The sequence below is a fragment of the Salmo trutta genome, chromosome 33, assembly GCF_901001165.1.
Source record: "Salmo trutta chromosome 33, fSalTru1.1, whole genome shotgun sequence".
Lineage (NCBI taxonomy): Eukaryota > Metazoa > Chordata > Actinopteri > Salmoniformes > Salmonidae > Salmo > Salmo trutta.
The window spans coordinates 37,241,060-37,385,238 of NC_042989.1; the positions used below are offsets into that span (position 1 = coordinate 37,241,060).

At 41.9% G+C, this 144,179-nt stretch overlaps 5 protein-coding genes across 10 annotated transcripts in view; all 5 read right to left on the minus strand.

The window, feature by feature from the left end:
• Window positions 1–36,113: 36,113 nt before the first annotated feature.
• Window positions 36,114–39,592, minus strand: LOC115172143 (potassium voltage-gated channel subfamily S member 3-like). Its single transcript, XM_029729308.1, has 2 exons — window positions 39,494–39,592; window positions 36,114–37,940 (listed from the first exon to the last, which is right to left on the minus strand). Exon 2 carries the CDS (start codon window positions 37,843–37,845, stop codon window positions 36,343–36,345), a length of 1,503 nt encoding a protein of 500 aa, XP_029585168.1. The 5' UTR covers window positions 37,846–37,940; window positions 39,494–39,592; the 3' UTR covers window positions 36,114–36,342.
• A 9,207-nt stretch (window positions 39,593–48,799) lies between these two features.
• Window positions 48,800–91,270, minus strand: wdr35 (WD repeat domain 35). 2 transcript variants are annotated; one of them, XM_029730817.1, is made up of 28 exons: window positions 90,930–91,270; window positions 90,435–90,552; window positions 89,138–89,209; window positions 88,967–89,059; window positions 88,365–88,493; window positions 87,972–88,105; window positions 87,641–87,806; window positions 79,034–79,173; window positions 78,561–78,686; window positions 74,831–75,016; window positions 73,874–73,909; window positions 72,718–72,778; window positions 71,688–71,832; window positions 66,854–66,923; window positions 66,673–66,726; window positions 66,466–66,575; window positions 66,019–66,238; window positions 65,547–65,627; window positions 65,123–65,259; window positions 61,771–61,974; window positions 61,354–61,500; window positions 60,558–60,690; window positions 59,788–59,898; window positions 58,488–58,652; window positions 57,325–57,465; window positions 56,445–56,601; window positions 50,553–50,793; window positions 48,800–49,144 (listed from the first exon to the last, which is right to left on the minus strand). In XM_029730817.1, the coding sequence occupies exons 1-28, from the start codon at window positions 90,951–90,953 to the stop codon at window positions 48,994–48,996; spliced, it is 3,552 nt and encodes a 1,183-aa protein (XP_029586677.1). In that variant the 5' UTR covers window positions 90,954–91,270; the 3' UTR covers window positions 48,800–48,993. The 2 variants fall into 2 exon arrangements, with proteins under 2 accessions (XP_029586677.1, XP_029586678.1); XM_029730818.1 differs by lacking the exon at window positions 73,874–73,909.
• A 691-nt stretch (window positions 91,271–91,961) lies between these two features.
• matn3b (matrilin 3b) lies at window positions 91,962–100,646 on the minus strand. Of its 5 annotated transcripts, none has more exons than XM_029730820.1 (6): window positions 100,113–100,641; window positions 96,788–97,357; window positions 95,893–96,018; window positions 95,364–95,459; window positions 92,777–92,890; window positions 91,962–92,568 (listed from the first exon to the last, which is right to left on the minus strand). In XM_029730820.1, exons 1-6 carry the CDS (start codon window positions 100,366–100,368, stop codon window positions 92,522–92,524), a joined length of 1,209 nt encoding a protein of 402 aa, XP_029586680.1. In that variant the 5' UTR covers window positions 100,369–100,641; the 3' UTR covers window positions 91,962–92,521. The 5 variants fall into 5 exon arrangements, 4 of the variants coding, with proteins under 4 accessions (XP_029586680.1, XP_029586679.1, XP_029586681.1 ...); XM_029730819.1 differs by having other exon boundaries at window positions 95,364–95,462; window positions 100,113–100,639; XM_029730821.1 differs by having other exon boundaries at window positions 95,364–95,462; window positions 100,185–100,635.
• A 19,161-nt stretch (window positions 100,647–119,807) lies between these two features.
• LOC115172162 (G-protein coupled receptor family C group 6 member A-like) lies at window positions 119,808–125,938 on the minus strand. Its single transcript, XM_029729321.1, has 6 exons — window positions 125,663–125,938; window positions 125,190–125,475; window positions 122,378–123,208; window positions 121,636–121,845; window positions 121,139–121,256; window positions 119,808–120,813 (listed from the first exon to the last, which is right to left on the minus strand). Exons 1-6 carry the CDS (start codon window positions 125,845–125,847, stop codon window positions 119,873–119,875), a joined length of 2,571 nt encoding a protein of 856 aa, XP_029585181.1. The 5' UTR covers window positions 125,848–125,938; the 3' UTR covers window positions 119,808–119,872.
• A 14,825-nt stretch (window positions 125,939–140,763) lies between these two features.
• The window catches only part of LOC115172938 (G-protein coupled receptor family C group 6 member A-like), a 5,438-nt gene continuing 2,022 nt past the window's right edge, over window positions 140,764–144,179 (minus strand). The window contains exons 3-6 of the mRNA XM_029730826.1: window positions 143,610–144,179; window positions 142,868–143,077; window positions 142,091–142,208; window positions 140,764–141,765 (exon numbers count right to left, since the gene is read on the minus strand). The exon at window positions 143,610–144,179 is cut by the window's right edge and continues 261 nt beyond it. Of these exons, the coding sequence (XP_029586686.1) occupies window positions 140,825–141,765; window positions 142,091–142,208; window positions 142,868–143,077; window positions 143,610–144,179 (1,839 nt within the window). The 3' untranslated portion in view covers window positions 140,764–140,824. The remainder of the gene's footprint in view (window positions 141,766–142,090; window positions 142,209–142,867; window positions 143,078–143,609) is intronic.

Below are 144,179 nucleotides of genomic sequence, written 5' to 3' on the forward strand. Positions count from 1 at the left end.
AACATCTTCTATTGTAGCCTGATCTAAACATCTTCTATTGTAGCCTGATCTAAATATTTTCTATTCCAAACTTCTTTCCTCACCACAAGAAAAGTCTCAGCAAATTAATTGTCATTTCAGCATTATCCATCTCTAACTCTACTGCAATCTCTACTGTGATCAGAGTTTCAATAGGGGTGGAGGACCCTATACATCACAAGGGACCATTCTCTATCTCCTTCTGGTTAGGTAGTTTCATTCCAGTTGTTTAAATTGATCCCTTTTGTGTGGGATGTGCTTTTGTTACGGGAAGAGCAGATGCTTATTGGGAGGACAGCAGGTAGTGAAGCAGAGGGAAAACTCATATCTATATGCACAGGAGAGGGCAAATCTATCAGAGAGATGACCCGAGGGACCTTGACACATTTCCCAGTCTATTATAATTGTTTTAACTGCCCTGTTAAAAATCCCCAAGCACCCAGCAACGAGAATGGAGAGCCCCAAGACTTCTATTTCTGATAACAAATCTCAATCTGATCGTCCAGTAGATACATTCCTTGAGAATATACAGAATTCATTGGTCATAACACAGTAAGAGTTTTAACAGACCAAATGCAAACCTTTCAGTCAGTAGTATTTGTGCCTTGTTGCCCTTGAGACAAACTGACTGAGTCTTGATGATCTGTATGTTTCTGAAGTGCAAATGGCAATGTAATGTTACAGATCTGGCAACCTGTACTTCTTCAGATAAATATGAAGTCTATTGTCATATTTTTAGATGATGGTTCAATCCCGTTCACATGTCTGATTGATATCTGCAGCGCTACATATGTACTGTACTGACAAACATGATACAGAAAAAGATAGATCGCTTCCTGCTGTTCTCAGTGCACCGATGTATTTTTGTGCCACTTCAATTGTACAGGGACAACTGTTTACTGACAACGATGAGACAGCCTATAGGCAGGAGGTCAGAGACCTGATAGTGTGGTGCCAGGACAACAACCTCTCCCTCAACGTGAGCAAGACAAAGGAAAGATTGCTTCCTGCTGTTTTCAGTACACCAATGTATTTTTGTGCCACTTCAATTGAACAGGGACAACTGTTTTGGTCCTCAGTTAAAGAGGCTATATGGCACAAATACCTCTGCGGGTGCTCTTGAACCAAAAGGGGTCCTCTAAATGGACATAAATGATCTCATTGAACAGTAAAAGGGGCGCACCACTTTTTTGGTCTCAGTTAAGACTTAAGCTTGTGATTTTTTATGGGTGATGAGGTCTATCCGTCCACATGACTCACACCCCCATCTCCATGATGCTTTTGACCCTTTTGACCCTTTTGACCCTCATCAAAAAGGTTCTAAAATGTCAAACGCCAAAACCCACCGGAGGACTGAATGATGTGGCGTGGGGTTTCGTTCACTTGCTTTAGTAGCTTGCTTTAGTATTCTCATTGTTCTTGGGACAATGAGAGGCTAGATAATTCATAATCAAATTAATTAAAATGTAGAGAAATACATCAGGGTGAAATACACAGTTTATTAGGTACACTACCCTGTTCACGAAAATGGTTCGCTCCTACAGACAGTGAGTTACGTGCCCATGGCTTGATATATAAAGCAGGCAGACAGGCATCGCAGAATTCAGTTACTGTTCTATTGACCGTTAGAATGGGCAAAACGAGTGACCTAAGTAACGTTCACCATGTTATAAAGGCGCGCCGGTTCTAGTATCTCAGAAACGTCCGGCCTCCTTGGAATTTCACACACAACAGTGTCTAAGGTTTACCGAGAATGATGTGACAACCAAAAAATATCCAGTCAGCTGCAGTCCTGTGGGCGAAAACAGCTCGTTGATGAGAGGTGGAAGGAGAATGGCAAGAATCGTGCAAGCTAACAGGCAAATAACAGCGTTGTACGACAGTGGTGTGCAGAACGGCGTCTCGGAACGCACAACTCGTTGATCCTTGTCAAGGATGGGCTTTTGCAGCAGACGACCACACCGGGTTCCACTCTTATCAGCTAAAAACAAGAAGAAGCACGCGATAACCGACATTGGAAAGTTGAGGAGTGAAAAAAACATTGCCTGGTCAGACGAATTCCAGTTCCTCCTGTGTCATGCTGATGGCAGAGTCAGGAAGTAGCATGAGTCCATGGACCAATCCTCCTGGTTTAAACGGTACAGGCTGTGATGGTGGTGTACTGGTGTGGGGAATGTATTCCTGGTGCACGTTAGTTCCCTTGATACCAATTTGAGCAATGTATCTATGCCCTGAAGAATTCAGGTAGTTCTGGAGGCAAAGCGGGGTCCCGACCTAGTACTATACTGGTGTACCTTAAGTGTATATCAGGGTAGTAATATACAGAGTAATAAATAAAAAATACATGTTTTATTGTCAAACACCAGAGAGGTGCAGTAAAATGTCATAGTAGTAAAGCACCCCTGGATAAATAATATCAGGGGGATAATATCAGGGTAATAATATTTTAGGGTGATAATATATCAGGGTAATGTAATATCATGGTAATAATATATCAGGCTGATAATATATCAGGGTAATGTAATATCATGGTAATAATATATCAGGCTGATAATATATCAGGGTAATGTAATGTCAGGGTAATGTAATGTCAGGGTAATGTAATGTCAGGGTAGTAATATATCAGGGTAATGTAATGTCAGGGTAATGTAATGTCAGGGTAATGTAATGTCAGGGTAATGTAATGTCAGGGTAATAATATATCAGGGTAATGTAAAACCAGGGTAATGTAATATCAGGGTAATGTCCCAAATTAGTATAATTTCATTCCCTTTTGTTGACCAAAATGTTCAGACTGAAAATGTGTTTGGGTGGGTTTTCTAGCCTAAGGACTAGTTTAGGTCAGGGCTGTGTGCAAGCCAGTCAGGTTCTTCCACACCGATCTTGACAAACCATTTCTGTATGGATCTCACTTTGTGCCCGGTGGCATTTTCTTGCTGAAACAGGAAAGGGCCTTCCCCAAACTGTTGCCACAAAGTTGGAAGCACAGAATCCTCTAGAATGTCATTGATGCTGTAGCGTTAAGATTTCCCTTCACTGGAACTAAGGGGCCCAAACCATGAAAATCAGCCCAAGAACAAACTTTACAGTTGGCACTATTTATTGGGGCAGGTAGCATTTTCCTGGCATCCGCCAAACCCAGATTTGATCGTCAGACTGCCAGATGGAAAATCGTAATTTATCACTCCAGAGAACTGTTCCATATTCCAATGGCGGCGAGCTTTACTCCACTCCAGCCGACACTTGGCATTGCGCATGGTGATCTTAGGCTCGGCCATAGAAACCCATTTCATGAAGTTCGAGATGAACAGTTCTTGTGCTGACGTTGCTTCCAGAAGTGAGTGTTGCAACCGAGGACAATCACTTTTTAAGCGCTTCAGCTCTCGGCGGTCCCATTCTGTGAGCTTGTGTGGCCTACCAGTTCACAGCTGAGCCGTTGTTACTCCTAGACGTTTCCACTTCACATTAACAGCACTTACAGTTGACCGGGTCAGCTCTTGCAGGGCAGAAATTTGACAAAATGACTTGTTGGAAAGGTGGCATCCTATGACGGTGCCATGTTGAAAGTCACTGAGCTCTTCAGTAAGGCCATTCTACTGCCAATGTTTGTCTATGGAGATTGCATGGCTGTGTGCTCGATTTTATACACCTCTCAGCAACGGGTGTGGCTGAAATAGTCGAATAAGCTAATTTGAAGGGGTGTCCACATACTTTTGTATATATAGTGTATGTGCACTGTCTCCCTAATGCACGTGTCAATCTCATTCCACGGGGGGCAGAGTGTCTGCAGGTTTTTGTTACTTCCTTGTACTTTATTGTTGAATTAAGGTCGCAAATTAGCAAGGAACTCCCCTCACCTGGTTGTCTAGCTCTTAATTGAAAAGAAAAACCAAAAACCAGCAGACACTAGGTCCTCCATGGAATGAGTTTGACACCCCTGCCATAATGTCAAGGAGCTTAACATTTGCCAATGAAATATTCATAAAGCTGTCATGACATGATGGGATGACAAATATTTCATGAAGATTATGAATTATTCTTTATGCTAAGGGTTGACTCATTTTCCCACACTGAAGTGGAATGTGTACACCTAAACATTGTTACAGGCTTTGGGTTCTCTCTCCATTTCGAGGTTGGTTAGCACGTTAGCATGTGAGGTGAGGCACGCACTGATTGGAGTCACCTCATTAATCAGGATGTGTTTCACCTGTGCTTGCCCAGCTTGTATTTAAGACTTGCTGTCCCAGTGCACCACTTGGAAAAACAGATGTTAGGAGAGCTACTCCTCAGCGCTTCCACTTTAGGTAGTCAACAAAACCTGAATCTGGTCTTCTCCTCTGTTTAGTTTGATCTGTATTCTTCGTAACTCCTGTGGGGTGTTTCTATTAGTTTGTCTTTTCTAAAGGCAATTCTAGTGGGTATCCATGGTGGGTGTCTTTTAGATCTTTTATGTTGTCGTACATGTCGATCCAGAGCATCCCAAACATGCTCAATGGGTAACCTGTCTGGTGAGTATGCAGACCATGGAAGAACTGGGAAATTTTCAGCTTCCAGGAATTGTGCACAGATCCTTGCGACATGGGGCCGTGCATTATCGTACTGAAACATGAGTTGATACCAGCGGCTGAATGGCATGACAATGTGCCTCAGGATCTCATCACGGTATCTCTGTGCATTCAAATTGCCATTGGTAAAATGTAATTGTGTTTGTTGTCTGTAGCTTATGCCTGCCCATACCATAACCTCACCGCCACCATTGGGCAATCTGTTCACAACGTCCATATGACGCCATAGACGAGGTCTGGCATGGTTACCCTGGGTCTGCGATTGTGAGGCCGGTTGGACGTACTGCCAAATTCTCTAAAACAATGTTGGAGGCGGCTTATGGTAGAGAAATGAACATTTCTCTGGCAACAGCTCTGGTGGACGTTCCTGCAGTCCACATGCCGATTGCACAATCCCTCAAAACTAGAGACATCAGTGGCATTGTCTTGTGTGACACATTTTAGAGTGGCCTTTTATTGTCCTCAGCACAAGGTGCACCTGCGTAATGATCATGCTGATTAATCAGTTTCTTGGTATGCCAAACCTGTCACGTGGATAGATTATCTTGACAACGGAGAAATACTCACTAACAGGGATGTAAACAAATTTGTGTACACATTTTGAGAGAAATAAGCATTTTGCGTATATGGAACATTTCTGGGATATTTTATTTCAGCTCATGAATCATGGGACCAACACTTTACATGTTGCGTTTATATTTTGGTTTAGTGGACATCCCCATGGGTGTCTTTCAGAAACCGTTTGAAACCCCTTCCGTTTCGGTTGTCAGTGACTCCTTTGTTAGTTCCCTTTTCTGTGTAGTGACGACATCTAGGTTGGTCTTTATAGAGAACATAAAACCACAAATGTATATTATTTAAGAAAAAGGCTGCATTTGCATGAAAAGGTGAAAGTCATACATACAGAACTATAAAATTACACTGCAATTCAGCTCCTGTTTGGTATTGACCTGTAGTCCAATTTGTAAGTCGCTCTGGATAAGAGCGTCTGCTAAATGACGGAAATGTAAATGTAGTACAGGTTTGATTGAATTCCAGCTAACCAGTTAAATCTAAAAGCTCTTCTTCCACCAATTCAGTGTACATTTGAATTGAATCGGGCATTGGTTAGGTCTGCACCTCCTCCTGTTGATAAAACTCCTTATTGAAAAACAGACCCAGCTCAATAAGTACCATGATGTTTTTTCCCAAAAAACTTTGGCAAGAAATCAATGGTGTTAAAACATTAAATCCTCAATTCCCTTGACACCGCTGTAGGTGAGAAACAAAACAATTCTGAGACAGCAGAAGTTTTGGCCAATACATTTTTAATGCAGCTGCTCACCTCAGCTGAGAAACTCTCTGGAGAGTGAAGTCGTTCTATTTTACGGACTGCTGCCCTCAGCTCCTACCTTTTTTTGTTTTGTACTTTTTATTTTGTTGAGGTCATTAGGAAGAGCAACATGGCTATGAGGCAGAGGGCACTGTTGCTGTAGCTAATTTGGGGAATTGGTCCTCTTAGGCCCAGGTACCACAGGCTGAAATTACATTTTTGCCTCTACCTATCAATTTTGAGATTTGTTAGTATTTTGGTCCATTAATATTAGTATTAAAATGGACATGCATCAATAACGTCAAATCGCAATATGTTAAATTACACAATTTTAAAGCCCATTTCAAAGAGAACGTTAAACTGGACTATATTTAGTAACTTACTTTGAAGAGATGGTGATTGGGTCTAAATTGGCGTTTGGTCGTCAATATTCAGAGGCACTGGTACAGAGTCAATGTGCGGGGGCACCGGTTAGTCAAGTTAATTGTGCATGTAGGTAGATGTGCATGTAGGTAGAGTTAATTAAAGTAACTATGCATTGATAATAACAGAGTAGCAGCAGCGTAAAAGAGGAGGGGGGGCAATGCAATAGTCTGGGAAGCCATTTGATTAGATGTTTAGGAGTCTTATGGCTTAGGGGTAGAAGCTGTTTAGAAGCCTCTTGGACCAAGACTTGGCGCTCCGGTACCGCTTGCCGTGCGGTAGCAGAGAGAACCGTCGACGACTTGGGTGAACGAAGTCTTTCACAATTTTTGGGGCCTTCCTCTGACACCGCCTAGTATATAGGTCCAGGATGGCAGGAAGCTTTGCCCCAGTGATGTATTGGGCCGTATGCAGTACCCTCTGTAACGCCTTACGGTCGGATGCCGAGCAGTTGCCATACCAGGCGATGATGCAACTGCTCAGGATGCCCTGGGTCCCAGGATGCCCTTGGGACCCATGCCAAATATTTTCAGTCTTCTGAGGGGGAAAAGATGTTGTCATGTGCTATTCATGACTGTCTTGGTGTGTTTGGACCATGATAGTTTGTGGTGATGTGGACACCAAGGAACTTGAAACTCTCTACCCGCTCCACTACAGCCCAGTCGATGTTAATGGGGGCCTGTTCGGCCCTCCTTTTCCTGTAGTCCACGATCAGGTCCTTTGTCTTGCTCACATTTTGGGAGAGGTTGTTGTCCTGGCATCACACTGCCAGGTCTCTGACCTGGTAGTGTTGTGGACTAAACAGGCCCCGAGGGGCCCCAGTCTTGAGGATCAGTGTGGTAGATGTGTTGTTGCCTACCCTTACCACCTGGGGGCGGCCCGTCAGGAAGTCCAGGATTCAGTTTCAGAGGGAAATGTTTATATCCTGGGTCCTTAGCTTAGTGATGAACTTTGTAGGCACTATGGTGTTGAACGCTGAGCTGTAGTCAATGAACAGCATTCTCACATAGGGGTTCCTTTTGTCCTGGTGGGAAAGGGCAGTGTGGTGTGCACTTGAGATTGCATCATCTGTGGATCTGTTGGGGCTGTATGCGAATTGGAGTGGGTCTAGGGTTTCCGGGATGATGGTGTTGATTTGAGCCATGACCAGCCTTTCAAAGCACTTCATCGCAACCCACATGTGTGCTACGGGAAGGAAGTCATTTCAGCAGATTACCTTCACTTTCTTGGGCACAGCGACTATGGATGTCTGCTTGAAACATGTAAGTAGTAGAGACTCGGTCAGGGAGAGGTTGACAATGTCAGTGAAGACACTTGCCAGTTGGTCCGCGCATGCTCTGAGTACACGTCCTGGTAATCCGTCTGGCCCGCAGCCTTGTGAATGTTGACCTGTTTAAAGGTCTTGCTCACATCGGCGACGGAGAGCGTGATCACACAGTTGTCTGGAACAGGCGGTGCTCTCATGCATGCGTCAGTGTTGTTTGCCTCGAAGCATGCATAACAGGCATTTAGCTCTTCTGGTAGGCTTGCGTCACTGAGCTGCTCACGGCTTTGTATCCCTTTGTAGTCCGTAATAGTTTGCAAGCCCTGCCACATCCGACTTACCTACATATTGGCAGATATCGTTGACCCCTTCGGCCTTCCAAATGGGCTTTTTGGCGGAAGGGGGCCCACTGGGTTCCTCAGACACATGGCTGGTACAGTGTGGTACAGTTGAACAGTCCAGAGATGCCAACCATCAACAGTTAGATAAAGTAACATTTCAGAACATAATGATGCATCCTAAAACATCACTGTTTTACATTCATATATATGTGACCGACCGCCTCGATTCGGTCTCATGTAGCAACATTTTTACAATGTTTTTTTTTACAGTGGATAAAAGTAGAGACATAGAGCTAGAAAATGGTGTATCATACACTGCAGTTGAGGAACAATGTTAAAGTAATTCTGCTTTGAAAGATGATAAACTTGTAGCTTTGTAATGGCCCTTGAAAGTTTTGGTACACCTACTAGAGAGCTCTTCTTTGTCTACACCCATTCAGCATCATTCCCACCCTCTTAAGCTTTAGCCCCACCCATCTCTTTAAGGATTCACATGTGAGGCTATGTACTAAACATAGTGAGTAGTTTAGTAAACAACCAAAGATTTCAATAAGGAAAATCTCCAGGTAAAAATACACTTTATCTAGTCCTTGGCCTATATCCAAATCTGACTTTGGTGCAGGTCATGTTCTTCACATTACAGTCTCACGTAAACACACACTAAATGTAATAAAATCTAAATGTATTTGTCACATGCATATGATACAGAAGGTGTAAACGGTACAGTGAAACGGTTACTTGCATAACAGCAATATCAAAAACAGAAAGTGTCCAGATGAAAATATTTCATAAATATTAGATGACGTGTACAGTACCTGACACACTGGTCTAAATTGATGGGTCATGTGAAGGAAATGCTGTAACCAACCAAGATACATCCAGATAAGTGGATGGGCCACTACTGTCTAGACATGTACACATGTTCATGAAATACTATAGATGGCTGTAACCACCCCCAGACACACCTGGTTATTTGATGGGTCACTGCTGTCTAGACATGTACACATGTTCATGAAATACTATAGATGGCCGTAACCACCCCCAGACACACCTGGTTATTTATTATACTGTCTAGACATGTACACATGTTCATGAAATACTATAGATGGCCGTAATCACCCCCAGACACACCTGGTTATTTGATGGGTCACTGCTGTCTAGACATGTACACATGTTCATGAAATACTATAGATGGCCGTAACCACCCCCAGACACACCTGGTTATTTGATGGGTCACTACTGTCTAGACATGTACACATGTTCATGAAATACTATAGATGGTCGTAACCACCCCCAGACACACCTGGTTATTTGATGGGCCACTGCTGTCTAGACATGTACACATGTTCATGAAATACTATAGATGGTCGTAACCACCCCCAGACACACCTGGTTATTTGATGGGTCACTACTGTCTAGACATGTACACATGTTCATGAAATACAATAGATGGTCGTAATCACCCCCAGACACACCTGGTTATTTGATGGGTCACTGCTGTCTAGACATGTACACATGTTCATGAAATACTATAGATGGTCGTAACCACCCCCAGACACACCTGGTTATTTGATGGGTCACTACTGTCTAGACATGTACACATGTTCATGAAATACTATAGATGGCCGTAACCACCCCCAGACACACCTGGTTATTTGATGGGTCACTACTGTCTAGACATGTACACATGTTCATGAAATACTATAGATGGCCGTAACCACCCCCAGACACACCTGGTTATTTATTATACTGTCTAGACATGTACACATGTTCATGAAATACTATAGATGGCCGTAATCACCCCCAGACACACCTGGTTATTTGATGGGTCACTGCTGTCTAGACATGTACACATGTTCATGAAATACTATAGATGGCCGTAACCACCCCCAGACACACCTGGTTATTTGATGGGTCACTACTGTCTAGACATGTACACATGTTCATGAAATACTATAGATGGTCGTAACCACCCCCAGACACACCTGGTTATTTGATGGGCCACTGCTGTCTAGACATGTACACATGTTCATGAAATACTATAGATGGTCGTAACCACCCCCAGACACACCTGGTTATTTGATGGGTCACTACTGTCTAGACATGTACACATGTTCATGAAATACAATAGATGGTCGTAATCACCCCCAGACACACCTGGTTATTTGATGGGTCACTGCTGTCTAGACATGTACACATGTTCATGAAATACTATAGATGGTCGTAACCACCCCCAGACACACCTGGTTATTTGATGGGTCACTACTGTCTAGACATGTACACATGTTCATGAAATACTATAGATGGTCGTAACCACCCCCAGACACACCTGGTTATTTGATGGGTCACTACTGTCTAGACATGTACACATGTTCATGAAATACTATAGATGGCCGTAACCACCCCCAGACACACCTGGTTATTTGATGGGTCACTACTGTCTAGACATGTACACATGTTCATGAAATACTATAGATGGTCGTAACCACCCCCAGACACACCTGGTTATTTGATGGGTCACTACTGTCTAGACATGTACACATGTTCATGAAATACTATAGATGGCCGTAACCACCCCCAGACACACCTGGTTATTTGATGGGTCACTACTGTCTAGACATGTACACATGTTCATGAAATACAATAGATGGTCGTAACCACCCCCAGACACACCTGGTTATTTGATGGGTCACTACTGTCTAGACATGTACACATGTTCATGAAATACAATAGATGACTGTAATCACCCCCAGACACACCTGGTTATTTGATGGGTCACTACTGTCTAGACATGTACACATGTTCATGAAATACTATAGATGGCTGTAACCACCCCCAGACACACCTGGTTATTTGATGGGTCACTACTGTCTAGACATGTACACATGTTCATGAAATACAATAGATGACTGTAATCACCCCCAGACACACCTGGTTATTTGATGGGTCACTACTGTCTAGACATGTACACATGTTCATGAAATACAATAGATGGCCGTAACCACCCCCAGACACACCTGGTTATTTGATGGGTCACTACTGTCTAGACATGTACACATGTTCATGAAATACAATAGATGGCCGTAACCACCCCCAGACACACCTGGTTATTTGATGGGTCACTACTGTCTAGACATGTACACATGTTCATGAAATACTATAGATGGCCGTAACCACCCCCAGACACACCTGGTTATTTGATGGGTCACTACTGTCTAGACATGTACACATGTTCATGAAATACAATAGATGGCCGTAACCACCCCCAGACACACCTGGTTATTTGATGGGTCACTGCTGTCTAGACATGTACACATGTTCATGAAATACTATAGATGGCCGTAATCACCCCCAGACACACCTGGTTATTTGATGGGTCACTGCTGTCTAGACATGTACACATGTTCATGAAATACTATAGATGGCCGTAATCACCCCCAGACACACCTGGTTATTTGATGGGTCACTACTGTCTAGACATGTACACATGTTCATGAAATACTATAGATGGCCGTAATCACCCCCAGACACACCTGGTTATTTGATGGGTCACTGCTGTCTAGACATGTACACATGTTCATGAAATACAATAGATGACTGTAATCACCCCCAGACACACCTGGCTAACTTGATGGGTCATGTCATCAGTATTTTGTTTAGGCATGTAGTTAGCTAGCCAAACAATGAACCGGCATAATCCCAACTCATACTACTACCAATACAAACGTGGTCATCGCTGTAGTATGAATCTGCAGGTAGTTAAAGAGATAACCAACTAGGTTCAATGTTCGCTAGCTAACGTTAGGCTATAACTAGTAATGCAAATGGCTTTCTGATTAGAATAACATTACTACACAGATCATACACGCAACATTAACTAGCGAGCCAGCAAGTTAACTTTCGCTACCTAGCGAACAGTACACTTCAACTTACAACGAAAATGACTTTCTGACAAAATTAGAAACCTATAATATCTGGAAAATGTAGCTAGACTCTTACCCGTATACATGGATGAATGCTCCCGACTGACTTGAACCATTTAACTCTGTTTTGTTTGTAGCTACAACTTGTTTGACCAGCGTTGTCAAGCCACTCCGGTTCACACTGACCGTGGTGTGTGCAGAAAGTAGCCCATCACTTTTTTTTCAACTGATCTGCCGATAGCGCCTGCTAGATTCAGGGCATCAATGTTGTTGAGAAAAGTAGCAAAACTTTTGTAGTTCTTGATGGCTGACGTTAAATCTTTCAAAAACGGCATGGGAGAAGGACATTCAACACATACTCAGCAGCTCACGTTATAGACAGAAGCAAGCTACATGGGAGACCAATCCAAACTCATCTCCCGGGATGTCCAGCCCATCCATTATCTCAGCCAATCATGACTAGCGGGAAGGTTCCTGACTTTTTCCGCGGCTAAACCAACTAGGCTCGTAATTTAACAATTGTATTCATATTTACTGATGGAATACAAGTTTGGTATTAGAACACATGAAAATTCACATGTTCCAGAAGGCATTTCTGCCAAAAAACACATTTTGATAAAAAACGAATTGTGTTCAAATGCCTCTCCTGTAAAGTAGTGACGTACAACATAGACCTAGTTTCCTGAAACGAGACACATATGATGTCATATGCAACAACGCACAGCTTCTTACATGGAATACTTTTGTTATGACACAGAGAGAACTGTTCAATGTCAGTGCAACTGACTCGTTGCAACTTTAAGACTAACCGGTGGTCATAGCCATAGGTTACAAAGTTCCATTAACTTAAACAGACTGTGTAAATAACAGTGGTTTGGATTGGAAGAAAATACATACACTAGTTGTATCCTAAATGGTCAGCAATGGGAGCTGTTACTGTTTGATATGCATTAACCAGGTAGACACACAGGAAGAACATATGAATGATGTGTTAATTTTTTAATGGAGTAATTACAGGGTTACTAGGTTACTACACAGGTACATGTAACTACTTTTAATGATAGACCATACTTCACCTGAACCATTTTTTCGGGGTCTTCCATTTTTCTAGCTAAACCTATTTTAAAATGCAAGACGTTTCATTTGATTCAATAGCTACAGATCATGTAAAGACAGTAATGGACATTATTTCACAGAATTGGTGTGCATCTCGGTAGTCCACTTCAAATTGCAGCACTGTTTTATGTCCCATCGGCGCACCATAATGGGATAATAATGAATGAACACGGCTTCGGCAGTCCGCCCTGCTCTCCTTCTCATGTGTCTCAATAATTGTGAAAACCCCAATAAAAATTATCTTTAAAAACAAAATGAAGGAACAGGGAAGTATTTCTAGACATCAACCGGCTTGCATAGTGTTGATGTGGTACATTCAGGAGGAGACTGGAGATCGGTAGACGCAGTATGATTACTCTCTAACTATAGGATTAATGCATTTGTCATACTGCATACTTTACCAACAATAATTATGAAGAAAAACTAGATCCACATCTCTCACTGGGTCATTAGAGTGAGTGCCATTCACACTGCTCGTAACTCATCTCAATTGCAAACAAATCGCTAACCAAGCGCTGCTCCATGAAGTCAGTTATCATGCTAAATTAATCATTACTGCCTCCCTGGAATGTTTTTCACTTTGACTGTGGCTGGAAGGACAACCTCACTGTGGCTGGAAGGACAAACTCACTGTGGCTGGAGAACAACCCCCACCTATGGTTCAGACAAAGTTAGAAAACGAGTCTATCATTCATCTTCCTACATCAGCAAAAGATAACCCCATTTTCCTTTTGTAGTCAGATTAATACAAAGCTTCTTCAGAGAGAGGACAAACAGATTTGCACTGAAAAGGGACAAACTTGGAGAAACAAGGAGCTTGCTTTAAAATAAATCCAGGGTAGCACATTTTAAATGCCAATCCCAGGAAATAATAGGCTGGCTGTAAAGTAAAAATTGGCTAAACCAATTTGGGTTAGCAGTGTGGTTAGGTTTAAACTCAGACTATAGTAACCACTAGTGGTGCTCAGGTCAGATGTTTGTTCACTGGTGCCTGCATGCAAGTGCTAATAACCCACCCGTAACCGCCCAACTATACATGATTAAGTGAAAATCTGAGGTCTGCACCGACTCTAACCCGCTAAAATAGAAAATGCGCTGTAGGCTAGTCAGACTGCGGGAATGATTTGAAGGGGTGCAGGTTTTTTTGTTGTTGCCTGATTTAGATATGTTTCTGCTTATAATTTCTGGCATTTCAGTAGACTACTTTTTTGTCAACTTGTCTATAATTAGATACATGGAGCTTTATTAGGCCTATATGTTGCCCTAGAAGACTAAATACACCCTTGCTCACCAGAATAATGTAATAAATCAATAGAATGATTGCTTCAATCTAGCTGACATTGCAAAGTTTTCCCTGTCCTCTTTGCTTCTTTCGTAGAGCAAAGACCTAAAAAGGTAAACATTTTTGCAAAATTTCCAAACAAATTCAGTTTGACCAGTTAAAGGAAATAGAAAGCTGTGAAAACAACAAGATTTCAGTTTGGCTTGGATGCATATTTTATGGTCAAATAGCCTAGGCTACTATCAGCTTTTATGATGATGATAAAGATAGCGCCTCTACAGATGGTATCGAACTGTACATTCACAGTTCTCTCAAGATGATGAGAGAGAACTCCTGTCCCGAGTCAAAATCTAGCCTACATTTGGTGTAGCCTTTTACTACAGGAAATGCTTAATTCTGCATGAGTTCATATTAAGGCTGAATAGTCTATTGACACAACCTGTGCGTCAATCTAAGGGACATAATAAAAACAAATCCCCATTAAAATCAGTCAGTTTAAGCTAGACATATCTGGGGCCTCATTTATCAGAAAAGCAGAAATCTGTGCGTAAACCATGCGTTGGATCATTTCCATGCAAAATGTGAGATTTATAAATATGAAAGTTTGCATGAGAGTGTGCGTAAATGTACATTTTACAGCACAGTTATAACCATAGGCCTACGCACAGTGCCAAGTGGTGGAATAAGGTAGCTGCTTGTCAAGCGTAGAATGGGAAAAATATATGTTGAAAATGTGTTAAATTGTGAAATGAATAATTAAATTGTTTCCTTGTATTTGTGTCACAACCCTTGATGAGCCAATTGATGCTGTTTTGGATGCAATCACCAGCAAAATCAATAGTTGCATCCAATTTCTCCATCGCACAACAAGTTGAAGTCAAGATGGGTTTCTTTGCCATCAATGGGTTCCCAAATACGATCAGAGCAATAGACGTCTACCACATCGCCATAAAATCACTATCCCAAAACGAGTTCAACTAGGCTTCCAATCACTTAATATGCAGGAGAAATGTGGTGCTGCTGAATGTGGTGGCCAGCTGGAACACACAACTTGTTCATTCTGCAGAACAGCAATGTTGGCCTTCGCCTGCAGGTGGGAGCTCTTGACGATGGCTTATTGGTGAGTGTTGCCTACACATTTGAAATGTACTTGCCGTTGCAACTTGAATTGTCACAATTGTTTATTTTTGTATAAGACAGAGGTTATCCGCTAAAACCCTGGCTGATGACTCCCATGACAAATCCTGTGACGGCACAGGAGAGGGCCTATAACGCGGCCCGTCGTGGAGCGCACGCTCAAGCGCTGGTGGATGCGCTTGTCTTTTGATGGTGGCGCATTGCAATATCGACCTGAAAAGGCTTGCCATGTCGTAATGACTTGCAGTGTGCTCCACAACATTGCATCCCGCTATTGTAGGACAGACCTGACGACCCTACGACCTCTCCCACCTCCCAATGTAGTGGCCGCAAGTCCATTTAGCATATAATTTAATTCTGTAAAGTAAGGAATTAATTAAAAAGCGCACACTTGATTGTAGTTTAGATAATTTATTGATCCAAGAGAACATTTGATTTGCACATGTGACCAGTTGCTTTAGCGAATCCTTTGTGTTATTTAATGGAATGCAAATCACATTCAATTTATTGTTCATTTGGAGGATGGAGTTATTGATGGCATCTTGTTTTTTCAGGACCGTGTCAGTCAGCACCCTTGGCTCCCTACTTGATGTGGCACTGGCATGAGTTGACTCCCCCTGGGTGGCACTGGCATGAGTTGACTCCCCTTGGGTGGCACTGGCATGAGTTGACTCCCCCTGGGTGGCACTGGCATGAGTTGACTCCCCCTGGGTGGCACTGGCATGAGTTGACTCCCCCTGGGTGGCACTGGCATGAGTTGACTCCCCCTGGGTGGCACTGGCATGAGTTGACTCCCCCTGGGTGGCACTGGCATGAGTTGACTCCCCCTGGGTGGCACTGGCATGAGTTGACTCCCCCTGGGTGGCACTGGCATGAGTTGACTCCCCCTGGGTGGCACTGGCATGAGTTGACTCCCCCTGGGTGGCACTGGCATGAGTTGACTCCCCCTGGGTGGCACTGGCATGAGTTGACTCCCTCTGGGTGGCACTGGCATGAGTTGACTCCCTCTGGGTGGCACTGGCATGAGTTGACTCCCTCTGGGTGGCACTGGCACTGGATCTCTGCTAGTCACTCTACAACAGACATTTTTAAAGTTTATCAATGCCTTGTCAAGTTATTTGATTCGTTATTAGCCTACAATTACTTATTTGAAACAAAGGACAAGGAAAAAACAATATGTTTTCGATACCATGATAAATAAATATTAATTTGATGAAATTGCTATGCTATATCCATACCTTCAACCTGAACTTGTGATGGCCTTGAGTCAGACACGGGGCTGTGGTCACTGTCACCCCCCCCCCCCGTAGTATCCCTGACAGTGCCGTATCACCAATGAAGCCGGCAATTCTTAGTACTTGAGGAGAGAGGCTGGTCTCACTCTGCCCCCTTCCTGTTGCCCCAATGTCTCGCCTGTGAGCTACGACTGCCTATTTGGCATTTAACTTGAGATCAGACCAATTTTTCATTATCTCCGCCATTAACTGGCATTCAGAAGAGGCAGCATTCACTGCAATTCCTACTCCCCCCCCATGCTATGGTTTTATTTTACACACGGGAAACTGTTGAGCATGAAAAACTCAGCAGTGTTGCAGTTGTTGACATTGGTGCGCCTGGCACCTACTACCATACCCCGTTCAAAGGCACTTAAATATTTTTTCTTGTCCATTCACCCTCTGAATGGCACATATACACAATCCTTGTCTCAATGCTTGAAAATCCTTTAACCTGTCTCCTCCCCTTCATCTACACTGATTTGAAGTGAGTTTAACAAGTGACATCAATAAGGATCATAGACTGACCAGGTGAAAGCTATGTCATGGAAAGAGCAGGTGTTCTTAATGTTTTGTACACTCATTGTATATGCTGGTTGGAAAAACCTTGCATGGAGTTAGATTTTTCCTCAGTCAGAGGTTGTCTGATGAATTTCCCCATTGTTACTGTCATATAGCGTGCCTCTTAATCAGGGAGATTGCTCCTCAAGGTGTCAGCATATGACCATGATGGCCCTGGATGAATGCTGACAAGGCAGCCACTTGGCAGGAGGGGGACTGAACTATGGCCTTACTGGAGAGACTACAGCCCGGTGGACGAGGATTATTTATCGCTCACACCTTGCGTCCCGTTTGGAAAGTGCAGAGAGGTTACCAAAACGTAATGTATTGTTCACCATACCTAGAGTGACATTTATTATACAACATCTTTTTTTCCTATGTCCACCAGAGGGTGGGGAAAAGTTATGTGATGTAGCTACACAATGTGATTGCCTTCTGCATGATTCCAAACTTGTTTCTGAGTTAAATGCAGTGGTGAGTACACTACATGGCCTAAGTATGTGGACGCGCCTTCAAATTGCTGAAAGGTGTATAAAATCGAGCACAAACCCATGCAATCTTCATAGACAAACATTGGTAGTAGAATGGCCTTACTGAAGAGCTCAGTGACTTTCAACATGGCACCGTCATAGGATGCCACCTTTCCAACAAGTCAGTTTGTAAAATTTCTGCCCTGCTAGAGCTGCCCCAGGTCAATTGTAAGTGCTGTTGTTCTGAAGTGGAAACGTCTAGGAGCAACAACGGCTCAGCTGCGAAATGGTAAGCCACACAAGCTCACAGAACGGGACCGCCGAGTGCTGAAGCGCGTAAAAATAGTTTATCCTGGGTTGCAACACTCACTTCAGAGTTCCAAACTGCCTCTGGAAACAACGTCAGCACAAGAACTGGTCGTCGGGAACTTCATGAAATGGGATTCCATGGCTGAGCAGCCATGGCTGAATACCCTGACCTTAACCACATAGGGGTTTAATGCCTAACCCTAACCAATACCCTGACCTTAACCACATAGAGGTTAATGCCTAACCTTAACCCATCGAGTTTCTTGCGTCCTTAAAGTAATAATTTTCACAAGCAAATGTCATGATTTGGAACACATATATATAAAGTTAGATCAGGTTATTTATTATATTGTATCTCCATGGTTGTACCCCGCTAAACGCAGCCCTAGTAGTGGGTAATAAATCAGCTGTTCCTGGATCACTTAGTGACAATATCGCCAACACCCCTGCTTTCGTTCAGTAACCAATCATACTAATTTCCTCAAGAACGTGACAAGGGAAATACCAATGAGCCCTGCAGATTTACCAGAAGTGAAATATGAATGGATTAGACCACCTCCTGTTCTCCAGACTTCATATTGAAGGTTTGTCAATTGTTTTACGACATAGAATTCATACATTCACGAGAGGCTCTCTTAAAGAGCAGCAGTAATTGAATATAGCTGTAATGTGACATTTTCTATAAAAACACAATAAAATAGCGTAGCTGGCGACATAAGGTCCAAACTCATTTAATTGATTAATTGGAGATTTATATAAGATAGGAATGTGTCTATAAAAGCCAAAGTTTGTGCACATATATTATGGATATGGATGTTGTTGATAATAATCAATGTATTTCACAATTCTTCTTTGAAACTGAGAGATGCTATATCTCCACTGTCGGTAGTAATAAAATGACAACACAGTTTACTTTGGTCTACATTCCAAAATCAACCCATGCATGTTTTAATTTATTTTATTACCCGCTAAAGTCTGAGTCCATCAAGGCACACCTATCCAGATGTAAATAGAATGTTATGATGACACGCTACAAGTAAATGTTAAGTAAAGTAGTCTTGAGCTGGGCTTTTTAATGAATACCAGAATACTATATAAATAATATTATAATAATATATATAATATGAGTCAAAATCTTCATATGCACAATATACGTATGAATCTGCTGCACACGAGTGATGGATTTGGTCCTTGTCCAATTCTCAAATTGACATTCAATCTTTGAAAGCCAAGCTGTAATTTATATGTCACTATTCAATTACAAAACTTTCTCGACATAGATTACAGCTTACAAGGATCCCAGAAATTGAGCAGCACTAAGTTCCTGAATAGTGGATAACCTTACATTTCAAATATTGATTCTAGGAGGGCACTAGCCTCTGATGACAATGCTTTTAGGGCCATGTGGCATGTTCTCCAGCTGAAAGCCTCACATTCTATGGCGCTTTCATCTCTGTCCAGACAATATCCTCTGCCCTTTGAGACATTGTGGCAGAGAACCGCAACCCAGAGAAACACATTAGCCAAGACATTTAATAGTATTTTATAAACCTTAAAGTGCTAGGGAGATGCATTACGCTGCCTAAGTGGAAAGAATCAAAAATGCATAATGATAAAACGCCACGAGACCAAAACAACAAAAGTGGCAGAACGGAAGACCCAATAGGTTTCAGTAAAAAAAACACCAATAAATCATGTTTAGTAATAGAGATTATGTCAACTGTCAGTGCTGACTCAAGTGTTTTATACCAGCATTAGACAAAGGAGAGTGGCTTTGAGAATACTCTAACCTTGGTACTCATTAAGGCATAAACTGTGCTCTCCCTGTACGGGTCCATATTAGGACAGGCGTCCTGTCCTAATATGAACACCATGTGTGGAGTGCTAAAAAAAAAACACATACAAATGGCCGTTGCTGCATCTGCTCTGCGCACAGAAAGGTTGTCGATACTGGAAGGTAATTAGAGAGAAATGGATTTTGGTGTTGCATGGATGAACGTCCTACCGATATGATTTCCTCATGTTCAGAAGTCAATGACGTTTTCCATCTGTCATTATTGGGAAAAATGTAATTAGTATTTGGGTCGTTCCACAAATTCGGTGTCTTTTGAGAAATGTAACTTGGTAAAAAAAAATACGCATTATTTCACCTACTTTTTACATTCAGTCATAAATAGGACATTTCCAACTCAATAAAAAACAAATTAGGTTAAAGGTTAAATAAAAAGTGACTATAGTAAGTCCCTATTAAGTGCCAAACAAAGTAACAGGTTTGACCGTAACAGGTTTGACCGTAACAGGGTTGACGTTTTCATCTTAAATCAGCCATAAATCCCTTCATGACGGGGGAAATGGAAGGTTGTTGTATACAACAGGGAGGGGCAATTGAAGCTTCACAAAAACAATTTCTAGCCTGTCTATCTATAGGTAACAGGGTTGACTTGTTATTCTCCACCAGCTCAAAACAACAGAAAAATGGCCAAACAGAGTAGAAGCAGCTCACCGGCTTTTACACTGTGATTTGACTATTAGATGTGACATTTTTCAATTCACGTAACAGGGTTGACCTTAAAATGACTTTGTCAAAGCAACAAAATAACTATGATGGTGAAAACTTTGAGAAATGTTGTGGGTTAAGTGGGTTGAAATCTTCCTAGAAGTCAAAGCGTGCACAGAAGGACATGTCAAAATGCTGAAATTTGGCACTTTTTAGCATGTCTTAATTCATTGAAAAATGTGGATTTATGGAATTCTCCATGTGGTACATATTAAAGGGCACTGAATTTAATAAAATAGGAATTTAAAATGTAATATTGGTGCACAATCTGTAATAAAGGAGGGCTGAACGGTTTCAATTATCCTCTTTAGAAAATGCGACCTAGAACGAGATTTGTGTTTTGGAGACGTGCTTTGATGTGGGTGTCTCGTGTGTGTGTGTGTGTGTGTGTGTGTTTGAACGTGCGAAGCGTTTGTACTTTCACTCTGCTAAAACGTACAGCTATGAATATAACTACTGTTCCCTGAAGGAGGGAAGGAGGTATAACATACTATGGGGAGTCAACGACCAATCGTATTCACCTGAAAACTGAAATCACGCCCAACGGTCCAATGGATGGCGAAGCCCCGCCTTCCTGTCTATAATACCGGGGCTCACATTCATTTCCTTAATTCTGACTAGGCCGAGCCAAAATATGTTATACCTCATTCCCTTCTTCAGGGAACAGTAGTTATATTAATAACTGTACGTTCCATTTCACTCTGTATAACATACTATGAGGGACATACAATGACGCCCCAAGCCGGCTCAGAGGGTACCAAACTACAGTAAGAGCCCCACAGCAGCCCAAGCACATACAGGTTTCACCGGCTCCAAAAAAGGGTTAAAGAAGCTACCTTTTTCCCAAATAATTTGCCAAGAAGCTTGAACTGTCTTAGCCTCATGAGGCCTGAACTGTCAGAACCCCATATAGATGACCAGAACCTGCTGCAACTTGGCTATGCGCACTGACACGCTGCAACTGCAGCACAAATACACTGCATGACCAAAAGTATGTGGACATCCGCTCGTCGAAAATTCCAAAATCATGGGCATTAATATGGAGTTGGTCCCCCCTTTGCTGCTATAACAGCCTCAACTCTTCTGGGAAGGCTTTCCACTAGATGTTGTAAAATGTACAGTATGCTCTTGTGACAGAATGGAAGCAAGTCCCCGCGGCAGAGGTCAGGCACTGATGTTTGGCGATTAGGCCTGTCGTTCCAATTCATTCCAAAGGTGTTCGATGGGGTTGAGGTCAGGACTCTGTGGAGGCTAGTCAAGTTCTTCCACACCAATCTCGACAAACCATTTCTGTATGGACCTTGCTTTGTGCACGGGGGCATTGTCATACACAACTCCAGCCGACACTTGGCAATGCACATGGTGATTTTAGGCTTGTGTGCAGCTGCTCAGGCATGGAAACCCATTTCATGAAACTCAACGACGAACAGTTCTTGTGCTGACGTTGCTTCCAGAGGCAGTCTGAATCTCAGTAGTGAGTGTTGCAACCGAGACTGAGAATCTTTACTCGCTTCAGCACTCTGCGGTCCCGTTCTGTGAGCTTGTGTGGCCTACCACTTCATGGCTGAGCCGTTGTTGCTCCTTGACGTTTCCACTTCACAATAACAGCACTTAAAGTTGACCAGGGCAGCTCGAGCCGGGAAGAAATGTGACGAATTGACTTGATGGAAATCATTGTACTTTGAGGTCATACGCCAGGGAGAAATGAGAAAGACACTGCTCAGAAAGCGCCCTACCCCGAGCTGGATTAGCGAAACAAAAACTGGTCACAAACGCAGATATCCTTGGTCCTATCCACATACAGTAATAGTCAAAAGTTATTCTTTATTTTTTACTATTTTCTACATTGTAGAATAATAGTGAAAACATCAAAACTCTGAAATACCACATATGGAATCATGTAGTAACCATAAAAAGTGTTAAACAAATCAAAATAGATTTTATATTTGAGGTTCTTCAAAGTAGCCACCCTTTGCCTTGATGACAGCTTTGCACACTCTTGGCATCCTAGGGCACGGTTGGAGGTTCAAACTCAGCTGGTTAGCCTTTTTGAACTTACTCTTACCACTGGACACTTATTCTTAATCCTACCCAAGCAAAGAAGCATTAGCTACAGTACTCAAGCAGAGCAGAATGTAGTTAGCTTTTAGCAGACACAAAAACCAAGACCCAAAACTTGCAACATCTAGAGGGACTAGTACTCTCTTCCCACTAACAGACATCTAAGTCAGAGTTGAGTGTTGTAGTCTTCGTGTGCTTGAAAAGTTTGTAAATTACGTGACACATTCTTCCTTCAGGCCAGCTGAAGATAAAATAATTTAGAAAATTAATACAAGCCCTGGTATTATTGCCAGGAAGGCAGTGCTTCCGAGGGCGGGCTCAGCATCCATTGTCCCATTGGGCGGGATTTCAGTTTTCAGTTGAATATGATTGGTTGTTGACTCCCCATGGTATGTTATACTGAGTGACCGACTGAAAGGGAACAGTACACAGTTAGTCACTCACCATTCTTGATAACTTGAAACAGTCTAACCAGGTCTTGTGTCTGGAATTAGCCGAGACTAGCTAGCAAGCTAAATCAACATCTTTCGGCAATTAGATTCAGCTGGGCTGGTGTGCAACCGACTTTGGACAGCCCATCTGTGGGTGTAGTTACATGTTTGTGCCATATAATGGTTGAGCAGTTTAACTATTTTGGTCTGTTATTATCCCAGATAGTGGTCAGTTCTACACCCTTTCCCTCACTTGAGCATGTAACAACAGTGGCCAACATGCTCTTTGTATAAAACTGTGTAATAATATATTTATCATTTTGTTACATATCCAATATCTGTCAGGGCGTGTAGAATTAAACCATGTCATTACACAGATGGACTGCCAGTCTTTTTATATAATCCTATAGTTATTTAAGCGTGTCTGGATTTCCACAGATGACTTCAGCCAATGATTTCCCAAACTTTCTTTTCACTCTATAACATTTCTCTGCACGCTACTACCTCTGTATGTTGGTTTGAGTTGAATGGGGGGGGGGGTGATGTGACGCCCATGTAAATAAAGATGGATGTCAGACAGTGATGGTGATCCCTCAATGGGGCTGGGTAGTAGGGCAGCAGCAGCTGGCCCGGTCTCCCTACATTCATTCAGATTTTTGGACTTTTACCAATTGTCTCATATGTTAATTGTCAAACGTGATTGAATTTATGAGGTTCTTTTTTGTACAGCACTCAATAAAATTATGCTAAATTTCAATCAATATTTATAGACTTGAATGACAGTGTTATGCCAATTGAAAGAACACTTCCACTGAACTCAGGCAGGCCTATTATAGGGCACTTTCATCACAGAGTTACCATTCAACGGCAACCAGATCACTGCTCTGTTTCAGATGGACCTGTCAAAAGTATTACATTTTTTTCACACGATCAAGTCAGAGGCATTCCCATCACCCCCCCATATTTTTGTCCTTTTCACATTGCTTTTTGTTTGCGATTCGAGAAAATAGATACAGGAGATCTAGCTCACAGCATGACACCAGGCTATGATCCCTCGTTGGAGCTAACGTTCCATTTATGGTGTGAATTTCATGTGTCATATTAAATCCGAATCATATTCTCAGCCCACGATGGCCTATTTCCACTCACAAGGTTTGTTGACAGAAATCTTTATCCACCAAGGGATAAATCAGAGGTGTCCGTATTGTTCTCGTGACCTTGAAGGTCTGGAATTGTTGAAGACATCTCTGTGGCTGTTGTTTTTCAACAACTGCAAATGGACCTACAGATATAGGATCTTAATTTGACCAGTTTCTCACAGAAGTAAAAAATAATCCTGCAGCAATAAGACATTTGAATTGTTGTGTGGATTATAATTGTAGGGGTTGATACATTTTTCATTAGAGCAAATCAAGATCGGTTATGTTAAAGGGGAAATTACAAGTTTTAGAAGCCTTTTAAAACCTTGAATATACTACAAGTTTGCATTTTCTGCTGTGCAGGATATTTCCTGCAACAACAAGGTGATCAAATTAAGATTCTACATCTGTACAGCAAGAGTAAAGGCAGAGAGGAAGAGGCGAAGCGAGAGGTTTCACTTTCGCCAAAAATAAGCCCGATGTGCTCCTACGGGCTTATTTTAAACCTAAGCTTATAGCCTCTTCCTGCATTTGGGACAATGACTCCCACTGTTAGGGCGGAGACATGAGCATCTCATCATTATATACAGATCTCTGGTAACGGTAGACACACAGACAAGAAATGTGTGCAGCCGTGTGATATCCATATTAGGACAGTCACACGTGACTGTACATCTGCATGTGTAATCAGTCAGGTAGCATTTGATTCCAGATTCAATTTGATGATTAAACAAAAATGTTCCTAGATCAGTAAAACATCTGCAGGAATAGTGCCTTAAGATTCTTCAACGACAAAGTAATTGATGCCATTCAATGTCATTTGACGTATTTGCTGCTTGGGTCTTAGATAACACACTTAGGAATCTCTTTACTGCCTCTGGATTGAGTGACATAAGCGATGACCAATAACCATAAAACCACAAAACCTTTAACCATCAGCCTGTGAGCCATCCGTCCAGATGTCTAATCTATTGCATTCAGGGGATATCTCAAGCATTCCGCTTGTAAAAGCGGGCAAATACCTGACATATGATAAATATGTTTTCAAGTTATGTAACTTTTCAAGTTATGTAACTTTCAAAATACAGAAATCATCCCTGTATGATGCGCTTTGTATCATATTGCGTTTTGCATCATAAGATGCTGCGTTTTGTATCATACGATGCTGTGTTTTGTATCATACGATGCTGCGTTTTGTATCATACGATGCTGCGTTTTGTATCATACGATGCTGCATTTTGCATCATACGATGCTGCGTTTTGTATCATACAATGCTGCGTTTTGCATCATACGATGCTGCGTTTTGCATCATACGATGTTGCGTTTTGCATCATACGATCCTGCGTTTTGTATCATATGATCCTGCGTTTTGTATCATACGATCCTGCGTTTTGTATCATACGATGATGTGTTTTGTATTATGAGATACTGTGTTTTGTATCGTACGATGCTGCGTTTTGCATCGTACGATGCTGTGTTTTGTATCATACGATGCTGTGTTTTGCATCATACCTGGGATGATTTCTGTATTATGTAAGTTACATATCTTGAGTGTTGACAGTCCCAAAATGTTTTGCTTATGTCAACAATGGACTAATGAAACAAATACCAAAAGAGAGCTTCTGGGTGAAGGTTTCCTTTAAATAACCATCTGTCTTATGTAAACATACCAAACGTAACATATCATACTCATTTCAGTGTCCTCGGATTTACATTTACTATGTTACGTCTAGTCTGTGAGACCAGGCTGGGTAGAAACAAAAAAGAGAAGATGTTTCGGCCCTCCAGGAACGGAATTGAACAGCTGTGATCTAGAAGTTATTTTAACTATACCACACAGGAGAGCATGAGTATCTTCTCCTCCAGCTGTCTCCACTCTTTAGCCCTGATTCACTAAACATGTGAATTTCAGGAAGAAGCATAAGGGATTAATTAAGTAGTATAGTGAATTTTGATTGTCAACTTTATCTGAACTTGATTTATTTCTGCTATACTTATTAGCATTACATCTTTGAGAGGCTGTCAACTTGACATCTGAACTCAGGGGCGCAACTTTGGTTTTAGAAGTGGGCGGGGGGGGGGGTGAATATATATGGATAAACACTCCAAACATCCTAACTGACTGCTTGGAGTCGTCTGCATGGTCCTAAAGCACACCGATGCCTCGTTTTGTATCACATTCCAATGATAAAATTGGGGGGGGGGGCAAAAATGCAATTTCAGAATGGGAGGGAGGACATGTCCCCCCCATCCTCAGTGAAAGGTGTCTGAACTATTAGTGCATCTCAAACACACTTCTTTGTTTGTCCAAAGTCTGCTGCTCACGCTCGTCTCCACTGCAAGCAAATCGCACAGATGTTTCAAATGCTGTGGGGCGTCAGAATCGCCCAACATTAACAGCGGACACAAAATCAATATCTCTTTAGCCAGAGGGAGCGCCTCGGAGGCACTAACGTAGACATTTGTCTCTGTGAACATGTCACTTGGCGTCCTTTTTAAGCCGCATTTTAGAATCTGTCATTTAGTAGTACATGACAGACCCGGTGGTTCTTCTTCCAGGTGTATTTGTGGTCCTACTGTATACCAAGTGGTATTTGGGAAAAACTGCGTATTTGCATGGTGGCTACATTAGACAGATAGTTACAGTATAGATACACATAGTTGCTTATTACTTGCATGTGTTATACCTATTTGTAGCAGGGCCCTTATTTCATGGATTTGCTAGAACATTTAGAATGGAGATATCTGGGCAATCTAAAACAGTAATTCTAGGGTAATGGAAGTTTGAGAAAGACTGACTGACTACATAGAACACTTAGACGCAGTGGTATGAGTCAGCTGAAAAGGGCTCTGGTTGCTCGTGTGCCAAAAATGACCTCTCATGGGTTTTTCTTTCAAGACATTGCAAGTCGTTTATTGACATTTTGTCATTTGAGCCTGGCTGCAGTGCAATCAAATCAAATCAAATGGTATTGGTCACATACACATATATAGCAGATGTTATTGCTGGTGTAGTGAAATGCTGATCCTAGTTCCAACAGTGCAGTAGTATCTAACAGTTCACAACAATACACAGTAATCTAAAAGTAAAAAGAATGGCATTTAGAAATATATAAATATTGAGCAATGTCGGAGTGGCATTGACTAAAATATGGTAGAATAGAATACAGTATAAACATATGAGATGAGTAAAGCAGAATGCAAACATTATTAAAGGGTCTAGTGTTCCATTACTAAAGTGGCTAGTGATTCCAAATCTATGTGTATATATATATCTCAATGAGTATAAAGATTATTCTGCGTTAGAAATGAACAAATTGTTTTTATGATAATGCATCGTTGCTACAGTTCCATGGCTTTAAATAATAGCTATCTAGCAGAAGAACAACCTCATCAGCCAGTATTAGGTAAGGGAGTATATGCAGTTTAAATGCTGTATTTACAACTACAATAAATCTAATCTAAAGTGTATCACACATACAGCGGTCGTGTTTCAATACACATACTTGCATCCTAATATAGTAGGCCATTTTGAGAGTGTGGAAAAATAATCATATGCAACATTTCGAAAATGGAGTACTGATTTTGGCTTTGACAACAGATGATCAATTAGATATTGGGATGTGCTACCGAAATCAACGACTAGCGAGAAACAACGCAATCACGTATGACAAAAAAGAAAACGTAATAGAAAATTGAGTATGGTTTAAATGCCAGGATGTTATACTCATGTAGGCTGTCCATCTATTCCACAATGCATTGGCTGCGAGTGGTCGGCCCTAGTTCTCTTCAAGTAGCCAACAACAAAACTAGGCTACCTAATTGGGAAGACGACCGAAGCTTCTGCGCTGATGTTCAAATTTAGGCTAAGTAGTGTTGGTTCTCCTTAAAATGATCACGAGTATCGCATCGTAGGATACATCTGTTGAAAATGTATAAATGTTATACCCAAAGTGGATTTCTATTTTCTCACTGAAAAGTGTTTCTTCTTTTTTATTTTGGCCTTCGTCAGAGCTTTAAAACTAAATAATAAACCATCTGTTGACTTGTGAATATGTCGGTGCCGGGGACTCGGCATGTGGCTGCGTCACTGATGTCATGTAGATAAGGCCTTTTGATTTGAACGGATTGTTTTTAGTTTTGTAGGCTAGGCTACTTATTGAATCATTTCATTTATGGGTCAAGCCTTAGCAATCATTCTGATCTTGTTCCCAATGATCAGCGCTTTAGTTTATTATGTATTAAGCACATGCTGTCCATTGGTTCCACGTTTTTCTGTACAATAGCCTTTTGATTTGAACATTTCAAAAGTTTTAGAGTGTTTTGATATATTTGATATAATTTATATATGTTACTCTACTTTGGTTTCACTAATAAATATGTTGAAATGGAACCAAATTATCTGTTTCTTCAGTCGTTTTTAAATAGGATAGATGGGCTTTTTGGCAGAGGTGTGGACTCGAGTCATATGAGTTGGACTCGAGTCAGACTCGAGTCACAAATAGGATGACTTGCAACTCAACTTTGACTTTAACACCAATGACTCGTGACTTGACTTGGGCTTGAGCCTTATGACTTGACCTGACTTGATACCCTTTCAAGCCCAAATATAAAAAATGATGCTATTAAAAAAGTGTGCAGCGCATCAACTCTTCATTTGACGGATTACAGTTTGAATCGGACAGCAGTCAATCAAATTGTGCCAGCTGAGAAAAAGTTGTGCGTGGCAGTGCAGAGGAACGTTGGCGGGTAAATTCAGATGGAGCCCTTGGAAAGATGATACCCAAAATTATTATTTTCGGATATAAAGATGACACTGTATCAACAAAAAACGGATTTCAACTTGCAAAACATGCGGGAACAAAATTACAGACAGAGGCGCAACAATTTCCAACTTTGTTCGACATTTGAAGCTGCACAAAGCACGGTAAGTCGTGGCTAATATAGCTGACAGCTATATATTTTATTACTTTACTAATGTATAATGTAGGCTAACGTAACGTTAAATCAATGAGCCTCCACACAGTCAGTCAGTGGGGGAACGTGATCATTGCACCCAAGATTGAGCTACAACTGGCTAGGCAGTTGGTAGCCTAAATCCTGCCTGATGTTACTGCTGTTCCTAAAACCATTGACATACGTTAGCCTACTGTATCCACACAGTTGTGTGTGTTAAGGTTGGGCGATTGTGTACAAGCCTACATCGCCAGATTGCGCCCCATAGCGATCCTCAATACTCGTCACTATTGGGGGGGGGGTGTCTTTCTCATGGCTACCCATGTATTTCCATGGAAATATAACGTTTATTTGGAAAGTAATAAATATATAGATATTTTTAAAAGCATTCATGATTTGTGTAAATGTAATATACTATTAGTCTTGTTAAAAATAAATGGTATTACATTTGGTGAAGAGCACATTATGACTTGTTTAGGACTCGAAACTCAAAGTTTAGGACTTGAGACTTGACTCAGACTTGCCTGTCTTTACTTGGGATTTAACTTGAGTGCTAAGACTTGAGACTTACTTGTGACTTGTAAAACAATGACTTGGTCCCACCTCTGCTATATGGTCTACTAAGGTATAGGTCTAATGTGAAAGTCTGCCTATAACCAGCCTCAGTAGGCCTATAACTCCATTCCTATTCTATTCAGAGTTTAAAGAAACGAAACAAATTGGAAATGAGCTATTATCAGGATGGTTAATGCATGCATGTCTGTTGAATTTGTAAAAATCCACCCTCACTCGGCCCCGCCCTACTTCCTCAGCCAACCAGGAGCCGCTACTGCTTTGCGACTGTGGCACACTGCATACTTTTTACTAAACATGACCTGCTAAATATTATGTGACGACGAGTATATAGTATGCAGTTTAAGTATGTTGTACGCTAGTATGGGTATTCGGACATGGCAAGTGCCTTCAGACAGTATTCATTCCCGTTGATTTTTTTCTCTCCACATTTTGTTGTGTTACAGCCTGAATTTTAAATGAATTAAATTTAGATTTTTGTCACTTGCATACACCCAATATCCCATAATGTCAAAGTGGAATTATGTTTTTAAGAAATGATCACAAACGAATTAAAACATTAAATCTAAAATTTCTTGAGTCAATAAGTATTCAACCCCTTTGTTATGGCCTAAATAAGCTCAGGAGTAAAAATGTAACAAGTCACAGTAGACATAGTATTGCTGGTATGAGGACATTGTCAATTATATTGCTCTGCTACATACATATATTGGTAAATAGATTAGGCTTATAATATTGTGGACGACAATAACCGTTTACTACAGCTGTCTACTACAACTGTGATATTCAATCATCAACCAACTTCTGGGCCTACAATAAAAGGTCACGTCATGGATATCTCGAAAGGACACAATAAAAGGTCGCGTCATGGATATCTCGAAAGGGGAAGGACACACTCTGCAGTGCTGATGTAAACGTTCGTTAGAATGTCAGTTTCACCACCAGGCTACTTAGCCATCTCTGACAATTGCAACTTGCTGCCAAAAAAAGGCCAACGTCATTTCAATATACTTTCACATCAGTAGAACAGTTTGTGATTGCCTTAGCTTAGTCGTCATTTCAGTAGATGCTTCTCATGGTCTGTATTCACTGTTTGCTGTGAAGGATAATAAATATGGAAACATCTGCTAACAAAAAACATAGACATTCTATATGTGAATATGTGTGCCTACTAAACAGTAACCCTTTTATTGCTTTCCCCTTCAAAGTCCCATCTTTGTTGCATTCATGGAATACTTCCAGAATTCCATTTTAAAGACGGATAATCTGTGTGTCTGGGTAATACAGCCCAGCTACTCTGATGACCAGAGCTTTCAGACATTACAACAGTTGTGTTTGTCTTCAGGCCTGCTCCTCCAAAACACTCAGTCTCATATGGACTAATAATGTGCTATTCTAGGTGATAAGCATTGTCAAAAATCGAAGAAATACAGATTTTGATGTACCTTTTCCCAACCAACCTCAATTACAATATTTTAAGTGGTTCCGCTTCTGCCACGTTTTAGAGAAATAGCGTAGAGAAAAACATAATTGACAGACGACACTAGTAAATACAGATTACTTTTATACTTGTAGAGAGTTACCTGCTGCGACAGGTGCAATTGGAATTGAGTTGAGACACTTTCAATTGGATTTGAACAGAGACACTTTGATCAATGATCGCCTACAAAATAAGATCAAATCAATTGGATTTGAACAGAGACACTTGGGAAAGCACTTTTGTCTGGGTCATTACACTGTAATTCTTGGATGACCGCCCCAATGTTTGGCCTTTTCTCTCTCTGATCGATCTGATATACACATCTTAATCTGAGAAAAGAGAGAGATGTCCCTCTGAGTGCATTCAGGGAGATCAGATGGATGGGATGAGGAGAAGTGAAAAAGAGAGATCGAGAGTGAGAGAGAAATAGACAGGCAAAGCACATTTTATGCACCTACAAACAATATCAAGTTGTTGAAATTGAGGTAAATGAAAAATGTGTTAAACTCTTAAGCTTCACAGAGGGCGTAGAAAACAGTCATGTGTAACTAATTTTCTGTATGACTGTATGTGTGCCTATCATATTTGCTGAGCAGTGCCTTTTCTGGCATGGCTAACTGATATGGGAAATATTTTATGACCTAAAATAGGTAAATGTACTGATTGTTACAGTGCATTCGGAAAGAATTCAGAACCTTTCACTTTCCCACATTCTGTTACGTTACTACCTTATTCTTAAATGGATTAAATACATTTTGTCCTAATCATTCTACACACAATACCCCACAATGACAAAGCAGGTTTTTCAAAATGTTTGCACATTTATGACAAATAAAAAACAAAAATACCTTATTTACATAAGTACTCATTTGCTATGGGACACGAAATTGACATGTTTCCACAACTTGATTGGAGTCCACCTGTGGTAAATTCAATTGATTGGACATGATTTGGAAAGGCCCACACCTGTCTATATCAGATCCAACGTGACAGTGCATGTCAGAGCAAAAACCAAGCCATGAGGTCAAAGGAATTGTCACTAGAGCCCCGAGACAGGATTGTGTTGAGGCACGGATCTGGGGAAGGGTAACAAAAAATGTATGCAGCATTGAAGGTTCCCAAGAACACAGTGGCCTCCATTATTCTTAAGTGGAAGAAGTTTGGAACCACAAAGACTCTTCCTAGACCTGGCCGCCCGGCCAAACTGAGCAATCGGGGGAGAAGGACAACCATCTCTGCAGCACTCCACCAATCAGGCCTTTATGGTAGAGTGGCCGGTAGGAAAGATACATGACAGCCCGCTTGGAGTTTGCCAAAAGGCACCTAAAGAGGCTCAGACCATGATAAACAAGATTCTCTGGTCTTATGAAACCAAGATTGAATTCTTTGGCCTGAATGGCAAGCATCACATCTGGAGGAAACCTTGCACTATCCCTACGGTGAAGCATGGTGGTGGCAGCATGCTGTGGGGATATTTTTCAGCGGCAGAGACTGGGAGACTAGTCAGGATCGAGGGAAAGATGAACGGAGCAAAGTACAGAGAGATCCTTGATGAACCTTGAGAGGATCTGCAAAGAAGAATGGGAGAAACTCCACAAATAGAGTTGTGCCAAGCTTGTAGCGTCATACCCAAGAAGACTCAAGGCTGTAATTGCTGCCAAAGGTCCTTCAACAAAGTACTGAGTAAAGGGTCTGAATACTTATGTAAATGCGATATTTCGGTTGTTTTTTATTTATTTGCAAAACTTTTTTTTTAACTGTATTTGCGTTGTCATTATGGGGTATTGTGTGTAGATTGATGAGGGAAAAAAATATTTAATCAATTTTAGAATAAGGCTGTAACGTAAGAAAATGTGGAAAAAAGTCAAGGGGTCTGAATACTTTCCGAATGCACTGTATGTGGCACGTCAAAGTAGAGAACTCTGGATTGATGCAATGGTGTCTTGAAGACAAGCCACAGCTGTACAATTTCAAAGGTCATACTTTATATTACTTTATTAAAGCTCATAATTTATTACAGCAATCTCCCTATGCTGACTTTATCCTTAAAGCACACATACAATCGTCTCTTTCAAATATTAGCATAGAACAGCAATGCAGTAGCATGCCATGAAGTACATGTAGCCAGATATTACAACATTTACTTTTGTTTCAATCATTTTCTTCCTGGTTGAATCAGTGTTGTTTCAACATAATTTGTCAATTTATTGTGACGTGGAATCTACGTGGAAAATACACTGAACAAAAATATAAACATGTAAAGTGTTGGTCCCATGTTTCATGAGCTGAAATAAAAGATCCCAGAAATGTTCCATATGCACAAAAAGCTTAGGAGTATTTCTGTCTGTAATAAAGCCCTTTTGTGGGGAAAAACTAATTCTGATTGGCTGGGCCTGGCTCCCCAGTGGGTGGGCCTTGCTCCCAAGTGGGTGGGCATATGCCCTCCCAGGCCCACCCATGGCTGCACCCCTGCCCAGTCATGTGAAATCCATAGATTATGGCCTAATGAATTTATTTCAATTGACTGATTTCTTTTTATGAACTTTAATTGAGCAAAATCTCTGAAATTGTTGTGTGCTGCGTTTAATATTTTTGTCATCAACTGTTTGTTTTGAAGGTACCCAAATTTCAACATAGTCAAACCTTGTATAAAAATATTCAAGATCTTCAACGTTATATCAACTATCAGGCTGTGCAGCACCTCCTACTGGAGATCTACTGTATCGAAAGCTACCCAGATTGTCCTGTGTGGCTCAGTTGGTAGAGCATGGTGTTTGCCATGCCAGGGTTGTGGGTTCGATTCCCACGGGGGACCAGTACAGAGAAGAAAAAAAAATGTATGAAATGTATGCATTCACTACTGTAAGTCGCTCTGGATAAGAGCGTCTGCTAAATGACTAAAATGTAAATGTACCCTTTGGTCTCCCATCCAGGGTTTTAACTAAGCCCAGCTATGATATTTGTCTTTGATTATTACCAATGTGCTATCATGAGAATTATTGTTGAGAGATCTCTACTTAAAAAGGCATTTTTTTAAAAAGTCATTCCAAAGGGTAAGTTTAATTAAATCTGAGCATACTCATATCATAAATTATGCTAGTTAGGTCTATACTGTATAGCATTTGCAAAGTCATCAACAGCAATTGTTTCAATTCAACAGAAAATGTAACTAAAAAACGCAGCAAGACAGTAAATAGCCTAAAATTAAAGCTGTTTTACAAACTAATGTAACATTCAACCTTAAAATGAGTATCACATCCACGGCCACATTTTGAGGTTACTGTAACTATAAATGTCTTCTTATGTAATCATATAATCATAGCATGTTCTAGATATCATGCAAAGGTCGCCGCAGGTCAGTGGAGATCTTCACATTGCTGTAATAATCTGTCAGAATCTCGAACGCCATTGATCACCATGCAGTCCAGGTTGTTTTGTTTTGCTATTAGATGAAGCACAGTGATAACACATTAATCTGATGTATAAATAAACAAAATATCTGACATTGTATTCCCATTTTAACTTTGCTGTGCCTTTAAATGGTTGAAAGCGCAGTGATAAACATTTGGGTGACAAATAAACCAAAAACCATACATAGTTTTTCCATTGGAATTTGGTTGTGAATATAGATGGTTCAAAGCATAGTGCTAACACATTGGAAATGGAACACATTTTTGTCTGTCTTTTTGAGTGGGTGAATATAGCTTGAAATCTCATTGATAAACGTCTCAACCAAATATTACCTAATTATCCATGTTGGAATGACATGGTGTGCCGAGTGGGTTGTTTCAAACAATGGCTGTTTCGTTCCATATGATTGGACAAAAAAAAATATTGATTCAAAAGAAATGTTAACAGAAACTGCTCAACTTCAAAGTTGGTCCTCAAGTCACGGATGAAAAACAGGCCAATTCTTAGGCCTAATGGACCATAGTCTCTAAGGAGGAAAGAGTAGAGAGATCATAGTCTCTAAGGAGGAGAGAGTAGAGAGATCATAGTCTCTAAGGAGGAGAGAGTAGAGAGATCATAGTCTCTAAGAAGGAGAGTGTAGAGAGATCATAGTGTCTAAGGAGGAGAGAGTAGAGAGATCATAGTGTCTGAGGAGGAGAGAGTAGAGAGATCATAGTGTCTAAGGAGGAGAGTGTAGAGAGATCATAGTGTCTAAGGAGGAGAGAGTAGAGAGATCATAGTATCTAAGGAGGAGAGTGTAGAGAGATCATAGTGTCTAAGGAGGAGCGAGTAGAGAGATCATAGTGTCTAAGGAAAGTGGAGAAAGATCATCGTGTCTAAGGAGGAGAGAGTAGAGAGATCATAGTGTCTGAGGAGGAGAGAGTAGAGAGATCATAGTGTCTAAGGAGGAGAGAGTAGAGAGATCATAGTGTCTGAGGAGGAGAGAGTAGAGAGATCATAGTGTCTAAGGAGGAGAGTGTAGAGAGATCATAGTGTCTAAGGAGGAGAGAGTAGAGAGATCATAGTGTCTGAGGAGGAGAGAGTAGAGAGATCATAGTGTCTAAGGAGGAGAGTGTAGAGAGATCATAGTGTCTAAGGAGGAGAGAGTAGAGAGATCATAGTATCTAAGGAGGAGAGTGTAGAGAGATCATAGTGTCTAAGGAGGAGCGAGTAGAGAGATCATCGTGTCTAAGGAAAGTGGAGAAAGATCATCGTGTCTAAGGAGGAGAGAGTAGAGAGATCATAGTGACTAAGGAGGAGAGTGTAGAGAGATCATAGTGTCTAAGGAGGAGCGAGTAGAGAGATCATAGTGTCTAAGGAGGAGAGTGTAGAGAGATCATAGTGTCTAAGGAGGAGAGCATGGAGAGATACAGCTCACTTTCACCCTGAGAACCATAAAGTGCTTATTGCCATGTCCAGCTTATTTAAGAAGCCTCAGGTGAAAACTGGATGGCCCTATTTTACCTCCTCGCTCTCAACTGTGTCCACACTGTAAGAAAGAAAGTCCACTGTTCCAGTCCCCGACATGGAACCCACAAGGCAAAATAAATCGTGGGAGACTAAGGAACACCTGGAGAAGATCTGTAATGCAGAGATAGAACTACCCATGGAAGGAACAAAAAATAATAAGATCATTTGTAGATGACCTACAGTATGCTCCTCAATGAGTAAAAAGGTTTAAGTCAAGTAAGTTAAGCTCTCAAGTGCCCCTCAGGATACAAGTCATCTCTCCACCCTGGATGCTCGATGCGTCCGTGTCTTCATCACTGCCGACGCTGCTCCTGACAGAGATATTGGTGACGAATGAGTTCATCTTTAAGGTGTACTGGTCGCCGACATTAAAGTATGTTAGACTGGGGTCGGGGATCTTAATATCGTTATTATTGCATTGGTCGGTCTCATTATTGCTCTGATTGGCATCCATGGCCTTTTGCCTCTGGTAGTACATGGAGAACTTGTTGAAGATAATGGTGATGGGCAGGGCCACAACTAGTATCCCACAGACGATGCATATGGTGGCCACCAGCTTCCCTACAACCGTCACCGGGCAGGTGTCGCCGTAGCCCACTGTTGTCATGCTAATAGTGGCCCACCACCAGCCTACGGGGATGGTCGTTATGTCCGACTCTTCTGACTCCTTCTCCACAAAGTAGATGAGCGCAGAGAAAATGGAGATACCCACAGAGAGAAAGAGCATCAGGAGGCCCACCTCGTGGTAGCTGTGCCTTAGCGTGGCACCCAGCGAGCGCAGCCCCACCGAGTGACGCGCCAGCTTGAGGATGCGGAAGATTCTCATCAGTCGCAGGATCTGAACCACCTTGCCCACGTTCTCCAGTTCCTCGTTCTCCTCGTCCACTGTCTCAAAGGCCAGTGTGGCGTAGAAGGGAACGATGGAAACAAAGTCGATGATGTTGAGAGCGTTGCTCATGAATTTACGGGCGCACGGCGCCACTGCCAGCCGCACCAGGAACTCCACAGAGAAGCAGATGACGCACACAGCCTCGAAGATGGCCAGCACCGGGTCTTCAATCTCCTTGTCGTTAAGGTCCACCTGGTGGAACTCGGGCATGCTGTGGACGCACATAGCCACGATGGAGGTCAGCACCACAGCCAGCGAGGCCACAGCGATCCCCTTGGCCAAACATGAGTAGCCCGGGTTCTCCAGGTGCAGCCAGATGTTCTTGCGGACCTCCGAGCACCAGGTACCCTCGAACTTCTCCAGGTCCTTGTCCATAGTTGAGAGCTCCTCCATGGACGAGTCAATGCTCCCGAACTGCTGCTGCTGTTCACCGCTCCTCCGGTCCCAGTCCTTGTCCTCTGCAAACTGTCTCTGCTCCTGAAACTTGTTGCTGCAGCAGGAGTCCAGGTGGAGCTCCTTGATGCCCCAGTACTCAATCTCCTGGCTGAAGGAGAAGATGCACAGCTCCTCCATCAGGTGGATCTTGCCCGTGTGGTAGAAGTTGAGGACATTGCGGAAGAAACACGGGTTACGGTCAAAGTAGTATTCCCTGTCGGTGGGGCTGAAGTCGTCGCAGAGCTCCAGAATGGCCTCCTCGGAGACACAGCATAGCAGGCGTCCCAGGCGGGTCCTGGGGAAGCGCTGCAGGATACTGCGCTCCACGCGCTGCTTAAAGCCGCCCACGTTCAGGTTGAGGAAGCTCTCGTCCGGGCCGCGCCTGTGAAGGATCTGGCCGTACTGCATGGTGGAACTGTGGCATGGGTGGTGCCTTACAAGAAGGGAGAGGAGGTCACTGCTCGATGCTGGCTCAGGTCACTTCCCAGCTGAGGATCCATCAACTACACAAGGAAACAGGATGTAGACGTCAGTGACCGACACAAATCACAGCATTACTATACTATATCTGTTTCAAACCGTGAGATCAAGAAGAAAACCTTATTTGCACACTTTTAGAAGGCCCCCCACGTTTGATACATTGTGTGAATGAATACTTCTTGCACAATAGAGTTAGGTTCTGAAACTCACCAAACAAATAGTACATTATTGATGTACTGTATCATAAATCATTTTATCTTATAAAACATTATATACTGAACAAAAATATAAACACATGATGTAAAGTGTTGGTCCCATGTTTCATGAGCTGAAATTAAAGATCTCAGAATTTTTCTCTCAAATGTTGTGTACAAATGTGTTTACATCCTTGTTAGTGAGCCTTTCTCCTATGCCAAGATAACACATCCACCTGACAGGTGTGGCATATCAAGAAACTGATTAGACAGCATTATAATTACACAGGTGCACCTTGTGCTGGGGACAATAAAAGGCCACTCTAAAATGTGCAGTTTTGTCACACAACACAATGCCACAGATGTCTCAAGTTTTGAGGGACCATGCAATTGGCATTCTGACTACAAACATGTCCACCAGAGCTGTTGCCAGAGAATTTATTGTTAATTTCTCAACCATAAGCCACCTCCAAAGTTGTTTTAGATCATTTGGCAGTACGTCCAACCGGCCTCACAATCACAGACCACATGTAACCATGCCATCCCAGGACCTCCATATCCGGCTTCTTCACCTGCGGGATCTTCTGAGACCAGCCACCCGGACAGCTGATAAAACTGAGGAGTATTTCTCTCTGTAATGAAGCCCTTTTGTGGGGAAAAATGTATTCTGATTGGCTGGGCCTGACTCCCCAGTGGGTGAGCCTATGTCCTCCAAGGCCCACCCACGTATGAGCCCCTGCCCAGTCATGAAATCCATAGATTAGGGCTTAATGAATTTAATTAAATTTACTGATTTCCTTAAATGAACTGTAACTCAGTAAAATCGTTGAAATTGTTGTATGTTGCGTTTATACTTGTTTTTCTTCAGAAAAGTACTGTGCCTTATAATTGTGCTTACATTACAGTGCTTTCTTCATATGGCCATGATACCTTGATATCTGTTCCACAGTGTTGGGTTAATTTAAACCCAAATTGAGATATCATGCAACAAAAAAATGAAGATTTTAAACAATAAATATCCCATATTCATGCTACAATCGCTGTGCTTCCTAAACGCACGCCAACACGTACAAAAAATCCGATTTAAAAAGTGTAAAAGATCAAATTAATAAATGAAGAAACTGAAAGAATTTATCTTAAAAATATAACAGACCCATATACCCTTACCTTGCAGAGAGAAAATTATCAAAAGCAGTTCAGACCAAGAACGTACCTAAATCAATTTAATAATGAATAATTCGAAATATTCAGAAGAGTTTCATCTGAAGTTAATGCGACACAATACAAACTATAATAAAACCAACAGCACAGTTCACTATCTAAGAAAGTTAATGGTAGACTCCCCGCAAACAACAAAAACTCAACTGAGTCACATAGCCTACCTGTCTTTATATTAAATGACATTATTCCAGAGGCAATATATACATTTTGGCAAACTTATTTTGCTGAAAAGCGCTTCAACTCGCGCTCCTGTTCCTTCCATGTCTCATCACACTGTTTCAGCCGGGATGCTCCGGGCGTTTAGAAGAGGAGCTAAGTGATTCAGGGCAGGATCAATGCGTCACTCACTGGTCCATTTTCTACTGGCGTGCGCGCTGCGTCCCATGAGCCGACGCACGCGGCAAATAAACTGAGTAGAAATCGAAGTGAGATCTCACATTTCAAGGATATTCAGTTTAAATTCAATTTGAAACTCGTAACGTGCAAGAAATGCTGAATTTACAACTCTAAAAACAAGACAAACAAAGCATTTTGCACGAGGGCTTGTTATTAGTTGACATTGACAAATCTTTAATGTTTAGGCTACTTATATGTTCGACTACTTATTCACCCCAAAAACATGACCAATATCATAGTATAGGACAATATTATGCTGTATAAAATTAAATATTACTAGTCCCTCCTATTTTCCGCATATTTCTCATGACATGAGCCTACCTATGTTTTTATCACAACATTACGATATAAATATATTCTGTTTATGAGTGAATCGCCTAGTATAGACTCATATGGAGGCTTTCCACAATCTACAGACAGCAAAGCCAGCACTAACCGTGGCAAGACTGGGGATAACTGGCAACCGGGAAAAGTAAACCAATAGAAATGGGATCTTTGGTTGAATCAGTTTCCAGTTAATTTGTCATGTGTAAAGGACAGATTGGACAAGCTGATAAATAAAGTAGCAAAGTGAAACAGGCCTATGCTTCATCAGACTTTCAGTCAGCTAGTATCCACACTGCCTGTGAATAGAAACTGTCTCATGGGCCTTAAAACCTCTTATGGATCCGTCCGTTTAAAAAAAATGTTTTATCCTAAAACAACATACCCAAATCTAACTGCCTGTAGCTCAGGGACTGAAGCAAGGATATGTATATTCTTGATACCATTTGAAAGGAAACACTTTGAAGTTTGTGGAAATGTGAAATTAATGTAGGAGAATATAACACATTAGATCTGGTGAAAAGATAATAAAAGGAAAAACATGCATTTTTTTCCCTACCATAATCTTTGAAATGCAAGAGAAAGGCCATAATGTATTATTCCAGCCTTGGCGCAACTTAGACTTTGGCCACTAGATGGCAGCAGTGTATGTGCAAAGTTTTAGACTGATCCAATTAACCATTTTTACATTTTAGTCATTTAGCAGACGCTCTTATCCAGAGCAACTTACAGTAGCGAATGCATCCATTTCATGCATTTTTTATGTATTTATTTTTTTGTACTGGCCCCCCATGGGAGTCAAACCCACAACCCTGGCGTTGCACACACCACGCTGGCGCTGCAAACACCATGCTCTACCAACTGAGCCGCAGGGAACCATTGTATATCTGTTTAAAATGTTGTATCAAAACTGCCCAAATGTGCCTAATTGGTTTATTCATACATTTTCAAGTTCATAATTGTGCACTCGCCTCAAAAAATAGCATGGTATCCTTTCACTGTAATAGCTACTGTAAATTGGACAGTGCAGTTAGATTAACAAGAATTTAAGTTTCTGTCCAGGGATTTTGTTTTTGTTTCTTACAACCTCATGCTAATCACATTAGCCTACGTTAGCTCAACCGTCCCGCGGGGGGACACACACAGTGATCCTGTAGAGGTTAGAGCTGGAGTTCATAGTGGTGAAACAGCCACATCCATTTGTGATATTACAATAGCAAAGAAATTACTGCAAACAATGAACACTGTTTCTCCCCAGGGACATCATCGCGTGTTCGACAGAAGAGCACAATATGTGCTGCTGCACACCGCATTTTTAGGATGCTGCGAGATGCTACACAGCTCGGGAACAAAAACCATGACAACGGTATTGGTGTAAACAAACACTGTATAGCTTCAAAACATGGTTAAAACTATAAGTTTGATCTCATGGATGGCCAGCCTTTGCTTTTAAAACTCCATTGTCTATAAATTTGAGTGGTTACATTTTTCTAGCACTATCCCTCAGCTGTTTACCAAAACAAGTGGCGGGCAGCGTGTTTGTTGTTTTCCTATTCGCTAACATCATCTTCTGGTCTGTTGAAAACAGTTTATGACCGGGGTCTTTGATAATACAGAGGGTAGGAGTGGAGAGCAGGGCAAGAACTGTTAGTGTATTGTCCTCTAGAGAAGACAGCTTCCATAAATTAACCTCTATCGCCATCTACAGGTTTAACATGGGACATGCAATGGTATCTTCCAGAGCCTTCTACAGTCAACAAAAGACTGGTATCCACAAGCGATGGTTGTTTTAACAGGTGCATTATCTCCCAATAGACTGTAATAATAATACCACAACACTACAACTATACCACACAATAACAGGATTGTTTATAAGGAGAGATGGTGTCCGTTATCTCAACATGCAAAAAAAGCACTTAAAGTAATTGTCCAGTGAAGATCTCACGTTTAAAAGTTCATATTCTGTTGACTCCTACCCAAATAATGTTGTTGACATCCTATACTTGTATTTATTGCCAAAGTATAAATTGGAGACAAAACACTTTAAAACACACTTCAAATTAGTATCTCAGACTTTTTCAAAAATGCTAGCTACAGTATGTTCTCATATAATTTGACATCACATTGGCTCATTGGCTGAGCTGCCCAATCAGCTATTTAGTTGAATACTTTTAATGACTGGTATACACCCACACCATTCAAACACAGAAAAGCTGCTTTTTAAAATACTTAATTACAAAACTATTTAACTTATATTGTAATTATTAAGGGTCATATTTCATAAAGAAAAACACTGGACATGTATTTTAAGGCTGAGCAAGAGGTGAATGGCTTGTCCAAAATTCATCCAAATACTGTTGAAAAACTACAGAAAGGAAATTCTATTGTGAAAACATACCTTCAAAAAGACATTTGAAACTTAAGCAGGTCAGCTAATGTACTGCACCAGTCAAAAGTTTGGACACACCTACTCAATCCAGGGTTTGTCTTTATTTTTACTATTTTCTACATTGTAGAATAATAGTGAAGACATCATAACTATGAAATAACACATGGAATCATGTAGTAACCTAAAAAGTGTTAAACAAATCTAAATATATTTTATATTTGAGATTCTTCAAAATAGCCAACCTTTGCCCTGATGACAGCTTTGCACACTTTTGGCATTCTCTCAACCAGCGTCATGAGGTAGTCACCTGGGATGCATTTCGAGGTTTGCCTTGTTAAAAGTTAATTTGTGGAATTTCTTCCCTTAATGCGATTGAGCCAATCAGTTGTGTTGTGACAAGGTAGGGGTGGTATACAGAAGATAGCACTATTTGGTAAAATGCCAAGTCCATTTTAGGGCAAGAACAGCTCTAATAAGCAAAGCGAAATGACAGGCCATCATTACTTATTAAAAACATGAAGGTCAGTCAATCCGGAAAATTTCAAGAACTTCGAAAGTTTCTTCAAGTGCAGTCGCAAAAACAATGAAGCGCTATTGAAACTGGCTCTCATGACGACCACCACAGGAAAGGAAGACCCAGAGTTACCTCTGCTGCAAAGGATAAGTTCATCAGAGTTAACTGTAACTCAGATTGTAGCCCAAATAAATAAGTTCAAGTATCAAACACATCTCAACATTAACTGTTCAGAGGAGACTGTGTGAATCAGGCCTTCATGGTTGAATTGCTGCAAATAAACCACTACTAAAGGACACCAATAATAATAAGAGACTTGATTGGGCCAAGAAACACGAGCAATGGACATTAGACCGGTGAAAATCTGTCATTTTGGTCTGATGAGTCCAAATTTGAGATGTTTGGTTCCAACCGCTGTGTCTTTGTGAGACGCAGAGTAGGTGAACGGATGATCTCTGCATGTGTGGTTCCCACCGTGAAGTATGGAGGAGGAGGTGATGGTGTGGGGATGCTGTGCTGCCTTGAATTCTATTTACAGTGGCAAGAAAAAGTATGTGAATCCTTTGGAATTATCTGGATTTCTGCATAAATTGGTCATAAAATTAGATCTGATCTACATCTAAGTCACAACAACAGACAAACACAGCGTGCTTAAACTAATAACACAGAAATTATTGTATTTTTCTTGTCTGTATTGAATACATCATTTAAACATTCACAGTGTAGGTTGGAAAAAGTATGTGAACCCGTAGGCTAATGACTTCTCCAAAAGCTAATTGGAGTCAGGAGTCAGCTAAGCTGGAGTACAATCATTGAGACATGATTGGAGATTTCGGTTAGAGCTGCCTTGCCCTATAAAAAACACTCACAAAATTTGAGTTTGCGATTCACAAGAAGCATTGCCTGATGTGAACCATGCCTCAAACAAGAGATCTCAGAAGACCTAAGATTAAGAATTGGTGACTTGCATAAAACTGGAAAGGGTTACAAAAGTATCTCTAAAAGTCTTGATGTTCATCAGTCCACGGTAAGACAAATTGTCTATAAATGGAGAAAGTTCAGCACTTTCTATTCTTCCTAGGAGTGGCCATCCAGCAAAGATCACTGCAAGAGCACAGCGCAGAATGCTCAGTGAGGTTAAGAAGAATCCTAGAGTGTCAGCTAAAGACTTACAGAAATCACTGGAACATGATAACATCTCTGTTGACGAGTCTACGATACATAAAACACTAAACAAGAATGGTGTTCATGGGAGGACACCACAGAAGAAGCCACTGCAGTCCAAAAAAACAAACATTGCTGCACATCTGAAGTTCGCAAAAGAGCATCTGGATGTTCCACAGAGATACTGGCAAAATATTCTGTGGACAGATGAAAAATGTATTTCCAAGTTTATCAAGACATTTTGCGGGAGAATGTAAGACTATCTGTTCGCTAATTGAAGCACAACAGAAGTTGGGTGATGTAACAGGACAATGACCCAAAACACAGAAGTAAACCAACAACAGAATGGCTTCAACAGAAGAAAATATACCTTCTGGAGCGGTCTAGTCAGAGTCCTGACCTCAACCCGATTTAAAATGCTGTGGCATGACCTCAAGAGCGGTTCACACCAGACATCCCAAGAATATTGCTGAACTGAAACAGTTTTGTAAAGAGGAATGGTCCAAAATTCCTCCTGACCGTTGCACAGGTCTGATCCTCAACTACAGAAAATGTTTGGTTGAGGTTATTGCTGCCAAAGGAGGGTCAACCAGTTATTAAATCGAAGGGTTCACATACTTTTCCCACCCTGCACTGTGACTGTTTACACGGTGTGTTCAGTAAAGACATGAAAACGTCTAATTTTTTGTAGACTGTTTGTCTATTGTTGTTACTTAGATGATGATCAGATAAAATTTTATGACCAATTTATGCAGAAGTCCAGGTAATTCCAAAGGGTTCGCAAACTTTTTCTTGCCACTGTAGAATTCAAGGCACACTTAACAAGCATGGCTACCACAGCATTCTGCAGCGATACGCCGTCCCATCTGGTTTGCGCTTGGTGGGACTTTCATTTGTTTTTCAACAGGACAATGACCCAAAACACACCTCCAGGCTGTATAAGGGCTATTTGACCAAGGAAAGTGACAGAGTGTTGCATCAGATGACCTGGCCTCCACAATCACCTGACCTCAACCCAATTGAGATGGTTTGGGATGAGTTGGACCACAGAGTTGGACCGCAGAGTGAAGGAAAAGCAGCCAACAAGTGTTCAGCATATGTGGGAACTCCTTCAAGACTGTTGGAAAAGCATTCCAGGTGAAACTGGTTGAGAGAATGCCAGGAGTGTGCAAAGCTGTCATCAAGGCAACAGGTGGCTAATTTGAAGAATCTCAAATTTTGATTTGTTTAACACACTTCTTTGGTTACTACATGATTCAATGTGTGTTATTTCATAGTTTTCATGTCTTCACTATTATTCTACAATGTAGAAAATAGTATAAAGAAAAACCCTTGAATGAGTAGGTGTGTTCAAACTTTTGACTGCTACTGTATGTCTAAATGTATGTTTTTAAAAGTATATTGTGTGTGTCATAATGTTATGTTTAACTTACTTGATATTCCAAATCTTCTTGTGCTACATGGGGCAATCACTTTTGATTCTAGCTTTTTGTGTGGTCTTTGTTCTGTGGAATTTAATAATCCTGTTCATATTGTTACCCATGTAAATAATAAATCAAATTTACCCACACAATCAAATACACACAATCAAATACCAAACAACCAGATTTTATGCATTTCATGTTTTCCTCATTCGCCATTAGGAGCCTTTTTAAGTTTGTCAAAATACCATTCAGCTCCAGATCAACCCAGTAGGATAAAGAAAAAGCATATCTCTCACCAGAAACACTCACGTGACTGATTTCTGCTTTTTGAGATCTGGAGTAAAATGGACTCAACAATTACAATTATTTGACCTAGTCTTCTATATTACTGAATATACACTTCAAATATAGGCTGTTCCCCAGGCGCCGAAGACGTGGATGTCGATTAAGGCAGCCCCCCCGCACCTCTCTGATTCAGAGGGGTTGGGTTAAATGAGGAAGACACATTTCAGTTGTATACATTCAGTTGGACAACTGACTAGGTATCCCCCTTTCCCCTTCTTAAAAAATGATGTTATGTATTGTTCTCTGTGTGATACCAATTGTGGACCATAGGTGGCAGAAAGACTGTACACAAGCCAAAGATCCCACTCACGCTGTCAGCCTGACCTTGATCAACCTGATTTGAAGTTGGTTGTGTTTCCAAGGCAACAAACAAAAGAAAACAGGCCGGGAGTACCTGTATGAAACAATAATTTTCCGTTGCGTGCTTGTTGACATTAATTACACAACCAAATGATTTATTAAATTTAACTAGGCAAGTCAGTTAAGAACAAATTCTTATTTACAATGATAGCCTACTGGGGAACAGTGGGTTAACTGCTTTGTTCATGGAAAGAACAACAGATTTTTAGCTTGTCAGCTCGGGGATTTGATCTAGCAACCTTTCGGTTACTGGCCGAAACGCTCTAACCACTAGGCTACCTGCCGCCCTAAGCAGAGTTTATAAGAAAGTTTGGCAAACTCGAACCAAGCTCGTTCAGGGAGATGAAAATCCTTCAACATCGGTGGTTGATTTCATTCAGACATTAAGACAATCTTCTCTGATTAGCATAAGTGCTCTACCAGCAGGTAAAGGTGGATTTCAAAGTCTCCTGGTAAGTCCAGTATAAACCTCTTTCCAATTAACAAATAAAAGTGGAACAAAAAAAACATGCAACAAAAGGATTCATGTTATTTCATTTAATATACATTTTCATCAATATAAAAATTACATTCCATGTAATTATGTAAAGACTATATACTAAAATATGTCCCTTTTCAATATTTTGTTCAGTAAAAATGAAGAGTAACAGTTTAATGAAACCAGTTGCACAAAATGTATTTGCGTCGACAGGTCACTAAAAAAATTATAGTCTTTAAATCTTTAAAATTAAGAGAACATCACTGCTTAATAAGAGTTTTTAAAAAAATATGTATAATATGTACTGTCAACAAACAAATGTAGCAACCACATGAACATAAAAAAGCACCCTGGAAACCTCAATGGTAGATAAATAGAAAACAGGTTTAAATACACAACTAAAAATGTATCAGGCTACTATGTGAAGTATTTCATCTGACAGAGCTCCATCATGTTGACACCCCATGTCAATCCATAATCAATACATTTATTATGCAAAACAAATTAAGTAATGACTACTGGACTGGTGTGTCAGATTCACAGATCTCCAATACACTGCAATAAGGACGGAATTACAGAGCCTTCAGGAAGTATTCACACCCCTTGACTTTTCCACATTTTGTTGTGTAACAGCTTGAATTTTAAATTGATTAAACAGATTGTTTTAGTCACTGGCCTACACAAAATACCCCCATGTCAAAGTGGAATTATGTTTTCGAAATTTTTACAAATCAATAAAAATTGAACAGCTGTCTTGAGTCAATAAGTATTCAACCCCTATGTTATGGCAAGCCTAAATAAGTTCAGGAGTAAACATTTGCTTAACAAGTCACATAATAAGTTGCATGGACTCACTCTGTGTGCAATAATAGTGTTTAACATGACTTTTGAATGACTACCTCATCTCTGTACCCCACACATACAAATAATTGTAAGGTCCCTCAGTCGAGCAGGGAATTTCAAACACAGATTCAACCACAAAAACCAGGGACCAAGGGATGTTTTCCAATGGCTCGCAAAGGGCACCTATTGGTAGATGGTTTAAAATAAAAAAGCAGACATTGAAAATCCCTTTCACCATGGTGAAGTTATTAATTACACTTTGGATGGTGTATCAATACACCCAGTCACTACAAAGGTACAGGTGTCCTTCCTAACTCAGTTGACGGACAGCAAGGAAACTGCTCAAGGATTTCACCATAAGTCCAATTGAGATTTTAAAACAGTTAATTTATTGACTGTGATAGGAGAAAAGGATGGATCAACAACATTGTAGTTTCTCCACAATACTAACCTAATTGACAGAGTGAAAAGAAGGAATTCAAATATACCAAAACATGCATCCTGTTTGCAACAAGGCACTACAGTAATACTGCAAAAAATGTGGCAAAGCAATTCACTTTTTGTCCTGACTACAAAGTGTTATGTTCGGGGCAAATCCAATACAACACATTACTGAGTTCCACTCTCCATATTTTCAAGCATAGTGGTGGCTGCATCATGTTATGGGTATGCTTGTAATCATTAAGGACTGGGGAGTTTTTCAGGATAAAAAAAATAAACGGAATGAGCTAAACACAGGCAAAGTCCTAGAGGAAAACCTGGTTCAGTCTGCTTTCCACCAGACACTGGGAGTTGAATTCACCTTTCAGCAGAACAATAACCTAAAACAAGGCCAAATTTACACTAGAGTTGCTCACCAAGAAGACACTGAATGTTCCTGAGTGGCCGAGGTACAGTTTTGACTTAAATCTACTTGAAAATCTATGGCAAGACCTGAAAATTGTTGTCTAGCAATGATCAACAACCAATTTGACAGAGCTTGAAGAATAAAAAATTAAAAAATGTTGCACAGTACCGATGTGGAAAGCTCTTAGAGACATACCCAGAAAGACTCACAGATGTAATCCCTGCCAAAGGTGCTTCTACAAAGTATTGACTAAGGGGTGTGAATACTTATGTAAATTAGATATCTGTTTTTAACTTTCAATAAATTAGCAAACATTTCTAAAAACCAGTATTCACTTTGTTATTATGGGGTATTCTGTGTAGATGGGTGAGAATATATATTTTTGAATCCATTTTGAATTCAGGCTATAACAAAATGTGGAATAAATCAAGGGATATAAATTATTTCTGAAGGCACTGTATTTAGTTAGTCTGAGTGTAGTGTGAGACAATGTATGTGCCGTAGCTGCCCTATTCTTGGGGCTTATCCTTGGAAACTCAAAAGTTTGCAGTACTGATTGACTTAAAGATCTTGGACTTTATGCCAGCGAGCTGTGGCACAGAGGGCAGAAGTTGTGGCTGCCAATCTCGTTTTCCAGTGCACAGTGCTTACACACGCTGCACATCCAGAACTGGTACTCTGAGATGGTCCAGCCGGTCACAATGCAGGTGGGCAGCTTCCCTTCAGCCCTGGAAGAGAACATAATGACGGTTGGAGAAGATGAAGCTTTACTAACTACAGGCCTGTCATGTGGAACAGTGGACGTTTTGCTAATACTTTATTTTACAGCCCGGTTAAAGCTGGTACCTTCCTGGTATGTATATGGTACTAACTAAGAAACTACTTGGCAACAATAAATACTATCTGATACTTACCTGAAAGGATTCAACTCAATCAGTAACTACATAGTACCAATTGTTACCCGGGGATGCTGGTGTCACTGAAGCTCTAAATAAACCCAAGTGTAGAATGATCAGGTAATGATCAGCAGAGAAAGAGAGAAAAGGAGAGCGAGAGAGAAAAAAGGAGAGCGAGAGAGAAAAAAGGAGAGCGAGAGAGAAAAAAGGAGAGCGAGAGAGAAAAAAGGAGAGCGAGAGAGAAAAGAGAGCGAGAGAGAAAAGAGAGCGAGAGAGAAAAAAGGAGAGCGAGAGAGAAAAAAGGAGAGAAAAGGAGAGCGTAACTGTAGCTATCAGTGGTACAACAGTCCAGGTCTATGTTCAAGATGGACAGGGTTTATCAGTCCAGACCAGGGTTCAAGATGGACAGGGTTTAGCAGTCCAGGTCTATGTTCAAGACGGACAGGGTTTATCAGTCCAGACCAGGGTTCAAGATGGACAGGGTTTATCAGTCCAGACCAGGGTTCAAGATGGACAGGGTTTATCAGTCCAGACCAGGGTTCAAGATGGACAGGGTTTATCAGTCCAGGTCTATGTTCAAGATGGACAGGGTTTAGCAGTCCAGGTCTATGTTCAAGATGGACAGGGTTTAGCAGTCCAGGTCTATGTTCAAGATGGACAGGGTTTAGCAGTCCAGGTCTATGTTCAAGATGGACAGGGTTTAGCAGTCCAGACCAGGGTTCAAGATGGACAGGGTTTAGCAGTCCAGGTCTATGTTCAAGATGGACAGGGTTTAGCAGTCCAGACCAGGGTACAAGATGGACAGGGTTTAGCAGTCCAGGTCTATGTTCAAGATGGACAGGGTTTAGCAGTCCAGACCAGGGTACAGAAGTCCAGATCAGGGTTCAAGGAGGACAGGGTTTAGCAGTCCAGACCAGGGTTCAAGAAGGACAGGGTTTAGCAGTCCAGACCAGGGTTCAAGAAGGACAGGGTTTAGCAGTACAGACCTATGTTCATGATGGACAGGGTTTATCAGTTCAGACCAGGGTTCAAGAAGGACAGGGTTTAGCAGTACAGACCTATGTTTAAGAAGGACAGGGTTTAGCAGTACAGACCAGGGTACAAGATGGACAGGGTTTAGCACCCACCCATTAAGCCAGCCGGTAGGCAAGCTCAATCAAGCACAGCTAAAATATTAATAAAAAAAAAATATATATCCTATTTGAACCCAGGCCTGTACTGCAGTGGTCATGGCCCTCACCCCTCAGGAGCGCTGTCCAGTCCAGACATGTGGTTGTTCTTGGGGCTGTGTTTGGTGAAGATCTCCAGAGCCAGGTCTTCGTAGAGCTGTCTCTGCTCAGGGCTCAGGCTCTCCAGGGACTCCAGCTTGATGAAGGCTCTGGAACACGTACTGAAAGCCCGGTTGGCTGACGAGCAGATGGCCAGCAGGGAGTAGATCTCAACCGCTGGGATGATGTCCTCGTAGTCCCGTAGGTGGAGAGCTGGTAAGGAGGGGAGATTGGTTGAGTATTTACAGTTCATTTTAACCCTTGTGTAGTCTTAGCATTCTATATACTCCCCTTGTCCTAAGGGTAAAAAAAAAAATCCCGCCTTCACTAAACCCCTAAAATAATGCAGCTTAATTGAATTTTAAACCCCAAATATATTATGCATGAAGAAACAACCTGTCATTCATCACAAACTTTGTGAATATCTGGGTTTTCCCTCTTCACAATGCAGAAAGACTGCATTTAATCAGTGGACACCACTTTTTTTTTTAAATTACATTTACATTTAAGTCATTTAGCAGACGCTCTTATCCAGAGTGACTTACAAATTGGTGGATCCACCTTATGATATCCAGTGGAACAACCACTTTACAATAGTACATCTATATCTTTTAAGGGGGGGGGGGGGGGGGGGAGTTAGAAGGATTACTTTATCTCTTATTACAACACACCTGTCAAAATTGTTTTCTTTACTAAAGTAGAGGTTTATTATTATTATTGCTAAAGGTACTGCATAGGTGTAAACATACATTTTTTTGAAAGAGATAGCACTTGTATAGCCTAAGAAAGTAGCAGAAATGTGCAGAAAGTAGTTTTGAATGCATTTTATTGAAGGGAAACAATAAGTTACTTTTTTGGCAACATAGTGATATATTCTTATATACTGTACAATGAGGAATTCAACTACAAAATACTAGTCTTCTCCCATTTTTTTTAACCATTGCCCCCACCCACAAGGTGTATAAACAACAACAATAAATAAGAATAAAATAAGATAATAGATACAAAACAAAAACGTGAAGAACATAAATCAATCCACTAATTATCACGTGTTGAACAGTATGCAAGTGTGTGTGCATGGACTTTGCAGATGTATTTCTCACATGGGCAGCACATAGTATTTGTTTTACAGTCCTTTGGGGGGAAGAATTGGCATCTCCTCCACTTGCCTGCCCCAGCTGCAGCCTAAGGTGGATCAGGACAAGATTCAGCCCCCTGAACAGCTTTCACAAGCGCTGCAGAGGCTGCTGTGCCTTTCCCAACTGCTCCAGGAACACCCTCCTCTTGTTCTGCTTATCAGGCATCCAGGTAGGATTGATCTTGTTCCATATCATGAAGGCATTGTATGAGGTCACATCAATGATGTTATGGAAGCTGACCAGGGGCCAGCGGATAGTCATCCTCCTGCAGCTGTAAGTTCCAATCACCTTGTCCAGGTTGTCCACGCCTTCTTTCTTGTGGTTGTAGTCCAGGATGATGGCTGGCCTCCTGTCCTCACGATCAACGATCTCAGCTGTTTTGTGCAGTGTGCTCAGGAGGACCACATTCGTGTTCCTCTTTGGGAGGTAAGAAACTAGAGTAGTGGTTGGGGTGAAGGCAAACATTGATGAGAAGGCCTCTCTCCCCCTTGTTGTGAGGAGTGCAAGGGGGAGCTCAGGCTGGTTCTTTCTAACTGTGTCAACCATGGTGATCTTCCTCTTCAGGAGCTGTGGGCTGAGTTCAAAAGAGGTGAAGAAATTGTCACACGTGACATTGTGCCCCCTCAGTCCATTTTTTTTATAACTGCCGGGTCAAAAAATAATCTTTGTACCCTGGTTGTGTACAGCTTACATGGAAATATGAACAAGGCGATGTTTCACTTTTTCTAATGTTGGGGTCACTCTAGGAAAAAACATTACATTTTAAGTTGAAAAAATATAATTTAGGGGGATTTCTCTGCTGTTAAACATAGTGGCGGGTCATGTTTGACCCTTAAGACAACAAGGGATAAGGTCAGTGCTAGTCAAACATTATACAAGCAATTTATACATGAATAGGTGACCTACTTTTCTACAACACAACTATTTTCCAAGAAACTGACATGTGACCATATTCCACAAACATCCTTAGAATACAGATATGCATTTAGTTTTACTTGCATTTAAAAGCAGTTGCAGGCCACGGAAGGAGAATTGTATGGCATTGAAGCTCGTCTGGAGGTTAGTTAACACAGTGTCCAAAAAAGGGCCAGAAGTAAACAGAATGGTGTCGTCTTCGTAGAGGTGGATCAGAGAATCACAAGCAGCAAGAGCAACATCATTGATGTATACAGAGAAACGAGTCGGCCCGAGAATTGAACCCTGAGGCACACCTATAGAGACTGCCAGAGGTGCGGACAACAGGCCCTCCGATTTGACACACTGAACTCTATCTGAGAAGTAGTTGGTGAACCAGGCGAGGCAGTCATTTGAGAAACCAAGGCTGTTGAGTCTGCCGATAAGAATGCGGTGATTTACAGTCAAAAGCCTTGGCCAGGTCGATGAATATGGTTGCACAGTATTGTCTTTTATCAATGGTGGTTATGATATCGTTTAGGACCTTGAGCGTGGCTGAGGTGCACCCATGATCAGCTCGGAAACCAGATTGCATAGCGGAGAAGGTACGGTGGGATTCAAAATGGTCGGTAATCTGTTTGTTAACTTGGCTTTCGAAGACCTTAGAAGGGCAGGGTAGGATAGATATAGGTCTGTAACAGTTTGGGTCTAGAGTGTCTCCCCCTTGGAAGAGGGGGATGACCGCGGCAGCTTTCCAATCTTTGGGAATCTCAGACGATACGAAAGAGAGGTTGAACAGGCTAGTAATAGGGGTTGCAACAATTGCGGCGGATAATTTTAGAAAGAGAGGGTACAGATTGTCTAGCCCAGCTGATTTGTAGGGGTCCAGATTTTGCAGTTCTTTCAGAACATGAGCTATCTGGATTTGGGTGAAGAAGAAATGGGGGAGGCTTGGGCAAGTTGCTGTGGGGGGTGCAGAGCTGTTGACCGGGGTAGGGGTAGCCAGGTGGAAAGCATGGCCAGCCGTAGAAAAATGCTTATGGAAATTCTCAATTATCGTGGATTTATCGGTGGTGACAGTGTTTCCTAGCCTCAGTGCAGTGGGCAGCTGGGAGGAGGTGCTCTTATTCTCCATGGACTTTACAGTGTCCCAGAACTTTTTGGAGTTTGTGCTACAGGATGAACATTTCTGTTTGAAAAAGCTAGCCATAGCTTTCCTAACTGCCTGTGTATATTGGTTCCTAACTTCCCTGAAAAGTTGCATATCGCGGGGCTATTCGATGCTAATGCAGAACGCCACAGGATGTTTTTGTGCTGGTCAAGGGCAGTCACGTCTGGAGTGAACCAAGGGATATATCTGTTCCTGGTTCAATTTTTTTTAGAATGGGGCATGCTTATTTAAGATGAGGAAAGCACATTTAAAGAATAACCAGGCATCCTCTACTGACGGAATGAGGTCAATATCCTTCCAGGATACCCGGGGCCAGGTCGATTAGAAAAGCCTGCTCACTGAAGTGTTTTAGGGAGCGTTTGACAGTGATGAGGGGTCGTCGTTTGACCGCAGACCCATTACGGACGTAGGCAATGAGGCAGTGATTGCTGAGATCCTGGTTGAAGACAGCAGAGGTGTATTTAGAGGGCAGGTTGGTCAGAATACAGATAACTGTTCAGTTAAACCAAGCTAATCACACCCTGAATACAGATAGCTGTTCAGTTAAACCAAGCTAATCACACCCTGAATACAGTGCCTTCAGAAAGTATTCACACCCTTTGACTTTTTCCAAATGTTCATGCGTTACAGTCAGTTTAAAATGGATTAAATTGAGATTTTGTGTCACTGGCCTACACACAATATCCGATAATGTCAAAGTGGAAGGAAGTTTTTACAAATAAAAATCTGAAATGTCTTGAGTCAATAAGTATTCAACCCCTTTATTATGGCAAGCCTAAATGAATTCAGGAGTAAAAATGTGCTTAAGTCACATAATGAGTTACATATGATTTTTTAATGACTACCTCATCTCTGTAACCTCACATACAGATAATTGTAAGGTCCCTCAGTTGAGGGGTGAATTTCAAACACAGATTTAATCACAATCTCTTCATTTTATCTCATTCAAAGACAAATCATGGACACTCTTACTGACAGTTGTGGCTGCTTTGCGTGATGTATTGTTTCTACCTTCTTGCCCTTTGTGCTGTTGTCTGTGCCCAATAATGTTTCTTACCATGTTTTGTGCTGCTGCCATGTTGTGTTGCTACCATGTGGTTGTCATGTTGTGTTGCTACCATGCTGTGTTGTCATGTGTTGGTGCAATGATATGTTGTTGTCTTAGGTCTCTCTTTATGTAGTGTTGTCTCTTGTCGTGATGTGTGTTTTGTCCTATATTTAAATATTTTTTTATTTTTAATCCCCGCAGGAGGCCTTTTGTTAGGCCGTCATTGTAAATAAGAATTTGTTCTTGTTACGTTCCCCAGTTTCTGTGTTGTTGTGGGTTTGTATGTGTGTGTATTTCAGGAAATGGCTTCCTGGATTCCTGAAGCAGTTGATTGGTCGGCCCCATCGCTGATTGGAGCTCTGACCCCTCCCTCTCGTCAGGGGATACAGCTGTCTCTACAATTACCAACTCCTTCTCCAGCTTGATAAAAGCCAGTGTTCCTTCCCCAGGTCCTGTGTTGATTGTTGTGACGGTCAGTAAAAGTTTTGTGGCTATTATTTTGTAGCCGCTCCTTCCGAGGTATGTGTATGCCAAAAGGACTTAGTGTTTTTGGTTAATTGAAATTGTTCACGTAAATTATTCTGTTTCATTTGTTCCCGGGGGGGGAATGCACCTTGGGAGTGTTTAGGCAAGAGACCTGCGGCATACATAACCCGTAGTATTTAATCTGTATATGTACACTAAGTAAGACCTGGGCAGACCACCCCCTGTATTTTGGTTAGTGCGCCAGGTGGTGCTAAAGGTTAGAAGTAGGAAGGCAGGTAAGGTAGGGGATGGGACTCTAACTTTTACTTTCTTTGCTTTAGTTCCGTCCAGACCCTTTTCCCCACTTTACCGTGTGAAGGAATAATAAATTCCCTGTAAACTGTATTTTTCTCTGCCTCTGTCGTCATTCCCCGCACCTACGATCACATACTTTTTCCCTCCACGGGGAGTTGAGATATAACAGGGTGTTGCGTTCCCTCCTCCAAGAGGTGTACGTAACAGTTCTTAACTGACTTGCCTAGTTAAATAAAGACCAGGGAGGTTTTCCAAAGCCTTGCACCTATTGGTAGATGGGAATACAGGAACCTGTTCAGTTAAACCAAGCTCTTAAAAAAAGAAACCTATCAAGGTGGTCTTAATGAATGCAGACGTTTACTCAGGTATAGGCTTTTGACAGTCTACTAATTCTATGTGCCTTCAGAAAGAGTGGAGATAAACAATCTAATAATAATAATACGATGTGCCATTTTAACAGACGCTTTGATCCAAAGCATTTTACGTACAGGTGGTCGCGGGAATCGAACCCACTTATCCTGGCATTGCAAGCTCTACTAACTGAGCTACAGCGGACCAGTTCATTTGATGGTGCTACAGAGTGATTTAACAGTTTGAATGTATGAACAGAGGGCTAGTAAAAAAACACCCCCTCAAGGATGAATGAGAAAGGGTTACGTGCACAGTCATACCTCGGAGAAGGCATAGGCCTACATACACTTTAATAGACGCTTGTCAAAAGAGAGGGGCTGTGTTTATTTGCCGTGTCTTTTCATACCTGGTGAAGCGAGAAGGTTGGCAGGAACAGCAGAGAGAAGGATAGAAAATGTAAACGAGAGAGTGGGGGGGTTACCTGTCTTCATGGCTTTCACCATGTAGCCTTCGTACAGCTGCCTCTGAGCCAGCAGGAAGAAGTGGTAGGCCTCGGCCCCACGCCAGGCGCTGTCCACCACGCGGTTGTCTGAGGAGGTGGCGTCCTCCTCCAGCAGGCCAGCTAGAGCAGATGTAGCCTGAAGGAAGAGAAGGGAGTAGCTGACAGGTTCAAAAGACATGGGAATGAATTCACATGAATGAACTCTGTTGTACATCTGTTATCAGACTGGAATTAAAGACCAATCTATGGTATCAGTACATCTGTTATCAGAGGGGAATTAAAGACCAATCTATGGTATCAGTACATCTGTTATCAGAGGGGAATTAAAGACCAATCTATGGTATCAGTACATCTGTTATCAGAGGGGAATTAAAGACCAATCTATGGTATCAGTACATCTGTTATCAGAGGGGAATTAAAGACCAATCTATGGTATCAGTTCATCTGTTATCAGAGGGGAATTAAAGACCAATCTATGGTATCAGTACATCTGTTATTAGAGGGGTATTTACTGTTATCAGAGGGGAATTAAGCACCAAACTATTGATATGCTTAATCTGTATTCACTTTTGGAAAATAACAAGTGCTCCCTCTGCACTGGTGTAAACACTTTATAAATCAGACCCTTGTAGCTAACAACTCCAACAAATTGTAAATGACTGTTAGCATTAATTTGATTTTTTTTTTAAACTCTGCATTATTGGAAAAGGAACCGTAAGTGAGCCTTTCGCTGTTAGTCTACACCTGTTGTTTACAAAGCGTGTGACAAATACCATTTGATTTGATAGCAGCCAACAAACCACAATGACACATAGGACCTAAAGGATTGTATGTCTTAATGATTGTGTGGGTTGTGTACCTCTGACGTCTTCCCTTTGGCCTTGTTCTGCTGGGTGGTCTTCACTTGGCTGTGGTAGTTCTCCACTAGCAGGGCTGCCAGCACATAAAGCTTCTTCACCCTCAATGGCCGGGTCCTCCTCTTAGCCTCCTCGTCCGCTATCTGACAAGTTAACAGAGCAGATGGCAGATGGGACTCTGACACCAGTGTACTGGAGAACAAGAGATGTGTCTCTGACACCAGTGTCCTGGAGAATAATAAGAGCTCAGCCAGGGGTCTGTCCGGTCCGAGGCACAATGTAGTTAAATAACTCTGAAGGTTATTAGCTAAGGACTGAATTGAATGATAAGTATTATTTTACTGTTGTGGTATTTACTGTAGTGGGGAAGTGTGGTATTTACTGTAGTGGGGAAGTGGGGTATTTACTGTAGTGGGGAAGGGTGGTATTTATTAAAGTGGTGAAGTGGTGAAGTGTGGTATTTACTAAAGTGGGGAAGTGTGGTATTTACTAAAGTGGGGAAGTGTGGTATTTACTAAAGTGGTGAAGTGTGGTATTTACTAAAGTGGTGAAGTGTGGTATTTACTAAAGTGGTGAAGTGTGGTATTTACTAAAGTGGGGAAGTGTGGTATTTACTAAAGTGGGGAAGTGTGGTATTTACTAAAGTGGTGAAGTGTGGTATTTACTAAAGTGGTGAAGTGTGGTATTTACTAAAGTGGGGAAGTGGGGTATTTACTAAAGTGGGGAAGTGGTGAAGTGTGGTATTTACTAAAGTGGTGAAGTGGGGTATTTACTAAAGTGGGGAAGTGGGGTATTTACTAAAGTGGGGAAGTGGTGAAGTGTGGTATTTACTAAAGTGGTGAAGTGGGGTATTTACTGAAGTGGGGTATTTACTGAAGTGGGGTATTTACTGAAGTGGGGTATTTACTGTAGTGGGGTATTTACTGTAGTGGGGAAGGGTGGTATTTACTGTAGTGGGGAAGGGTGGTATTTACTGTAGTGGGGAAACATGGAATTCATCATTGGAAGTATTGCAGACTACACTGCAGATTTTTATATTGGTTGATCATGTCCCCTTGTGTGTGCCCTACCAATTACATTCCAACATTTGCCTTCTTTAGCCAGAAGCCACTTCAAAACAAGAGTGTGACTTTACATGGTGTTAAGGCATAGTCGTTGGCAGTACCTTGAACATGAGTTTAGCTGCTTCTAGGAAATGGTGGGCTTTACGGTACAACTCCACAGCCTCCAAAGGCTTGTTCTTCTCCAGCAGGTGAGAGGCATACTTGGCCAGAAGAGAGTTGATCTCTTTCATGTTGTGGTTTTTGGCCAGCTCCACAGCTTTGTTCCACTGGGAAAAAAGCAGAAACAGTTATGAACTAATAAATGCACCTGATATGAATGTATAAGGGTGAGACAGAACAATGTTGTGTCGTTGTGTTTACATGTGGTGTGGAAAGTAGTGTTTTGTTGTTGGGTGATATGTTCGTATGTGTTGTGAATAAATAATTGTTTAATATACAGTACCAGTCAAATGTTTGGATACGCCTGACAAGAGTGTGCAAAGCTGTCATCAAGGAAAAGGGTGGATACTTTGAAGAATGTCAAATATAAAATATATTTTGATATATTTAACACTTTTGGTTAGTACATGATTCCATATGTGTTATTTCATAGTTTTGATGTCTTCACTATTATTCTACAATGTAGAAAATAGTAAAAAAATAAAGAAAAACCCTGGAATGAGTAGGTAGTAAGTGTGTCCAAACTTTTGACTGGTACTCTATATATTTTTTTTTATATATTTGAAAATATAGAAATTAGATTGAAAAACGATATGTTAGTGCTTTGGGAAGAAATAACCAGTTGAAAGATAATTTAAAAGCTATTGCTGTGAGCCTAATGCTGGAGGTCCTGGTCATATGTGGTTTTCAACAACAGGAAATGGGAGAAAAGTATCCTGATTAAAGCATGTGTATCAGAAACACTGTGGCCACAATAACATGCTTTTAATAGACTGCCTTGAGCTAAATGATCTATCACATACCCTAACACTTCTCTCCTGGTAGCATTTACATCGGGCAATTCTGTTACGACGCCAAACTTCAGTTACACTCGAAATCAGCAAAGTAGTACGATGCCTCAAAAGAAACATGGCACATTAAAGAAAATAGTGTTGCTCATGTCTGTCGTGCTCATGCGAAGACATCTGAAAAAACACACTTCAACAGTAAAAACCATTCACAGTGCAATGACAAAAGAATTGACATTGCAATCCTCAGAACAGAAAGTCCTACTGTGGTCTGCCACTGGTGCAGTGATATCATCTGGTGTAGTGATGTCAAAACCTAGTTGGTGGAGGACAGTGGGGACTGCCAGCTTCCACTTTCCAATTTGGAATCAGCACTGAATAGATAAACTGTCCTAAGCTCAGAACCACAACTCCCTCTGGAGTTCTCTGACCGTCTCGTTTGTCCGTCTCTCACCTGGTTTAGATGAACGCAGGCGTCGACAGCAGCCTTGGGCTGGTTGCACTTCAGGTAGGCGTTCACCGTCTGCTCACACATGCCTACGGTGACAAACATCTGGCCGATGTCCTACGACGTGCAAACATTAAAGATAGATGAGGGGAAAGGTCTTCTTTGTCCACGTGGGAATGGCTGAATGGGGGAAATTACAATTGAAGCCTTAAAATTTAAGGGGATATCTATGGATTTGAGTCCATTTAGTCAGGAAGTGAAATTCAATTCATCAATTGAAAATTGCCCATTGTTCTCCTTTTCATTTCATGATGTGAATTTCAGGAATCACTTCCTGAATTGATTGGGTTGAAAATGAAAACCAAATTGACCCCAACTGTGGTAGAAACCTACTAAACACACTGTATTTATTGACATGCTGATGGAAGCCAGACGGACGGGTAGGAGAGGTGAGTCAGAGAAAGTGGAGAACCAACACAAAACACTAGCTCAGGGGTGGCAGACAGACGTTTACAGTCTCCTCACTCTATCCAGCTCGTTAACAATCAGAGAAACTTCAAAAATTCCAAAAACAATAAAACATTGGATAGAGGACTATGTTTTGCACATTTTGATGGCAACGAAATGGCACCAATTTTCAGTGCGGCCCTCCAGACCTCAGTGAATACTGACGACAAGAAGTGGCCCCTGCACTAGCTTTTTAACTGTCACGTAGGTATAAAAGCAGTACTGTACACTTATCTCATGTCCTCTCTTTTCTACAGGGCAGCACTCACCGGTAGCAGTTTGTGGTTCTCCGGTAGAGAACTAGCCAGTCGTTCCAGTCCGTCGTAATCCTCCAGCATGTAGTAACACTCTGCCAGCCTCTCCTGGTTGCGCCCCTGAAGGTAGTATTGGACCGCATTCACCCTGGAGACGAACATTGGCAACAAAGCATTTGCAGACTACAATACAGGTACACTCACACGATATTATGAAACTACAAGTGTCAAATTTTAAATGTCAACGTGAGAGACAAAATGCTGAGGGAAAGGATCCTGTCAGACAACTGGACTCTGTTCTGTTGCCTAGAATCACACGTGGAAGGATGGCCTCCCGAGTGGCGCAGCATTCTGATGCACTGCATCGCAGTGCTTGAAGCGTCACTACAGACCCGGGTTGGATCCCAGGCTGTGTCACAACCGGCCGTGACCGGGAGTCCCCTAGGGCGGCGCACAAATGGCTCAGCATTGTCCGGGTTAGGTGAGGGTTTGACCAGGGTGGCTTTACTTGGCTCATCGTGTTCTAGTGACTCCTTGTGGCGGGACCGGGCGCCTGCAGGCTGACTTTGGTCGTCAGTTGAACAGTATTTCCGCCAACGGATGGCTTCCGGGTTAAGCGAGCGGTTGTTAGGAAACAAGGTTTGGCGAGTCATTTTTCGGAGGACACATGACTCAACCGTCATCTCTCCCGAGCCCGTTGGGGAGTTGCAGCGATGAGACAAGATCGCAATTGGATATCACGAAATTGGGTAGAAAAGGGGGGTAAAATACCATTCACCGTCTTGAAATATAAATACTGAAAGGCCCGTACCACTTCTGTCGGTCTGCAAAGTAGTCCCCGATGGCATTGTACGCCTGCTCCAGCAGTGCATCATCACAGTCACCTGATCCAGTCTTCAGGAGCTGCAGGACGCGGAACCAATCCCCCAGCTTAATCCTCAGGCTGATGGCCAGGTCCCTAAAGAGAGAGATGTTATCTGTCGTTAGCTGTAGGGTACGGCATCCATATTAGGACAGCATCACACGTCCATGGAAGTTAAGTCAACAGTGAAAAACTTCAACACCATTTTACCGACTTTAATTAATAAGTGAACATTGCGTTAAAATTCTAAAACATAACAAAAAGTAACAGTAAAACAAAGGTATCCTTTATTGTTTAGTGTCTTCAATACTTAGCATAAGCCATACAGGTAAAACACAACATCCTACATGACATCCAACACCTTACCTGCGATCCATGTCCAGGTACATTCTCTCGGCCTCCTCGAACCTGCCGAAGTAGGCCGCCACCTCGGCCTGTTTCATGGCTTCGCTCTGCAGGTTTCCCAGGCTCTTGACGAACTCGATGCCCTGGTAGTCCTTACAGCGGACAAAAGCCTGCTCAGCCGTCTTCAGGTCCAGCTTCTGGAGGGCAGCCTCGGCCAACAGGCGCCTGGGAGCAGATCAATAGCAGGGTGAAGACTATAATTTTGTGAAATGTCTGAGAGAAGGTTCAGAACATTTATACAGGCTCACTATATGTGATTAGGGTTGTAAAATTCAGTAACTTACCCAAAATCCCCAGGTTTACCAGAAATCGTGGTTGGAGGAATCCGAATTCGCTCCTGATTCTGGGAATCTTCCAACCACGATTACTGTAATTTTGTAACCCTACATGCAAATGCAATCATAACCTGTGGTATACCAACAAAACCCCTCCTGAAAAAAACACACATTTTGAAAATACTCCACACTTTAGTGTTGTCATACAGTTGAAGTCGGAAGTTTACATACACCTTAGCCAAATACATTTAAACTCTGTTTTTCGCATGTCCTGACATTTAATCATAGTAAAAATTCCCTGTCTTTAGGTCAGTTAGGATCACCACTTTATTTTTAGAATGTGAAATGTCAAAATAATAGTAGAGAGAATGATTTATTTCAGCTTTAATTTCTTTCATCACATTCCCAGTGGGTCAGAAGTTTACAAACTTAATTAGTATTTGATAGCATTGCCTTTAAATTGTTTACCTTAAGTCAGAGACAGAACCCGTCTCCTTCCTGAGCGGTATGACGGCTGCGTGGTCCCATGGTGTTTATACTTGCGTATTACTATTGTTTGTACAGATGAACGTGGTACCTTCAGGTGTTTGGAAATTGCTCCCAAGGATGAACCAGATTTGTGGAGGTCTACAATTTTTTTGATGTCTTGGCTGATTTCTTTTGATTTTGTCATGATGTCAAGCAAAGAGGCACAGAGATTGAAGGTAGGCCTTGAAATAGATCCACAGGTACACCTCCAATTGACTCAAATGATGTCAATTAGCCTATCAGAAGCTTCTAAAGCCATGACATCATTTTCGGTAATTTTCCAAGCTGTTTAAAGGCACAGTCAACTTAGTGTATGTAAACTTTTGACCCACTGGAATTGTGATACAGTGAATTATAAGTGAAATAATCTGTTTGTAAACAACCGTTGGAGAAATGACTTGTGTCATGCACAAAGTAGATGTCCTAACCGACTTGCAAAAACGAGTTTGTTAACAAGAAATTTGTGGAGTGGTTGAAAAACTAGTTTTAATGACTCCAACCTAACTGTATGTAAACTTCCGACTTCAACTGTATGTCACAATAAGACTCTAGCTCCAGAGTGGCGCAGCAGTCTAAGGCGCTGCATCTCAGTACTAGAAGCATCACTACAGACACCCTGGTTCGATTCCAGGCTGTATCATAACCGGCCATGATTGGGAGTCCCATAGGGCGGCGCACAATTGGCCCAGCATCGTCTGGGTTTGGCCGGTGTAGGCCGTCATTGTAAATGAGAATTTGAACTTAACTGACTTGCCTAGTTAAATAAATGTAAAAAAAAATAAATAAATGACATGCTGCAGAGAATGTCTTTAAATCTCACTGGGGTGAAGTGTTCTGAACCAGACTGGGCTGGAGTGTTCTGAATCAGACTGGGGGTGTTGGGGTGGAGTGTTTTGAATCAGATTGGGGTGTTGGGGTGGAGTGTTCTGAATCAGACTGGGGTGTAGAGGTGGAGTGTTCTGAATCAGACTGGGGGTGTCGGGGTGGAGTGTTCTGAATCAGACTGGGGGTGTCGGGGTGGAGTGTTCTGAATCAGACTGGGGGTGTCGGGGTGGAGTGTTCTGAATCAGACTGGGGGTGTTGGGGTGGAGTGTTTTCAATCAGACTGGGGGGGTGTGTGTGTGTGTGTGTGTGTGTGTATGTGTGTGTGTGTGTGTGTGTGTGTGTGTGTGAGTGACGAAGGTTGTTCTTACAACTTTTGCTACACCTGAACTCCTGATCCTGAAAATGACTAGTTACCTTTGGTATGCATCTTGTACTCGGAGCACCTTAGAAATTGAACATTTGCGGGCAATACAGGCATGTCAAAATATCTGTGGCACATCAGGTCTCTGCCACTAGACCTTGTTCAGTCAAAGGGACTTCTCACCCCTGATAGGTTGGTTTCAGCACCAAGGGGCGGAAAGGGACATTTATTCCCCAAAGTTCCCAAATTCCTCAAGTCAGCGTGAAAAATGACATGGGGAGCCGAAGTCCTCTTTCAACCAGAATCCTTTAGCCGAGTGCTACCAAAACAGCGAGATAAATCAACCATACTCCGTCGCGCCAGCGTGGGGATTCTCCCACGTAACCAGATGAATATTAGCCTTTGATAAAAAGGACAGTGATGCTTTCAGGGATGAAAAGCCCAGGCTCACCTTAAATGATGTTCTTCAAATACGAGTATACAACTAAACTGAAAATGTGGCTAGGACTGATATTTTAAGAATAGGCCAAATCTGTAAATCTCTGTGTTGTAAGACGTTACACATGCCACAGTTTCTCCTCTGCTTGTTCTTTGAGGAGAACATCATTAAACAGACCATAAGCTTGTAAAAAGCATTGAGTTCCCACTTTCTGACGTCACTAGGTCCTACAAATATACTTTGACCCCTGACCCAAACGTCTGTGTGGCACGTTTTCTGAGCAAACTGATGCTTGCTGGGTGTGAGCGCCTACTGGAAAGGCTGCAAAGGCTCAGGATAGACATTGATGTCAATACAAGAGTCCATTCAAACTGGGTAAGAATGGAGGAATGACTGACAGAATAGATACTTGAAAGGCCTTAAAGAGACAGTTCACTCCAATATCAAATGATAAGTCATTTTCAGACTTTAAAAGTAGTCTAATTTCAAGAAGAATCACAAGCCATCAATCGTGTAGATCCAGCTGCATGCCTCAAAACACCAAAAGCAAATGGATATTGTGTTTATCTTTTCCATCCATTTTGGATTGAGGCATATAGCTGGATGTACATATCAGATGGCCAGGTCAGCACATAGCTGGATGTACACATCAGATGGCCAGGTCAGAATATAACTGGATGTACACATCAGATGGCCAGGGACCTGGACTTATCTCAACAGAAGACAACTTATGAGGTGTTCTGAAAGCATCTGACAAACTATAATTTTGGAGTGAACTGTCCCTTTAAGTGGCTCCATGACATGCAGGGTTACTGTCTATGTAACCTCGTTCGCAGGCTTTTGCCCAAACGGGGCTGGGAACAAGATTACTGTCCATGTATTTACCAGAGTCTGGGGTGAGGGTTGTCTTCGATGAATTGGGAGGCGTCCTCGATGCCCACTTTCTCGATCAGCGCGCGGCTGTCGCGGAGGGAGCGGATCTCAAAGTTGATGAGGTAATCCTTGTTCGGCCTCTCCGGATCCTAAGAGGAAATCTGGGATCACTCCACATTCCCATTGCATCATGGATATTCCGGACCTTTTGGCATCCGACTCCATTTAGCAAAGTATACTTTACATAACTAACAGAAATAGACACGTATTTGCTGTTGTTGTGCACATTCATTTGTGTTCTGCTGGGAACCTGTATGTATTTCAATAGCAATAGTAAACATCTGTTCCCGTACAGCTAACTGCCTAACTTTGTTTGCTGTCATATTACCGGTATTACTGAAAGTGTGACTTTTGCATATGAAGAAAAGAAGGTTACCTTCATGATTTCATCTAGCAGAACCGATTTGATTTCCAGGTCTTCAAAGTTGCAAATGTATCCAGACGTTTGAATGGGTTCCTGATTAATATGGAATATTAAAATCATGAGAAATTGTATGTCAAAAAAACAAACACAGCAGAGTGAAGGAAAAGCAGCCAACAAGTGCTCAGCCTATGTGGGAACTCCTTCAAGACTGTTGGAAAAACATTCCAGGTGAAGCAGGTTGAGTTTGTGCCAAGAGTGTGCAAAGCTTTCATCAAGACAAAGGGTGGCTATTTTGACGAATCTCAAATGTAAAATATATTTTGATTTGTTTAACACTTTTTTGGTTACTACATGATTCCATATGTGTTATTTCATAGTTTTGATGTCTTCTACAAATGTAGAAAATAGTAAAAATAAAGAAAAACCCTGGAATGAGTAGGTGTGTCCAAACTTTTGACTGGTACTGTATGTCAGAGGGACTCACCTCTGGGTCCAGGTTCCTGAACACGTACATCCTGGTCTTTTCCATCATGGCAAACAGATCAGGGTTGTCATTGGCCCACTGCATGTCCCAGACGTCCTTGCGCTCAAACTTGGAGGGGTCGCCTGTCCCCGCCTGGCTTCCAGAGCCATCATCCGAAGACGAACGCACCTCCAGGTCCAAAAACGTCAGCACTCCCGAAATGTCAATAATCGCCAGGCGGCTAAAGAAAAACATGTTTTTTTTTTTTACAATAATTTAAAAAAATAACGTCACTTTGTTTCTTGCTTTTGGACCAGGCAATAACTGTTCAGATGGTTCATAGCAATGCTATGTCGGTTGTACTTCTGTACTGCAAGCAATGAGCTTCATTGTTATAAACTCATCAAGATCTGAAACTGAAACACCATATATGGTGTAATATTACAGTAACCAGCCAACAGTCCTGACCTGGAGGTACAGTTGAGTGAGAGCTGGTAGGCCCGGTAGTTTAAGGAGTATTTCTGCACCAGAGCGACGTTAGGGAGGCTGTATTTGTGGATGGTACCAGACTCACGGCCCTTTGATCACAAACAGACAAACACAGTAAAAAAACATTTCCAAACTGGTAGACTGATGAACTTAATACTCAATTAAAATCCTGAGAGAAATACCTACCACAATCAGTGTCTTGTCTGTTGCTGTGATGCAACAAATGGGGTCTCGTGTTGCCTAAAACAGAAAAGGAAAATATATGAGGCAATGGGTTAAGAATTAACGATTTCCATGCAACTTTATTGAATGTCTTCAGCTTGTGTTAACAAAGTGGGTGTTGTGTGCTTCTAAAAATGCAACTCACAGTGAAGGCCTTGGCAAAGTCCAGGGGGCCCTCAGTGGTCCCAGATGGACTATCATCAATATGATAAACCCTATAGAGAGAGAGACAGAGAAAATCCCCTGTATTAACATTAACAGCAGACAAATACATTTCCTCAGTGAAAACAATGTACTGAGCAAATGTCAAATTGGCCTTTTAACAAATTATCGTACGACAGACCACGTATTCACCCTGCACACCCTAATTAACAAACAAACAAACCAAAACAAAGGCAGAGTCTTCTCATGCTTTGTTGATTTCAAAAAAGCCTTCGACTCAATTTGGCATGAGGGTCTGCTATTCAAATTGATGGAAAGTGGTGTTGGGGGAAAAACATAAGACATTATAAAACACATGTACACAAACAACAAGTGTGTGGTTAAAATTGGCAAAAAACACATTTTTTCACCAGGGCCATGTGGTGAGACAGGGATGCAGCTTAAGCCCCACCCTCTTCAACAAATATATCAACGAATTGGCGAGGGCACTAGAACAGTCTGCACCACTCGGCCTGACCCTACTAGAATCTGAAGTGAAATGTCTACTGTTTGCTGATGATCTGGTGCTTCTGTCACCAACCAAGGAGGGCCTACAGCAGTACCTAAATATTCTGCACAGATTAGATCTTCTGCACAGATTCTGCCAGACCTGGGCCCTGACAGTAAATCTCACTAAGACCAAAATAATGGTGTTCCAAAAAGAAAGTCCAGTCGCCAGGACCACAAGTACAAATTCCATCTAGACACCGTTTCCCTGGAGCACACAAAAACTATACATACCTTGGCCTAAACATCAGCGCCACAGGTAACTTCCACAAAGCTGTAAACAATCTGAGAGGCAAGAAGGGCGTTCTATGCCATCAAAAGGAACATAAAATTCGACATACCAATTAGGATCTGGCTAAAAAAAATGTAATCAGTTATAGAACCCATTGCCCTTTATGGTTGTAAGATCTGGGGTCCGCTCGCCAACCAAGAATTCACAAAATGGGACAGACACCAAATTGAGACTCTGCATGCAAAAATATCCTCTGCGTACAACGTAAAACCCCAAATAATGCATGTAGAGTAGAATTAGGCCGATACCCGCTAATTATCAAAATCCAGAAAAGAGCCGTTAAATTCTACAACCACCTAAAAAGATAGATTCCCAAACCTTCCATAACAACGCCATCACCTACAGAGAGATGAACCTGGAGAAGAGTCCCCTAAGCAAGCTGGTCCTGGGGCTCTGTTCACAAACAGACCCCACAGAGCCCCAGGACAGCAACACAATTAGACCCAACCAAATTATGAGAAAACAAAAAGAGAATTACTTGACACATTGGAAAGAATTAACAACAAAAGAACAGAGTAAACTAGAATGCTATTTGGCCCTAAACAGAGAGAACACAGTGGCAGAATACCTGACCACTGTGACTGACCCAAACGTAAGGAAAGCCTTGACTATGTACAGACTTAGTGAGCATAGCCTTGCACACTGCCCACAAAATGTGCACACTGCCCACTAAATGAGGTGGAAACTGAGCTGCACTTTCTAACCTCCTGCCAAATGTATGACTATATCAGAGACACATACTTCCTTCAGATTACACAGATCCACAAAGAATTTGAAAACTAACCCAATTTTGATAAACTCCCATATCTACTGGGTGAAATACCACAGTGTGCCATCACAGCAGCAAGATTTGTGACCTGTTGCCACAAGAAAAGGGCAACCAGTGAAGGACAAGCACCATTGTAAATACAAGCCATATATATGTTTATATATTGTCCCTTTTGTACTTTAACCATTTGCACATCGTTACAACACTGTATATATACATAATATGACATTTGCAATGTCTTTATTCTTTTGTAAATTCTGTGAGTGTAATGTTTACCGTTCATTTTTATTGTTTATTTCACTTTTGTATATTATCTACTTCACTTACTTTGGCAATGTTAACATGTTTCCCATGCCAATAAAGCCCCTTGAATTTAATTGACAGACAGACATGTCGAGAAAGAGACAGGGAGACAGACAGGGAGACAGGGAGAGGGAGACAGGGAGAGAGAGACAGGGAGAGAGAGACAAAGAAAGACAGGGAGACAGAGAGACAGGGAGAGAGAGACAGAGAGACAGAGAGCGAGAGAGACAGTGAGAGAGAGAGAGACAGGGGGAGAGAGAGAGAGAGAGAAAGAGACAGGGAGAGACCGACAGAAAGAGAGACAAACAGGAAGAGAAAGAAAGACAGACAGAGAAAGACAGCTAGACAGACAGACAGGGAGAGACAGACAGGATGCGAAAGAGATTGCCAGACAGACATAGACAGAGATGGGGAGGGTCAGAGAGACAGGGAGAGAAAGAGAGAAACAGCCAGACAGAAATGGGCGGGGCGGGTTCAGGAAGATATAGTGGTGCAGAGAGAGATGGGAGAGAGGGCGTTGGGTGGGCAGAGACAGACAGCAAGAGAGAGAGACAGAGTGAGAGAGAGAGCACATTGGACTTTCCTTCAAGCTGATGTGTTGGCATGCAGACAGGAACATCCCTGGCAGGACAGTAGGTCCTACTCTTGCCTGTCTGTCTGAGGTCAGTATCACTGACTCACTGGTCAACCCGCTGTCTACTGGTTCAGGCAGATGAATGGACCTTTTTCATATCAATGTCAACACCTTGCACAGGATCAAACAAGCCAGAGACTAGGGCGGCAGGTAGCCTAGCGGTTAGAGAGGTGAGCCAGCAACCGGAGGGTTACCAGTTCGAATCCCGGGTCTGACCAGAAAAATCTGTCGGGAAGTGAGCTGGCAATCCAAGATGCCATTGCCTGCCGTGCAAAGGCACTTAACCTCCACAGTCCGGCAGTCCTCCACTCCAACCTGTACAGTGCCTTGCAAAAGTATTCATCCCCCTTGGCGTTTTTCCTACTTTGTTGCATTACAACCTGTAATTTAAATAGATTTTTATTTGGATTTCATGTAATGGACATCCACAAAATAGTCCAAAGTGATGAAGTGAAATGGAAAAAATTACTTCGTTTAAATAAATTCAAATAAAATGTAATACGTAAAAGTGGTGTGTGCATATGTATTCACCCCCTTTGCTATGAAGCCCCTAAATAAGATCTGGTGCAACCAATTACCTTCACAAGTCACATAATTAGTTAGACTGCACACAGGTGGACTTTATTTAAGTGTCACATGATCTCAGTATATATACACACCTGTTCTGAAAGGCCCCAGAGTCTGCAACACCACTAATTAAGCGGCACCATGAAGACCAAGGAGCTCTCCAAACAGGTCAGGGACAAAGTTGTGGAGAAGTACAGATCAGGGTTGGGTTATAAAAAAATATCAGAAATGTTGAACATCCCACAGAGCACCATTAAATCCATTATTAAAAAATGTAAAGAATATGGCACCACAACAAACCTGCCAAGAGAGGGCCGCCCACCAAAACTCACAGACCAGGCAAGGAGAGGATTAATCAGAGAGGCAACAAAGAGACCAAAGATAACCCTGAAGGAACTGCAAAGCTCCACAGCGGAGATTGGAGTATCTGTCCATAGGACCACTTTAAGCACTACACTCCACAGAGCTGGGCTTTACAGAAGAGTGGCCAGAAAAAAAGCCATTGCTTAAAGAAAAAAATAAGCAAACACGTTTGGTGTTTGCCAAAAGGCATGTGGGAGACTCCCCAAACATATGGAAGAAGGTACTCTGGTCAAGTGAGACCAAAATGTAGCTTTTTGGCCATCAATGAAAACGATATGTCTGGCGCAAACTCAACACCTCATCACCCCGAGAACACTATCCCACAGTGAAGCATGGTGGTGGCAGCATCATGCTATGGGGATGTTTTTCATCGGCAGGGACTGGGAAACTGGTCAGAATTGAAGGAATGATGGATGGCACTAAATACAGGGAAATTCTTGAGGGACACCTGTTTCAGTTTTCCAGAGATCTGAGACTGGGACGGAGGTTCACCCTCCAGCAATGACCCTAAGCATACTGCTAAAGCAACACTCGAGTTGTTTAAGGGGAAACATTTAAATGTCTTTGATTGGCCTAGTCAAAGCCCAGACCTCAATCCAATTGAGAATCTGTGGTATGACTTAAAGATTGCTGTACACCAGCGGAACCCATCCAACTTGAAGGAGCTAGAGCAGTTTTGCCTTGAAGAATGCGCAAAAATCCCAGTGGCTAGATGTGCCAAGCTTATTGTGTAAATCATGTTGTGTAAATCAAATGATATAAACCCCTAAAAAAAATCTATTTTAATTCCAGGTTGTAAAGCAACAAAATAGGAAAAATGCCAAGGGGGGTGAATACTTTCGCAAGACACTGTATGTGTCTTTCAGAGGGGTTGGGATTAAAAAGAAGTCAGATTTTGGTTGGACCTTGTGTACAATTCACAAATAAAGTGATTTTCTACACCTGCATTGCTTGCTGTTTGGGGTTTTAGGCTGGGTTCCTGTAGAGCATTTTGTGACATCAGCTGATGTAAGAAGGGCTTTATAAATACATTTGATTGATTGATCTTAAACATCTTCTGACCCCCCAAAAATCTGCAAAACTCACTTGTTTCATGATATTAGTGCCACAGGCCAAATCAACAGTTCAGAATAACGTCAGGTCGAGGGGTGGTTCCGTTCAGTTTATTTGGTTTCATTCTGGATATTTTCTCATAAATGACAGAAGATCTTATTCTGGTTTGTTGCTCTTGTGCAAGGTGTCTGAACTGTGCCACCTGGACTTTCTGGATAGAAACGGAATGAATAGAGCTGACATGATTCCCTATTCTATCCTCTGAACAGGCCGGTACCGGCAGCACTCACCTCTCCCTACCCTCCTTCCTGGTCCTGGACACCTGGTTGATCTCCATGGCAGTTAGCTTCTTAGCCACGCGGTACTGCCAGGTGTAGAAAGCCTCCTTGGACGCAGCGATCACATGGGTCTTAGTCATGCTCACGAACAGAGGATCTGTCGAGGTGATATGGTCCAAGGTTATTTCAGTAAACTAAGGACCCTAAATTCAATCAAAATCTGTAACCAGGGTCGTGTTCAGTGGGACACACCGGAGCAAAACGTAGCAACAGAAACCAAATATGTAATTATATCGTTCATAAAATCAGTGATACAAGGAAAAACTTCACAGCTAAAATAATATTCTGACTAAATAAACAATTACATTATAATTTTCAGAAACAAAAACAGTGACAGGCACATTCTTTCAATGCAACACCCCAGGCCCACGAAGAGGTCTACTCAGGTCACAGTGAGGAAGATTTGCCACAAAGAGGAAGTATACATTCTTTACTGTTGATTCAGCATGCTCTGACACTTGGATCTCATTTAGGCTCTCCCAGCCCTCTCAGATGACAGACTTTGAACTGCCTCCGCTATGGTCTTGGGTAAACGTTTGGCCAGTAGCACAGACTTGGCTTGCAACGCGGCAGAGGGAATATTACAGAATGTGTAGGAGACCTATAGATGGGGGAATCTTCAGGGTGTATGTCATGAACAAGCCCATGAAAGGGAAGGATTGTTGGTGGGTAGAACCCCAGACGAGACAGCAGCTCTTTGAAAATGGGTGACAGATCAGCGGTAGGAAGTGTTGGGCTTTCTCATTCCAGAGGAATCTGGTACAAAAAAGCCTGCCAAAGTGTTTAAAGTATTCACATGATCCAAAACGGCAAGGTGTCTCTCCACTGATGTGTACTTCTTGACATTTCTGACGTCTCCACTTTTGAAGTGTATTAGGGAAATTGAATGAAACTATCCTTGATACATTGTGAAACAACACACTGTTCTAGATTAATAAAACCTGCTTTAAACATATTCTCTTATCTTTCTAAAATCACTCACCAATGTCAATGTATTTTGAATCCAGTGGGGTCCCAATGGAGTTACAGAGAACCAGCACATACTGGAAAATAAGACAAAGTCATTCACATCTTCAACAGTCATACAAAACTCTATCACCATCATATAGGGTCAAATTCAGAGGGTGTATTTTACAATACAGGGTCATATTTAGAGGGATTTACATTACCATCCTGGGTTATATTTAGAGAGAGTGCACATTACCAGGGTCATATTTAGAGGGTGTACATTACCATACAGAATCATACTCAGAGGGTGTACATTGACATACAGGGTCAAATTTAGAGGGTGTACATTACCATACAGGGTCATATTTAGAGGGTGTACATTACCACAAAGGGTCATATTTAGAAGGTGTACATTACCATACAGTCATATTCAGAGGGTGTATATTGACATACAGGGTTATATTTAGAGGGTGTACATTGACTTACAGGGTCATATTTAGAGGGAGTACATTACCACACAGGGTCATATTTAGAGAGTGCACATTACCAGGGTCATACCTAGAGGATGCACATTACCATACAGGGTCATATTCAGAGGGTGTACATTACCACACAGGGTCATATTTAGAGGGTGTACATTACCACACAGGGTCATATTTAGAGGGTGTACATTACCACACAGGGTCATATTTAGAGGGTGTACATTACCACACAGGGTCATACATTACCACACAGGGTCATATTTAGAGGGTGTACATTACCACACAGGGTTATATTTAGAGGGTGTACATTACCACACAGGGTTATATTTAGAGGGTGTACATTACCACACAGGGTCATATTTAGAGGGTGTACATTACCACAAAGGGTCATATTTAGAGGGTGTGCATTACCACACAGGGTCATATTTAGAGGGTGTACATTACCACACAGGGTCATATTTAGAGGGTGTACATTACCACACAGGGTTATATTTAGAGGGTGTACATTACCACAAAGGGTCATATTTAGAGGGTGTACATTACCACACAGGGTTATATTTAGAGGGTGTACATTACCACACAGGGTCATATTTAGAGGGTGTACATTACCACACAGGGTCATATTTAGAGGGTGTACATTACCACACAGGGTTATATTTAGAGGGTGTACGTTACCACACAGGGTCATATTTAGAGGGTGTACGTTACCATGGCATTATTTCCCGACTCTACGTCAGCATCCTCCTTTGTGGCAGTGAATTTGAAAACAAGAGAAGGCAGAGAGATACTGACATGAGACTGATCAAGCTACAAGTTGTTTCTTACAGTACTTCCAAGTTCTACTTTCTCTTACTGCTCGTCAGATTTGAGTAACACTTTACTTGGAACTGTTAAACAGTTTGATGCTTTGAACATAATGTGGATGTTTGTTCAAGCCAAGTTCATTATGACGTGTCATTCAAGTAAAGTATTAGGCCTCTCCTATATCAACAACTACTCCCTTTGAAAATGTAGTCTTGATTCCATTCGACATAGTTGTTGTTAGTGCCTAGTGACCCGGCGAGGCTACCAGTCCTTCTGCCTGTGTCAGTGTGTGTACCAGGTCAGTGTGTGTACATGTGCATGTGTAACTTTTATTTAACTAGGCAAGTCAGTTAAGAACAAATTCGTATTTACAATGACGGCCTACACCGGCCAAACCCAGACGATGCTGGCCCAATTGTGCGCCGCTTTATGGGACTCCCAATCACAGCCGGTTGTGATACAGCCTGGATTCGAACCAGGGTGTCTGTAGTGACGCCTCTAGCACTGAGATGCAGTACCTTAGACCGCTGTGCCACTCGGGAGCCCTGTACCAGTGTGTACCTGTGTATGTACCAGTGTGTGTGTACCTGTGGGTGTGTACCAGTACCAATGTGTGTACCAGACAGTGTGTGTACCTGTGTGTGTACCAGTGTGTGTGTACCTGTGGGTGTGTACCTGTGGGTGTGTACCAGTACCAATGTGTGTACCAGACAGTGTGTGTACCAGTGTGTGTACTTGTGGATGTGTGTGTGTACCAGTACCAGTGTGTGTGTGTGTGTGTGTGTGTGTGTGTGTGTGTGTGTGTGTGTGTGTGTGTGTGTGTGTGTGTGTACCAGACAGTGTATGTACCAGTGTGTGTACCTGTGGGTGTGTGTCATCTGCCTTGGTGGCCAGGATGCAGAAGTCTCCGGACGTGGTGATGGACATGAGGCTCTTGACGTACTTGATAAACTTCTCGTTGTTCTTGGTGTCCCAGAACACCACACAGTACTCCAGCCGGTCAGGCTTGGTGTAGGCATACACCACTGTGTTGGAGCAGTAGCCCCACTGTTAAGAGAGAGAGAGATGAGATGAAGAGGAAATCAGTGGTGTGTATTCATGAATGCCAATGGAAGCCAGGCTTTCCCCAAATACTTTACCAATAAAACAAATATATATATATTTTTTTTAAATGATCTTTCGTCTTTCTGTGTTTTCATAATTTCGCTGAATCTACAGTATCTCACCGTAGAAATCATACAAGAGAGGGAAACAGCACCTCTCTGTCTCAGTATGTGTAGACCATGTATCTGATGCTGTCTGGACAGTGAAACAGCACCTCTCTGTCTCAGTATGTGTAGACCACGTATCTGATGCTGTCTGGACAGTGAAACAGCACCTCTCTGTCTCAGTATGTGTAGACCACGTATCTGATGCTGTCTGGACAGTGAAACAGCACCTCTCTGTCTCAGTATGTGTAGACCATGTATCTGATGCTGTCTGGACAGTGAAACAGCACCTCTCTGTCTCAGTATGTGTAGACCACGTATCTGATGCTGTCTGGACAGTGAAACAGCACCTCTCTGTCTCAGTATGTGTAGACCATGTATCTGATGCTGTCTGGACAGTGAAATAGCATCTCTCTGTCTCAGTATGTGTAGACCACGTATCTGATGCTGTCTGGACAAAAAGAGTATGACATGTTGCCGTCGTAACATTTGAATGATGCCAGCAAGCATTTGACCTCTCTTGACAATTAAATAAATAAACAATTAGCCAATTAGCTCAACTGTGGTTAGTCCTGGTTCTGCAAAACACCCCCCAAGGGAGGCTATTTTGGATTTGGAGTCACACCAACTGTAGGAGCCAAATAGATCATATTGTATATTTGCATGTTTCCAATTCATGATCCATTCCTGTTGTATGTGTGTTTCCTGTTGTATGCCATTGATCCCCTGTCAAGTCTGTGTACCCCCTCTTCAGGCCAATGGAGAATACAGTTAAAAGGCATACCTGCTCCAAGGCCTACTGGGAGTGCCCTGAATGGCAGCACAGTCTTTTGACCATACAAGACCATGTTTACCATGCTGTTTGATTCTTCAGTTTAATGATCAGAATTTGTTTTGGTAGAATTCTATAAATGTTTTGTATCCAGAAGAACAACAAATAGATGTATTATTATTTTCAACTTGAATCAAACTCTGGACATTGGATATGTCTACGTCAAGACGAACATTTCACCACTCTCCATTGTGGCTAAAGGATCAGAACGGAAATTGTATTGGACAATTTAACCACTACACCAACCAAATCACATCAAAAGCAAAACGTAATTGTTTCTGGTGTGCTTGTGTTGATGTCCTGCAGTAGCTAGCTAGCTAAATCGTCCTTTTCCTAAGCCATGTACGGAGATGGGGATTTGGACTTAATTCTCCATACAGGCCAATGATTATAAAGGTGATTCTGATCTAACTATAAATTAATATATTGTGCCACTGGCCTGAGACAATTGAAGTTCAATATTTAGCCTGGTAGACTGACGTTAACTAGCTAGCTAACTTAGCTGGTTCATTGTTACCCATGCAAGGAAGCTAGGCTCGTAGGCATTTTATCCAGGGAGCCTATCACAACAAAAAGTAAAAGCGTCAGATGAGTTTAGACGAGACTGACTTTATGACCTAAATTATCCTATTTACACTTTGTAGTCAAGTTTGTAGTCAACTAGAATAACTTTTTCCTGACTTATATCGATGCCACATAGCCCATTTTCAAAGGGATTCGTTGCTTTTTAAAGGCAGTCACTCTTTAACCTGGGGCGGTAGGTAGCCTAGTGGTTATAGCGTTGGGCCAGTAACAGAAAGGTTGCTGGATCGAATCTCCTAGCTGACAAGGTGAAACTCTGTCGTTCTGCCCCTGAACAAGGTCGTTAACCCACTGTTTCCCAGTAGGCCGTCATTGTAAATAACAATTTGTTCTTAACTGACTTGCCTAGTTAAATAAAGGGTGACATTTTTTTATGTTTGAAGTTGAAATGGTGCTGGAGGTAGTGCTCCTGTTGTCTTTGTGCTGACTTGCAATAACTGTCTGGGGTTGTAAATCAATTGTTTAGTACTGTGGGAAACAACTGTGGGAAACATTAACTTGCTTGACCATGCCGTTTGTTACATGCTATAGTTGCTATGTGGACTTCACCGGACTCTCCGGGTTTTGTGATGAAACAAATGTATATGTGGTTGAATTTATTCTGCCGCTGTGTAACTGTTGTCTTTCTGTTGTCACAGCCTTATTGTATATCACGGTAGCGTATTAACCAACGGGTTATATAACAAACAACACAATTATCACAACACAGGTTGCAATATGGCTTGGCTTCCCCAGTGATTGTACCCATGCACTGCTACTGGGCAGAATGAAAGCATTTTTTTTAAATACTACAGTAGGTACAGTAAGTACTGCTACAACAGAGCTGTGTCATCTCTGCTAGTGTTCATTTTGTTAGTATCTTTAACTCAGGGGTCTCTAACAGGTCGATAGCCTCCAGTAGCTCGCAGCCCGCCTATGAGTAGCTCCCCAAACAATTCTGAAAGTGCATGTAATTTTCACTTGTTCTACCGCAAACTGTCATAAAGAAATCTCAAAAGTATCAGACACTGCAAGCTCTCAGCTACTATCTAATCAACACAACATTACCCCACCCCTGGTTAGCAACTATTGGCGTAAAAAGCAAAACCTAATACAATATTTTCCAGCAATATTTCCCATTTCTGTCTGTGTTGTGTGGGCGTTTCTCTATCATTCTGTGTGTAGACTGTTGTGCTTGGCTAGAGGTGTTCCTGTAAAATTTTATTTCATTTTTATTTTACCTTTATTTAACTAGGCAAGTTAGTTACGAACAAATTCTTATTTTCAATGACAGCCTAGGAACAGTGGGTGAACTGCCTTGTTCAGAAGCAGAACGACAGATTTGTACCTTGTCAGCTCGGGGATTTGAACTTGCAGCCTTTCGGTTACTAGCCCAACGCTCTAACCACTAGGCTACCCTGCCGCCCCCCTAAAGCCCACCGGATTGATGCAAATAATCATGATATGATTCTGACATGAAGGATTTTTTTTGTAGTTAACATTTAATTGAGAAGGTTTTCAGGAAAGCCTTTCCATCTACCAGAAGACATTATCGTTAGATAGCAGTATGAGGGCTACGAGCACACCGCTAACACATTCTCATGACATGACGTTGCTTCCTCAATTGTATCAAATACTAAATCACTGATGCATTCTGTTCATGTATTACAAGAAACTAAATAAAATTTAGCAATAAGTTGAATAAATGTTTTAAACAGCCACACTATGTTCTAAGCATCAAACTGTTTAACCTTTGAATTCTGTTTTAATGTCTGTCTTCCGTGATTCCGTATGCATTCTCCGCATCGCGGATTTTATAGAGCCCTAAATGGCCCTACCTCTCACACTAAAATCATTTTCATTTCATATTAATCTCCATTTACAAACAGCTTGTGTTAACACTTTTTAAACACAGAGAATTTAACCAAAGTACAAGAAACCCTGTTACCCCTTCAAGTGGAGCCGATTATTCCCCAGATGATTGTTTTACCTTGTAATCAGGCCTTATGTTGGCAAAGTAAATGTAGGAGTCCACAGCCAGTCCAATCCTCAGTCCTCCCCCTTCCCAAGCAACCTCTGTCATCTGCTTGCCAGGTACCTTCAAAGTTCGCAAATGCTATGCAAAAGGGAGTAAAAATTGCTTTGGTCAAATGCCATATAGCCTAATGACAATATTGTGTACTCTGTAGGGGCCCGAATCCTAACTGGAGATATATGCAACTGGAGTCACATAAAATCCTTTTGACATCAATGCCGATCTGCCACAACTTTGTATTCATACAACTTATTACATAACTTTTTATTTACACAAACTTCATTTATTTCGGTTAGTATCATTCAGTCTAACTCAGAAAGCCGGTTGACTGAAACTAAAAACAAGTCATGTTTTGCCTGCAACTTTCCACATTGACAGGGAACATCTGAAAGCTATGCTATGAGTCTGGGATGTCCTGGCTCTCTCACCTCTCCGAATGGGGTGTAGAACTGCACCACGTTGACCTCCTTCTCCATGCCCCTCAGGGAGCCTGCCACAGCCAGCACGCTGCCACACTGGTTCCACTGGATACTGGCCACGTTCATCAGTGTGTCTATGAACACTGGGCCTGGAGATGGACAGGAGAAAGGGTTACAAGGAAGGGGAATTGGCAGTGGAGCAAGGACCTTCATTATCACGATATTACCCCAAACTTACTCAAATGTAACCAACTTAGCCAAGGGTTTCCACCCAGCAGGCAAAACTGATTGCAATGATGTTAAAATGAAAACATAAATATCTCTTTTACAGTTTAGACCTTGAGACTCTGGCATAATTTGGCAATAAGTCATTACAGCAGATATTTAACTGTCAAGGATTGTGCAATCTCCACAAAGCTCAATTTTCTCCCGCCTTTCAAAGCATTTCATGGCTACAGATGTGAGCACTACGGGGCGATTTAGACAGGTTACCTTGGCGTTCTTGGGCACAGTGACTATGGTGGTCTGCTTAAAACATGTAGGTATTATAGACTGGGTCAGGGAGAGATTGAAAATGTCAGTGAAGACACTTCCCAGCTGGTCAGAGCATGCTCAGAGTACGCGTCCTGGTAATCAATCTGGCCCTGCGGCTTTCTGAATGTTAACCTGTTTAAACGTCTTGCTCATATCGGCTATGGAGAGCGAGATCACACAGTTGTCCGGAACAACTGGTGCTTTCATGCATGGTTCAGTGTTGCTTGCCTTGATGCGAGCATAGAAGGTATTTATCTTGTCTGGTAGGCTCGTGTCACTGGGCAGCTCACAGCAGGGTTTTCCTTTGTAATCCATGATAGTTTGCAAGCCCTGCCACATCTGACGAGCATCAGAGCCGGTGTAGTAGGACTCCATCTTAGTCCTGTATTGACACTTTTCCTGTTTGATGATTTGTCGGAGGTCGCAGCGAGATTTTTTATAAGTGCCCGCATTATTGTCCCGCTCCTTGATAGCGACGGCCTTTAACTCAGTTCGGATGTTGCATGTAATCCACGGCTTCTGATTGGGATATGTACGTGCGGTCACTGTGAGGACAACGTCATCAATTCACTTATTAATGAAGCCGGTGACTGATTCATCCCGAAACATATTCCAGTCTGTGCTGGCGAAACAGTCCTACCAGTCACTCAGATGTTTTACCAGCCAAAATATTTTTGGGGATGCAAAAATTACACCAACAAACTACAAAGAAACAGATGAGCATGCTTTGTAATGTTTCTAAAACAATACATGTATTACTACTAGTAAGAAGTAACTTATGTGGTATATTGAATGATGACATTTTTATTACCAAAAATATCACAGATGAGGCAAATATTGTCACCTGCCCCTTTAATAAGGGCGGGAGGTTACCGTGGTAGCGTGTCTCAAGTCCTGTTTGTGCCTATGAGATTGAGTCTGACTAGTAGAAGCGTGGGCTTCTCTTCCCTAGCAGTTGAAACTTAAACATAGAAAAACAACCTAGCTTGTATCAATGTAAATTGCCAAGAAACACAAGGACAAAGTCTCTCTTCAGTAGACTTTAGTTTCAAGTAAATTAGACCAACTTCTATGCCTCTGCGCAGCTCTTCTAAAAATGTATCTTTCACTCAGCTCTTCACGTGCGCAGAAAACCCAGCCAGGCAGTGTCGCAGCACGAGGTGAAATAGGCTATATAGGACTCATAGTTCTTTGACTTTGTGTGATTCATTTATCAGCTTTGAAACAAAACAGCTACCACATATGCTGAGCACAAATTAGCTGCTTTTCCTTCACTCTGCGGTCCAACTCATCCCAAACCATCTAAATTGGGTTGAGGTCACGTGATTGTGGAGGCCAGGTTATCTGATGCAGCACTCAATCACTCTCCATCTTGGTCAAATAGCCCTTACACTGCCTGGAGGTGTGTAGGGTCATTGTCCTGTTGAAAAACAAATCATAGTCCCACTAAGTGCAAACCAGATGGGATGGTGTATCGCTGCTTTACTGGTCACACCTGCTCCTCCATGCTTCACTGTGGAAACCACACATGCGGAGATCATCCATTCACCTACTCTGCATCTCACAAAGACATGGCGGTTGGAACCGAAAATCTCAACATTTGGACTCATCAGACCAAAGGACAGATTTCCACCCGTCTAATGTCAATTGCTCGTGTTTCTTGGCCGAAGCGAGTCTCTTCTTCTTATTGGTTTCCTTTAGTAGTAGTTTCCTTGCAGCAATTCGACCATGAAGGCCTTATTCATGCAGACTCCACTGAACAGTTGATGTTGAGATATGTCTGTTACTTGTACCCACAAAACACCAGTCTCAACGTCAACAGTGAAGAGGCGACTCCGGGATGCCGGCCTTCTAGGCAAAGTTCAGTGTCTGTGTTCTTTTGCCCATCTTAATCTTTTCTTTTTATTGGCCAGTCTGAGATATGGCTTTTTCTTTTTTTCACCCGGAGTCGCCTCTTCACTGTTGACGTTGAGACTCGTGTTTTGCGGGTACTATTTAATGAAGCTGCCAGATGAGGACTAGTGAAGCGTCTGTTTCTCAAACTAGACACTCTAATGTACCTGTCCTCTTGTTCATTTGTGCACCGGGGCCTCCCACTCCTCTTTCTATTCTGGTTAGAGCCAGTTTGCGCTGTTCTTTGAAGGGAGCACTGGTTGGGCCGACCAACCAGTTCTCCCGCACATTGGCTAACCGGGCTATCTGCATTGTGTCCCACCCACCACCCGCCAACCCCTCTTTTATGCTACTGCTACTCTCTGTTCATCATATATGCATAGTCACTTTAACCATATCTACATGTACATACTACCTCAATCAGCCTGACTGACCGGTGTCTGTATGTAGCCTCGCTACTTTTATAGCCTCGCAACTGTATATAGCCTGTCTTTTTACTGTTGTTTTATTTCTTTACTTACCTATTGTTCACCTAATACCTTTTTTGCACTATTGGTTAGAGCCTGTAAGTAAGCATTTCACTGTAAGGTGAGGACCTGTTGTATTAGGCGCACGTGACAAATAAACTTTGATTTGATTTAGTACACAGCGTTGTACGAGATCTTCAGTTTCTTGGCAATTTCTCGCATGGAATAGCCTTCATTTCTCAGAACAAGAATAGACTGACGAGTTTCAGAAGAAAGTTCTTTGTTTCTGGCCATTTTGAACCTGTAATCGAACCCACAAATGCTGATGCTCCAGATACTCAACTAGTCTAAAGGCCAGTTTTATTGCTTCTTTAATCAGAACAGTTTTCAGCTGAGCTAACATAATTGCAAAAGGGTTTTTCTAATGATCAATTAGCCTTTTAAAATTATAAACTTGGATTAGCTAACACAACGTGCCTTTGGAACACAGGAGTGATGGTTGCTGATAATGGGGCTCTGTACACCTACGTAGATATTCCATAAAAAATCTGCCATTTCCAGCTACAATAGTCATTTACAACATTAACAATATCTACACTGTATTTCTGATGAATTTGATGTTATCATTAATGGACAAAAAATGTGCTTTTCTTTCAAAAACAAGGACATTTCTAAGTGACCCCAAACTTTTGAACGGCAGTGTGTATACACACACACACACACACACACACACACACACACACGTTACAGCCTTATTCTAAAATTGATTAAATAAAACATTTTCCTCATCAATCAACACACAATACCCCATAATGACAAAGGGTAAAACAGTTTTTTTGAACATTTTGCAAATGTATTAAAAATAAAAACTGAAACACCTTATTTACATAAGTATTCAGACCCTTTGCTATGAGACTTGAAATTGAGCTCAGGTGCATCCTGTTTCCAGTGATCATCCTTGAGATGTTCCCACAACCTGATTGTAAAATTCAACTGATTGGACATGATTTGGCAAGGCACACACCTGTCTATATAAGGTCCAACAGTTGACAGTGCATGACAGAGCAAAAACCAAGCCATGAGGTCGAAGGAATTGTCTGTAGAGCTCCGAGACAGGATTGTGTCGAGGCAAAGAGCTGGGGAAGGGTACCAAAACATTTCTGCAGCATTGAAGGTCCCCAAGAACACAGTGGCCTCCATCATTCTTAAATGGAAGAAGTTTGGAACCACCAAGACTCTTCCTAGAGCTGGCCGCCCGGCCAAAAAGGGCAATCAGGGGAGAAGGGCCCTAGTCAGGGAGGAGACCAAGAACTCAATGGTCACTCAGACAGAGCTCCAGAGTTCCTCTGTGGAGATGGGTGAACTTTCCAGAAGGACAACCATCTCTGCAGCACTCATGTCTTTATGGTAGAGTGGCCAGACGGAAGCCACTCCTCAGTAAAAGGCACATGACAGCCCACTTGGAGTTTGCCAAACGGCCCCTAAAAACTCTACAGACCATGAGAAACAAGATTCTCTGGTCTGATGAAACCAAGATTGAACTCCTTGGCCTGAATGCCAAGCGTCACATCTGGAGGAAACCTGGCACCATCCCTACGGTAAAGCATGGTGTTGGCAGCATCATGCTGTGGAGATGTTTTTCAGTGGCAGGGACTGGGAGACTAGTCAGAATTGAGGGAAAGATGAACGGAGCAAAGTACAGCGAGATCCTTGATGAAAACCTGCTCAGGACCTCAGACTGGGGTGACGGTTCACTTTCCAACAGGACAATGACCCTAAGCACACAACCAAGACAACGCAGGAGTGGCTTCAAGACAAGGCTCTGAATGCAATTGAGTGGCCCAGCCAGAGCCTGGACTTGAACCTGATCGAACATCTCTGGAGAGACCTGAAAATAGCTGTGGAGCGACGCTCCCCATCCAACCTGACAGAGCTTGAGAGGATCTGCAGAGAAGAATGTGAGAATCCCCAAATACAGGTGTGCCAAGCTTGTAACGTCATACCCAAGAAGACTCGAAGCTGCAATCGCTGCCAAAGGTGCATCAAAAAATAACTGAGTAAGGGTTCTGAATACTTATGTAAATGTGATATTCTATTTTTTTATTTTTAATACATTAGCAAAAAATTCTAAAAACCTGTTTTTGCTTTGTCATTATGAGGTATTGTGTGTAGATTGATGAGGGGAAAAGACTATTGAATCCATTTTAGAACAAGACTGTAACGTAACAAAATGTGGAAAAAGTCAAGTGGTCTGAAAACTTTCCGAATGCACTGTATATAAACTCAGCAAAAAAAGAGACGGCCCTTTTCAGGACCCTGTCTTTCAAAGATAATTTGTAAAAATTCCAAATAACTTCACAGATCTTCCCTGTGGCTCAGTTGGTAGAGCATGGTGTTTCCAATGCCAGGGTTGTGGGTTCGATTCCCACGGGGGGCCAGTACGAGAAAAAATAAAGAAAAAATAAATAAATGTATGAAATGTAACGTATGAAATGTAATGTATGCATTCACTACTGTAAGTCACTCTGGATAAGAGCGTCTGCTAAATGACTAAAATGTAAAGGGTTTAAACACCGTTTCCCATGGTTTATTGAACAAGTGTACAATAAACAATTAATGAACATGCACTTGTGGAATGGTTGTTAAGATGCTTACAGACGGTAGGCAATTAAGGTCACAGTTATGAAAACTTAGGACACTAAAGATGTCTTTCTACTGACTGAAAGATGCCCAGGGTCCCTGCTAATCTGTGTGAACGTGCCTTAGGCATTCTGCAAGGAGGCATGCAGATGTGGCCAGGGCAATAAATTGCCATGTCTGTACTGTGAGATGCCTAAGACAGTGAGACAGGACAGAGAGCTGATCGTCCTTGCAGTGGCAGACCACGTGTAACAACACCTGCACAGGATCGGTACATCTGAACATCACACCTGCGGGACAGGTACAGGACGGCAACAACAACTGCCCGAGTTACACCAGGAACACACAATCCCTCCATCAGTGCTGAGAGAGGCTGGACTGAGGGCCTGTAAGGCAGGTCCTCACCAGACATCACCGGCAACAACATCGCCTATGGGCACAAACCCACCATCGCTGGACCAGACAGGACTAGCAAAAAGTGCTCTTCACTGACGAGTCGTGGTTTTGTCTCACCAGGGGTGATGGTCGGATTCGTGTTTATCTGCGAAGGAATGAGCATTACACCGTGGCCTGTACTCTGGACCGAGGTGGAGGGTCCGTCATGGTCTGGGGCGGTGTGTCACAGCATCATCGGACTGAGCTTGTTGTCATTGCAGGCAATCACAACGCTGCGCGTTACAGGGAAGACATCCTCCTCCCTCATGTGGTACCCTTCCTGCAGGCTCATCCTGACATGACCATCCAATGCCACCAGCCATACTGCTCGTTCTGTGTGTGACTTCCTGCAAGACAGGAATGTTAGTGTTCTTCCATGGCCAGCGAAGAGCCCGGATCTCAATCCCATTGAGTACGTCTGGGACCTGTTGGATCGGAGAGTGAGGGCTAGGGCCACTCCCCCCGAGAAATGTCCAGGAACTTGCAGGTGCCTTGGTGGAAGAGTGGGGTAACATATCACAACAAGAACTGGCAAATCTGGTGCAGTCCATGAGGAGGAGATGCACTGCAGTAGTTAATGCAGCTGGTGGCCAAACCTGATAGATACTGACTGTTAATTCTGATTTTGAACCCCCCTTCGTTCAGGGACACATTATTCCATATCTGTTAGTGACATGTCTATGGAATTTGTTCAGTTTACATCTCAGTTGTTGAATCTTGTAATGTTAAAACAAATATTTACACATGTTAAGTTTGCTGAAAATAAACACAGTTGACAGTGAGAGGACGTTACTTTTTTTTGCTGAGTTTATATACATACAGTTGAAGTCGGAAGTTTACATACACCTTAGCCAAATACATTTAAACTCAGTTTTTCACAATTCCTGTCAATTAATCATAGTAAACATTCCCTGTTTTAGGCCAGTTAGAATCACAAATTTATTTTAAGAATGTGAAATGTCAGAATAATAGTAGAGAGAATGATTTATTTCAGCTTTAAATTCTTTCATCACATTCCCAATGGGTCAGAAGTTTACATACACTCAATTAGTATTTGGTAGCATTGCCTTTAAATTGTTTAACTTGGGTCAAACGTTTTGGGTAGCCTTCCACAAACTTCCCACAATAAGTTGGGGGAATTTTGGCCCATTCCTCCTGACAGAGCTGGTGTAACTAAGTCAGGTTTGTAGGCCTCCTAGCTTGCACAAGCTTTTTCAGTTCTGCCCACAGATTTTCTATAGGATTGAGGACAGGGCTTTGTGATGGCCACTCCAATACCTTGACTTTGTTGTCCTTAAGCCATTTTGCCATAACTTTGGAAGTATGCTTGGGGTCATTGTCCTTTTGGAAGACCCATTTGCGACTAAGCTTTAACTTCCTGACTGATGTCTTGAGATGTTGCTTCAATATATCCATGTCATTTTCCATCCTCATGATGCCATCTATTTTGTGAAGTGCACCAGTCCCTCCTGCAGCAAAGCACCCCCACAACATGATGCTGTCACCCCCGTGCTAAAAGGTTGGGATGGTGTTCTTCGGCTTGCAAGCCTCTCCCTTTTTCCTCCAAACATAATGATGGTCATTACGGCCAAACAGTTCTATTTTTGTTTCAACAGACCAGAGGACATTTCTCCAAAAAGTACTATCTTTGTCCCCATGTGCAGTTGCAAACAGTAGTCTGGCTTTTTTATGGCGGTTTTGGAGCAGTGGCTTCTTCCTTGCTGAGCGGCCTTTCAGGTTATGTCGATATAGGACTCGTTTTACTGTGGATATAGATACTTTTGTACCCGTTTCCTCCAGCATCTTCACAAGGTCCTTTGCTGTTGTTCTGGGATTGATTTGCACTTTTCGCACCAAAGTACGTTTATCTCTAGGAGACAGAACGCGTCTCCTTCCTGAGCGGTATGACGGCTGTGTGGTCCCATGGTGTTTATACTTGCGTACTATTGTTTGTACAGTTGAACGTGATACCTTCAGCCGTTTGGAAATTGCTCACAAGGTAGACCTTGAAATACATCCACAGGTACCCCTCCAATTGACTCAAATTATGTCAATTAGCCTATCAGAAGCTTCTAAAGCATGACATTTTTCAAGCTGTTTAAAGGTACAGTCAACTTAGTGTATGTAAACTTCTGACCCACTGGAATTGTGATACAGTGAATTATAAGTGAAATAATCTGTCTGTAAACAATTGTTGGAAAAATTACTTGTGTCATGCACAAAGTAGATGTCCTAACCGACTTACCAAAACTATAGTTTGTTAACAAGAAATTTGTGGAGTGGTTTAAAATTAATTTTAATGACTCCAACCTAAGTGTTTGTAAACTTCCGACTTCAACTGTACATAGACACATACATATACATATTTTTTTACATTTCATTTATTTATTATATTCTCCTTTATTATTTTCCACTAACTTAACCACCCTTCTATTAATTGGAACAAACTAATGAACAACACCCAGGCTTCTACTTCCAGCTTATACATACAATATACATTTTATGGACACAATCTATTTTACAATAGTTATATTTTGTCCTTCCTCAACCTCATCCATCTTTTTCTGATGTCTATCCAGTTTGATTTCTATTTGCCATATATTTTTAACTGTGCTGTTTCACATAAGTTCTGAACCAATTCACTCACTTTCATCGCTCTCGTATCGCATGACCTGACACCGTCCGTTATCGAAGCAGATGGCCAGGCAGGGGCAGTCTGGCTCCACGTAGCCCTCTGACCCTGCGTACCAGTGGATCCCTGCGATACTGATGGCTCCAGTCACGTTATGCAGACAGCTGACCGTCATCTTCATCTGCAACATAATGATTGTCTCTAAGAACTAAGTTATACACTCTTCAGAAGTTGCATTAAACACTCTAAAACAATTGAAATGTGCACCTTTACTAAGTGTACAAAAAGCGCTATCTATCGTTACTTTTGGGGTGTTGCTATCTTTTTCAAAGGCTACCAGACTTACAATGAAGTTTCCCTGATTGTCGTAGATGTGGATTTCCCCATTGGCCATCCCAAAAAGGAGGATCTTGCTATCTGGTGACCAGGCCACGTGAGCGAGCTGAATTCCCTTGAGCTCTTTCCCCCAGATTCGGTTACCTAAAAAGACAAAACACATCCATTATAAAACAACCATGTGCCATATTCGTCATGATGCTTTTCTCATTATCATTATACTTTCCAATGGGTGTGAGAAATCAATAGCAATGCAATGACAACTTGTTCTAACTGTTAAAACTGAAATAACCCGATGGACCCAGTGTATGAATTAGAAAAACAATTCTTAGGTCATCCTCTTTTGGAAGTGTTTCTTAGCCCAAGACTAGGCTTAATCTCTGTTAAAGAGAGGAGCACTTACCATCTACAGATCCAACAATGACTGCCCCGTCCTCGTAAACAATACAAATCTTCTGGCCGTCTGCATTCCAACTCATGCTCCTCACCACGGACTTGTTCCTGTTGTTAATCATCTCCTCGTACCAGCAGCCTATTCACACCATATCATTATAATCATCCCCTATTCACACACCATATCATTATAATCATCACCTATTCACACACCATATCATTATAATCATCACATAGTCCCACCAGCCTATTCACACCATATCATTATAATCATCACCTATTCACACACCATATCATTATAATCATTACCTATTCACACACCATATCATTATAATCATTACCTATTCACATACCATATCATTATAATCATTACCTATTCACATACCATATCATTATAATCATCACCTGGTCACACACCATATCATTATGTCATACATTAAATAGTCAACAGAAATGGACAACACTGAGACGGCTTCAAGATGGCTGAAGTGTTTCTCTGACTTGACATATCCTTCAAGTGTAATACACCTACAGTCTTTCTGACCACAGGCATCCTGATGGATCTTGCGTTTGACCAACCCCCCCATACATTAGTATCAGTACGTAGCCTACCTTTGTAGAGCATCCACACAATAATGAGACCATTCTGGTCACTCGTGGTGAGCTTCTGGTACTGCTCATTCCACGTCACAACCTGGACTGCACCTGTGTCATACCAAACAACAAACAGAGTTCAGAGGTCCCACTGGCTCCCAGAAAGAGGCATAATAGCGCTTTACTTACCACTGTGGCCTTCAAGTGTCTGATTCATTGACAAATTGCTGGGTGCTGCAAGTCCTTTGAGTTTGGCATCGTCTGTTGAAAGTTCACAGCCCCAAAGAGAACAAGAGTGACAAAACTATTGTTTAGGCTACTTACATATATAAGACACTCCAAATTCCTTTATAGGATACTAGTACAGTAATTCCTAACACTAAGTCATTATTCCCTAAGTGTTTCTTCTTCTCTGGATACAAAAGGTGCACATTTTTGCATGATTTGAAAGGCTCAAGCCTAAAACAAGCCAATCTCGTCCATATATTTATATATCCCGTCCATATATTTAGATATTCTTAATTCCATTCCTTTACTTAGATTTGTGTGCATTACGTATTTGTCGTGAAATTGTTAGATATTACTTGTTAGATATTACTGCACTGTCGGAACTAGAAGCACAAGCATTTCGCTACACCCACAATAACATCTGCTAAACACGTGTATGTGACCAATAACATTTGATTTGATTATCTAGCCTATAGTGAGTTAAATAAGCCTGTCAACATCACAAGCTTCTTGAATCATACCATAGCTCTAAAGTAGCCTAATACAGAGATGCCCGAGCAAATTGGTTCCTGACACCATTATGCTGCACTTCCACCTAAGACTTACCCCACACCAGTGTTTTATGTTAATGTAGGCTCTAGTGTAATTGTGTTTCCATTGGGAGTGTGACACTAAAGACTTGGGGTGAGCAGAATCAACAACCTCTGCATCATCAAGACAGTTGCTTTGTGACATGGTGTTACAAGTCCACAGTTAGCCATTGTTCTGTAAATGCCAGCTGAAAAGTACCGGTGGCCAGGCTTTAGCCCCAAGTCAGAGCAAGTCCGCTGGGGCCATGGTCCTGTGAGACATGCGTGCCAATGGAAACAGAAAAGTCTGAGCCTTTTAGGTAACACACTGAGGTAAAGCTCAGAAAGAAACTCACCATCCTACTTTCTAATTGACATAATACTGCTGGCAGAATATGTCTACTGTTGCCAAGCTGATTTTGGTTTTAAATTGTTTTTCACATACAATTAGCTACTCTAGCTCTGTTTCACAAACATTTGGAATCTGGGAGGCAGGTAGCATCACGGTAAAGAGCATTGAGCCACTAAACCTAATTGCTCCTGTAAATCACTCTGGATAAAAGTGTCTGCTAAATAACTAAAATTAATCTGAATCAAATGGGTTTGGAAACATTACATAACATAGCTCAGATGGTACTCTCAGCAAATCTCAATTTATAGAGGTAACTTGTGTTGGAAAGCCAGTTCACCTGTCTGTGTCTCCAGCTTCAGGACTTTGAGAAGACCCTCATCCCCTCCACAGGCTATAAAGCCTTGGTCTTTGTTCCATGACACACACTTCAGCCGTATGTTGTTGGGGATGGCAATCTGAGAGGGGAAGAGGATTGTGCATTTATATCAAATTGATTATAACTGGTTGTTACTGTTGTAGGCAAAAGGGACATTGATTGTATTGCTTATGCCAACAGGCTCTGAAAAATGTGCTTGCTACCCCAGGTAGTAATATGCACAGTATGACTAACGTTAGTTTGCAGGTCTCATACCAAGCTACCTAGCAATAAATGGCTGGCTCAAGCATGCAAGAGTCTGTGTGCATGATGGTGATGAATACAATATTAGCCTAATCATAATGGCATGTTGATGCGGCTCTCGTCTTGATAGGCAACAAGTGAGAGACGTATGGAAGCTTCACGCGTATCAACAAAACTATCAGACAGCTAAATGTCACCGAAATGGATGCCTACCTTCTTACTGAGATAAATAAACATCGTTGTTGGCAAGTGACCCAACACACGTTCACTAGAATTTGCTTGCTAAAGCTAACGTTAGCCAGCTAGCGATGTTAGAGAGCTAACGCTAGCAATTTGCTAGCTAGGTTATGGAAATAACGTTAACTAGCTGGAGATTCAGTCACCGTTGTCAAACAGTTTACAAGCAAACTATTGTAGAATATAGCTAGCAAACTCATCGCAAGATACATTCATAGGTGAAAAAGTTTTTCTTCTCATAACTATGGGTTTCCTTCATAAACTAAATTCACAAGCCAGTTTTTTTTTGCAGCACTTCGACGTTGCTTTCATCGGTATCCCTGGTAACCACACACCGGAAAGCTTTCTTGAGGCTTCCGCTCACAACATTGTGGTAATTGTAGTCCATCATTATTTATATCTGTGTTGTGTTGTAGTCCTTTTTCGTTGCACTCCCTTCTGCATGTTTGTCTCTTTATTCCAAATGTATTATCTCCATGCACTGTTCACATTTGTGTATGTCAACACTTCTGAAATGGGAAATGCCAGAGCCATGTATTAGAATATCTACAGTATGGCTCAGTCTGGGAAATGTTTGGCATCATTATGTGCCTACTTTTTATCATCCAGCTAGACTGTAAAATTCTTTGGTCATGTATGGCTCTCAGTTGGTAGGTCATGGTGCTTGCAACACCAGGTTTGAGGGTTTGATTCACACGAGCACCCATACATGAACATGTAGTTACAACTGTATTCACTTTGGATGTAAGTTTGCAAGAATGACCTCTAAAGTTGCTTTGGATAAAAGTGTCTGCGAAATGGCATATATGAACTTGACAATCCCTTTTCAGTCTCTCCTTTTTTAGTGGGGTTAATTATTCTCAATACAAATTGTTTAGTAGCTGGTGGACTTGGAGACAGCCAGCAAAGGTATTTGTTATGTTTTTTATATTGTGCTTGACGTATATACAATACATGAATGTAGCACTTTAATCTTTATGACCAAAAATATGGACAGAAACAATGTTAATGAGATTTGTTCAAAATATGTATTTAATGTGTACATTTGTACAAATATCCAAAATAGAACACTAGAAAATAGAACAATAGAACACCATATATTGACAGAAATTACATTTCGTGTGTCTTGTCTTTCATTTATCTTGCACCACAATAAGGAAGCAAATCACTTGTCAGTGATGGAGCCTGTATTGCTTCCTCTTTATTATAGGTGATGTGGTGGACGATGGAATGATGTTAAACTGGAAAGGTGCCACCATGGGGAGACAAATATTGTGCAAAAAAAAAAGTCAACTTTGGTCTTTGTTCCTAGCTTTAAAAAATGAAATGAAATGGGGACATCTGTTGTGAGCAAATGGAACATTATTGGCCATGTCATTCAATGATAAATACATTGTTTTAGATCTAAAAACACATATATTGAAGGAGGGTATACAGTACGATAACTCCAAAATGGACTGTTGTCAATAATGACGGTCGCTAAAAGAGGAAAACTATACAGCCATTTTAGATTGAGGTTAACTGGGTGAACTCTGAATGGTCTCTTTGCAGCATCCTCTTCTTCAGAATCAACGCCTGCCTCCAAACTGGGTCACTTTCCTCGATAGGTCATCAAGTGGAAATAACAGTCAAGGAAATGACTTGTCTTCTTCAATACATACACTGAAGTGTAATAGAGAAGTGTAACAGTTCAAAGTAGACCAATATACGCATGGCCATACAACATTGCAGCTGGTGGTAGTGGCTTTGAGATCTTGTGTAAAGCCCTATATAAATACCACTCTGACCCATTATAAAAACGACCGGTGAGGTTAAAAGGATATGTTTGTTGGTCAGCTGCTTAATGGTGGATTGCATCTTCATCTGGAACGCAATCTGAGCCTCACACATACAGGCGTCTTCACTCAGCTCATTCCCGCTCATCTCATTCGCGTCCTCTGAAAAAGACATCAATGAATAAAAGTAATGAATGTAAGTTACTGCAGTTACCAATAAACAACTTATCGGTTAGCTTTTCCTGTATTATTTTGGTCGTCTAAATATGATAGGCTACTCAGAATTACGCACAGGAGGTTGGTTGAGTAGGATGGGCTCGTGGTAATGGCTGGAGCGGTATAGGTGGAATGGTCCCAAATGGTATCAAATACAGCAAACACATAGTTTCCATGTGTTTGATGCCATTCCATTTACTCCATTCCAGCATCTATTATGAGCTGTCCTCCCCTCAGCAGCCCCATGTGCTACACAGTAGCTAGAAACATAAAGTGTCACTTCTTCCACACCTAGGGATCTATTAAAATCTTTTTCCATAGTGGTAACAATGAAACTAATTGTAGTGTAGTTACAAATTGCACAATGCAATCAAATATTACAATTCCCTGTTACTATGAGGTTATTGGAGCAACGTAATGTAAAGTGTTACAACTAGTTGACCTAATGTAAAGTCAAAACTTCCAATACAGACAATGCACACAGTCAAGTGATGTCAAGTAGTTAGTTAAAGATCAGGTAAAGCTTTTTTAGATCATTGAGGGGAAGTCAATGGTAAATCAATTGGGTTTCGCAAAAGGTTAACAATCACTTCAAAGATTTAACCAAGGCAGTAGGCCAGCCATTCATTCAAGCTTTAACCAAGGCAGTAGGCCAGCCATTCATTCAAGCTTTAACCAAGGCAGTAGGGCCAGCCATTAATCCAAGCTTTAACCAAGGCAATAGGCCAGCCATTCATTCAAGCTTTAACCAAGGCAGTAGGCCAGCCATTCATTCAAGCTTTAACCAAGGCAGTAGGGCCAGCCATTAATCCAAGCTTTAACCAAGGCAGTAGGCCAGCCATTCATTCAAGCTTTAACCAAGGCAATAGGCCAGCCATTCATTCAAGCTTTAACCAAGGCAGTAGGCCAGCCATTAATTCAAGCTTTAACCAAGGCAGTAGGGCCAGCCATTCATTCAAGCTTTAACCAAGGCAGTAGGCCAGCCATTCATTCAAGCACTTGTTCATCATAACACAAACCCATCATGTGTACTTTGATTTTTCAAGGTCTCCCGTAGATGTGAAACAAACCACAGGTGACTGCATGCAATTTCAAATACCCGGGCATCAGTCCAACAAACGTATGAGGCCAAACACAAGTCAGTCGACCAGGCTCCTTTGGGTCCTTCTCCTGGATCTAGCTGGATCCAGGAGAAGGATCTAGCTCATGCTGCACCTTCCCATGCTCATCCACTTCCTTCTTCCTTATAGTGGCAGAACTTGCTCTTTAAGGCGTGAGCTATGAAGTCCACGGTGCTAAAGTTAGCCGAGTGAACGTAATGCTGGCTGTGGGGCTCAGAGGCTATCTCCAGGAGCTCGCTCTCCTCCGTTTTACCCACCACGTACATCTCCACACCTGAGGAAAGAGAGAAGGAAGACAGGACAGGACAAAGGTCACTCTTTTGACAAACTCAAAACTGTGATAGGGTGCATGATATACATGGGATTGGATGTTTAAGTATTACACAGCTATGGTAGGAGGAAACATGCATTCATATAATGAACTCAAAAAATGTACTGGATGAACAAAAAAAGAAGTGAGTCATTTTAGAGTTTGGAGTTGTCATCTTACAACTTCAGATATGTTCAACTCAATAAAATGGTGTTACATTATACTGTTTAAGAAAAAGGTCTCTCACCCTGCTCTTTAAGGTTCCTGGCATGCTCCGAGATGTCGTTTTGCAACTGTCCATCCGTCAGCACGATGGCCACCCGGGGCACTTTGGCCTGGTGCCTTCTCCCTGTGTGAAGCTCCTGTCCAGCAGGTGGAGCAGGGCCAGAACGCTCATGGACCCCATGACCCCTGAACACCTCTCACCGCCTTCTTCAAAGCCTTGGTGGTGGTTTAAGGTGAACTCGGTCCGGACTCAGCTAGTGTACTGGATCAGGCCAACCTGTACAGTGCCAGCGCCGACTCTTCACCAGCTCAAAGTTGTCCAGGCGGACGCTCTTGGAACCGTCGATAACCAAGGCAGGTCGAGAGCTCTAGCCCTGCAGCCCGGGCTACTCTGCAGCTCTGTGGGTTTTAATGCTAAATAAGCCACGCCATCGCATCACAACAAACTCACCATGTATTAGCCGTATAAGGTGAAGAGGGGACAAAGCAATGTTAGCTAGCAAAAATGGCGTAAACGCATTGGATAGTGGCATGCACAGTGCTTGACTTTGGCAGGAACACACAGGGACTGAGTTCCGGGGGCACCTTAAATGTTCCACATCATGAGTTCCTGCACCTCTTGTAGAATAATAAATATAATAGTACCAGCAGCCAGAATGACTGTGGCATCTATTTCAGTCCACTTCAAGCACTGGGCATGCATACCATAACAGCAGCACTTTGGATTTCTAGCCTATGAATTCTGAAATAAAGGTGCACCAACCGTTGGAACCTGATCCATTTTGGTTTTGGTTCTGGTTCTGGTTTTGGTTCTGGTTTTGGTTTTGGTTCTGGTTCTGGTTTTGGTTTTGCAAAGAACCTGCTGCCAAGTGTAAACATAAGACAAAATCTTTCACATTAATATTGACCTTTGTCCCTAAATAAAAGGCTTGTTTTGTTACCCTCCCATTTCTGTATTACACAATAAATACAGTAAAAATGTCCCCTACACACAAAAATATTCCGGTAACACTTTATTTGAAGGCTACCTACATAAGGACTTCATAATACATTCATAACTCATACATAACATAACACCTTCATAAGCAGTACATGAGCATTTCATAAATACTTATGTCAACAATCGTTGAACTCTGCAGTATAAGTATCACAAAAATCAACCTGTGGTTGTTGGGAAATGCTTGCTCATATATGGGTTATTCATGGGTTATGAATGTGTTATGAAGTCCTTATGTAGGTACCTATCGAGCAAAGTGCTACCCACATTCCCGATAGAGGCTTGTGGTCCTTACGTGAGCATGTTTTCTTGTCTGCATTCAGTGTATAGCCTTCTCGACACTTGCAGCCGTACGAGTTGTTGCTGTTGTTGTTGACACATATGTGGTCGCAGTCGTGTCCCAGGGCACAGGCGTCCACACCTGTAAACAAACATCCTCACAGATGATTGGTTTAGTCTGACAACATCATCACCTTGAACAGGATTAATCAGGTTAGAATTAATTCAGGTAAATTATGAATTACTTTCCAATTGGTCAATTGAGGGTTATCATATGGAATCCAAAACATTTTTTATCACTGTTTCACATTAAATGTTGAAAGAATTATTACTATTAGTCAATGTTTTTTGGGTACAGGTGCACATCACCAGTCCTCGAGAGCCGCATCTGCTGGTTTCCATTCTTGATTTTTAAACAAAACCTAGTTTAGACCTGGGAATCCAACAACTAATTTAGACCTGGGTCCTGTGTGGCTCAGTTGGTAGAGCATGGTGTTTGCAACACCAGGGTTGTGGGTTCGATTCCCATGGGGGACCGGTACAAAAAAAATAAAACATGTATGCAATGTGTGCATTCACTACTGTAAGTCGCTCTGGATAAGAGCGTCTACTAAATGAATAAAATGTAATGTAAATGAATCAAACTACTAGTTTAGACCTGGGAATCCAACAACTAGTTTAGACCTGGAATCCAACAACTAGTTTAGAACTGAACTGGGAATCCAACAGCTAGTTTAGAACTGGGAAACCAGGTATGTTTCCTGGGTGGTCAGTAACATCAGTAGGTGTCAAGGACTGAAAGAAACTAAAGCCAGCAGGACTGAGGCTCTTATTCAATTGTGCACCGCTATTATAGAAGGACTTGCAAACATGACTTATCTCTCGCCTTAGCACTAGCCTCATTCTCTTACCACACAGGGTCTCCCTGAACTTGGACGTGAGCTTCTCGATGACGCCGTAGGTCTCCACGTAGAACACGTGTTCGTCCAATGGCAGACTGGCCATGAGACGCAGGGACTTCATGTCCGCCCTGTCCACCCCGACTGCGTAGATCTCGATGCCTGCCGCCCTCGCCGCGGCGGCCACCTCCTCCACCGTGTCCTGGGGCCGCCCGTCCGTCACGATGATGGCCACCTTGGCGATGTTCTTGTTGGTTAGCCGGGCGCCCGATCCCTCGGTGAAGGTCTCCTCCATGGCCGTCTTGATGGCTAGCCCCGTCATGGTGCCAGCCGCTAAGGATTCGATGCGCGCCAACGCTGCTTTCAGGCCCGGCTTGTCGAAGTGCGTCTTGAGCAGGAACTCAATCTTCACTGTGCTAGCGTAGTTGACAACGGCCACACGTGTGGCGTCTGCACCAATCTCGAGGGTGTCGACCATGTCAGCCAAGAAGATTTTGACCTTCTCAAATTCTTGGGGGCGTACGCTACGGGAGCTGTCGATGATGAACACCAGATCTAGGGGGCGGCTTTTGCAATGGGTTTCTGCGAGGGAAAAGAACGTGACATAGGTTTTTACCACAGAGGGTGAAATGGTTTGCTCTACACACTTTGACAGGGTACTGCTAGCCAGAGTTCCTCTGTCATTATACACTGAGTGTACAAAACATTAGGAACAACTTCCTAATATTGAGTTGCACCACATTTTGCCCTGAAAACAGGCTCAATTCATCGGGGTATGGACTCTACAAGGTGTTTAAAGTGTTCTACAGAGATGCTGGCCCATGTTGACTCCAATGCTTCCCACAGTTGTGTCAAGTTGGCTGGATGTCCGTTGGGTGGTGGGCCATTCTTGATACACACTGGAAACTTTTGAGCATGGAAGAAGCCAGCATTGTTGCAGTTCTTGACACACTCAAACCGGTGCGCCTGGCACCTACTACCATACCCTGTTCAAAGGCACTTAAATATTTTGTCTTGTGCATTCACCCTCTCAATGGCACACATACACAATCCATATCTCAAAATCATCTACACTGATTGAAGTGGGTTTAACAAGTGACATCAATAACGATTTATAGCTTTCACCTGGATTCACCTTGTCAGTCTATGTCGTGGAAAGAGCAGGTGTTCCTAATGTTTTGTACATTCAGTAGATATCAAACACATTCAGGTTTCACATTCAGGCCTGGAGTTGCTTAATAAGGTTTTAGCAAGTCACCTTGACATGTTCTACTATTTAAAAAAAGATTGGATGGGATAGTTAGTTTTTAAGCGTGCAATCGTGCATGCTTCTTTACACACAGCAATGATATGCTACAAAATAAAGCAGTAAAAATAAAAGTGTAAAGGAATCTGAAGTAATAAAGGAATCTGAAGTAAAGTGGATTAGGATTGGATACGAGATTAAACAAAGCTTTGTTTCTGACCTTTTCTGAGGGAAGTAAACATGGTAACTTGGGTCGGCAGATAGCCTAGCGGTTACAGCATTGAGCCAGTAACCGAAAGGTTGCAGGGTTGAATCCCCAAGCTGACAAAGTAAAAAAAAAAATAAATCTGTCTTTCTATTGTTCCCCGGGTAGGCTGTCATTGTAAATAAAAATGTGTTCTTAACTGACTTACCTAGCTAAATAAAGGTACAATTTCAACTTGGAAATCAGTTCAATTCATCCAATGTAGTATAGTAAGCACATGTTTATCCTATTTCTCTCAAGATTCACCTGCAGAGGAAATAAATAAAAAAAATAGTGACTTTTATCACAGCACCTGCTCAATCATTGAACAAGATAAGAGATTGGAAAAAGAAAGGGGCACCAACAGAAGGGAGGGGTGGGGGTGTCCGATTTGACATTTTTTTCTTCTTATACCTGTGACAGCACTGATGATGGGGGTGTGGGTGCAGGTCGAAGGGGTGGTGCAGTGAGCTGGAGGTACATGACTGGTGGCCATTATCCTGTGTGGCTGCTGGTACTAGTGATTATTGCCATGTGCTTTGGGGCCACCACGAGGGAGGAAGATGCAGGTTATTGTTTTTGGTTGCCTCCAGCGCCTATGGCTTACATGGTGATGACGTGAAGTACAAAATAAACGCGTATAGCCTTAAGCATCAGTAAGAGGCTGTCTGCTAGCCTTAAGAATCGGTCCTGTCTGCTAGCCTTAAGAATCGGTCCTGTCTGCTAGCCTTAAGAACCGGTCCTGTCTGCTAGCCTTAAGAACCGGTCCTGTCTGCTAGCCTTAAGAATCGGTCCTGTCTGCTAGCCTTAAGAATCAGTCCTGTCTGCTAGCCTTAAGAATTGGTCCTGTCTGCTAGCCTTAAGAACCGGTCCTGTCTGCTAGCCTTAAGAATCGGTCCTGTCTGCTAGCCTTAAGAATCGGTCCTGTCTGCTAGCCTTAAGAACCGGTCCTGTCTGCTAGCCTTAAGAATCGGTCCTGTCTGCTAGCCTTAAGAACCGGTCCTGTCTGCTAGCCTTAAGAATCGGTCCTGTCTGCTAGCCTTAAGAATCGGTCCTGTCTGCTAGCCTTAAGAATCGGTCCTGTCTGCTAGCCTTAAGAATCGGTCCTGTCTGCTAGCCTTAAGAATCGGTCCTGTCTGCTAGCCTTAAAAATCGGTCCTGTCTGCTAGCCTTAAGAATCGGTCCTGTCTGCTAGCCTTAAGAACCGGTCCTGTCTGCTAGCCTTAAGAATCAGTCCTGTCTGCTAGCCTTAAGAACCGGTCCTGTCTGCTACCAATTGAGTATAGATGCAAAAAAGCTGATGAAAAATACAAAATAAAGATGAAAAATAAAATTTCTACAGTAGTAACCGACATCATACAGTATCTTGTTTTCCATTTCTGACAATGTAACTTTAATGGGTTCTGAACTTTTAAATATAACAGCCGGAAGGTTTAATTTAGCCCAAAGGACTGAGTAAGTTAGCCTACACATTGACAGTCCTTCCTTCAGTGTGCTATTTGGTAACATTTTCCTACTAATGAATTTCTAAATGTATGTTATTGTCTGACAAGATAAGAATGTATATTTACAGTATCAAATCATTTACAGAATTCTTTATTCTGTAATTCCAGACGACTGGCCAATACAGGAGATTTGATTACATTCGAAACTTTAATGCACATCATACATGGACGTCAATGCCAAATTATCTCAAATTTAAATATACCATACTCTCAAATATAATTGAATATAAACAGCAATCTGCGCGGACTATTCCAAATATCGGCTACCGCTGTCTGCGCACTATAGACAGAAAGCATAGGCCTCTCTACAGAATAATGGACAATGCATGAAAATGAACCAACCTCCCAAATCAATAGTTCTTTGATTCTGAGATAACTGAGCTGGTTGCTGAACATTCCCAATATGTTGCTGACCTTGCTGAACACTCTGAAATGGTTGTTGCTGTTGGAAGCTCCGCTGAAACGTTTGCCGTGGCACGATAGGGCTGTCTGCCTGATGCTGCCGAGGATGGTATCCTCCAAAAGGTCGGTATGTTGCTTGGACTTCCAGGGCAAGGAAGGAAATGCAAAAGACGAGTCCTCCGATTAACGATGTCATCCTGTGGCAGGCAGTTGGTTCTTTTAATAGGTCCGTATCAAGAGGCAATTCATAACACTAAACCACGAGTACAATCATTTGGTCTCTGGGGGCATATTTAAGCATCTCCGGCCGACACACGTGGGAGAAAGTTGTCCAATCGAAAATTAGACGTGGGAAGAAAAGATCACAGTTCGGTGTTGGTTCGGGGGCAGGTGTGTGACCTGCTTTACGCACCGTGGTACCGTGGCTTTACGCACCGTGGACTAGGCAAACGACGTGATGGGGTTGGAGAGGATGCAATTTTGTTTTCCATTGTTCATGCAAACTGCGACCCCGAGCGTCACATACAATCACATGCAAGCTTATTCGTGAGATCAGTTTTATTCTCAACTTGATATGCATAAATTATTTTTATTAGAACAAATAAAACTAAAACACATCTAGTATATCTACAATTGATGTATAATAATATTCGTTTTAGTATATTGGTCTTTCAGCTTTATATTACAGGTTATTAAAACCGACAGTTGTAATTAAAAACTGAAATACTTTGCCATTACAATAAAAATAACTTGTATTTTTAAAACGCTATAAATGTATTTGCTGACATGTTTCAATTGTTAATGAATATTATTAGTGAAAATCATCGAACAAACTTGTTCACAAAAATAGAAGCCACTGGAATTTGGTTAAATTGGTAAAAAGATAAAGAGTAAAATCATTAGTTGGACATAACAAATGTATTCTGGCCAAAACTGTACCTCTGAAATGCTTGTGCTCATATTAAAACAACTGTATAATTTTACTTTGTTAATGGAAAATCCTGAACCAAATTCAAATAATCTTTCCATAATGCATATTATTTATTTTAGGAGAAAGCAAGACGGTAGAGGTGTGCAGGGATGAGGATCGTAGGGAGGACAAAGTTACAAGGCTGCTCTTGAATTATTATTGAAATGTGTTGCGCTTTCTGGCACTGCCATAGCATCATCCACTGACTGACTAGCTGGCTGCAACCTGGTCTCTGAGAATTTCGTATTATTCTTTACTTTAATCTGGGAAACTCAATTTATTTTGTATGTTATGTTTCATATGGTATGTATTAATTTGTTGTTATCCATCACCAATTTCTTATGATATGTTAATAATTATGATTCGTCTTATATGTTAAGAATTTGCAAAACAGAATATGTTACGAATTCTAGCTAGGTGGCTTATGTTAGCTAGTTGGCTAAGGGTTAGGGTTAAGATTAGGGTTAGCTAAAAGAGTTAGGTTTCAGCTAACATGCTAAGTAGTTGCAAAGTATCTAAAATGTAGTAAGTAGTTAAGAAGTTGATAATTAGCTAAAATGCTAAAGTTGTCCGTTATGAGATTCAAACTCACAGCCTTTGGGTTGCTAGACATTCGCATTATACACCTACCCATCTACCCCAACCAACCACTCTTCTTTCATTTTTTGCCTTAAGTAACCATCTGTCTTATGTAACCATACCAAACATAACATATCATACTCATTTGAGTGTCCCAGATATACATGTAAAATGTTATGTCAAGTCTATGAGACCAGGCTGCCCAAGTGGTCGCATTTGAGCCCTGCAGGTCTGATCTGTGTTCATACAGGGAGGAAGTGTATCAGTGGTGACACAATGTGGACCAACTGGTTCCTACACCACGACTCTCACACGGTGAGCCGAACAAGGGAGAAGGTGGGCAGAGCCAAGCACAAGGAAGTCAGATTCTATTGGCCTGTTTCAGCATGTATTTGCATATTTCCCTTATGGAATGGCTACTCTCTGAAGTTAACTCGGATTATCCTTTTTAACAACTTCATTTTTAGAAAGGTTGGCAATGAGTCAAATGTACCAAACTTGGTGTACTCAGTTGGAAACAGATGGAGGATGGAGACAGGAAAGAGAGCAGAGCTCAACACAGAGGGGACAAATAGATCACAACTGTAAAATTGTGTGTGTGTGTATGTGTGTGTGTGTGTGTGTGTGTGTGTGTGTGTGTGTGTGTGTGTGTGTGTGTGTGTGTGTGTGTGTGTGTGTGTGTGTGTGTGTGTGTGTCTGTGTGTGTGTGTGTGTGAGAGAGAGAGTTTCTGGTGTGCGTGTCTGTTTGTGTAACACCAGAGTAATACACTATATCCATGTGCTGTACTTACATAGAACGCTTTAGTTAGACAGGGTTGGGTTGTAACAGTATCTATTCTGGAGACATACAATCACATTGAACAGATAAAAAAGATCTTATAGAAAAGTCTTAATTTGTCACTATGTCACGTCCTGGCCAGTATAAGGGTTAATTGGTATTGTAGTTTGGTCAGGACGTGGCAGAGGGTATTCGTTTTATGGTATTCGGGGTGGTGTGTTTGTTGTAGGGGATTTGATTTGTGTATTCCGGGGTTTTTGGGCACTGTTCCTTGTTATGTATGTCTATGATTGATCTAGCTGTTGTATATCTATGTGTGGTCAATTGGGGTTGGGACTCTCAATTGAAGGCAGGTGTTGTCATTTGCCTTTGATTGAGAGTCCCATATATTAGGGTGTGTTTGTATGTGTCTTTTGTGGGAGATTGTTGTGTGCACTGCGTTTGTTTGAGCCTGCCACACTGTTGCCGTTGTGAGTATTGTTTATTGTTTTGCTTTTTCTTCAAGTGGATACCTTACCTGTTTTTATCAGGAATAAACATGTGTCCACAATCCTGCTGCATTTTGGTCCTCCTTTCCTCAACACAACGAAATACGTGACACACTAACTGTTTAAAAGGAGGAGTACATGGTAAGAAAGAAGGTAGGTAGATAATATGATGAAGTCAGTCCCTCCAGGAATTTGCTGAATGTTTTTGTTATAGTTAGGGGCAAAAATGCTTGATTTTGCAGCAACCTTTCTTACATTTTGCATGGCAACTTGCAAAGATTGTTGTCCAATTTGTACAGTAATAGTGCTTTGAATTGTAATGTATTTCCCGGTCCTTCTAGGGCTTTTGTATAAATGGATTGGATAGAATGTAGACCAGCACGTTTCTAGGCTGCTGTGTTCCAGAGAGAGAGAGAGAGAGAGAGGAAATACATTTTAATTTAGTTTAGAGTGAAGTTGGCTAATCTGACATTTACACAACAATAGCACACTAAAAATGATGTTCATTCTTATACAGTTGATATTTTTGAACTTATTTTACTTTCTTCTGCATATTTATTCTGTGCAGGCTACTAAAATAAGAGAGAGGAGGGGACTACTGACTCTTAAACAAGTCTCTCTGTGAAGGGGACCACTTCTTCTAAAATGAGTGTCTTTGGGGAGAGAGAGGAGGGGACCACTGCCTCTAAAATGAGTGTCTTTGGGGAGAGAGAGGAGGGGACCACTGCCTCTAAAATGAGTGTCTGGGGAGAGAGAGGAGGGGACCACTGCCTCTAAAATGAGTGTATTTAGGGAGAGAGAGGAGGGGACCACTGCCTCTAAAATGAGTGTCTTTCGGAGAGAGAGGAGGAGACCACTGCCTCTAAAATGAGTGTCTTTGGGGAGAGAGAGGAGTGGACCACTGCCTCTAAAATGAGTGTCTTTGGGGAGAGAGAGGAGTGGACCCCTGCCTCTAAAATGAGTCTTTGGGGAGAGAGAGGAGAGGACCACTGCCTCCAAAATGAGTGTCTTTGGGGAGAGAGAGGAGATGACCACTGCCTCTAAAATGAGTCTTTGGGGAGAGAGAGGAGAGGACCACTGCCTCTAAAATGAGTGTCTTTGGGGAGAGAGAGGAAGGGACCACTGCCTCTAAAAATAGAACGACCTGTACATTGAAGCTTTAGGCTGAGAGATTTCTTTTGTATTGTTAGGAAATTTCCTGTGCTGAAATGTATCCACATAAAGTGCTCAGCCAATTTTACTCAATGGGGAACAAATCACTGATCAAAGGTGTTTTGGTGTTGTGCTGAAGCAAAAATTCATCAGGAGAGACCAGACTCCCTTGTACCCAGCTATGTATCCGTGAAGAGTGAACAGTCTATGGGGAAACCATTAACCTTCAGTGTTGGAGACTTCTCTACTAAACAAGGGTAAGACCTGAAGGGTCCGGGTCTCTTGGTATTGACGTGTATAATAACAATAGGAGGCTGCTGAGAGATGGACGGATCATAATAATGTTACTACGAGCCCGTCCTCCCCAGTTAAGGTACCAGTGGGCCGCCTGTGGTATTGACATGTATAATTTCGAGAAGCAGGTAGCCTAGTGGTTAGAGCTTTGGGCCAGTAATCAAAAGGTTGCTGGATCGAATCCCTGAGGTTACAAGTTAAAAATATTTTGTTCTGCCCCTGAACAAGGCAGTTAACCCAGTGTTCCCTAGTAGGCTGTCATTGTAAACAAGAATTTGTTCTGACTTGCCTAGTTAAATAAAGGTTAAATAATATACATATATAGGGAACTGATGTTGCATGGTAAGAACTTGGTCTTATTGAAAATAAAAAGCACTGTCAAAGAAAAACAACACTCAGAATTAAAACTGAAAGAGCGACTTTGTCACATCCTGACCCTTGTAAGATGTCATTTTCTATAGTAGAGTAGGTCAGGGCGTGACAGGGGGTGTTTTGGGGTGGTTTTCTATATTTGCTTAATTCTAAGCTTCTATTTCTATGTTTTTTTGGGGGGGGTTGATCTCCAATTGGAGGCAGCTGGTCCTCATTGCCTCTAATTGGAGATCATATTTAAGTAGTTTTTTTTTCCCACCTGTGTTTGTGGGCAGTTGCATTTTGTTTAGTCTCTGTACCTGACAGAACTGTATGTTGATCGTTTGTTATTTTGTCATTAGTGTTTTTAAGTTAATAAATGTCATAATGAGCACTCAACACGCTGCGCTTTGGTCCCCTCTATACGACGCCCGTTACAGACTTTGGTATTTTATTATATATTTCCAGTGGTCAGTCTTCCCAAAGTCATACAACAGACCTGGACTTGATATTCCTCATGGGGCGGCAGGTAGCCTAGTGGACTAGTAACTGAAAGGTTGCAAGATCAAATCTTGGAGCTGACAAGGTAAAAATCTGTCATTCTGCCCCTGAACAAGGCAGTTAACCCACTATTCCTAGGTCATCATTGAAAATAAGAATTTGTTCTTAACTGACTTGCCTAGTTAAGTAAAGGTGAAATAAAAAAAGTATCAGTGAGCTGTCTTACATAGAAATAGAATTGAACTGAAATCTTTAGTCTGAATTCCCAATGGGTTTTCCTAAACGTAAAAACTGCTGAAAAGAAGGCCAAATATGATTTTAATTAACATGTTTTTGTATTGGTTGGATTCAGTTGCTTGTGCAGAATGAATTACACCTAAATGTAAAAAAAAAAATGAACAGTTATCTTAACATCTCTTTCTCAGCCAGTTGAAGAGACTGTCATCACTTTAGTGAAGAAAGAACTGAAGAGTTTCAAGAGGATTCTGAGTCCAGATCTCCCAGAATGCTTAGAGTCAGAGAGAGGATGAGGAAGTGGTGGATGCTGAAGATGAGAAGCAGGTCCAGAGAGGGGGATCACACTTCACTTCCTGAGGAACATAAAACAGAAGTCTGTTTGATTTTTTTTATACACGATTTTGTCTTTAGATGTACTTCTTGACAACATAAACTCAAATCCAACCTGAAGAAGAAGTTTCAGTGTGTGTTTGAAGGAATAGCTGTCCAAGGAAGCCTTCTCAATAAGATCTTTACAGAGCTGTACATCACAGAGGGTGGAAGTGGAGAGGTCAGTAATGAACATGAGGTGAGACAGATTGAGATGGCATGCAAAAACCAAACTACGCAAGAGACGCCAATCAAATGCAATGACATCTTCAAGCCTTTACCTGGACAAGACAACCCTATCAGAACTGTGCTGACAAAGGAAGTCACTGGCATTGGAATACAGTCTCTGCGCAGAAGTTCATTCTGGACTGGGCCGAAGGAAGAGCTAATCAGGTTTCCGGTCACAACTTGCAGACTTGTTTACGCTGTTGTGCGTTTTTGTTGCCGTTTTTACTTTGCTACCTGACGGTTTTTACTTTTTCATTACCGTATATTTTTACTTTTTCCCTCACTCAACTTTTTTTTTCATTCAACTTTCCTACCCCGGAGGTTTTATCTGGACATGGTTCGTCAGGACTTCAAACAGCCGAAGCTAAGTAACATTAACATGATGCCTTCTAATTGCAGTCGTTGTACTCATAATATACAGGAGAACGATCGCCTTACGGCAAGGATAGCTGTGCTGCAAGCCCAGCTTCAGACGCAATCGTTAGGCAAGGGTCATTTCAGTGTAGGAAAGGATGAAACAGCGTCTGTGCCACCAGCAAGTACAGATAGTAACGTTAGTATAAACCCCCTCGCACGGTCCCCGCAGCCGGACATCTTTCTCATGGCTTCTGGAGGGAAACGCTGTAGGAATGCTCAACCGGTGTCGCTTATTCAGCCGACAGAAACTTTCAACCGGTTCTCCCCGTTAAGCGAGTCGGAGTCGGAGGCCGAGACTTCTCTGGTCTCTGCTCCTCCCGTTGTGGGGTCTGAGACGCCGACGGCTCCCACCATTAGCTCTGACAAATTGAAAACCCTAGTCATTGGCGACTCCATTACCCGCAGTATTAGACTTAAAACTAATCATCCAGCGATCATACACTGTTTACCAGGGGGCAGGGCTACCGACGTTAAGGCTAATCTAAAGACGGTGCTGGCTAAAGCTAAAACTGGCGAGTGTAGAGAGTATAGAGATATTGTTATCCACGTCGGCACCAACGATGTTAGGATGAAACAGTCAGAGGTCACCAAGCGCAATATAGCTTCAGCGTGTAAATCAGCTAGAAAGATGTGTCGGCATCGAGTAATTGTCTCTGGCCCCCTCCCAGTTAGGGGGAGTGATGAGCTCTACAGCAGAGTCTCACAACTCAATCGCTGGATGAAAACTGTTTTCTGCCCCTCCCAAAAGATAGAATTTGTAGATAACTGGCCCTCTTTCTGGGATTCACCCACAAACAGGACCAAGCCTGGCCTGCTGAGGAGTGACGGACTCCATCCTAGCTGGAGGGGTGCTCTCATCTTATCTACGAACATAGACAGGGCTCTAACTCCTCTAGCTCCACAATGAAATAGGGTGCAGGCCAGGCAACAGGCTGTTAGCCAGCCTGCCAGCTTAGTGGAGTCTGCCACGAGCACAGTTAGCGTAGTCAGCTCAGCTTTCCCCATTGAGACCGTGTCTGTGCCTCGATCTTGGTTGGGCAAAATTAAAAATGGCGGTGTTCGCTTCAGTAATCTTACTAGTATAAAGACCTCCTCCATTCCTGCCATTATTGAAAGAGATTGTGATACTTCACATCTCAAAATTGGGTTACTTAATGTTAGATCCCTCACTTCCAAGGCAGTTATAGTCAATGAACTAATCACTGATCATAATCTTGATGTGATTGGCCTGACTGAAACATGGCTTAAGCCTGATGAATTTACTGTGTTAAATGAGGCCTCACCCCCTGGTTACACTAGTGACCAAACCCCCCGTGCATCCGGCAAAGGCGGAGGTGTTGCTAACATTTACGATAGCAAATTTCAATTTACAAAAAAAAAAACAATGACGTTTTCGTCTTTTGAGCTTCTAGTCATGAAATCTATGCAGCCTACTCAATCACTTTTTATAGCTACTGTTTACAGGCCTCCTGGGCCATATGCAGTGTTCCTTACTGAGTTCCCTGAATTCCTATCGGATCTTGTAGTCATAGCAGATAATATTCTAATTTTTGGTGACTTTAACATTCACATGGAAAAGTCCACAGACCCACTCCAAAAGGCTTTCGGAGCCATCATCGACTCAGTGGGTTTTGTCCAACATGTCTCTGGACCTACTCACTGCCACAGTCATACTCTGGACCTAGTTTTGTCCCATGGAATAAATGTTGTGGATCTTAATGTTTTTCCTCATAATCCTGGATTATCGGACCACCATTTTATTGCGTTTACAATTGCGACAAATAATCTGCTCAGACCCCAACCAAGGAAGATTAAAAGTCGTGCTATAAATTCTCAGACAACCCAAAGATTCCTTGATGCCCTTCCAGACTCCCTCTGCCTACCCAAGGACGTCAGAGGACAAGAATCAGTTAACCACCTAACCGAGGAACTCAATTCAACCTTGCGCAATACCCTAGATGCAGTTGCACCCCTAAAAATTAAAAACATCTGTCATAAGAAACTAGCTCCCTGGTATACAGAAAATACACGAGCTCTGAAGCAAGCTTCCAGAAAATTGGAACGGAAATGGCGCCACACTAAACTGGAAGTCTTCCGACTAGCTTGGAAAGACAGTACCGTGCAGTATCGAAGAGCCCTCACTGCTGCACGATCATCCTATTTTTCCAACTTAATTGAGGAAAATAAGAACAATCCAAAATTTCTTTTTGACACTGTCGCAAAGCTAACTAAAAAGCAGCATTCGCAAATGGAGGATGGCTTTCACTTCAGCAGTAATAAATTTATGAACTTTTTTGAGGAAAAGATCATGATCATTAGAAAGCAAATTACGGACTCCTCTTTAAATCTGGGTATTCCTCCAGGGCTTCATTGTCCAGAGTCTGCACAACTCTGCCAGGACCTTGGCTCAAGGGAGATACTAAAGTGTTTTAGTACTATATCTCTTGACACAATGATGAAAATAATCATGGCCTCCAAACCCTCAAGCTGCATACTGGACCCTATTCCAACTAAACTACTGAAAGAGCTGCTTCCTGTGCTTGGCCCTCCTATGTTGAACATAATAAACGGCTCTCTATCCACCGGATGTGTACCAAGCTCACTAAAAGTGGCAGTAATAAAGCCTCTCTTGAAAAAGCCGAATCTTGACCCAGAAATTATAAAAAACTATCGGCCTATATCGAATCTTCCATTCCTCTCAAAAATTTTAGAAAAAGTTGTTGCGCAGCAACTCACTGCCTTCCTGAAGACAAACAATGTATACGAAACGCTTCAGTCTGGTTTTAGACCCCATCATAGCACTGAGACTGCACTTGTGAAGGTGGTAAATGACCTTTTAATGACGTCAGACCGAGGCTCTGCATCTGTCCTCATGCTCCTAGATCTTAGTGCCGCTTTTGATACCATCGATCACCACATTCTTTTGGAGAGATTGGAAACCCAAATTGGTCTACATGGACAAGTTCTGGCCTGGTTTAGATCTTATCTGTCGGAAAGATATCAGTTTGTCTCTGTGAATGGTTCGTCCTCTGACAAATCAATTGTAAATTTCGGTGTTCCTCAAGGTTCCGTTCTAGGACCACTATTGTTTTCACTATATATTTTACCTCTTGGGGATGTCATTCGAAAACATAATGTTAAATTTCACTGCTATGCGGACGACACACAGCTGTACATTTCAATGAAACATGGTGAAGCCCCAAAATTGCTCTCGCTAGAAGCCTGTGTTTCAGACATAAGGAAGTGGATGGCTGCAAATTTTCTACTTTTAAACTCGGACAAAACAGAGATGCTTGTCCTAGGTCCCAAGAAACAAAGAGATCTTCTGTTGAATCTGACAATTAATCTGGATGGTTGTACAGTCGTCTCAAATAAAACTGTGAAGGACCTCGGCGTTACTCTGGACCCTGATCTCTCTTTTGAAGAACATATCAAGACTGCTTCAAGGACAGCTTTTTTCCATCTACGTAACATTGCAAAAATCAGAAACTTTCTGTCCAAAAATGACGCAGAAAAATTAATCCATGCTTTTGTTACTTCTAGGCTCGACTACTGCAATGCTCTACTTTCCGGCTACCCGGATAAAGCACTAAACAAACTTCAGTTAGTGCTAAATACGGCTGCTAGAATCCTGACTAGAACCAAAAAATTTGATCATATTACTCCAGTGCTAGCTTCCCTACACTGGCTTCCTGTTAAGGCAAGGGCTGATTTCAAGGTTTTACTGCTAACCTACAAAGCATTACATGGGCTTGCTCCTACCTATCTTTCCGATTTGGTCCTGCCGTACATACCTACACGTACGCTACGGTCACAAGACGCAGGCCTCCTAATTGTCCCTAGAATTTCTAAGCAAACGGCTGGAGGTAGGGCTTTCTCCTATAGAGCTCCATTTTTATGGAATGGTCTGCCTACCCATGTGAGAGACACAGACTCAGTCTCAACCTTTAAGTCTTTACTGAAGACTTATCTCTTCAGTAGGTCCTATGATTAAGTATAGTCTGGCCCAGGAGTGTGAAGGTGAACGGAAAGGCTGGAGCAACGAACCGCCCTTGCTGTCTCTGCCTTGTCGGTTCCCCTCTTCCCACTGGGATTCTCTGCCTCTAACCCTTTTACAGGGGCTGAGTCACTGACTTACTGGTGTTCTTCCATGCCGTCCATGGGAGGGGTGCGTCACTTGAGTAGGTTGAGCCACTGACGTGGTCTTCCTGTCTGGGTTGGCGCCCCCCCCTTGGGTTGTGCCGTGGCGGACATCTTTGTGGGCTATACTCGGCCTTGTCTTCGGACAGTAAGTTGGTGGTTGTAGATATCCCTCTAGTGGTGTGGGGGCTGTGCTTTGGCAAAGTGGGTGGGGTTATATCCTGCCTGTTTGGCCCTGTCCGGGGGTATCATCGGATGGGGCCACAGTGTCTTCTGATCCCTCCTGTCTCAGCCTCCAGTATTTATGCTGCAGTAGTTTATGTGTCGGGGGGCTAGGGTCAGTCTGTTACATCTGGAGTATTCTCTTGTCTTATCCGGTGTCCTGTGTGAATGTAAATATGCTCTCTCTAATTCTCTCTTTCTTTCTTTCTTTCTTTCTCTCGGAGGACCTGAGCCCTAGGACTACCTGGCATGATGACTCCTTGCTGTCCCCAGTCCACCTGGCCATGCTGCTGCTCCAGTTTCAACTGTTCTGCCTGCGGCTACGGAACCCTGACCTGTTCACCGGACGTGCTTGTTGCACCCTCGACAATTACTATGATTATTATTATTTGACCATGCTGGTCATTTACGAACATTTTAACATCTTGACCATGTTCTGTTATAATATCCACCCGGCACAGCCAGAAGAGGACTGGCCACCCCTCATAGCCTGGTTCCTCTCTAGGTTTCTTCCTAGGTTTTTGGCCTTTCTCAGGAGTTTTTCCTAGGGAGTTTTTCCCAGCCACCGTGCTTCTTTCACATGCATTGCTTGCTGTTTGGGGTTTTAGGCTGGGTTTCTGTACAGCACTTTGAGATTTCAGCTGATGTACGAAGGGCTATATAAATAAATTTGATTTGATTTGATTTGATTTGATTTGATTTGATATCCACTTCCTGTTCGGGAGCTGAACATGATGATAGAGAAAAAAACACAGTTTGATTCAAGTTGTGGAAAACTGTTTTGTGTACGTGAAGCATTCTGGAATCTCCAACTTTGACAAGTACAAAGTTATGTTTGTCCTTGATGGTCTGGATGAGTGCTGACTGCCCCTAGACTTCAAGAAAAACGATAGCTGCTGTAATGTCACACAGTAAACCTCAGTGGACATGTTGCTGACAAACCTCATCAAGGGGAATCTGCTCCCCTCTGCTCTCCTCTGGATAACTTCCTGACCTGCAGCAGCCAATCAGATCCCTTCAGAGTATTTGGACCAGGTGACAGAGGTACAAGGTTTCAACGACCCACAAAAGGAGGAGTACTTCAAGAATAGAATCAGCAATGAGAACCTGGCCAGCAGAATCATCACACACATTAAGTCATCAAGGAGACTCTACATCATGTGCCACATATCAGTCTTCAGTGTGACTTTAGCCAGTGTTCTAGAGAAACTGTTGGTTGAAACAGAGGGTGGAGAGATGACCAAGACTCTGACACAAATGTACTCACACCTCCTGGTATTTCAGACCAAACAGAGGAGTAAAGTAAAGTTTTACTTTATCGTGTTCAACACTGTACACAAAGTTAGAATCATAGGATAAATAAAGGGGGCATAAAAGCAGACAATGAAAGCTCTTACGATATTCAATGATGACATTTCTCTACAACAGGCTAAAGGCTACATATGCACCAGTAAGACAGAACAGGTGGCTAAGTTAGGAGAGGAAAAGGGACTATATTATTAGGGTGAGGCACATGGGCCACTAGACAACATACACTTAGTTTTACTTTCTTACCTACAATATACATATCTCCCTGGCATATTACATCATTTATGCAGCAGCTTCCAAGACATTTATGGACTCACCTTATTGTGCTGTGCTGACTTGAACAGGAAGGTGGGAACATTTTGTCATCAAACTTTGTCATCAAAGTCTGGCATTCTCTGGCTTGATGGTGCTTTCAAGACAACTGGGAACTCTGAAAAAAACATGGTTGAATCATGATGTCATTGATCTTCAGTTTGGAGCTCTAGGAGGAGGCCCGAGTTCCCAACTTGGAATTCTGAGTTGAATGACTGTTCAAAATGTATTTCCCCAGTTGGAGCTCGTTTTTTCCCGACTTCCCAGTTGTCTTGAACTCATTGAAGTCAAGTTTTCGCAGTTCTGAGTTAACAATTGTTTTGAGCGGGGCACAACTCATCCTTCAATGACAGCATGGCCAATGTTGAATGTTTATTATTTAAAACTTGGAAAAGAACCCCTTAAAACCTCTACGGGATCGGTGTCCCCTCCCATGGGACGTTTAACGTGCGCTAATGTGATTAGCATGACGTTGTAAGTAACAAGACCATTTCCCAGGACATAGACATGTCTTATATGGGCAGAAAGCTTAAATTCTTGTTAAACTAACTGCACTCTCCAATTTACAGTAGCTCTTACACAGTGGTGGAAAAAGTACCCAATTGTCATACTTGAGTGAAAGTAAAGATACCTTAATAGAAAATGACTCAAGTAAAAGTGAAAGTCCCGCAGTAAAATTCTACTTGAATAAAAGTCTAAAAGCATTTGGTTTTAAATATACTTGAGTATCAAAAGTAAAAGTATAAATAATTTCAAATTCCTTATATTAAATAAAGCAGACGGCTCCATTTACATATATATATTTTTTAACGAGTTGCCAGGGGCAATCGCCAACACAAAGAAATAATTTAAAAATGAAGCATTTGTTTAGTGAGTCCGCCAGATCAGAGGCAGTAGGGATGACCAGAGATGTTCTCTTGATAAGTGTTTGAATCAGACCATTTTACTGTCCTGCTAAGCACCTGCTATTACAGTGAAATAATACCATGCTATTGTTTGAGGAGCGTGCACAGTTATGTACTTGAAAATGTATCAATAAACCAATTAGGCACAATTGGGCAGATATTTTTAACAGTAATGAAATGATTCATTGGATCAGTCTAAAATGTTGCACATACACTGCTGCCATCTAGTGGCCAGAATCTACATTGTGCCTGAACTGCAATAATAAATTGTGGCCTTTCTCTTGCATTTCAAAGATGATATAGCAAATGATATTCAAAGTGTTTCCTTTCAAATGGAATCAAGAATATGCATATCCTTGCTTCAGGTCTTGAGCTACAGGCAGTTAGGTTTGGGTATGTCATTTTAGGCGAAAATTTAAAAGAAGGGTCAGATCCTTAAGAGGTTTTAACCCCAGATTTGGGACCACACCGCCACTTCACTGAATAGCAGGCTACTGATTACATTGCAACGCTTGCAGTTGGCCACTGTCAATGATCCTTCCAAACCACTCATTGTTGAATTTGCGATTTACATTTAAGTCATTTAGCAGACGCTCTTATCCAGAGCGACTTACAGTAGAGTGCATACATTTTATTACATTTCAAATACTGGTCCCCCGTGGGAATCGAACCCACAACCCTGGCATTGCAAGCACCATGCACTACCAACTGAGCTACATAAGGGACGATTTCCAACTTGTTGTGTAATGTTTATAGTTTTTTCTATATTTTCTCTTCATTCTTTCTCTTCGTATGACAAGGATTATTGATGACTGCTAGCTAAGATTTTGAAAGTAGGATATTGACATGATCAGTCCAATCAAAGCTACTGTACATATAATGTGATTTGACATCATTTTATCTGTGGCAAATGACCTTGAGCCTTCTTGGATGGGCACTTCTACTGTAACTCTATGGCAGCACCGAAGGGGCTAGAATTTTCTAGCTCTGCCCTTAGACTTGGAGATGACGTGGTGTCCCCATAAGTGACAGAACACTGAGCCAATCACAGTGCAATGCTCTGTATTTTCTGCTGGCTTGCCCCACCACCACAGAAAGGACTGAGCTAGGCTGAGACATCCGCATTTTGGAGCTGCCTTACTGAGGAAAAAAAAATAGAGACCATGTTTGTATGCAGCTTTATTAACTCAATTATATTAATCATCATTGTTTGCAAACTAATACGTGACACGTATTAGTGACAAAATAACATGCAAAACAGGCAAGCCCCAAAACAAAAAAATTTTTTGTTTATTTTTTTGCAAAAATCTGGGGCTCAAAACAGAGCACCACCTGCCCCTAATGACGGGTCGCCACTGATGATAATGCACGGCCCCATGTCACAAGGATTTGTACACAATTCCTGAAAGCTGAAAATGTGGCAGTTCTTCCATTGCCTGCATACTCACAAGACATGTCAGCCATTGAACATGTTTGGGATGCTCTTGACCGACATGTAAAACAACCTGTTCCAGTTCCTGCAAATATCCAGATACTGACTGGTCTTCTGTTCCACGCCCCCCTACTTTTTTTTTAAGGTACCTGTGACCAACAGATGCATATCTGTATTCCCAGTCATGTGAATTCCATAGATTAGGGCCTACTTATGTAAATTGACTGATTTCCTTATACGAGCAGTAACTCAGTCAAATCTTTGAAATTGTTGCATGTTGCGTTTATATATATGTTCAGTAGATATTATTAGTAAAAATCTGTTATTAACAAACTCTTGTGCAAGAAAACAAACAATAGAAGCCACTGGAATTTGGTTAAATGCAGGGAATGCAGGGAAACTTAAACTTAATGCAGGGAAACTTAACTCAGTTCTACCGAATTTCTATCAACATGTTAAATGTGCAACCAGAGGGAAAAAAATTCTGGATCGCCTGTACTCCACACACAGAGACGCATACAAAGCTCTCCCTCGCCCTCCATTTGGTAAATCTAACCACAACTCTATCCTCCTGATTCCTGCTTACAAGCAAAAATTAAAGCAGGAAGCACCAGTGACTCGGTCTATAAAAAAAGTGGTCAGATGAAGCAGATGCTAAACTACAGGGCTGTTTTGCTATCACAGACTACAATATGTCACGGGATACTTCCGATGGCATTCAGGAGTACACCACCAGTCACTGGCTTTATCAATAAGTGCGTCGGGGACGTCATCCCCACAGTGACTGTACTTACATACCCCAACCAGAAGCCAACATTCGCACTGAGCTAAAGGGCAGAGCTGCCACTTCAAGGTCTAACCCGGAAGCTTACAAGAAATTCTGCTATGCTCTGTGACGAACCATCAAACAGGCAAAGCGTCAATACAGGGCTAAGATTGAAGATTGAATGCTAAATGACTAAATGACTGAATGTAAATGTAAATGAATCATACTACACCGGCTCCGATGCTCGTCTTACGTGGCAGGGCTTGCAAACTAATACAGACTATAAAGGGAAGCACAGCCGCGAGTGCCCAGTGACACGAGCCAACAAGACGAGCTAAATCACTTCTTTGCTCGCTTCGAGGCAAGCAACACTGAAGCATGCATCAGAACATCAGCTGTTCCAGACGACTGTGTGATCACGCTCTCCGTAGCTGACGTGAGTAAGACCTTTAAACACGTCAACATACACAAGGCTGCAGGGCCAGACGGATTACCAGGACGTGTGCTACGGGCATGTGCTGACCTACTGGCAGGTGCCTTCACTGGATTTTTCAACATGTCCCTGATTGAGTATGTAATACCAACATATTTCAAGCAGACCACCATAGTCCCTGTGCCCAAGAATACAAAGGCAACCTGCTTAAATGTCTACAGACCTGTAGCAGTCACGTCTGTAGCCATGAAGTACTTTGAAAGGCTGGTAATGACTCACATCAACACCATTATCCCAGAAACCCTAGACCCACTACAATTTGCATTCGGCTCAAACAGATCCACAGATGATGCAATCTCTATTGCACTCCACACTGCCCTTTCCCACCTGGACAAAAGGAACACTTATGTGAGAATGCTATTCATTGACTACAGCTCAGCGTTCAACACCATAGTACCCTCAAAGCTCATCACTAAGCTCAGGATCCTGGGACTAAACACCTCCCTCTGCAACTGGATCCTGGACTTCCTGACGGGCCGCCCCCAGGTGGTGAGGGTAGGTAGCAACACATCTGCCATGCTGATCCTCAACACTGGAGCCCCCCAGGGGTGCGTGCTCAATCTCCTCCTGTACTCCCTGTTCACCCATGACTGAATGGCCAGGCACGACTCCAACACCATCATCAAGTTTGCAGATGACACAACAGTGGTAGGCCTGATCACCGACAACGATGAGACAGCCTATAGGGAGGAGGTCAGGGACCTGGCCGGGTGGTGCCAGAATAACAACCTATCCCTCAACGTAACCAAGACGAAGGAGATGATTGTGGACTACAGGAAAAGGAGGACCGAGTAAGCCACCAATCTAATCGACGGGGCTGTAGTGGAGAAGGTTGAGAGCTTCAAGTTCCTTGGTGTCCACATCACCAACAAACTAGAATGATCCAAACACACCAAGACAGTCGTGAAGAGGGCACGACAAAGCCTATTCCCCCTCAGGAAACAAAAACATTTTGGCATGGGTCCTGAGATCCTCAAAAGGTTCTACAGCTGCAACGTCGAGAGCATCCTGACTTGTTGCATCACTGCCTGGTACGGTAATTGCTCAGCCTCCGACCGCAAGGCACTACAGAAGGTAGTGCGTACAGCCCAGTACATCACTGGGGCTAAGCTGCCTGCCATCCAGGACCTCTACACCAGGCGGTGTCAGAGGAAGGCCCTAAAAATTGTCAAAGATCCCAGCCACCCCAGTCATGGACTGTTCTCTCTACTACCGCATTGCAAGCAGTACCGAAGTGCCAAGTCTAGGACAAAAACGCTTCTCGACAGTTTTTACCCCCAAGCCATAAGACTCCTGAACAGGTAATCAAATGGCTACCCAGACTATTTGGATTGTGTGCCCCCCCCCCTTCTTTTACGCTGCTGCTGCTCTCTGTTTATCATATATGCAGAGTCACTTTAACTATACATTCATGTACATATGTTCATACTACCTCAATTAGCCTGACCAACCAGTGCTCCCGCACATTGGCTAACCGGGCTATCTGCATTGTGTCCCGCCACCCACCACCCACCAACCCATCTTTACGCTGCTGCTACTCTCTGTTCATCATATATAGTCACTTTAACCATATCTACATGTACATACTACCTCAATCAGCCTGACTACCCGGTGTCTGTATGTAGCCTCGCTACTTTTATAGCCTCGCTACTGTATATAGCCTCGCTACTGTTTTTCACTGTCTTTTTACTGTTGTTTTTATTTCTTTACTTAACTATTGTTCACCTAATACCTTTTTTTGCACTATTGGTTAGAGCCTGTAAGTAAGCATTTCACTGTAAGGTCTACACCTGTTGTATTCGGCACAGGTGAAAAATAAACTTTGATTTGATTTGAAATAAATGATAAACAACTACTAAATCGGTATAGCATTACTGTATAGCATAGCTAGGGGGACATAATGAATGTACTGTATTCTGGAGAAAAATGGTTCCTCTATAATGCTTGGGTTCATGTTTCCATAATGCAAATAGGTTTATGCCAAGTTCCATGCTTCCAATAACTATCACTGGTGGTCGACAATCTTATCATGAGTCACACTTTGAAAAATTCAGATTGTCCATCTGTAGAGTCTCTTATATTATTATCTATACTGATGCCTAATCACTTTATCCTGCCTTCATGTATATATCTACCTCAAATACCTCATTATTATCTATCCTGATGCCTAGTCACTTTACCCTACCTTCATGTAGATATCTACCTCAAATACCTTATTATTATCGATCCTAATGCCTAGTCACTTTACCCTCCCGTCATGTATATATCTACCTCAAATACCTCATTATTATCGATCCTAATGCCTAGTCACTTTACCCTACCTTCATGTACATATCTACCTCAAATACCTCATTATTATCGATCCTAATGCCTAGTCACTTTACCCTCCCGTCATGTAAATATCTACCTCAAATACCTCATTAATATCGATCCTTATGCCTAGTCACTTTATCCTACCTTCATGTATATATCTACCTCAAATACCTCATTATTATCTATCCTGATGCCTAGTCATTTTACCTTCATGTACATATCTACCTAAAATACCTTATCTATCCTGATGCCTAGTCACTTTACCCTGCCTTCATGTACATATCTAGCTCAAATACCTAATTATTATCTATCCTGATGCCTAGTCACTTTACCCTCCCGTCATGTACATGTCTACCTCAAATACGTTATTATTATCTATCCTAATGCCTAGTCACTTTACCCTACCTTCATGTACATATCTACCTCAAATACCTTATTATTATCTATCCTAATGCCTTGTCAGTTTACCCTGCCTTCATGTATATATCTACCTCAAATACCTCATTATTATCTATCCTGATGCCTATGTCAGCATCATCGTAAAAATGGGACCAAGGCGCAGCGGGAATATGAATGCTTGTCTTCTTTTATTAATGAAGAAAACCAAAACAAACACTTAAACAAAAACGACGCCGAGAACCAGTCCTGTGAGGCACACAGCTACACATACGGAACAACTACCCACAAAATCCCATAGAAAAACACCCCTCTTAAATAGGACCTTCAATTAGAAGCAACTAGGAGCAGCTGCTTCCAATTGAAGGTCAACCCCATTAACTAAACCTAGAACTAGACATACTAGATAAACATAGAAATATACTAACATAGAACATAGCCCAACAAACCCCGAAACACTCTAAATAAACACCCTTCTTAAATATGAACATAACCCAACAAACCCCGAAACACTAAACAAACACCGCCTGCCACGCCCTGACCAAACTACAATAACAAACAACCCCTTTTACTGGTCAGGACGTGACAGCCTAGTCACTTTACCATACCTTCATGTACATATCTAGCTCAAATACCTTATTATTTTCTACCCTGATGCCTAGTTACTTTACCCTGCCTTCATGTACATATCTACCTCAAATACCTCATTATTATCTATCATTTACATTTACGTCATTTAGCAGACGCTCTTATCCAGAGCGGCTTACAAATTGGTGCATTCACCTTATGATATCCAGTGGAACAACGACTTTACAATAGTACATCTATATCTTTTTTGGGGGGGAGGGTGGGGGGGGGTTAGAAGGATTACTTAATGCTATCCCAGGTATTCGTTAAGAGGTGATGCTGATGCCTAGTCACTTTACCCTACCTTCATGTACATATCTACCTCAAATACCTCATTATTATCTATCCTGATGCCTAGTCACTTTACCCTGCCTTCAGGTACATATCTACCTCAAATACCTCGTATCGCTACTATCAACAAACTATTTGTTGACAACAGCCATGCCCTTCTGTTCATAGTGTTTCCGGATGTAATTTGTGATGGCATTCTCGTTGTTGAGCTCCTTCCAGAAGAGCATGATGTAGCACTTGGGAGCAAAGTGACAGCAGAGGACGCTGTAATTGGACACCAATATGGCCGCCGCCTCGATGGCCTGCTGGTACTTCCCCGACATGTTGATGTAGACAGGGATGAAGACGATCCAAACCACCAGGAAAATCATCATGCTGATGGAAACAAAACTGGCGTTCTTATACAAATCTGGCAACTGCTTCCCTTTGAAAGCAAACAGGAAGCAGACCACTGCCAGCAGGGCAATGTAAGTCAACATGGCGCCAAAGAGCGTTTTGGAACCTATGTTGCACTCCAGAAGGATGGTGGCCTCGTTGAACCTGCTGCTTTCGACAATGAACGGTGGGGCGTAGGTTAGCCACAGCACGCACATGGCCACCTGGAACGCCGAGCAGCACGCTACCACAGCGATGGGTCGGTTGAGGCGCTTCAGTTTGTCGCCGACTGTAACCCTCAGATCGAAAGTGAAGCCCACAAAGATCTGGAGCAGGTTGGCCAGGATGCAGGACACGCAGACAGTGAAGGCCATGCCAAAGAGTGGGAGACCCGCAAGGCAGGTGGTCTTTGTTGGCTCCCCCAGGAACATACTGACACAGCAGAAGCAGGTCAGCAGGGACAGCAGCTCCAGGAAGCTGAGGTAGCCTCCAGTGGATTTCACTATGGGTGTTCTTCGTTCCACGGCAAACAAAATGGTCACCAGAAGGCTGACAACAATCCCCAAGACATCAAATGAGAGCAGAACAATGGTGAAAGCGTCAGTCCACCCCAGGTAGTCAATGGTTTTCATCAAACATCTGTCCATGTCTGAGGATGTGTACTCACTCTTTGGATGACAGGCCATGCACTTCTTACCTGAGGATTGAACCAAATATGACAGTATATGATATTTGTGATAATAACCATGTACTTCTAGGCTAGCCTACAATATGTTGTTTTGAGGAGTATGCAGGATATATTTACATGAGGACGTTTGGCTTTGAATAGAGTTGTATGAGAAACAGGTGTTGTCTGGTATAATGACACTGTTTGAAGCAGTCCACAGTAACCACACTTATGTAAATGCACTATATGCTTAGACACCCCATTTGCCCTCAGAACTTCCTCAGTTCGTCAGGCCATGGACTCTCCAAGGTGTCGAAAGCATTCCACAGGGATCTTGATATTTTACTGTACTTACCACCTCCGGTAGAAATGTATCCATGACCGCAAGGTAAACACGCCTTGCAGCATGAGTTTATCGTTGAAGTTAACTCATATCCTGGATTACATGTCTTACTGCAGTTGGCAAAAGTCACCTAAAAAGAGAGAAGATTTAAGGTAGCACTTTACATTGCAGCATGGAATAAAGTGGTAATAATATGGTAGTTGTAGAGTAACAACTAATGTCAGATAGACTTCATGTCCAATGCTATCTATTGTGTACTGTAGATTGAGCTCTTTGCCCCAATCTCAAATTAATAGGAGGCTAAGTGAACCCCCATCCAAGAATACTGATTTAAGATAGGAAGGCTTACGGTAACATTTAAAACACTGATTTAAGATAGGAAGGCTTACTGTAACATTTAAAACACTGATTTAAGATAGGAAGGCTTACTGTAACATTTAAAACACTGATTTAAGATAGGAAGGCTTACTGTAATATTTAAAACACTGATTTAAGATAGGAAGGCTTACCGTAACATTTTCGAACTCTCTGATGAGATGCTCTCTGATCTGGATGGGTTCATTAGGCCTATACTCTCCAACGGTTATTATCCGATTTTCTGAATCTGACATGTTCCACTCTACGATGTCATATCCTGTAGTAGGGTCACCATGTTCATCGAAAGCTATGTGTGTGGTATTGTCCACTCTGAAGTTAACCCGCTTGAGTTCCTCAAGAAGCTGTGGACACAACCAGCTAAATATGAACAGCGAGCAGCATCTTATAGTTTACTCTGTGGTGTTATGTTGGAGAGATTGTATGTCTAAAATACAGCTAAAATACAGCCAACCCTATGAATCAATCCTAATTAACAACAGTGTCACAATAACGGTCCATTCAAATATTATATTATTTTTCTAGAATAACAAAAACAAAAAGATATGTTATGGTAGAAAATGTACATTTCCAGATGCACAAAGTAGACTAATATCGAGAATCCATGTCCCACATCATCTGTTGTGTAGATTATTTTATATATGATTCAATCTGAAATTAATGGGAAAGATTGGCACTAATTTCCTCGTTGTATTCGGTGTCTATCTTTTCCATTAACTTGGGGTTGAGGCACATAACTGCATCTACACTAGCCTACAGATAGTATAGGATCTTTAGAGGTCTAAAAACCAACACGTTTTTTTTGGAACTGATTTTGGAATGAAGTGATTTTAAAGTGTCAGTGATTACGTCAACCCACACAGTGCAGTGGCTTACCTCCCAAACAGCAAAACTGGCATTTCGTTTACACCTTACATTGTTGCAGTTCAGCAGGCTTCTCAGCCCCTGAGCAACGACTTTGACCGCTAGATAGATGTAATAAGACTCATCCTCGTCAATGTACTTCAATAAGCACCTTCTGTCCAGGCATGTCCTTCCACCACCCTCTGACTGGGATTTGGTGTCGGGTAATGTACAGTTCAGCACACTTTCATCTACCAAGGAATCGGGACATGGAGGATAATGACACATAAATTCATGGATAAAGCTGTTATGGGCTTTACTTTGGAACATAGAGTCACGGACGTAGTCATGAAAGCCCGGCACCTTGTTTCTCTTAGGAATGAATCCAAATACCCTCCCAACCTTTTGAATATCGGGCATTTTGGAAAACTCCTTGTTGGTGGACCAAGTGTCACATGCGATCCAAATTCTGCGTATCCCCATTCTTAGGACCTCTTTGAGGATGATCCTAACATTCAATTCAGCTGTGAAAATGACAATAGCCTCGGCAGACGAACTGCGAATCTTTGACATGAGCATGGCCAATTCTGTTTGCATTCTGGTCCCGTTGAGTAAAAAGTTTGCTGATAGGATCTCCTTGAAGTCCACACACAGTTTCCTGTCATTGAAGAGATCAATCAGCCTCTCGGCGCCATACTTGCCGTACTCATCGTCACTGCCTATCACTCCTACGCTCTCCCAGTTGAGATGCCTCACCAACTCAGCGATCGCTATGGTCTGATGCTCATCACTGGAGACCGTTCGCAGAAACGAGGGGAACTTGCACTTCCTACTGAGCAACTCACTTGTTGATGAATAACTGATCTGCAAATATGAGGAACAAAGCGTTGAACAGCGCTAGAACTAACGTTACAGGCTTTATAGACCATTAATAAAGCCTTTACAGAGCATTAAAGGCTCTATATAGCGTTAAAGGCTTTATAGCGCATTAATAAAGGCTTTATAGAGCATTAGAGGCTCTATAGAGCATGAATAAAGGCTTTATAGAGCATTAAAGGCTCTATAGAGCATTAATAAAGGCTTTAGAGAGCATTAAAGGCTCTATAGAGCATTAACAAAGGCTTTATAGAGCATTCATAAAGGCTATTAAGAGTATTTACGTTTTCATAAGCACAACACAGACTCTTCATAAATCATTTATAAGCAAAGTTATACTACATGAATGGTTAGGGTTAGTCACTACATAAAGGGTAAGTCACTACATAAATGGTTAGTCACTACATAAATGGTTAGTCACTACAGAAAGGGTTAGTCACTACATAAAGGGTAAGTCACTACATAAATGGTTAGTCACTACATAAATGGTTTTTCACTACATAAAGGGTTAGTCACTACATAAAGGGTTAGTCACTACATAAAGGGTTAGTCAGTACATAAAGGGTTAGTCACTACATAAAGGGTTAGTCACTACATAAAGGGTTAGTCACTACATAAAGGGTTAGTCACTACATAAAGGGTTAGTCACTACATAAATGGTTAGTCACTACATAAAGGGTTAGTCACTACATAAAGGGTTAGTCACTACATAAAGGGTTAGTCACTACATAAAGGGTTAGTCAGTACATAAAGGGTTAGTCAGCTAATAAAGGGTTAGTCACTACATAAAGGGTTAGTCACTACATAAAGGGTTAGTCAGCTAATAAAGGGTTAGTCACTGCATAAAGGGTTAGTCACTACATAAAGGGTTAGTCACTACATAAAGGGTTAGTCACTACATAAAGGGTTAGTCAGTACATAAAGGGTTAGTCAGCTAATAAAGGGTTAGTCACTGCATAAAGGGTTAGTCACTACATAAAGGGTTAGTCACTACATCAAGGGTTAGTCACTACATCAAGGGTTAGTCAGTACATAAAGGGTTAGTCAGCTAATAAAGGGTTAGTCACTGCATAAAGGGTTAGTCACTACATAAAGGGTTAGTCACTACATAAAGGGTTACGGTTAGTCACTACATAAAGGGTTAGTCACTACATAAAGGGTTAGTCACTACATAAAGGGTTAGTCACTACATAAAGGGTTAGTCACTACATAAAGGGTTAGTCACTACATAAAGAGTTAGTCAGTACATACAGGGTTAGGGTTAGTCACTACATAAAGGGTTAGTCACTACATAAAGGGTTAGTCACTACATAAAGAGTTAGTCACTACATAAAGAGTTAGTCAGTACATACAGGGTTAGTCACTACATAAAGGGTTAGTCACTACATAAAGAGTTAGTCACTACATACAGGGTAAGGGTTAGTCACTACATACAGGGTTAGGGTTAGTCACTACATAAAGAGTTAGTCACTACATACAGGGTTAGGGTTAGTCACTACATAAAGAGTTAGCCAGTACATACAGGGTTAGGGTTAGTCACTACATACAGGGTTAGGGTTAGTCACTACATAAAGAGTTAGTCACTACATACAGGGTTAGGGTTAGTCACTACATAAAGAGTTAGCCAGTACATACAGGGTTAGGGTTAGTCACTACATACAGGGTTAGGGTTAGTCACTACATAAAGAGTTAGTCAGTACATACAGGGTTAGGGTTAGTCACTACATACAGGGTTAGGGTTAGTCACTACATAAAGAGTTAGTCAGTACATACAGGGTTAGGGTTAGTCACTACATACAGGGTTAGGGTTAGTCACTACATACAGGGTTAGGGTTAGTCACTACATACAGGGTTAGGGTTAGTCACTACATACAGGGTTAGGGTTAGTCACTAGATACAGGGTTAGGGTTAGTCACTAGATACAGGGTTATAGGGTTAGTCACTACATAAAGGGTTAGGGTTAGCATACCTGAGCCACTGAAGGTAGAGCTAGTAGACGGGCAACAGCAATTGAATTCTCTGAATAGCTTTCCCCAATTACCACTTTAACATGTGGTTTGGTTACATTAGGCTTCACCCCCTGCCCCTGGATGTCCTCCATCATGCTCAGTGTTGCTCTGATGGTATTAGTTACATCCCCGCAGGTGTCGTATATTTCATATCCGACACTCACATTGGGCAACATCTGAGACCTGTTTATCTCTTGGATGGCATAAATCATCACTTGCGATCGGAGGAACATCTGCACGTCGTAACTACAAACAATATACAATTAGAACGGTTAGGGAATAGTGTACTGTACGTTCTGGTTGCAGTCTTCTAGTTACATGGAATTGTAGTTACATAGCATTCTAGTTTTGAAAGCAAAGGTACAAATTAGCTACAAAGACACAGCACTTATTGATGACGCTCATTGATGTTCACATACGGCTGTATACTCACTCAATGCAAGTCTTTTGAGGAGGAATCGTGGATCCATTAGTTTCCACCTGCAGGTAAACAGGAAAAAGTCCACCCACAACAACGTCCCCAGGGACATAAATATGACGAGGATTGTTGTTGACTGAACAAGAAGGTTCCGAGACTATTGAGGTTACAGTCACAATTAAGAGCAACAAGACCCACATTGTGTATTTACTGTAGACAGGCGCTGAGGTCCTGTCTGTGTGATAACTCTGTGTCACTCCCTGTCTATTGAATACCTGTATATGACAGAGGAAGTTTGAATATTTGCATACAGACTACAAACAGAATTCAGAGTAACAGCTATGTCTATGTCACGTCCTGACCAGGAAAGGGGTTAATTGTTATTGTAGTTTGGTCAGGACGTGGCAGGGGGGTGTTTGTTTTATGTGGTTCGGAGTTTGTTGGGATATGTGTTTATGTAGAGGGGTGTTTGTTTAGAGTATTCTGGGGTTTTTGGTTATGTTCTATGTTTTGTATTTCTATGCTCTGTCTATGTTGTGTATTTCTTTGTGTTGGCCTGGTATGGCTCTCAATCAGGAACAGCTGTACATCGTTGTTGCTGATTGGGAGTCATACTTAGGTAGCCCTGTTTTCACCTGTCCTTTGTGGGAAGTTGTTTTTGCACTGCTAGGGTTAGCCTGCATTATTGTTTGTTTTCTTTTTTTTCTAATAAAAGTTAATATGAGCACTCAACCCGTGTCACAGAAGTTGTCATGGAGAGAAGACCAAGGCGCAGCGGGTATGTGGATACTCATGGTTTTAATTTCAAAAGAGTAAAGTATTCACTGACAAAACAATAAAGATGACAACAGCAACAGTTTTACATGCTATACAAACGCAGTGCAAAAACAACTATCCCCAACCCCAAAGAAAAACACACACCACTATATAGAACTCCCAATCAAAGGCAACTCAACACACCTGCCTTCAATTGGGAGTCTAATCACCAACACAAACCCCTTAACATACAAAAAACCTGCCACATCCTGACCCAAAACTGATATCATACCTCCCTCTGCTGGTCAGGACGTGACAACCCGCTGCGCCTTGGTCCACTATATACGACGACCGTTACAGTCTATTTGTTTTCTAATTAAGGCATTGAAATAAATGTGTAGTTCTTATCTATGAAGATGAAAGGAAACCAAACACCAGTAGAATAAAACACAGCAATGTATAATAGCATTAATGATGTATTCTTTAGGTTCTCAATATGAAACTTCTGGTTTATAGTTTGTTTACAACCATTGTCATTTTCTATGCACTCGTATTTCATTTTTTCTTTGGCTTTCTAGACACAACCCAACAGGATTTATTGCCTTGTTCAAGGGCACAGCGGCAGTCGGTTTGGAATCTGACACCAGTATCCCTTCAAATGCCAGTTGAGTGTGTAAGTGTGTTATCTCACCAAGCTGCTTGGCGATGGTCTTGTAGCCCATTCCAGCCTTGTGTAGGTCTACAATATTGTCCCTGACATCCTTGGAGAGCTCTTTGGTCTTGGCCATGGTGGAGAGTTTGGAATCTGATTGATTGATTGCTTCTGTGGACAGGTGTCTTTTTTACAGGTAACAAGCTGCGGTTAGGAGCACTCCCTTTAAGAGTGTGCTCCTAATCTCAGCTCGTTACCTGTATAAAGACACCTGGGAGCCAGAAATCTTTCTGATTGAGAGGGGGTCAAATACTTATTTCCCACATTAAAATGCAAATCATTTTATAACATTTCTGACATGCGTTTTTCTGTATTTTTTTGTTGTTATTCTGTCTCTCACTGTTCAAATAAACCTACTATTCAAATGATAGACTGATCATTTCTTTGTAAGTGGGCAAATGTACAAAATCAGCAGGGGATCAAATACTTTTTCACCCACTGTAGATTAGAGAGACGCTTTCTTGTCGGTTCAGTGTGAGACAGCGAGTGCCTTCTCACCCACACTAACAACGCGCACACAGTCTCAAGGTCACCCACACTAGTGCTGAGCGATTAGTCCTTTTTGAGGTCTCTTCAGGTTTCAGTTCGATAAAAAAAATCACGGTTTTCAATTTCGCACATAACTTTAAATGCCTTATGAAATAATGACATAAATTATTTTAGAGCAGGTTGTCAGCTCTATCTGCCCTGACGCTAACTGCCAATCATGATAGGCACCCGGCCCGTTAGAGTAAGTTCGAGATCTCCCCGTCTGCCCTTACGCTAACTCATCAAGACCACCCAACCTACATGTTATGTTCTGTTAATTACTGATGTCCCCTTTAAGAATGGAGCACCCTTGGTCATGCGCAGTGTTGTTCTATGTTATTCTGGTACCAACTCGTTTTAGTAAATGTGAAGCTCCAGTTCAATTTCTTGTATTCAGAGTCTTTCTTATTATATAAATAAGTCATAAGAGCTAAGACACTACAATACACAACCTGTCTATGAGGTTAGGTTCAAAACAAAGAAATCAAAACATCTGACCTACGTGAACCTCTGAAGGAAGATTTTTAAAGAGTAGCTTTTTGGTAAACTCATTCCCTTCTTTGTCAATTACACACCTTGCTGTGCTGTTCATCTGTCTCTTCCTATCACAAGACAATGTATAATATTGTCACCCATCAGAGTATTGTCAATTTAATATTGTCTTTAGGCTACATTTATTATTATTATTATTATTATTATTATTATTATTATTATTATTATGATGATGATGGGCCATAGATGGGCAGTTTTGATGGGCCAGTTGTTGCTCAGACCTTCTGGGGGGCCTGTGAAACTGTGGATGCCACTGAGAGACAGGCCATGTATATAGACTCTGTTAATAGACATAATAGGACATATGAAATATATTTATTATTTTTTAACTTTTGTGATTGTAATGTTCATTTTTGTTTTTATTTCACTTTTGTTTATCATCTATTTCACTTGCTTTGGCAACGTAAACATATGTTTCCCATGCCAATAAAGCCCCTTAAATGTAAAATTGAATTGATAGAGGACTCATCTTTGTATGTGTGCCATTATAGTGTCTGACAATATGGGCAGCGCCATTGAGGCTATCTCCATTTTAAAGTAGTAAATGTTGTTCTTCTTCATTGGCTGATTGCTCCCAACTCATGAAATCCCCACTCAGTGTACTGCTTTAAAATGGTGGAAGCACTCAATGGCAATGTCCATGCTAAAACAGATTATATCCATGACCAGTCCTCTCTCTATGACAACCGGCACAAGATATAGTCGTTTTTTTAAGATGCCGAAATGCCACTTGCCTCTACTTTTATCAGTGTATTCGTAACAACACAACCATTACAAAATATATATTTTGCGTGTGTTTGTGTGTGTGTGTGTGTGTGTGTGTGTGTGTGTGTGTGTGTGTGTGTGTGTGTGTGTGTGTGTGTGTGTGTGTGTGTGTGTGCCGGTGTGCGCGTGTGAGAGTTTCTGGTGTGCGTGTCTGTTTGTGTAACACCAGAGTAATACAGTATATCCATGTGCTGTACTTACATAGAACGCTTTAGTTAGAAAGGGAATTAAGAGGTCAGATTTACTGTACTTGAGTTAAGGTTTGACTGACAACCTGACAGGGTTGGGTTGTAACAGTATCTATTCTGGAGACATACAATCACACTGAACAATGTTTCCTTCAGATAAAAAGGCTCTTATAGAAAAGTCTTAATTTGTCACTAACTGTTGAAAAGGAGGAGTACATGTTAAGAAAGAAGATAAGTAGATAATATGATGAAGTCAGTCCCTCCAGGAATTTGCTGAATGTTTTTGTTATAGTTAGGGGCAAAAATGCTTGATTTTGCGGCAACCTTTCTTACATTTTGCATGGCAACTTGCAAAGATTGTTGTCCAATTTGACAATACTGCTTGGAATTGTAATGTATTTCCCAGTCCTTCTAGGGCTTTTCTATAAATGGAATGGGTAGAATGTAGACCAGCACGTTGCTAGGCTGCTGTGTTCCAGAGAATAGAATGGGTAGAATGTAGACCAGCATGTTGCTAGGCTGCTGTGTTCTAGAGAATAGAATGGGTAGAATGTAGACCAGCATGTTGCTAGGCTGCTGTGTTCTAGAGAATAGAATGGGTAGAATGTAGACCAGCACGTTTCTAGGCTGTTGTGTTCAAGAGAATAGAATGGGTAGAATGTAGACCAGCATGTTGCTAGGCTGCTGTGTTCAAGAGAATAGAATGGGTAGAATGTAGACCAGCACGTTTCTAGGCTGCTGTGTTCTAGAGAATAGAATGGATAGAATGTAGACCAGCACGTTGCTAGGCTGCTGTGTTCTAGAGAATAGAATGGGTAGAATGTAGACCAGCATGTTTCTAGGCTGTTGTGTTCAAGAGAATAGAATGGGTAGAATGTAGACCAGCATGTTGCTAGGCTGTTGTGTTCAAGAGAATAGAATGGGTAGAATGTAGACCAGCATGTTTCTAGGCTGCTGTGTTCTAGAGAATAGAATGGGTAGAATGTAGACCAGCACGTTTCTAGGCTGTTGTGTTCAAGAGAATAGAATGGGTAGAATGTAGACCAGCACGTTGCTAGGCTGCTGTGTTCTAGAGAATAGAATGGGTAGAATGTAGACCAGCACGTTGCTAGGCTGCTGTGTTCCAGAGAATAGAATGGGTAGAATGTAGACCAGCACGTTGCTAGGCTGCTGTGTTCTAGAGAATAGAATGGGTAGAATGTAGACCAGCACGTTGCTAGGCTGCTGTGTTCTAGAGAATAGAATGGGTAGAATGTAGACCAGCACGTTGCTAGGCTGCTGTGTTCTAGAGAATAGAATGGGTAGAATGTAGACCAGCATGTTGCTAGGCTGCTGTGTTCTAGAGAATAGAATGGGTAGAATGTAGACCAGCACGTTTCTAGGCTGCTGTGTTCTAGAGAATAGAATGGGTAGAATGTAGACCAGCATGTTGCTAGGCTGCTGTGTTCTAGAGAATAGAATGGGTAGAATGTAGACCAGCACGTTGCTAGGCTACTGTGTTCTAGAGAATAGAATGGGTAGAATGTAGACCAGCACGTTGCTAGGCTGCTGTGGTCTAGAGAATAGAATGGATAGAATGTAGACCAGCATGTTGCTAGGCTGCTGTGTTCTAGAGAATAGAATGGGTAGAATGTAGACCAGCATGTTGCTAGGCTGCTGTGTTCTAGAGAATAGAATGGGTAGAATGTAGACCAGCACGTTGCTAGGCTGCTGTGTTCAAGAGAATAGAATGGGTAGAATGTAGACCAGCACGTTGCTAGGCTACTGTGTTCTAGAGAATAGAATGGGTAGAATGTAGACCAGCACGTTGCTAGGCTGCTGTGTTGCAGAGAATAGAATGGGTAGAATGTAGACCAGCATGTTGCTAGGCTGCTGTGTTCTAGAGAATAGAATGGGTAGAATGTAGACCAGCTTGTTTCTAGGCTGCTGTGTTCTAGAGAATAGAATGGGTAGAATGTAGACCAGCACGTTGCTAGGCTGCTGAGAGAGAGAGAGAGATTAATTAAGTTTAGAGTGAAGTTGGCTAATCTGACATTTACACAATAGCACACTAAAAAGGATGTTATTTCTTATACATTCTTCTACAGTTTATATTTTTTTTAAACTTATTTTACTTTCTTCTGCATATTTATTCTGTGCAGGCTACTAAAATAAGAGAGAGGAGGGGACTACTGACTCTTAAATTAGTTTCTCTGTGAAGGGGACCACTTCTTCTAAAATGAGTGTCTTTGGGGAGAGAGAGGAGGGGACCACTGCCTCTAAATTGAGTGTCTTTGGGGAGAGAGAGGAGGGGACCACTGCCTCTAAAATTAGTGTATTTAGGGAGAGAGAGGAGGGGACCCCTGCCTCTAAAATGAGTGTCTTTGGGGAGAGAGAGGAGGGGACCAATGCCTCTAAAATGAGTGTCTTTGGGGAGAGAGAGGAGGGGACCCCTGCCTCTGAAATGAGTGTCTTTATTTCCCCTGAACAAGGCAGTTAACCCACTGTTCCTAGGTCATCATTGAAAATAAGAATTTGTTCTTAACTGACTTGCCTAGTTAAATAAAGGTGAAATAAAAAAAGTCTCATTGAGCCGTCTTACATAAAAATAGAATTGAACTGAAATCTTTAGTCTGAATTCCCAATGGGTTTTCCTAAATGTAAAAACTGCTGAAAAGAAGGCCAAATATGATTTTAATTAACATGTTTTTGTATTGGTTGGATTCAGTTGCTTGTGCAGAATGAATTACACCTAAATGTAAAAAAAAAAAAATTAACACTTATCTTAACATCTCTTTCTCAGTCAGTTGAAGAGACTGTCATCACTTTAGTGAAGAAAGAACTGAAGAGTTTCAAGAGGATTCTTAGTCCAGATCTCCCAGAATGCTTAGAGTCAGAGAGAGGATGAGGAAGTGGTGGATGCTGAAGATGAGAAGCAGGTCCAGAGAGGGGGAATCACACTTCACTTCCTGAGGAACATGAAACAGAAGTCTGTTTATTTATGTTTTATAAACAATTTTGTCTTTAGATGTGCTTCTTGACAACATATACTCAGAATCCAACCTGAAGAAGAAGTTTCAGTGTGTGTTTGAAGGAATAGCTGTCCAAGGAAGCCTTCTCAATAAGATCTTTACAGAGCTGTACATCACAGAGGGTGGAAGTGGAGAGGTCAGTAATGAACATGAGGTGAGACAGATTGAGATGGCATGCAAAAACCAAACTACGCAAGAGACGCCAATCAAATGCAATGACACCTTCAAGCCTTTACCTGGACAAGACAACCCTATCAGAACTGTGCTGACAAAGGGAGTCACTGGCATTGGAATAACAGTCTCTGCGCAGAAGTTCATTCTGGACTGGGCCGAAGGAAGAGCTAATCAGGATATCCACTTCCTGTTCGGGAGCTGAACATGATGATAGAGAAAAAAACACAGTTTGATTCAAGTTGTGGAAAACTGTTTTATGTACGTGAAGCATTCTGGAATCTCCAACTTTGACAAGTACAAAGTTATGTTTGTCCTTGATGGTCTGGATGAGTGCCGACTGCCCCTAGACTTCAAGAAAAACGATAGCTGCTGTAATGTCACACAGTCAACCTCAGTGGACATGTTGCTGACAAACCTCATCAAGGGGAATCTGCTCCCCTCTGCTCTCCTCTGGATAACTTCCTGACCTGCAGCAGCCAATCAGATCCCTTCAGAGTATTTGGACCAGGTGACAGAGGTACGAGGTTTCAACGAACCACAGAAAGAGGAGTACTTCAAGAATAGAATCAGCGATGAGAACCTGGCCAGCAGAATCATCACACACATTAAGTCATCAAGGCGACTCTACATCATGTGCCACATATCAGTCTTCAGTGTGACTTTAGCCAGTGTTCTAGAGAAACTGTTGGTTGAAACAGAGGGTGGAGAGATGACCAAGACTCTGACACAAATGTACTCACACCTCCTGGTATTTCAGACCAAACAGAGGAGTAAAGTTTTACTTTATCGTGTTCAACACTGTACACAAAGTTAGAACCAAAGGATAAATAAAGGGGGCATAAAAGCAGACAATGAAAGCTCTTACGATATTCATTGACGACATTTCTCTAAAACAGGCTAAAGGCTACATATGCACCAGTAAGTCAGAACAGGTGGCTAAGTTAGGAGAGGAAAAGGGACTAAATTATTAGGGTGAGGCACATAGGCTACTAGACAACATACACTTAGTTTTACTTTCTTACCTACAATATACATATCTCCCTGGCATATTACATCATTTATGCAGCAGCTTCCAAGACATTTATGGACTCACCTTATTGTGCTGTGCTGACTTGAACAGGAAGGTGGGAAAATTTTGTCATCAAAGTCTGGCATTCTGTGGATTGATGGTGCTTTCAAGACAACTGGGAACTCTGAAAAAAACATGGTTGAATCATGACGTCATTGATCTTCAGTTTGGAGCTCTAGGAGGAGGCCCGAGTTCCCAACTTGGAATTCTGAGTTGAATGACTGTTCAAAATGTATTTCCCCAGTTGGAGCTCGTTTTTTCCCGACTTCCCAGTTGTCGTGAACTCATTGAAGTCAAGTTTTCGCAGTTTTGAGTTAACAATTGTTTTGAGCGGGGCACAACTCATCCTTCATTGACAGCATGGCCAATGTTGAATGTTTATTCTTTAAAACTTGGAAAAGAACCCCTTAAAACCTCTACGGGATCGGTGTCCCCTCCCATGGGACGGTTAACGTGCGCTAATGTGATTACACAGTTACACAGTGGTGGAAAAAGTACCCAATTGTCATACTTGAGTGAAAGTAAAGATACCTTAATAGAAAATGACTCAAGTAAAAGTGAAAGTCCCGCAGTAAAATTCTACTTGAATAAAAGTTTAGAAGTATTTGGTTTTAAATATACTTGAGTATCAAAAGTAAAAGTATAAATCATTTCAAATTCCTTATATTAAATAAAGCAGACGGCTCCATTTTCATATATTTTTTTTTTAACGAGTTGCCTGGGGCAATCGCCAACACAAAGAAATAATTTACAAACGAAGCATTTGTTTAGTGAGTCCGCCAGATCAGAGGCAGTAGGGATGACCAGAGATGTTCTCTTGATAAGTGTTTGAATCAGACCATTTTACTGTCCTGCTAAGCACCTGCTATTACAGTGAAATAATACCATGCTATTGTTTGAGGAGCGTGCACAGTTATGTACTTGAAAATGTGTCAATAAACCAATTAGGCACAATTGTGCAGATATTTCTAACAGTAATGAAATGATTCATTGGATCAGTCTAAAATGTTGCACATACACTGCTGCAATCTAGTGTCCAGAATCTACATTGTGCCTAAACTGCAATAATAAATTGTGGCCTTTCTCTTGCATTTCAAAGATGATATAGCAAATGATATTCAAAGTGTTTCCTTTCAAATGGAATCAAGAATATGCATATCCTTGCTTCAGGTCTTGAGCTACAGGCAGTTAGGTTTGGGTATGTCATTTTAGGCGAACATTTAAAAGAAGGGTCAGATCCTTAAGAGGTTTTAACCCCAGATTTGGGACCACATAGCCACTTCACTGAATAGCAGGCTACTGATTACATTGCAATGCTTGCAGTTGGCCACTGTCAATGATCCTTCCAAACCACTCATTGTTGAATTTGCGATTTACATTTAAGTCATTTAGCAGACGTTCTTATCCAGAGCGACTTACAGTAGAGTGCATACATTTTATTACATTTTAAATACTGGTCCCCGGTGGGAATCGAACCCACAACCCTGGCATTGCAAGCACCATGCACTACCAACTGAGCTACATAAGGGCCGATTTCCATCTTGTTGTGTAATGTTTATTGTTTTTTCTATATTTTCTCTTCATTCTTTCTCTTCGTATGACAAGGATTATTGATGACTGCTAGCTAAGATATTGAAAGTAGTATGTTGACATGATCAGTCCAATCAAAGCTACTGTACATATAATGTGATTTGACATCATTTTATCTGTGGCAAATGACCTTCAGCCTTCTTGGATGGGCACTTCTACTGTAACTCTATGGCAGCACCCAAGGGGCTAGAATTTTCTAGCTCTGCCCTTAGACTTGGAGGTGACGTGGTGTCCCCATAAGTGACAGAACACTGAGCCAATCACAGTGCAATGCTCTGTATTTTCTGCTGGCTTGCCCCACCACCACAGAAAGGACTGAGCTAGGCTGAGACATCCGCATTTTGGAGCTGCCTTACTCAGGAAAAAAAATAGAGACCATGTTTGTATGCAGCTTTATTAACTCAATTATATAAATCATCATTGTTTACAAACTAATACGTGACACGTATTAATGACAAAATAACATGCAAAACAGGCAAGCCCAAAAAAACAAAAACATTTTTTGTTTATTTTTTTGCAAAAAATCTGGGGCTCAAAACAGAGCACCACCTGCCCTGAATGACGGGTCGCCACTGATGATAATGCACGGCCCCATGTCACAAGGATTTGTACACAATTCCTGAAAGCTGAAAATGTGGCAGTTCTTCTATTGCCTGCATACTCACAAGAGATGTCAGCCATTGAACATGTTTGGGATGCTCTTGACCGACATCTAAAACAACCTGTTCCAGTTCCTGCAAATATCCAGATACTGACTGGTCTTCTGTTCCACGCCCCCTTACTTTTTTTTAAAGTACCTGTGACCAACAGATGCATATCTGTATTCCCAGTCATGTGAATTCCATAGATTAGGGCCTACTTAGGTAAATTGACTGATTTCCTTATACGAACAGTAACTCAGTCAAATCTTTGAAATTGTCGCATGTTGCGTTTATATTTATGTTCAGTAGATATTATTAGTAAAAATCTGTTATTAACAAACTCTTGTGCAAGAAAACAAACAATAGAAGCCACTGGAATTTGCTTAAATGCAGGGAATGCAGGGAAACTTAAATCAGTTCTACCAAATATCTATCAACATGTTAAATGTGCAACCAGAGGGAAAAAAATTCTGGATCACCTGTACTCCACACACAGAGACGCATACAAAGCTCTCCCTCGCCCTCCATTTGGTAAATCTGACCACAACTCTATCCTCCTGATTCCTGCTTACAAGCAAAAATTAAAGCAGGAAGCACCAGTGACTCAGTCTATAAAGAAAGTGGTCAGATGAAGCAGATGCTAAACTACAGGGCTGTTTTGCTATCACAGACTACAATATGTTCTGGGATTCTACCGATAGCATTGAGGAGTACACCACACCAGTCACTGGCTTTATCAATAAGTGCGTCGGGGACGTCGTCCCCACAGTGACTTCATACCCCAACCAGAAGCCAACATTCGCACTGAGCTAAAGGGCAGAGCTGCCGCTTCAAGGTCTAACCCGGAAGCTTACCATAAATCCTGCTATGCTCTGTGACGAACCATCAAACAGGCAAAGCGTCAATACAGGGCTAAGATTGAATCATACTACACCGGCTCCGATGCTCGTCTTACGTGGCAGGGCTTGCAAACTATTACAGACTACAAAGGGAAGCACAGCCGTGAGCTAAATCACTTCTATGCTCGCTTCGAGGCAAGCAACACTGAGGCATGCATGAGAACATCAGCTGTTCCAGACGACTGTGTGATCACGCTCTCCGTAGCTGACGTGAGTAAGACGTTTAAACACGTCAACATACACAAGGCTGCAGGGCCAGACGGATTACCAGGACGTGTGCTACGGGCATGTGCTGACCTACTGGCAGGTGCCTTTTTCAACATGTCCCTGATTGAGTCTGTTATACCAACATATTTCAAGCAGACCACCATAGTCCCTGTGCCCAAGAATACAAAGGCAACCTGCCTAAATGTCTACAGACCTGTAGCAGTCACGTCTGTAGCCATGAAGTACTTTGAAAGGCTGGTAATGACTCACATCAACACCATTATCCCAGAAATCCTAGACCCACTACAATTTGCATTCCGCCCAAACAGATCCACAGATGATGCAATCTCTATTGCACTCCACACTGCCCTTTCCCACCTGGACAAAAGGAACACTTATGTGAGAATGCTATTCATTGACTACAGCTCAGCGTTCAACACCATAGTACCCTCAAAGCTCATCACTAAGCTCAGGATCCTGGGACTAAAGACCTCCCTCTGCAACTGGATCCTGGACTTCCTGACGGGCCGCCCCCAGGTGGTGAGGGTAGGTAGCAACACATCTGCCATGCTGATCCTCAACACTGGAGCCCCCCAGGGGTGCGTGCTCAATCTCCTCCTGTACTCCCTGTTCACCCATGACTGAATGGCCAGGCACGACTCCAACACCATCATCAAGTTTGCAGATGACACAACAGTGGTAGGCCTGATCACCGACAACGATGAGACAGCCTATAGGGAGGAGGTCAGAGACCTGGCCGGGTGGTGCCAGAATAACAACCTATCCCTCAACGTAACCAAGACGAAGGAGATGATTGTGGACTACAGGAAAAGGAGGACAGAGTAAGCCACCAATCTCATCGACGGGGCTGTAGTGGAGAAGGTTGAGAGCTTCAAGTTCCTTGGTGTCCACATCACCAACAAACTAGAATGATCCAAACACACCAAGACAGTCGTGAAGAGGGCACGACAAAGCCTATTCCCCCTCAGGAAACAAAAACATTTTGGCATGGGTCCTGAGATCCTCAAAAGGTTCTACAGCTGCAACGTCGAGAGCATCCTGACTTGTTGCATCACTGCCTGGTACGGTAATTGCTCAGCCTCCGACCGCAAGGCACTACAGAAGGTAGTGCGTACAGCCCAGTACATCACTGGGGCTAAGCTGCCGGCCATCCAGGACCTCTACACCAGGCGGTGTCAGAGGAAGGCCCTAAAAATTGTCAAAGACCCCAGCCACCCCAGTCATAGACTGTTCTCTCTACTACCGCATGGCAAGCAGTACCGAAGTGCCAAGTCTAGGACAAAAACGCTTCTCGACAGTTTTTACCCCCAAGCCATAAGACTCCTGAACAGGTAATCAAATGGCTACCCGGACTATTTGGATTGTGTGCCCCCACCCTTCTTTTACGCTGCTGCTGCTCTCTGTTTATCATATATGCAGAGTCACTTTAACTATACATTCATGTACATATGTTCATACTACCTCAATTAGCCTGACCAACCAGTGCTCCCGCACATTGGCTAACCGGGCTATCTGCATTGTGTCCCGCCACCCACCACCCACCAACCCATCTTTACGCTGCTGCTACTCTCTGTTCATCATATATAGTCACTTTAACCATATCTACATGTACATACTACCTCAATCAGCCTGACTACCCGGTGTCTGTATGTAGCCTCGCTACTTTTATAGCCTCGCTACTGTATATAGCCTCGCTACTGTTTTTCACTGTCTTTTTACTGTTGTTTTTATTTCTTTACTTAACTATTGTTCACCTAATACCTTTTTTTGCACTATTGGTTAGAGCCTGTAAGTAAGCATTTCACTGTAAGGTCTACACCTGTTGTATTTGGCACAGGTGAAAAATAAACTTTGATTTGATTTGAAATAAATGATAAACAACTACTAATTCGGTATAGCATTACTGTATAGCATATCTAGGGGGACATAATGAATGTACTGTATTCTGGAGAAAAATGGTTCCTCTATAATGCTTGGGTTCATGTTTCCATAATGCAAATAGGTTTATGCCAAGTTCCATGCTTCCAATAACTATCACTGGTGGTCGACAATCTTATCATGAGTCACACTTTGAAAAATTCAGATTGTCCATCTGTAGAGGCTCTTATAATATTATCTATCTTGATGCCTAGTCACTTTACCCTCTAGTCATGTATATATCTACCTAAAATACCTTATTATTATCTATCCTAATGCCTAGTCACTTTACCCTCCCGTCATGTACATATCTACCTAAAATACCTTATTATTATCTATACTGATGCCTAATCACTTTATCCTGCCTTCATGTATATATCTACCTCAAATACCTCATTATTATCTATCCTGATGCCTAGTCACTTTACCCTACCTTCATGTAGATATCTACCTCAAATACCTTATTATTATCGATCCTAATGCCTAGTCACTTTACCCTCCCGTCATGTATATATCTACCTCAAATACCTCATTATTATCGATCCTAATGCCTAGTCACTTTACCCTACCTTCATGTACATATCTACCTCAAATACCTCATTATTATCGATCCTAATGCCTAGTCACTTTACCCTCCCGTCATGTAAATATCTACCTCAAATACCTCATTATTATCGATCCTTGTGCCTAGTCACTTTACCCTCCCGTCATGTACATATCTACCTAAAATACCTTATTATTATCTATCCTGATGCCTAGTCACTTTATCCTACCTTCATGTATATATCTACCTCAAATACCTAATTATTATCTATCCGGATGCCTAGTCACTTTACCCTACCTTCATGTACATATCTACCTCAAATACCTCATTATTATCTATTCTGATGCCTAGTCATTTTACCTTACCTTCATGTACATATCTACCTAAAATACCTTATCTATCCTGATGCCTAGTCACTTTACCCTGCCTTCATGTACATATCTAGCTCAAATACCTCATTATTATCTATCCTGATGCCTAGTTACTTTACCCTCCCGTCATGTACATGTCTACCTCAAATACGTTATTATTATCTATCCTAATGCCTAGTCCGTTTACCCTGCCTTCATGTATATATCTACCTCAAATACCTCATTATTATCTATCCTAATGCCTAGACATTTTACCTTACCTTCATGTACATATCTACCTCAAATACCTCATTATTATCTATCCTGATGCCTATGTCAGCATCATCGTAAAAATGGGACCAAGGCGCAGCGGGAATATGAATGCTTGTCTTCTTTTATTAATGAAGAAAACCAAAACAATCACTTAAACAAAAACGACGCCGAGAACCAGTCCTGTGAGGCACACAGCTACACATACGGAACAACTACCCACAAAATCCCATAGAAAAACACCCCTCTTAAATAGGACCTTCAATTAGAAGCAACTAGGAGCAGCTGCTTCCAATTGAAGGTCAACCCCATTAACTAAACCTCGAACTAGACATACTAGATAAACATAGAAATATACTAACATAGAACATAGCCCAACAAACCCCGAAACACTCTAAATAAACACCCTTCTTAAATATGAACATAACCCAACAAACCCCGAAACACTCTAAACAAACACCCCCTGCCACGCCCTGACCAAAGTACAATAACAAACAACCCCTTTTACTGGTCAGGACGTGACAGCCTAGTCACTTTACCATACCTTCATGTACATATCTAGCTCAAATACCTTATTATTTTCTACCCTGATGCCTAGTTACTTTACCCTGCCTTCATGTACATATCTACCTCAAATACCTCATTATTATCTATCATTTACATTTACGTCATTTAGCAGACGCTCTTATCCAGAGCGGCTTACAAATTGGTGCATTCACCTTATGATATCCAGTGGAACAACGACTTTACAATAGTACATCTATATCTCTTTTGGGGGGGAGGGTGGGGGGGGGTTAGAAGGATTACTTAATGCTATCCCAGGTATTCGTTAAGGTGATGCTGATGCCTAGTCACTTTACCCTACCTTCATGTACATATCTACCTCAAATACCTCATTATTATCTATCCTGATGCCTAGTCACTTTACCCTGCCTTCAGGTACATATCTACCTCAAATACCTCGTATCGCTACTATCAACAAACTATTTGTTGACAACAGCCATGCCCTTCTGTTCATAGTGTTTCCGGATGTAATTTGTGATGGCATTCTCGTTGTTGAGCTCCTTCCTGAAGAGCATGATGTAGCACTTGGGAGCAAAGTGACAGCAGAGGACGCTGTAATTGGACACCAATATGGCCGCCGCCTCGATGGCCTGCTGGTACTTCCCCGACATGTTGATGTAGACAGGGATGAAGACGATCCAAACCACCAGGAAAATCATCATGCTGATGGAAACAAAACTGGCGTTCTTATACAAATCTGGCAACTGCTTCCCTTTGAAAGCAAACAGGAAGCAGACCACTGCCAGCAGGGCAATGTAAGTCAACATGGCGCCAAAGAGCGTTTTGGAACCTATGTTGCACTCCAGAAGGATGGTGGCCTCGTCGAACCTGCTGCTTTCAACAATGAACGGTGGGGCGTAGGTTAGCCACAGCACGCACACGGCCACCTGGACCGCCGAGCAGCACGTTACCACAGCGATGGGTCGGTTGAGGCGCTTCAGTTTGTCGCCGACTGTAACCCTCAGATCGAAAGTGAAGCCCACAAAGATCTGGAGCAGGTTGGCCAGGATGCAGGACACGCAGACAGTGAAGGACATACCAAAGAGTGGGAGACCCGCAAGGCAGGTGGTCTTTGTTGGCTCCCCCAGGAACATACTGATACAGCAGAAGCAGGTCAGCAGGGACAGCAGCTCCAGGAAGCTGAGGTAGCCTCCAGTGGATTTCACTATGGGTGTTCTTCGATCCACGGCAAACAAAATGGTCACCAGAAGGCTGACAACAATTCCCAAGACATCAAATGAGAGCAGAACAATGGTGAAAGCGTCAGTCCACCCCAGGTAGTCAATGGTTTTCATCAAACATCTGTCCATGTCTGAGGATGTGTACTCACTCTCTGGATGACAGGCCATGCACTTCTTACCTGAGGATTGAACCAAATATGACAGTATATGATATTTGTGATAATAATCATGTACTTCTAGGCTAGCCTACAATATGTTGTTTTGAGGAGTATGCAGGATATATTTACATGAGGACGTTTGGCTTTGAATAGAGTTGTATGAGAAACAGGTGTTGTCTGGTATAATGACACTGTTTGAAGCAGTCCACAGTAACCACACTTATGTAAATGCACTATATGCTTAGACACCCCATTTGCCCTCAGAACTTCCTCAGTTCGTCAGGCCATGGACTCTCCAAGGTGTCGAAAGCATTCCACAGGGATCTTGATATTTTACTGTACTTACCACCTCCGGTAGAAATGTATCCATGACCGCAAGGTAAACACGCCTTGCAGCAGGAGTTTATCGTTGAAGTTAACTCATATCCTGGATTACATGTCTTACTGCAGTTGGCAAAAGTCACCTAAAAAGAGAGAAGATTTAAGGGAGCACTTTACATTGCAGCATGGAATAAAGTGGTAATAATATGGTAGTAGTAGAGTAACAACTAATGTCAAGTAGACTTCATGTCCAATGCTATCTATTGTGTACTGTAGATTGAGCTCTTTGCCCCAATCTCAAATTAATAGGAGGCTAAGTGAACCCCCATCCAAGAATACTGATTTAAGATGGGAAGGCTTACTGTAACATTTTAAATGATGATTTAATATGGGAAGGCTTACTGTAAAGTTAAGAATACTGATTTAAGATTGGAAGGCTTACTGTAACATTTAAAATATTGATAAAATATAGGAATGCTTACTGTAACATTTAAAACACTGATTTAAGATAGGAAGGCTTACGGTAACATTTAAAACACTGATTTAAGATAGGAAGGCTTACGGTAACATTTAAAACACTGATTTAAGATAGGAAGGCTTACGGTAACATTTAAAACACTGATTTAAGATAGGAAGGCTTACGGTAACATTTAAAACACTGATTTAAGATAGGAAGGCTTACTGTAATATTTAAAACACTGATTTAAGATAGGAAGGCTTACTGTAACATTTAAAACACTGATTTAAGATAGGAAGGCTTACTGTAATATTTAAAACACTGATTTAAGATAGGAAGGCTTACCGTAACATTTTCGAACTCTCTGATGAGATGCTCTCTGATCTGGATGGGTTCATTAGGCCTATACTCTCCAACGGTTATTATCCGATTTTCTGAATCTGACATGTTCCACTCTACGATGTCATATCCTGTAGTAGGGTCACCATGTTCATCGAAAGCTATGTGTGTGGTATTGTCCACTATGAAGTTAACCCGCTTGAGTTCCTCAAGAAGCTGTGGACACAACCAGCTAAATATGAACAGCGAGCAGCATCTTATAGTTTACTCTGTGGTGTTATGTTGGAGAGATTGTATGTCTAAAATACAGCTAAAATACAGCCAACCCTATGAATCAATCCTAATTAACAACAGTGTCACAATAACGGTCCATTCAAATATTATATTATTTTTCTAGAATAACAAAAACAAAAAGATATGTTATGGTAGAAAATGTACATTTCCAGATGCACAAAGTAGACTAATATCGAGAATCCATGTCCCACATCATCTGTTGTGTAGATTATTTTATATATGATTCAATCTGAAATTAATGGGAAAGATTGGCACTAATTTCCTCGTTGTATTCGGTGTCTATCTTTTCCATTAACTTGGGGTTGAGGCACATAACTGCATCTACACTAGCCTACAGATAGTATAGGATCTTTAGAGGTCTGGAAACCAACACGTTTTTTTTGGAACTGATTTTGGAATGAAGTGATTTTAAAGTGTTAGTGATTACGTCAACCCACACAGTGCAGTGGCTTACCTCCCAAACAGCAAAACTGGCATTTCGTTTACACCTTACATTGTTGCAGTTCAGCAGGCTTCTCAGCCCCTGAGCAACGACTTTGACCGCTAGATAGATGTAATAAGACTCATCCTCGTCAATGTACTTCAATAAGCACCTTCTGTCCAGGCATGTCCTTCCACCACCCTCTGACTGGGATTTGGTGTCGGGTAATGTACAGTTCAGCACACTTTCATCTACCAAGGAATCGGGACATGGAGGATAATGACACATAAATTCATGGATAAAGCTGTTATGGGCTTTACTTTGGAACATAGAGTCACGGACGTAGTCATGAAAGCCCGGCACCTTGTTTCTGTTAGGAATGAATCCAAATACCCTCCCAACCTTTTGAATATCGGGCATTTTAGAAAACTCCTTGTTGGTGGACCAAGTGTCACATGCTATCCAAATTCTGCTGATCCCCATTCTAAGGACCTCTTTGAGGATGATCCTAACATTCATATCAGATGTGAAAATGACAATAGCCTCGGCAGACGAACTGCGAATCTTTGACATGAGCATGGCCAATTCTGTTTGCATTCTGGT

What these genes read in the sequence shown, in the direction of transcription:
- LOC115172162 (XM_029729321.1), bottom strand. Translation starts at nt 125,847, where the DNA reads ATGTGGGTCTTGTTGCTCTTAATTGTGACTGTAACCTCAATAGTCTCG. An exon ending in CCAGTTTTGCTGTTTGGGAG is followed by an intron (nt 121,846 to 122,377) that starts GTAAGCCACTGC and finishes TTGTGTCCACAG; the next exon opens with CTTCTTGAGGAACTCAAGCG. An exon ending in GAGAGTTCGAAAATGTTACG is followed by an intron (nt 121,257 to 121,635) that starts GTAAGCCTTCCT and finishes CTCTCTTTTTAG; the next exon opens with GTGACTTTTGCCAACTGCAG.
- LOC115172143 (XM_029729308.1), bottom strand. Translation starts at nt 37,845, where the DNA reads ATGCAGTACGGCCAGATCCTTCACAGGCGCGGCCCGGACGAGAGCTTC.
- wdr35 (XM_029730817.1), bottom strand. Translation starts at nt 90,953, where the DNA reads ATGTTTATTTATCTCAGTAAGAAG. An exon ending in TGTGTGGATGCTCTACAAAG is followed by an intron (nt 88,494 to 88,966) that starts GTAGGCTACGTA and finishes TGGTGTGAATAG; the next exon opens with GCTGCTGGTACGAGGAGATG. An exon ending in TCACTCAACTGTACCTCCAG is followed by an intron (nt 66,239 to 66,465) that starts GTCAGGACTGTT and finishes GTTTTTCTTTAG; the next exon opens with CCGCCTGGCGATTATTGACA.
- matn3b (XM_029730819.1), bottom strand. Translation starts at nt 100,368, where the DNA reads ATGACATCGTTAATCGGAGGACTCGTCTTTTGCATTTCCTTCCTTGCC. An exon ending in AAGAACTATTGATTTGGGAG is followed by an intron (nt 97,358 to 100,112) that starts GTTGGTTCATTT and finishes TTTCCCTCGCAG; the next exon opens with AAACCCATTGCAAAAGCCGC. An exon ending in GTTCAGGGAGACCCTGTGTG is followed by an intron (nt 96,019 to 96,787) that starts GTAAGAGAATGA and finishes GTTTGTTTACAG; the next exon opens with GTGTGGACGCCTGTGCCCTG.